Source organism: Schistocerca cancellata, chromosome 5 (genome assembly GCF_023864275.1).
Source record: "Schistocerca cancellata isolate TAMUIC-IGC-003103 chromosome 5, iqSchCanc2.1, whole genome shotgun sequence".
NCBI lineage: Eukaryota > Metazoa > Arthropoda > Insecta > Orthoptera > Acrididae > Schistocerca > Schistocerca cancellata.
The window spans coordinates 421,082,383-421,226,561 of NC_064630.1; the positions used below are offsets into that span (position 1 = coordinate 421,082,383).

General features: G+C 43.9%; 1 protein-coding gene, 1 non-coding gene and 1 pseudogene across 2 annotated transcripts; 2 read left to right on the forward strand and 1 right to left on the reverse strand.

Moving 5' to 3' along the window:
* Nucleotides 1-29,067: 29,067 nt before the first annotated feature.
* LOC126189227 (5S ribosomal RNA) lies at nt 29,068-29,185 on the reverse strand (annotated as a pseudogene).
* A 17,636-nt stretch (nt 29,186-46,821) lies between these two features.
* Nucleotides 46,822-104,697, forward strand: LOC126187723 (uncharacterized). The gene is made up of 5 exons (XM_049928967.1): nt 46,822-46,894; nt 95,641-95,743; nt 95,833-96,027; nt 101,267-101,472; nt 104,476-104,697. Exons 2-5 carry the CDS (start codon nt 95,650-95,652, stop codon nt 104,632-104,634), a joined length of 654 nt encoding a protein of 217 aa, XP_049784924.1. The 5' UTR covers nt 46,822-46,894; nt 95,641-95,649; the 3' UTR covers nt 104,635-104,697.
* Nucleotides 93,563-93,646, forward strand: Trnas-gga (transfer RNA serine (anticodon GGA)). The gene is given in 2 exon segments: nt 93,563-93,602; nt 93,612-93,646. It is a non-coding gene; the product is annotated as a tRNA-Ser (tRNA).
* Nucleotides 104,698-144,179: the final 39,482 nt, after the last annotated feature.

A 144,179-nucleotide genomic window follows, 5' to 3' on the forward strand; every position in this document is an offset into this window, starting at 1 on the left:
TTACCGGTGTAGCTTCAGTACGAATCGCTGAAGTTGATTACGTCTATCGTTCTTATTGATTGAGTAAAATATTAAGGACCGAACGAGTGGCGCAGTGGTTAGCACACTGGACTCGCTTTCGTGAGGACGATGGTTCAAACCGTGTCCAGTCATCCTGATTTAGATTTTCTGTGATTTCCCTAAATCGCTTCAGGCAATTACTGGCATGATTCCTTTGAAAGGGCACGGCCGATTTCCTTCCCCATTGTTCCCTAATCCGATGGGACAGATGACCTCGCTGTTTGGTCCCCTCCCCCAGAAATATTGTGTCTGCATAGGAAAAGAAATCGATTACAGTGCAACTACAATGTTGATAACAAATTTGTGGAACAGTTACTACTGTAAACTATCTAGAAGTATCCATCCGGAGCGACCTTATGTGGAATGACCACATAAAACAAAGAGTAAGAAAAGCGTATGCCAGACTGAGATTCATAGGAAGAATCTTAAGCAAACGTAATTCATCCACCAAATAAGCGGCTTACAAGGAGCTTGTTCGACCGGTTCTCGGGTATTGCTCATCAATCTGGCACCCTTACCAAGAATGACTCATAGAAGAGATAGAGAAAATCCAGCGGATACCGATGAGTTTCGCGGCAGGATCGTTTATTCCGCACGACAGCGTAACAGAGATTTTTGACAAAATCCAGAGGCAGACGCTACAAGAGAGGCGTTGTGCATCACAGAAACGTTTAGAGACAGTATTTTCTGCGGAGTCGGACAACATATTATTTCCCCCCATATAGGTCTCACGAAACGCCCACAACGAGAAAATTCGAAAAATTAGGGGTAATACATAGGCTTAACAACAATTATTCTTCCCACGTGCCATTCGCGAAAGGGACGCGGAGGGGGGTATCAGCTAGCGGTAACAGAAGGACCCCCTACGCCGAACACCATCAGGTGACTTAACGGAGTTTTGACGTAAATGTACACTGAAAAATGTTGTTCCAGATGTGATTTATTCTAGACTGCGTTGAAAAAAATGTTATTGTCATACATATTGCTGCCTACTATTTTGAAAACTTTTATTTACAGAGAAATAAGTATAGAGTTTTAGATTTGCTGTGTAAGTGGATGTAAATAGCTTCGAGTCAAATCACTACAATGCACTTACGTGGAGCTCAAAACGAATGTCTTTTCCAGATAACAGCGTGGCCTGTCATGTTTTTGCGTAGCAAAGAGAAAACGTGTTTCGTTATAGATGGTTGGAAGCTATGTTGTCGCAGTGACGGTGAAATATTCTATATAGTTATAGTAAGGAATGTGCCAGAACACTTGCTGTTAAACAGACGCCCACAAGCTTTCCTGTAATTCGGCTATTTGTGGAAACTTCTGTCTCTTAGTGTGTGATGCTGGAGGTGGCTTAATTTTAAACTTGTATTCATTTTTTTACTGTTTGCAAGGAGCAAACACCGATCATTCCAGATTGTAATTTCTGCTTTCCACCAGCAAATTGATTTTATATCGGATGCAGATCTAGTAACTGTTCATACCCCGGAGACCGAATTACTGATTCCGATACAGTTTATATATAAATGTACTTCATCTCACTTCACAGGCGAAGTCCGATTCAGACGGTATTCACTACACACTGAGGGAACAAAAATCAAGAGATATCTCCTAATATAGTGTAGGATCTCGCCTGGTATCATGCAGCAACTTGACATGGTCGTTGGAACTTCCCTGCAGAAATATTGAGCAATGCTGCCTCTGTAGCCATCCATAACTGCGAAAGTGTTGCCGGTGCATGATTTTATGCACGAAGTGATGTCTGGTTTATGTTCGGTGGGTTTCGTGTCGGACGAACTGTGTAGCCAAATCAAAAAAATGGTTCAAATGGCTCTGAGCACTATGGGACTTAACATCTGTGGTCATCAGTCCCCTAGAACTTAGAACTACTTAAACCTAACTAACCTAAGGACATCACACACATGCATGCCCGAGGCAGGATTCGAACCTGCGACCGGAGCGGTCACGCGGTTCCAGACTGAAGCGCCTTTAACCGCACGGCCACACTGGCCGCTTGCCAAATCAGTTGCTTGAATTCTCCAGAATGTTCTTCAAACCAATCACGAACAACTGTGTCCCTGTGACATGACACATTGCCAGCCATAAAAATTCCATCGTTGTTTTGGAACATTTCCAGACAATGAGCAGTTCACTTTGATCAGAGGACCCAGTCCATTTCATGTAAACACAGCCCACACTATTATGGAGCCACCACCAGCTTGCACAGTGCCTTGTTGACAACCTTCGTCCATGGCTTCGTGGTGTGTGTGTGTGTGTGTGTGTGTGTGTGTGTGTGTGTGTGTCGCACTCGAACTCTACCATCAGCTCTTATCCACTAAAATCAGGCCTCATCTGATTAGGCCACGGATTTCCAGTCGTCTAGGGTCCAGCCGATATGGTTACGAGCACAGGAGAGGCACTGCATTCGATGTCATACTGTTAGCAAAGGCACTCACGTCGGTCGTCTGCTAACGTAGCCCATTAACGCCAAATTTCGCCGCACTGTCCTAACGGATGCGTTCATCGTACGTCTCATATTGATTTCTGCGGTTATTTCACGCAATGTTGCTAGGCTGTTGGCACTACGCAAACGCCGCTGATCTCGGTCTTTGTGTGAAGACCTTCGACCACTGCGTTCTCCGTGGTGAGAGGTAACGCCTGAAATTTAGTATCCTAGGCACCGTCTTTACACTGTGGCTCATGGAATATTGTATCCCCTAACGCTTTCAAAAGTTAAATATCCCATGCGATTAGCTCCAACTACCACTCCGCGTTCAAAGTCTGTTACTTCCTGTTGTGCGGCCATAATCACGTCGGACACTTTTTCAAGTGAGTCACCTGAGTACAGATGACACTTCCACCAATGCACTGCCCTTTTATACCTTGTGTACACGATACTGCCGCCATCTGTATGAGTGCATATCGTTATCCCACGACTTTTGTCTCAGTGTACCGTTACTACTGGCGTAGTACCAATACAGGATCAGTGAGGCAAGGCCTCTGTAACAGTTCTGAAGCCAGTAACTGGTGATTCTTAGTGATTAAAAAAGTTATTTTTACAATACGGAAATCTTATAAGAGTTCACAAGGATGAAACACAAACACTTTCTGATCAAAATTAGCCGGACACATTTTAGCAGACATTAATATTGCTAGTGTTCACTCTCCGCCTATGATGGCCTCAACTCTGCTGGGGACACTTCCAATGCGATGTCTGAATGTCTGTGGAGGTATGGCAGCCACATTCTTCCTCAAGACCCGAAAACAGAAAGGCAGTGATGTTGGACACTGGTGTCTTGAGCGAAGCCGGCGATCTGACTCATCCCAAAGGTTTTCCATTGGGTTCAGATCGGGACTCTGGGCAGGACAGGTCATTTCAGGAAATTTAGTTTCCACGAACCATTGGTTCACAGATGCTGCGTAATGACTGTGCCCTGTCATGCTGATCGGCTCCAAACTGTTCCTCTACTGCAAGCAGTGCACAGAGCTATAAGATGTGTTCATATCCTTCCGAAGTTGGGACTTTTTTAAGCGCATCGAACCACGTCCTAAAACCACGAAAAACATGCCCATATCGTAACACCATTTCCTCTGTACTTCGCACCTGCCACTATACATGTTGGCAGGTAATATTCTCCGGGCAGTCAATTCTATCGGATTGCCACAGGGTATAGCCTGATTCATCACTCCAAATCACTTGCTTCCAGTCATCCACTGTGCTGTGACGTCGCTCTTTCCACATCACCTCAACCATCGCTTAGCATTGACTGTAGAACTGTGTGGCTTATAAGAAGCCGATCGACCATTGCATCCCATTCTTTTTAAGTCCCTGTGCACTATCTTTGTGCTAGCTGGATTACTACTACCACTTTGGATCTTACGAGTCATTTCTTCCACTGACTTCCTGCTGCTTTTTACAGCCACCCTCAGTAATGTTCGACGGTCCCTGTCCACCAGTACATGAGGTCTGCCTGGTCTTCTTCGTTTAGCTGTGGTTGTTCTTTCACATTTCCATTTCACAGTCGAATCACCAAATGTCGACCTGGACAGAATTAAATGGTTTGCAATGCCCGTGATGCATTTGTTACTCTGGTGACATCCAATGACTAGTCCACGTTTCGAAATCACTGAGCCATTCTGCTCAACTGTTTCTCTGCTGACGACACAATACTCCTCGCTTCGAGCTATACTGGCGGATCCGCCTCTCGAGACCTCTCCGCAGTACAAACGGATGTCCCAGTAGTTTCAATCAGATAGTGCGTATTCTGAGCGCGACCTCGAGTAAGACTTAGGGAGTTACCACGACCTCTCCGAAGAAGAGACGTGAGACGTAGATGACAAAAACAACAAGAGACACTACATTAGGAAGCTTTTGCAGAATGAGGGACTGCCTGCCATTAAGGTAGCCCGCCTATAGTGTTTTAGTACGACATTTCCCAACCTCATGCGATGGGAAAATTCCACCCTTATTCCGAAGAACGGCATGCGTCACTGTTCAGTTCTGCCCGACATGTCGCTCATGGATAATAACCGGGAAATGGTTAGTACCCAACAACTTTTCGGACTTACATAGGAACTCCTTGGAGTGAAATCCCCTAGAGGTACATCCGCTTTGATTACATGCTGCATCGTTCAGAGGTTCCGCTCTAAGACTGTGCATGCTTAACACCACACTGAACTCTCACAGACAGATATCACATATATCTCTATACTCCTATAATAATTTCTCTAATGCTGTGTATCTAATTTGCAGCGTGATGTTCGTTCCTCGTACGTAACCTCCTTGGTGATAATTTTCAGAAACATTAGTATACATCTAAATATAATTCACAACCCGTTCATGCACTCGCACAAGAAATGTGGACATACACACACACACACACACACACACACACACACACACACGCACAACTATCGTGAGCGCTCGCACAAGGAGAAAGAGAAAGTAAAAATGGAGTGCTTACCTTTATTACTATGTATCAGGCAAGATGATAAATGCTTCTCGAAATTAGCGACCTGCAATGGTTCTGCCATTTCCTGGATGTGATCGATCTCAGTGCACATAACGGGGAACATACTGCAACGGAGTCGATAAGAGATTGCTTGTGGTGATGCATATTCACGCTTCGTTTATTTCATATGAAACCCACGGTCTTTTAGATTTCGTCCGCACCTCGTAACGCTCTATTTCATACCGTTAAGAGATTTTGTGGTTCCCCAGTGTTCTGTACACTCAAGATGAAATTTTCCGCTTAGCGAAAGTCATTCTCTAGGAGACAAAGCATTTTGCCATTAACGGAACAGGGTTCTCTGAGACTGCAAGTGTCCCTTTCCTCCTGAGAAAACTTTTCCTTTATTTGTGGACGTGCTGGCTGGTATTCACACATACGGTGGCCTTGGAAAGCTAAGTCCTTGCTTCTTCCCGTTCACTGAGAAGCTATTACTCGGCGAAAGCCAGGAGGCACAATGTCACCATGGCAGTAAAGTTTTTCTGTTGGTGTTGTCCGTAGGCTTTTCTCTTTAAATACAACATCCAGTTGGTTTGGCATGGTTTAGTATGTAGTGGCATACATATTCAGCAGCATAACAGCCTAATGCTAGTGGAGTTGAACGAATTGTTAATAGCTACGTTCTCCTCCTGGTATCATCAAATACCACGCAACATTTTTGAGGATAATATTTTTTATTTGATGTTCGAGCAGTGTTCCTTTGGAGGGAGAGTTCGGTCCAGACTCACTAACAAATCTTTCGGTCTTGTGTGTTGTTCTAATCGAACTTTCACCCAACTGATATGGAGCGGTGTATCTGCCTCTCTGTTTTTAAAACGAAAAGAACAGCTTCACGTCTTGCTGTGTTCCACCTTCAAATGGTTTTCCCCGTAGTGTTTAAGAATTTCATTTAGGGCGTCTGACTGTGTCCGTTCAACAATTTCATACAAGCTCTATTGGACAGTGATCGCTCCGATAATTACATAGGTAAAATTCTCGGTTCCTATCGATAGAGACTTGTTGTTGGGTGAATACTGAAACGTGGAAGTGGAAATCTGTTTCAGAAATGATCTTCTGTTTTGCACGAAGCTCCTTACCATGGAGCTTATAATTCCTAATGATGATATGGAGTTCTGAATATTTACCTCCTGAATGATGGTGTAATAGACTGCCAACAATCTATAAACACTGACCCTTTGATTTGTTGCCTTTCAAGCCTTGCTTCAATGTATTGTGAAAATTCCAGTACCTGTGAGGTAAAGTACTTCCTTGACCTGAATCTAGAGGCTTGAAACTGGAATACACGGTCATATTTGCTACATTATGCTTGCTGTCAACTTCTTCGTGTTAATTGGCTGATTACTAGACGCTGTAGTGGATTAGTGGCTTCTTGGGATCGCAGACAGCAGACGGTAAAATCAAAGACACCGTATGGCTGATGTCCTCCTCCGTCCCACATCCATACAGTGGTGACTCTATCCATGCTAATCTCTAATCCTAAACCTAACGAGGCTAACAAGACAGGGGATATTGTCACTGCAAAGTTGTATGATACACATCCAGTTGCGTTACGTCTGGACTTTTTTAGTACACACAGTTTAAGCATTCTGCCTGCATAAAGGTATCGGACGACTTACTGAGCTGCAATACGATACGGTCAAGAAGCATATGCCAGGGTTCCTGTCATCCACATTCTATACAAACCGTTTGGTTGTCGCTACTTCTAAGGTATTCTAGAGAAATTAAATTACTCATTCAGTATAGAAAAGTTTCCCTAGAACAACAATGGGCCGCTATAATCCAAGTTTAAAACTAGGTTCCATTTAAATATTACATTGTAGTTTAATGTGGTTCGTTTACCGCTTGCCGTTGCAAGGGAATTGTCCAATCCGACATGTTGAAACCTAGCCTGAAAGTTTTCAAACAGGACAAAGACACCGAAAGAGTTGCACTATCAAAATTTTAGCAGCTAAGGTGCATCGCAAGTCTTTTTTTTTTAATGTTGAAGTTATTCATTTTTGCAACACGAAGGACCGCTTAAAACAGTGGTTTGTACAGCGCTTTCTCTGCGTGGCTCGTGAATCGCCAAATAAACAGACGCAGCCGTGGCAAACGGACGTAACGCAGCATAGCGCGTAGTCCTTAATGCACACAGGAGAATTTTAAGCACTTAAACCATACTAAAATTGTTTTTTGAATAACCTGCTCTTCATATCAACAGCTAAACCGCTGCAGATACAATTGTTACGCAAGTGATCAGCAGACAAAAGAAAATCAAGGCAATGTATGATGTTACATTACAGATGACTTCCTCCAGTCAGGACATCATTTTGCTGAAATTAAATGTTTTATAACCATTTCTTTATCTGAGTTGTTACGACAGTTCTTAACAATGTATATTTTATCATCAATTAAACAGTTCCTCGTTTATTCCCTGTAGTTTCATAAAAATCTGAAGTGTGTACTGGATGATGAAAACAAACATTTTCCTTATAACAGGCAGACTTGACAAAGAAAAATTAATGCATTCATGAACTTCACTGTAACCCCAGCTGTATTTAGGCAAAACTGGAATGGAGTTAGATATGGAAGTGGCCGTAGTTCTGCATATTGTGCTGTGTACCAGACATACTTTGTCAAATTCCTAAATTAGGGTGATGCAAACTCGTGATGTAGAAATGACATAAGTTTACCAATACCGTCGCACTCATAATCTAAAATGACATAGAGCTGTCGGAAATTATATTGTTCGACAACTTTCTGAAAAATGCTTTACGTTATCGAAAATTTTTTTAATCGAATGGTTGAATTAGATTCAAGTGGAATCCGAACAGTCTTTACATCGTCCTTCTAAAGACAAAGGTGCGTTGTTTCCAAGCCCAGAGTCCGAAACAAACAATGAATTATTTTCTGCGAATGGTATGAATACTTTGAGATGCAATGCTGAAAAATTTTTCCGGATTTCGGTACGTTAATTACAAGAATTATGCAAGTAAACAGTCCTTTCTTTTTTTTTTTTTAATGTTTGGTCCTAATCTGCCTTGAGGTTCCTGATGACAGATAAAGCTGTAGAAACAGTAGTACACTGATTGTTCAATATGAGGAATGTGTAACAAATAGCATTCATCAACTTCACTAGTGACAGTCTTTTTTTTCACTCGAAATAATGAAGTGCGGTTTGCAGGAAACTTGGATTATTGTCTTTATACGCAGTTTCTATGGGATAACAAATGGCTTTGTCTTCACTTCACTTAAGAATTTCTCTATAGTATTACCTATTAACTAAATCACCTCTACACATTTACTTGAGGTAAACTTCGTGTCTTTGCGACTTGCTTTTATATAGAGGTTTCCTGAACCTGTTTTAATAAATCGAAGAAGCCTGGAAATCGGAAATGTTCATCTGACTTACATTTCAGAGCGCCCAGTCTCGAAGATCTACTTTGACAACAGCAAAGTGAGTCTCACGAGCAGTTCTAAATCATTCGAATAGTTTTTCTTTCATACTTGCGAGAGTTTAACTTCCTGTAAATCTTTTTTCCGCCTATTCGTTCATGTTCAGATTTTACGAAACAAAACTGGTTTTGCACACTGCTTACGTTTAAGCGGCTTCTCCCTCCTAGAGTTTAACTTCCTGTAAATCTTTCTTCCACCTATTCGTTCATGTTCAGATTTTACGAAACAAAACTGGTTTTGCACACTGCTTACGTTTAAGCGGCTTCTCCCTCCTTCGTTTAACAAATACTTTACAGCCCTTTCTTTCTCTCTGAAAACTATTACTGTAGATTATTTCTTTGGTTGGTACCGCCAAATGGGTGTATAGCTGCTGCATTCTCATGCATTGTCTTAGTTTCTTATGATATCCAGTGTCATCCTTCTCGTCGACATTTGAAGTAAGAAATCAGGGGTGGTCTTCCATGGACCTTCCAGCTTCTTTTCATTCGTCTCTTCTCCTGAAATGTGAGGAGAACATTGGGAGGATCTAATCTTATCATGAACAGTTTCATATGATGGTCCCCATGGTTATACTATAAGATACTCACGAAACTAGAAAATCTGAAAAGGGAAATGCAAAGGCTCCATCTAGATATAGTAGGGGTCAGTGAAGTGAAGTGGAAGGAAGACAAGGATTTCTGGTCAGATGAGTATCGGGTAATATCAACAGCAGCAGAAAATGGTATAACAGGTGTAGGATTCGTTATGAATAGGAAGGTAGGGCAGAGGGTGTGTTACTGTGAACAGTTCAGTGACCGGGTTGTTCTAATCAGAATCGACAGCAGACCAACACCGACAACGATAGTTCAGGTATACGTGCCGACGTCGCAAGCCGAAGATGAACAGATAGAGAAAGTGTATGAGGATATTGAAAGGGTAATGCAGTATGTAAAGGGGGACGAAAATCTAATAGTCATGGGCGGCTGGAATGCAGTTGTAGGGGAAGGAGTAGAAGAAAAGGTTACAGGAGAATATGGGCTCGGGACAAGGAATGAAAGAGGAGAAAGACTAATTGAGTTCTGTAACAAGTTTCAGCTAGCAATAGCGAGTACCCTGTTCAAGACTCACAATAGGAGGAGGTATACTTGGAAAAGGCCGGGAGATACGGGAAGATTTCAATTACATTACATCATGGTCAGACAGAGATTCCGAAATCAGATACTGGATTGTAAGGCGTACCCAAGAGCAGATATAGACTCAGATCACAATATAGTAGTGATGAAGAGTAGGCTGAAGTTCAAGACATTTGTCAGGAAGAATCAATACGCAAAGAAGTGGGATACGGAAGTACTAAGGAATAACGAGATACGTTTGAAGTTCTCTAACGCTATAGATACATCAATAAGAAATAGCGCAGTAGGCAGTACAGTTGAAGAGGAATGGACATCTCTAAAAAGGGCCATCACAGAAGTTGGGAAGGAAAACATAGGTACAAAGAAGGTAGCTGTGAAGAAACCATGGGTAACAGAAGAAATACTTCAGTTGATTGATGAAAGGAGGAAGTACAAACATGTTCCGGGAAAATCAGGAATACAGAAATACAAGTCGCTGAGGAATGAAATGAATAGGAAGTGCAGGGAAGCTAAGACGAAATGGCTACAGGAAAAATGTGAAGACATCGAAAAAGATATGATTGTCGGAAGGACAGACTCAGCATACAGGAAAGTCAAAACAACCTTTGGTGACATTAAAAGCAACGGTGGTAACATTAAGAGTGCAACGGGAATTCCACTGTTAAATGCAGAGGTGAGAGCAGATAGGTGGAAAGAATACATTGAAAGCCTCTATGAGGGTGAAGACTTGTCTGATGTGATAGAAGGAGAAACAGGAGTCGATTTAGAAGAGATAGGGGATCCAGTATTAGAATCGGAATTTAAAAGAGCTTTGGAGGACTTACGGTAAAATAAGGCAGAAGGGATAGATAACATTCCATCAGAATTTCTAAAATCATTGGGGGAAGTGGCAACAAAACGACTATTCACGTTGGTGTGTAGAATATATGAGTCTGGCGATATACCATCTGACTTTCGGAAAAGCATCATCCACACAATTCCGAAGACGGCAAGAGCTGACAAGTGCGAGCATTATCGCACAATCAGCTTAACAGCTCATGCATCGAAGCTGCTTACAAGAATAATATACAGAAAAATGGAAAAGAAAATTGAGAATGCGCTAGGTGACGATCAGTTTGGCTTTAGGAAAAGTAAAGGGACGAGAGAGACAATTCTGACGTTACGGCTAATAATGGAAGCAAGGCTAAAGAAAAATCAAAACACTTTCATAGGATTTGTCGACCTGGAAAAAGCGTTCGACAATATAAAATGGTGCAAGCTGTTAGAGATTTTGAAAAAAGTAGGGGTAAGCTATAGGGAGAGACGGGTCATATACAATATGTACAACAACCAAGAGGGAATAATAAGAGTGGACGATCAAGAACGAAGTGCTACTATTAAGAATGGTGTAAAACAAGGCTGTAGCGTTTCGCCCCTACTCTTCAATCTGTACATCGAGGAAGCAATGATGGAAATAAAAGAAAGGTTCAGGAGTGGAATTAAAAATACAAGGTGAAAAGATATCAATGATACGATTCGCTGATGACATTGCTATCCTGAGTGAAAGTGAAGAAGAATTAAATGATCTGCTGAACGGAATGAACAGTCTAATGAGTACACAGTATGGTTTGAGAGTAAATCGGAGAAAGACGAAGGTTATGAGAAGTAGTAGAAATGAGAACAGCGAGAAACTTAACATCAGGATTGATGGTCACGAAGTCAATGAAGTTAAAGAATTCTGCTACCTAGGCAGTAAAATAGCCAATGACGGACGGAGCAAGGAGGACATCAAAAGCAGACTCGCTATGGCAAAAAAGGCATTTCTGGCCAAGAGAAGTCTACTAATATCAAATACCGGCCTTAATTTGAGGAAGAAATTTCTGATGATGTACGTCTGGAGTACAGCATTGTATGGTAGTGAAACATGGACTGTGGGAAAACTGGAACAGAAGAGAATCGAAGCATTTGAGATGTGGTGTTATAGACGAATGTTGAAAATTAGGTGGACTGATAAGGTAAGGAATGAGGTGGTTCTACGCAGAATCGGAGAGGAAAGGAATATGTGGAAAACACTGATAAGGAGAAGGGACAGGATGATAGGAGATCTGCTAAGACATGAGGGAATGACTTCCATGGTACTAGAGGGAGCTGCAGAGGGCAAAAACTGTAGAGGAAGACAGAGATTGGAATACGTCAAGCAAATAATTGAGGACGTAGGTTGTAAGTGCTACTCTGAGATGAAGAGGTTATAGCACAGGAAAGGAATTCGTGGCGGGCCGCATCAAACCAGTCAGTAGACTGAGATGCTGATGACCCAAAAAAAAAAAAAAAACCTCACGAACAAACCTTTCCCATCTAGCTCGTCTGATAGATCTTACATAAAATTTGTTCTGGTGAAATATGTCAGTAAGCGTCGTCGTTGCTGAAGCTGTATGATATAGCATTGCAGTATGTACTGAAACATAAATCGACCTATCCGCCATATACACTGAAGCGTCAAAGAAAAAGGTATAGGTGGTATAGGAACGCCTACTCCAATAGAGAGATAGGTAAACAGACACAATACGGCACTGCGGTCTCCAACGACTATGTAACACAAAAAGTGTCTGGTGCAGTTATTAGATCAGTTGCTGGTGCTACAGTGGCAGGTTATCAAGATTTAAGTCAGTTTGAACGTGGTGTTATGGTCAAGCATCTCCGAGGTAGCGATGAAGTGGGGATTTTCCCGTACGACTATTTCATGAGTACTGTGAATATCAGGAATCCGGTAAAACATCAAATCTCCGACACCGCTGCGACTGAAAAAAGATCCTACAAGAATGGGACCAACGACGACCGAAGAGAATCGTTCAGCGTGACAGAAATGCAACTCTACCGCAAATTGCTGCAGTTTTGAATGAACCATTCAACGAAACATCATCGACATGGGCTTTCGGAGCCGAAGGCCCGCTCGTGTACCCTTGATGACTGCACGACACAACGGTTTAAGCCTCGCCCGGGCCCATCAACATCGACACTGGACTGTTGATGACTGGAAACATGTCGTCTCGTCGGACGAGTCTCGTTTCAAATTGTATCGAGCGGATGGACGAGTGCGCTTGTGGAGACAATCTCATGAATCCATGGACCCTGTATGTCTGCAGGAGACTGTTCAAGGTGGTGGAGGCTCTGTAATGGTACGGGGCTCGTGCAGTTGGAGTGATATGGGACACTTGATACGTATAGATATGACACATACGTAAGCATCCTGTCTGATCACCTGCATCTATTCACGTCCATTGTGCTTTCCGACGGACTTGGGCAATTCCAGTAGGAGAATGCAACACCCCACACGTCCCGAATTGTACAGAGGGCTTGACACCACTCTTCTGAGTTTACTTCCGCTTAAACGATTCCGCTGGCCATCGAACTCCCCGAACATGAATATTATTGAGCATACCTGGCATGCCTTACAACGTGCTGTTCGGAAGCGATCTCCAACCCCTCGTACTCTTGCAGATTTATGGACAGCCCTACAGGATTCATGGCGTCAGTTCCCCCAGCACTACTTCAGACATTAAACGAGTCAATTCCATGTCGTGTTGCTGCACTTCTGCGTGCTGGCGGGGACCCTACACGATATTAGGCAGGTGTGCCAGTTTCTCTGGCTCTTCAGTGTATTACAAGCTAACGATCGTATTCTTCGCGATTCAGGTACGTAAATCAAGTTGCTGCAGCCACAGGCACGAGTGGAAAGTGGAGAATACATTGAGACTACCTTGAGGAGTGGAGGCACTGACCGCAACCAGCTGAAATTCTTTGGTCGTCAAATCCGAACTCAGCCTTTACTGGCTGAGTGCCATGAAACGCAGGCCAATTGGCACCATCCACGGGCATGAGCACTGCAAAGAATACAATGGACACAAGGAACATAATAGCACCATCTCCTTCCTTCCACTTCCTACAGCGTAATCCGACGACTGTTAATAGTCCGTCATAACGAACAATGGCCGAAGTAAGTCTTCCATTTTAAAAATATAATAAAATCGACGATTTTCTAATTCTTATGCAAATGCTGGTCATGGTCTAGATTCCCCTGGATAATTTACAGATTGTGTTATAATTAATAATACCCCTCGATGGAAAGATGGTCAGCGTGTCCAACTTATGCAGATGAACCGTGTTCACTCCCTAGTAGGACTGAACCTGGACGATAGTGTACCTGGGACTATATGCTGTTTCCTCGTAGGTGTTTCAATCTAGTGACGTATTTTAGAATCACAGAAAGCAGTCTTCATCAGAAACCGCCATAAGCAGTTTCTGGCATTTTCTACTTGTTATTGTGAAATGTGAGGCTGTGGTTTGTACAACGTTCCTAAATACTAAGAGCCCTCAATATGTAAGTACTGTACAATATATCAAAACTACCTCGACGATACTGTCAACTCTTCAGTTACTGAGTTCTATGTTGAGTAATATTCGGTATATTTTTAAAACTAATTACACAACGTTGGACGGTTAAGCTATACTTCGTTGGTCGTACACCATTTGTACCTCGAAAAAAAAGGCGGTCTTCTACACGGGACACGCGATATCTGCAAATGAACTGAGTTTCTTTAATGTCTTGGTAATTTTCTGTCTTGAAAATGGAATTTTGTACTGTTTCCAATAGCTTCTGTTTCAAAACTTTTTTTACTCGTAAATAGTTTTTGATAATACTTCTTCTTAATTTGATTTTACTTACTGAATAATAATGTCTCGTAGAATAATAATGTAAGACATAAGCTATTAAATACAGTATTCACTACATTTTCTCGATTGCAGCACTTTTAAATTTGAATAGAATATTTGTTCCTGGCTACATGACGATGTTGTACCTTGTGACGGTTCCACACATTTGGAAAAACCTAACATTTCTGGAGTAATTTCTGTAATTTCAGGAAAAGACTGCATCATACCTATTCAAAATTAAATAAGAAAATATACTGAAATTCTACTACAAGGCTGGTCAGCAGCGAATATCTGAAAAGTGTTCTAAGGTACAACACTCTCCCCTGCCATTAGGGATTTTTCGTTGGTGGGAGGAACGGAACGGGATGCACTCAGTGTCGTGATGCCAACTGAGAAGTCACTTTAGTAGGGTCTGGGAAACTTACAAAGGCCGGGAGACTGATGTGTTGAGACTGCCCCTCCAGACCACAGCCATGTCATAACATTGGCAGAGGAGGACATGGCAACCGGTCGCTACTAAAGTACATGGATCTGGAATGATAACTAATCAAGGAAACAAACACGAATTAATGTAAGTAATACAAATATCAAAATCAAAATGTTTCATCGAGTATCGGTCCACACATAAAATGCCTGTGCGATATATGAGTGTATGCGTACCATCCGATACTGACTTCAGCATGAAATATTGCCTACTTATTACAGACGTACCTGAAATGTAATCATCTTTATTAAGTCCCAATCTAATTTGGCTCAAATTTCACCTACTGATAGTTCAGTGCACCTTAGTGCATTATTTAGAATTGAAGACGTGTCAACACGGTGTTGTGAGGACAGCTAGTGCATATAACAGAGTTTCAGCAAGTTCGTGTTGTGCAATGTGACAGCGATCGTGTGAGACCCAACTCGCTTTATTTGTTCATGAGACCCAGAAAATATTAGATACAGGCTCCCAGGTAGATGCTATTTTTCTTGACTTCCGGAAGGCGTTCGATACAGTTCCGCACTGTCGCCTGATAAACAAAGTAAGAGCCTACGGAATATCAGACCAGCTGTGTGGCTGGATTGAAGAGTTTTTAGCAAACAGAACACAGCATGTTGTTATCAATGGAGAGACGTCTACAGACGTTAAAGTAACCTCTGGCGTGAAACAGGGGAGTGTTATGGGACCATTGCTTTTCACAATATATATAAATGACCTAGTAGATAGTGTCGGAAGTTCCATGCGGCTTTTCGCGGATGATGCTGTAGTATACAGAGAAGTTGCAGCGTTAGAAAATTGTAGCGAAATGCAGGAAGATCTGCAGCGGATAGGCAATTGGTGAAGGGAGTGGCAACTGACCCTTAACATAGACAAATGTAATGTATTGCGAATACATAGAAAGAAGGATCCTTTATTGTATGATTATATGATAGCGGAACAAACACTGGTAGCAGTTACTTCTGTAAAATATCTGGGAGTATGCGTGCGGAACGATTTGAAGTGGAATGATCATATAAAATTAATTGTTGGTAAGGCGGGTACCAGGTCGCGATTCATTGGGAGAGTCCTTAGAAAATGTAGTCCATCAACAAAGGAGGTGGCTTACAAAACACTCATTCGACCTATATTTGAGTATTGCTCATCAGTGTGGGATCCGTACCAGATCGGGTTGACGGAGGAGATAGAGAAGATCCAAAGAAGAGCGGCGCGTTTCGTCACAGGGTTATTTGGTAACCGTGATAGCGTTACGGAGATGTTTAACAAACTCAAGTGGCAGACTCTGCAAGAGAGGCGCTCTGCATCGCGGTGTAGCTTGCTGTCCAGGTTTCGAGAGGGTGCGTTTCTGGATGAGGTATCGAATATATTGCTTCCCCCTACTTGTACCTCCCGAGGAGATCACGAATGTAAAATTAGAGAGATTCGAACGCGCACTGAGGCTTTCAGACAGTCGTTCTTCCCGCGAACCATACGCGACTGGAACAGGAAATGGAGGTAATGACAGTGGCACGTAAAGTACCCTCCGCCACACATGGCTTGCGGAGTATAAATGTAGATGTAGATGTAGATGAAAGATTCAGTCGTCCACACTTCTGGTGTTCCCCCCTAAGCAATCACTATCGAGAAAATGTAAAAATACGAAATCCATACATATTAATGTATGTTATGTAGATGTGTATCTTCCACATCTTCTTTTAAGCCACTGGATCGATTTCAACCCAACTTGGCACACATACCCATTACTGTCAGGTAACAATCGCTGTGGGGAGAAGAATCATCTACCTATCACATTTTAGGAGATATTGTGTCATAAACACTGGGATGCGAAAAAAATGCCGCATCATGCCTGTTGTTTTAGTTCATTTATTCTTCACTACTAAGACGTCCCTACAGCCGAGCCAGCCTTAGGAAATCCCTGACACCTGGTGGCGCTTTTGGCAGCTTTTAACTGCGAAGCACAGCGGCTGTAGACGAAAACAATAGCCGTCTACAGAGTTACGAAAAGGCGTCGCCATAAAGACGTTTACAAAATCGCATTGTAGACACTCGAAGCAGCTGCGCCCAGTATACAGAAACTGTTTCATAATTTCAAAGGTATTTTCACGAATACATGCAAATGAACTTTCCCTGATATTATGTTACACAGTTCACCTTTTTCGTTTCTAATATAAAAATGGCAAAATAAATATCAGGATAATGCCGGGTTTGTCAGCTAGTGTACAATAAGAGCTAAGTTATGCAAATAATTAGATTTTGTGCACTAACTTAATTCTTTGTAATCCTTACACAATAAACTTGTATTTACTTCTGTATCGTATGGACTGAACAAGCGAGGCAATATTCCTACATTGCTATCTTCACAGTAGCAGCTGTATACGTTGATTCGGCCATAGCCACGACGTAAGCAACAGGCAGCGATCACAAGAATGGCGCGTCGTTCACGGTCGCAGCCCTCCGCGTTCACTGCATTAATGTAGGAAAATTCATTCTGTATTCTTTGTAACTGTAATGACAAGAAATAATGAAATGTAAAATGTTGTAACGCATTGTATGACTCTTTGAAAGGAGTCTGCTCTCGGTTAGCCGGCCGGGTTGGCCGAGCGGTTCTAGGCGCTACAGTCTGGAACCGCGCGACCGCTACGGTCGCAGGTTAGAATCCTTCCTCGGGCGTAGATGTGCTTGATGTCCTTAGGTTAGTTGGGTTCAAGTAGTTCTAAGTTCTAGGGGACTGATGACCTCAGCAGTTAAGACTCATAGTGCTCAGAGCCATTTTTTGCTCTCGGTTAACGCAGTAGTTCATGAGAGTACAAACACAGCCTTTATGTGTCAGGTATAGGCATACCACTGATTTTAATAAATTTCACTTATGACTGCACTTTCCAGAAGAAGACTATTTATTGTAATGGATTTATAAAATACTAAGCTTTCTTAACTGACTGGAAATACACTCAAAAGAAAACGCATTCTGATTTATGCAGTTAATACTAGCTCCACAGCATCTCTGAGTATCCATGATATCTGATACAACAGCGGAGGAAGAAATCATTGAGTTTGACTACGGTAAAAATTCAAGCCTGATTTCCAGAAGGTAACTGCTCGGTAGTTTTGATATTTTCCCCCCTCCCTCCAACCAGTCTTTTCCTTCACAGCACTGAATTTCCCGTTGTATCGTCTCGTCACTCGTGGGCTCACCACCAATGAAGATAGATGCTGGGTAATTTCACACTGCCAGCTTTGGTTAAAGGGCGCAAAAATTTGTGATACTACTTCGAAAAAGCCGCAGAATGTTTTCGCAGTGGTCGACGGACCGCATAGGAACTCAGCGGCGTTCCCACGCCTCTTATTCCTTGGCAGGTTCCCTAGCGGCTAACACGCCAGATTTTGTTTAGAAACAAAGGTGAATGCCTCCAAAAGTGCTTTTTCTCCGTCCTGAATCGCCAAGGCGATAGCAGCTTAAAACAGCAGTTTTGTAATTGGCAGGCCTTTAACCCGCAACTTCCTATACCCCCCCCCCCCCCCCCGCACCATCCCGAGCCCCGATAACGGGTCTCTGGGGCTCGGGAACTTGGCGGCGTCCCTCAGCTGTCAGTCTTGAAATCGTTCACACACCGGCGCTACAGTCTGGAACTGAGCGTCAGCTACGGTCGCAGGTTCGAAATCTGCCTCGGGCATGGATGTGTGTGGTGTCCTTAGGTTAGTTAGGTTTAAGTAGTTCTCAGTTCTAGGCGACTGATGACCTCAGAAGTTAAGTCGCATAGTGCTCAGAGCCATTTGAACCATTTTTTGAAATCGTTCACACACTTCAGAGCGAAGCACAGCACTTATAAACGGCACCTGTCCATCTTCTGTGACTTGAAGGGAGTCTCAAATTATCAAGGTTTGACGTTACTGGAATCGCTTCGTACAGAGCATCGAGCTGCGAAATATTTCAGTATGTAACAAATTTAATAGGCGTAATAATATAAGCTGCGGTAGACTGTATGGTAACCTACCCTCAAGTTATTGTCCAGTGTTTCAGTATGTAATACATTTCAAAGGCATAGCAACATACGCTGTGGAGGCTGCTTGGTACCCAACCCCAACATATAGTCCAACATATTCGGCAAGATTGGTTGATTGCAACGTTTCGTCTTGGTTCTAGACGGCAACGGTGTAGAGTTGGACGCATGGAGCAGCGCTACAGATGAGTAACAGCTACAAACATCACGTCAATCGCAGCACGAATTACACTCCTGGAAATTGAAATAAGAACACCGTGAATTCATTGTCCCAGGAAGGGGAAACTTTATTGACACATTCCTGGGATCAGATACATCACATGATCACACTGACAGAACCACAGGCACATAGACACAGGCAACAGAGCATGCACAATGTCGGCACTAGTACAGTGTATATCCACCTTTCGCAGCAATGCAGGCTGCTATTCTCCCATGGAGACGATCGTAGAGATGCTGGATGTAGTCCTGTGGAACGGCTTGCCATGCCATTTCCACCTGGCGCCTCAGTTGGACCAGCGTTCGTGCTGGACGTGCAGACCGCGTGAGACGACGCTTCATCCAATCCCAAACATGCTCAATTGGGGACAGATCCGGAGATCTTGCTGGCCAGGGTATTTGACTTACACCTTCTAGAGCACGTTGGGTGGCACGGGATACATGCGGACGTGCATTGTCCTGTTGGAACAGCAAGTTCCCTTGCCGGTCTAGGAATGGTAGAACGATGGGTTCGATGACGGTTTGGATGTACCGTGCACTATTCAGTGTCCCCTCGACGATCACCAGTGGTGTACGGCCAGTGTAGAAGATCGCTCCCCACACCATGATGCCGGGTGTTGGCTCTGTGTGCCTCGGTCGTATGCAGTCCTGATTGTGGCGCTAACCTGCACGGCGCCAAACACGCATACGACCATCATTGGCACCAAGGCAGAAGCGACTCTCACCGCTGAAGACGACACGTCTCCATTCGTCCCTCCATTCACGCCTGTCGCGACACCACTGGAGGCGGGCTGCACGATGTTGGGGCGTGAGCGGAAGACGGCCTAACGGTGTGCGGGACCGTAGCCCAGCTTCATGGAGACGGTTGCGAATGGTCCTCGCCGATACCCCAGGAGCAACAGTGTCCCTAATTTGCTGGGAAGTGGCGGTGCGGTCCCCTACGGCACTGCGTAGGGTCCTACGGTCTTGGCGTGCATCCGTGCGTCGCTGCGGTCCGGTCCCAGGTCGACGGGCACGTGCACCTTCCGCCGACCACTGGCGACAACACCGATGTACTGTGGAGACCTCACGCCCCACGTGTTGAGCAATTCGGCGGTACGTCCACCCGGCCTCCCGCATGCCCACTATACGCCCTCGCTCAAAGTCCGTCAACTGCACATACGGTTCACGTCCACGCTGTCGCGGCATGCTACCAGTGTTAAAGACTGCGATGGAGCTCCGTATGCCACGGCAAACTGGCTGACACTGACGGCGGCGGTGCACAAATGCTGCGCAGCTAGCGCCATTCGACGGCCAACACCGCGGTTCCTGTTGTGTCCGCTGTGCCATGCGTGTGATCATTGCTTGTACAGCCCTCTCGCAGTGTCCGGAGCAAGTATGGTGGGTCTGACATACCGGTGTCAATGTGTTCTTTTTTCCATTTCCAGGAGTGTAGATACAACGTAGCATCCAGGGTGCCGGTTTGGAAGCATGGAGCCGGCCGCTGTGGCCGAGAGGTTCTAGGCGCTTAAGTCCAGACTCACGTGACTGTTATGGTCTCTGGTTCGAATCCTGCCTCTGGCGTGGATATGTTGTGATGTCCTTAGGTTAGTTAGGTTTAAGTAGTTCTACGTTCTAGGGAACTGATGACCTCAGATGTCAAGTCCCATAGTGCTCAGAGCCATTTAAACCATTTTTTTTAAGCATAGGTGCCACGTTTCCCCTAACACTGCATCGCCGTTCATTCAGCCGCCCACTGCATACTGAAATATGCGGCTGTGGGAATGGATGATACAAACGTCATATTAAGTGAGTTTAAACGTGATGTTATAGTCGGCGCACGAGCGATGGGACATAGCATCTCCGAGACAGGATGAAGTGGAGATTTTCGCGTACGACCATTTCACAAGTGTACTGTGAATATCAGGAATCTGGTAAAACATCAAATCTCCGACATTTCTGCGGCCGGAAAAAGATCCTGCAAGAATGGGACCAACGACGCCTGAAGAGAATCGTTCAACGGACAGAAGTGTAACTCTTCAAGAAATTGCTGCAGATTTCAATGTAGGGCCATCAACAAGTGTCAGCGTGCGAACCATTCGATGAAACTTCATCGAATGGGCTATCGGTGGCGAAGACCCACTCGTGTACTCTTGATGACTGCACGACACAAAGCTTTAAACCTCGCCTGGACCCGTCAACACCGACTGTGATGACTGGAAACATGTTGCGTGGTCGGAGGAGCGGATGGCCGTGTACGGATATGGAGACAACCTCATGAACACATGGAGGCTGCATGTCAGTAGGGGCTGTTCAAGCTGATGGAGGCTCTGTAAGGGTGTGGACCGTGTGACATGGGACCCCTGATACGTGTAGATATGACTCTAACAAGTGACAGGTACGTAAGCATCCTGTCTGAACATCATTAAAGTCCACTGTGCATTCCGACGGATCTGAGACACACCATACGTCCAGACTTGCTAGAGAGTGGCTCCAGGAACACTTTTCTGGGATGTCTTGTAACGTGTTGTTCAGAAGAGATCTCCACCCCGTCGTACTCTTAAGAATTTATGAAGAGCCCTGCAGGATTCGTGATGTCAATTCCCTCCAGCACTACTTCAGACATTAGTCGAGTCCATGCCACGTCTGCTCGCTGGCGGGGGCCCTACAGGATATTAGGCAGGTGTACCAGTTTCTTTGGCTCTTCAGTGTAGTTCTCATAACATACACAATAGTTGTCTTTCGACCTTCGAAGTATTCTGAGAACTCCCTACGTTTTCATTCCACCAATGAACCCTGAAAAAATTCTGGAGAGAAACATGATCCTGAGTCCTTCCTTTACAGCCTTGTAAGTATTTTGTCAAACTTTCGATGCCCATCAACTTTCCATTTTCTAGAGCTGTTTCTGTAACAACGTCATTGAATGATAGGTGACCTCACTTCTGCCATGTCCCATCGTAGGCTACAGCGGTGTCAATGGCACCTTCATTGCACACCACAGTCTCGTCCACTGCTTTCTTCGTAGAGTCAGCGCTCACTTAACTAAGACTGTACGTATTTCTAAAATGTTGGAGGTGGTGCCGGCCGGGGTGGCCGAGCGGTTCTAGGCGCTACAGTCTGGAACCGCGCAACCGCAACGGTCGCAGGTTCGAATCCTGCCTCGGGCATGGATGTGTGTGATGTCCTTAGGTTAGTTAGTTTTAAGTAGTTCTAGTTAAGTTCCAAGGTGCTCAGAGCCATCTGAACCATTTATTGGAGGTGGTGTCAAATCCACGATAGTAGAAAACGTTTGAGTCGCTCTTCTATCCTTCCCAGTACACCTCATCCAATATTCTAGTCTAACATTTGAATTAAAAACTCTTCATTTGCTCATCTAGAAGAATATCCAGTTTTCGTTACTCTACAGAAATCCCAAAACATATTAAGTTTTCTTGCCACACCTTTTCCACAGAGTGCACGCAGAGCACCATCCATTAAAAGCCTACACAGAGCCCTCACTTCAGCAATTACGGGACCACAGTTAATAATACTGTCTTGCTCAGTTTTCTTAGAAGTGTCACTCTAGATTACCAAATATTGGAGTGTTTGTCTTGAGGAATGGTATCGACCTAACGTTCAGGCGATTTGTAGATGGTATCGACCGGTTTGTAGATATACTTACAGTCTCTGTTTCATAGCGGAATAGACCAGTTGTCATAAAATTTACGGTTTTCTGCACCAACACACTTTATTGGAGCATAATAACTTTCGAGATTAACAAAATAGCAACAACTAAAACTACATAAACGTTTATAAGCAAAACAACGCTCGGAAACCCAACACATAGAGTGTAAAACATACGACCATCGCAAAACGTATCTTCTAACAGGGCTACCAACTCGAAAAACAGTTGTATAGTGTATCTTTCTCGAACAAGGATATAATGACAACATTTGACGTGTGAAAGCAGCAGAAACATCGGTGTGGCCGCACATGGAGAGATCTTTAAGTTAGTTTTCAAACAACTTCCCAAACTTCAGTTCATCTCATTTAACTAATATTTTGTTGAAAGAACTAAACATCGTAAACACTGATTTAAAATGCAATCCAAAAATTCGATTTTCTGAAGTTGATTCACAAGCAAATGGCAGTAAGCGATTTAGGAAAACCACGAAAGATCTAAACCTACGTGATCAAAAGGGGATTTGAATCACCCTCCTTCCCTAGACGAGTCCAGGACGTGGATAGCGGCATCATTATGCTCGGTGATGTTAGATAGATTAGAAGGCCAATACTGAGTGTTACGTATTTGAGATACTATTGGTTTCTGCAGTATTTAATTCCCAGACAGAGATGATGAGTTGGCCTTTCCGTTTGTGATAGAAGCTACTGTGCTGCCTTAAGGGTTAGTGATTCTCCAATGACAGGCAGGTGTTATGCATCATTTTTTGGAAATAATTCTGCAAGGCATTATGAGAGCAAGCATTACCTTGCAAAGGAGCCTTATTAGTAGAAATAGGAAACGGACAGTGAAAAAGTCTGCATTTTGCTCCAGAGATTCATTGGCTGTCAAACGTGGATGTCAAAATACTTTCGTGGAACTGCTTGGAGCTCGCGATGTCGAGGAGTTGGCCGGTAGATATCACGGACAGTAAGATAACATTTTTACGTGTAAGTTTTTTTGTGATGGAGGTTTGTAAATTTCATTGTAACTTGGGTGTATTTTGACATAAGAGATGAAGATATCTTCTCAGTATGAAAATTAGACCATAATTTAAATTTAAATGTTTTACTTTATAAGACAAGTAGCAAGTAAAGGTGCGGAAATTAATCACTGTTTTCGTTTTTCTTTTCATAGCACTGAAGAAACGGCTGCTGAGTGCCGTTGATAAAAAGGTGAGCCAAGAAAAGAATACCCTCTAGCTGTGAGTGATAAAAACTTGAGAGAGAGAGATAATACAATCACAGACAGTTTAATTATTCAGCACTGGGCACCTTATAAAAATGTATAATATTTTTTGTTTGAGACGTAATTTCTGTGCTTGTAAATAGGAGATTATGCGAAAGAATACACTCACTTTCTGTCAGCAGTTTCTCATAGGTCGCTGTAGCAGTGAAGGATACCTAAAGTCTAGAGAAAAGCACAGGTCATTTCCGTTTTCTAGAAGGTTAGTAGGACAGATCAACATATTTACAGACCTACATCGTTGATGATAATCTGTTGCAGGGTTACGGAACATGTCTTATACTAATGAATTATGACTTTTTGAAGAACGTAATTCTCCTGTATATAAATCGACATGTATTCCGCAAATACAGATCTAGCGAAACTCAGCTCGCTCTGTTCCTCCATGAGATCCACAGCAGAGCAGATATCGGCGATCATATTGCTGCCGCGTTCCGTGACTTCAGGGCGCCATTTAACAGTGTCCCACACTGCCGTTTACAGAAAAAATTTTGAAAAAAAAAAACGAGATTATCGGACCAGATTAGCGACTAGATTCAAGACTTCCTCGCATCTGGAACTCAGCATGTCCCTCTTAACGGAACAAAATCGACAGATGTGAAGGTCATTTCTGGAGTACGTCGACGAAGTGTGATAGGACCGCTACTGTTTACAATTTACGTAAATGATCTAGTAGAATGTGTCGGAAGCTCTTTAAGGTTGTTCGCAAATATTGCGGTTGTCTGTAACAAGGTAGCAACGCCAGAAGACAGTAGCGGTTTGCAGAATGATCTCCAGAGAACTGATGAATGATGCCGGCTCTAGCAGTTGACCCTGAACGTAAATAAATTTAACATATTTTGCATACACAGGAAAAGAGATCCACTGCTCTACAGCTTCATTATTGATGATAATTGCTGGAAACAGTATCTACCGTAAAATATCTAGGAGTAACTATCTGGAGCGACCTTAAGTGGAATGACCCCTTAAAACAAAGAGCAAGAAAGCAAATGCCAGACTGAGATTCATAGGAAGTATTTTGAGGATATGTAATTAATACACTAAAGAAGTAACTTGCAAGGCGCTTTCTTCGACTGATTCTCGAGTATTGTTCATCAGTATGGGACCCTTATCAGATAGGACTGACAGAAGAAAAGATCCAACAACCAGCGTCGAGTTTCGCCACGGGATCGTTTAGTCCGCATAAGAGCGTTATAAAGATTTGCTACAAACTTTAGTGTCAGATGCCACAAGAGATGCGTTGTGCATCACAGAGAGGTCTGCTGTTTAAATTTCGGGAGATTACTTTCCGGAAAGAGTCGGGCAATTTATTATTTGCACCCTCGTGCGTCTCGCAAAATACCCACAACGAGAAAATTTGAGAAATTAAAGCTAATACAGAGGCTTACCAACGTTTATTCTTTCCAACTGCCATTCGCCAATGGAACAGGGAAGGAGGGATCAGTTAGTGGCACCAGAAATACCCCTATGTCACGCTTCGTCAGGTGGTTTTCGGAATATTGACGTAGATTTGTTGGTTGGTTGGGTTGTTTGGGGAAGGAGACCAGACACCGAGGTCATCGGTCTCATTGGATTAGGGAAGGATGGGGAAGGAAGTCGGCCGTGCCCTTTCAAAGGAACCATCCCGGCATTTGCCTGGAGCGATTTTGGGAAATCACGGAAAACCTAAATCAGGATGGCCGGACGCGGGATTGAACCGTCGTCCTCCCGAATGCGAGTCCAGTGTCTAACCACTGTTGACGTAGATGTTGATGTAGATGTGCATTGAAAAATGTTGTTCTAGAATGCAATATAGTGTACATAATTGACAAAGGACTTATTTATTGTACGTATCCCAGGCAAAGGTTTTGAAAAATTTTATTTCAGTATAGGATTTTGGGTTTTCTGTGTAATAGGATGTAAATAGTTTCAAGTCACTGTATTGCACTTTCCTGTAGCCCGTTACGGATTTTTTCCCAGACATCAGCGTAGCTTGTCGTCTGTTTTTAATTAAGTTAAGCTGCCGCAGTGATGGTGAAATATTCTACGCAGTTATACTAACGATTGTGCCAAGGTCCTAGCTTTTGAAACAAATACCCGCATGCTTTCCTGCAATCTGGATATTTGTGGAAGTAATTTCCTCTTTAGAGTGTGATACCGGGGATGGATTAATTTTAAACTTATATTCCTTTTTTTAACAATTTTCGGACAGCAAACACTGATCATTTCAGGTTGGAATTATAAACACATCAAAAGATGTTTTGCTTCACCCCGGTTCCCAGAACTACTGAAGATAGACGTTGACTGTGGGTATTGTATCACATCACAGTCCCTTTGACTGTTCAGAGATGTCACTAAACCCGCCCAAAGATGTAAACAACCATGTATGAGCAGCGCCTATTAGGCGGACGGGGTCCGACAGCCGATCAGTTCCAGTCATTCCACCAGGAAGGATGTACCCGGTTCGTGTTGTCTGTAGTTCAACCATGCCTAGACGGTCAAAACCGCAGTTCTATCGCGTCCGCATTGTTACTTTGTGTGAGCGAGGGCTCTCAACAAGGGAAGTATCCATGTGTCTCTGGTTAAACCAAAGCAGTGCTGTTCGGACATGGAGAAGATACAGAGAGACAGGAACTGTCGGTGACATGCCTCGCTCAGGCCGCCCAAGGTTTACTACTGCAGTGGATGACCGCTACCTACGGGTTATGGCTCGAAAGAACCCAGACAGCAACGCCACCATGTTGAATAATGCTTTTCGTGTAGCCACAGGACGTCGTGTTACCAGTCGGACTGTGCGCAGTAGACTGCATGATGAACAACTTCACTCCCTACGTCCATGGCGAGGTCTGTCTTTCCAACCACGAAACCATGCAGCGAGGTACAGAAGGGCCCAACAACATTCCAAATGGACCGTTCAGTATTGGCATCACGTTCTCTTCACCGATGATTGTCGCATATGCCTTCAACCAGACAATCGTCGGAGACGTATTTGGAGGCAACCCGGTCAGGCTGAACGGCTTAGCCACACTGTCCGAGTGTGTTTTGCTGTTTTGAGGTGGCATTATGTGGGGCCGACATACGCCGCTGGTGGTCATGTAAGGCGCCGTAACGGCTGTACGATACGTGAATGCCATTCTCGGACCGATTGTGCAAACATATCGGCAGCATATTGGCGAGGCATTCGTCTTCATGAACGACAATTCGGGCCCCCATCGTGGATATCTTGTGAATGACTTCCTTGTAGGACAACGCCATCGCTTGACTAGAGTGGTCAGCATGTTCTCTAGACATGAACCCTATCGAACATGCCTGGGATAGAGTGAAAAGGGCTTTTTATGGACGGCTTGACCCACAAGCCACTCTGAGGGATCTACGTCGAATCGCCGTTGAGGAGTGGAACAATCTGGACCAACAGTGCCTTGATGAAGTTGTGAATAGTATGCCACGATGAATACAGGTTTGCATCAATGCAAGAGGACTTATTAGAGGTACCGGTGTGCACGGCAATCTGGACCACCAGCTCTGAAAGTCTCACTGTATGTTGGTACAACAATTTTTTTAAAAAAATGACTATTATCTTACTTGAGATATGTGCGTCAACAACGTACTGTTAGAAAGAGCAAATTCTCGAGTTTTACATGGTTGTACAACATGAGAGAGACTCTCCAGAATTTAATGTGTTTTTTGCAGTTTCACGGGAAAAGGTGTATGGTCCATTTTTCCTTGCCGAGAACAGTATTACAGGACGCACATATCTCGATATGCTTGAGAACTTTCTTTTCCCATAGTTGGAGACTGATTCGAACGTCTTCATTTACCAACACGATGGGTCACCGCTACGCTGGCATCTGGAAGTGCAGGAATTTTTAAACAAAGGATTACTGAACGATGGATCGGTCGCACTGGGCAAAATGATTCAGTCTTACATTTTTAGCCTCCAAGGTCACCCGACCTAACTGCATGCGTTTATTTCTTGTGGGGGTTTATAAAAGATTCTATGTGTCTCCGTTACCAACAACAGTCAATGAACCTGGACATCGCATAACAGCAGCTGTGGAAGTTGTAACTCAGGACATGCTCACTGCAGTGTGGCAACCATTTGGATACCATATTGACATATGCCGTGCATCTCAAGAGGGCATATTGGACACCTATAAAAAGATATGAAAAACACCTTGTGAGTTTCCCGTTCACCAAAAACAAAATTCATTGTTTATGCTTATTAGTTTCAGAAATGTAGACGTGCCGAATCGGATGATTCTTTTTGCTACACCCTGTATTTCGATTTTCTTGTAAACCTTGAAAGATAATTTTTTTGTGTAAAGAATGTCTACTGACCAGTCTAAATAACAATATAAACAACTGTAATTTATACTGAGTGAGTGCTGGTTAGGGAAGTGTTACGGACGTGCATCAAAGAGTAAAAACGCGTTGTGTATCGGCGTCTGAAGACGCGAGGGGAGTGACGTCAGAAGGGACAAGCTGCACAAACACTTGGCTGCGGACTTCTGACGTGATCGAACGCTCGACTCGTGTGCTAAGTCAATGTGAGGAGAAGTGTTAATTAGCGGCACGATAGCAATCGACGAGCGTGGGCAGGTGAAAAGGCAGCTCCATTCACATCAAGATCCTGCTCCGCCAGTGGTCATTGCTAAGTAAATCTGTGCTCGCAGATTTTGTCGACGACGGCTACGGCTTCATCTCTTCAAAACCGAACGACTGTAAGACTGTACCACTTAGTACACGTTTTTTAGAACTTTATCGGCATTACCCAGTGATACCGATGAACTGTTAGTATGAATAATAATTACTGTAAAACTTACAAACTTTAACCTAACAATTATCGCAAGTCATCATTACAAGCAGATCCCATGTAACTCCATTGTCGAGATAAATATTGTTAAGAGGCAAAGTTATTCTTGCACATCAAAAGTAAATTCAGTTATCTAAAACGAAACTAAAATCCTCCCGAACAGGTCATGAAGGCACAACGGTACCGACCGGCCGCCGTGTCATCCTCAGACCATAGGCGTCACTGGATGCGGATATGGAGGGGCATGTGGTCAGCACACCGCTCTCCCGGCCATATGTCAGTTTCCCAGGCTGAAGCCGCTACTTCTCAATCAAGTAGGTCCTCAGTTTGCCTCACAAGGGCTGAGTGCACCCCGCTTGCCAACAGCACCCGGCAAACCGGATGGTCACCCATCCAAGTGCCAGCCCAACCCGACAGCGCTTAACTTCGGTGAGCTGACGGGAACCGGTGTTACCACAGCGGCAAGGCCGTTGGCAAATTCAGTTATCTGAAAGTATGCTAATTCCTGGCACTTCAAACAAATAATTTATTTAAAAGAAAACAATCATTCATATTGGCTAATTTCCCGTAAACCTGTGATGCTGTTTTGTGTGTTGGCCTGATTGGTATTTTGGAGTTGCACTTGTGTTGATATTCAGTGGTAGTTCTTTTATTTAAACAATTCTAAAGTCAACTGAATTTCCCTTTCGTGTTTCATTGCCAGTTCCCAAGTCAGCAAAAGTGAGTAAACGTTACTGTGAGCTTACGCAACTATTTAGCATAATAGTAGGCGGACTCCAGTTAGTCAGTGAGAGACTTATTTATTCCAAATTCATTTCGTTGTGTTTAATAACAAGCGTAGTAATAACTCAAATACTTTCTCATTATTATTTCGTGACGTATATTGTTACGGCAGACGTGTGTATAGCCTTCTGCTGCCGCACGTATTAAAATTATTCCTTACTCGTTGCTATTCGCAATTTTAATTACTCGGTGAACAGACAGTGCCCAGTTTGGCTGGCGACCGTATTTTCATGTACTCCCAAAGTATTATTAAAGTTAACTGTTTTGTATCCCGAGTCCCGTGGCACCCTTACCGTTTAAACATAACGTGAATGACTGCACAGCTTTTGATAACTGAACTAAATTTAACTGAAAATACAGTGGGCTGAATAATTAAAGACAACTTGCTGTAAGCCTTTCCCTCAGTAATCGGTGTTACGATAGCCATATCAAATTTTACCATTCTGTTAGGCACACGCAAATACGGTCAAACATATTTTCGGAAAAGGTGGTTATATAAAGAGGGACGTTAATGTACATCTAGGTTTGTAACCTTTCTACTGTCGGTCCCAGAAACGTTTTTGTGCCTCCTAATCGCATGACGAGGGGGCAAAAAGCACCATTTCACTTTCCGCCTTGTATCGCTCATTCCTCCCCTCCTTATTGCCTCCCTTCACTAGCACGTTACAAGACCAAGAGATCATAGGTCTAATGGACTTCTTCCTCGTCCTCTGATCTCGGTTAGTAGCCTTCCTTGTCTCTCCTGTGATAACTGTAGCTTATAATTACACCTTGACTTCACTCAAACTTCATCTCTTAAAAGATTTCAGACTAATAAAGTCCTCTCTTACTCTAATTATTTCGTAACCATGTTTGTCGTGGCGTTCTTGGTACGTCTCTATCTAGCGGACATTTCTATAAGACATGGTCTGGTGTATTCAGTTCGCTATATGCACAGTTTCCCGTTGTCATCCTGCCACTTATGTTCAAATACGTCGAATGCAGCCCGTGTCCGGGGAGGTACTGAACCAGTCCCCTACTTGGTTCAAAAACAATACATATTTGAAGATGTATATATGTATGGCCCACCTCTCCTAAACCACTGGACCGATTTCAACCATACTTGGTGCACATATCCCTTACTGTGTGAAAATACTCGCTGTGGGGTTAAGAATCACCTACCTTCCAAAGTGGTGGTGGTAGAGAAGAAAAATAACTGTAGACTACGACGCACGAATACTAAGATATTTCAATCCAATATTTGAGTGTGAGAGCACTTAATGAGTTGTAACAAAGTTAACATATAACTTCAAACCTTTACGAAACATTTTTTCACTGACAGCCCCCACAAAATGATGAAATGAAAAAAATTTATCGCTTAGCACATTTTCGTTGTTCCTGCAGTATAACAGCCACAGCAGGCACAACGTTTAAATTTATTAATTCGTTACAACTTATTTATTCGAAACACATGTTGCACACAGTCTTCACATATCGCAATGAATGTACCTGCCAAATTATTTCATTGTACGAAACATATTTCAGGAGATATGACGTCATAAACATTGAGCTGCGTGAAAACGAAACTGTAGGGCCAAATTCGCTAGAAATACATGTGAAATTGTGTACAAATATGTGTGACATATATGTAACACATGCATACGTCGGCAAAGCCACGTGTAAAAAACCTCCTCTTAAACCTCAGGATCGATTTGAAACAAACTTGGTACACATATTACTAATTAACTGGAAACTGTGGGGTTACGAACAAGCATTCGTATTGGATTTCCCATGATAAAGTGGAGAGAGAACAGGTGAGGAAGAGAGTGAGAGACAGCAAGACATGGACACAGATCTGGGGAAAGAGGAGTTGGACAGAGGAAGGGGAACGGGGAAATCGACAGAGAAAAAGGAAGAGGCGGAGTCAGACACAGAGAGAGAGGGGGGGGGGGGGAGAGGAGATGGACAGGGGAAGGAAGGAGGAGGATATGGACAGAGAGAAGAGTAGGCGGAGATGGAGTAATAGAAGACTGGAATAAACATATTCCCAGACAATGCCAGGCACGCAGCTAGTGTTTTAATTTAAGCCTCTCTTTAAAACAGTGAAGAAACTGAAAACTTCTCCTTAATGTGACTGAAATTTCATCTCTCCTGCCATTGACAAATTACTGGATTCGTTGCTGGTTTTTCGTGGATTTCTTGTATCTTTCTGCACCGTCTATTTTTAAATTACTTAATGAAAATAACTTCCTTATTCCTAAGTGAAAGGGACTTATCCACATTAACGTAATTGGAGCGTCGGTAGCTACTGAAGACCCCACAACAACGAAGTTATTTTCCACTTCATGGCAGCAGTGGGTCTCAGTAACCATATATCGGCCCCCCAGCCCAAAACTGCTCTTGACGTGCAATCGTTACAGAGACTAATTACATTAAGAGATAAAGTCTCAGTTCTCCTATATTAATAATTTTGTAATTGATAGATCAGCCACTCCTTTTTGCATGTTCAACACGTGCTTGGAATGTCCAGAATTCGTGCAGGTACACATCTAAATATGTGCTCACCATATACCTTTGAATTATTGTCTGATTCTTTTTAAAAAATTGGTGGGTCTGTTGCCAGTCTTACTTTAAGAACTCTAAGTTGATTTCTGTAGAATTAAATTGAATCGGAATACGTGTCAAGTATTTGAAGCAGTTTGCCACAGAAACTGACTGCAAGTTGCAGTGTGGGGTGTGTACATCGCACGATGCTGAAACATCGTACACGTGTTCATTACCTGGTGCGCTCGCAGTGTACGCTGAAAAAATTATAGTTCGACTTTCTGCCACCAGGTGAACATATGGCGCTGTAAGCAGTGACAGTGTTGTGTATGTGCAGGGAAATGGGAGTACCGGTGAAACACATGATAACAGTGGTTCTGGCACATTTATTAGAATATTGGTAACAAGTCACAACATGTGTTTCATACGGTCTTCTGAATCAACAATATGCTGCATCCATAACACGGCGTGGTCGACAGTTTCTCGCAGCATATCTGGTGTAATCAGAGCAACGCGTCTTCTTATGCTGTTCTTCAAATCAAGAAGAAGAGTCCGGATACATCCCTCATGGACACGAGCTTTCAAATATTGCCACACCTGAAGTCACATTGACCTACATCGGGGGATCTTGAAATTGCCTAGTGACGATGCGGTCGTTAGCAAAGGTATCTGGATCAAATCTTTCGTCTGGCAAGTGACATGTTCTGCCACCCCATCTTGCAATAAGATAGTGGTGTGGGCACAGTTGCGTTCTCGCAAAGCTCGAATCACGTGTTGCACAAAAAGGTCCTAATAACGTGCAGATGTCACTGTACACCTCACTGGCCCACGAGGTGTCATCTCCTCGAAGAAAAACGGACTGAGAATGAAGGATCTTACGCAATCACTACACGCAGTCACATAATCTGAATGCGGTGGATGTTCCTGCACAACACGTGGCGGAGTACTGATCGCTCACTTTTGCTTGGCACCTGAGTGGAGGAGCTGGGAGCGGAAGCTTGCAGTTCTCTCGGAGCACACTGGCTGCTGAAACAAGCCTCGCCTCCTCCCAAAGCAGCGAGCTTAAACCTTATAAAAAAAAAAAAACGAGCGTGTAATAGGTTAACGCGTCGCAGAAGTGACACGAAAGTTGATGGTCATTAGCTGGAAGTGTCACGTACTAGGCACAGCCTCCTTCTTAATTTTGGTAAACAATATTAACAATCACTACGCATATTAACAAGCACTATGCACAACACCTTCTGCGAAACAACACTATATTCATAGGCTGTTTATTGTTACAATGCACAATACTATTATGTAGTTAATGTTGGTAGCGTCTGTTAACATTCTGGAGCGGCCCGAAGTCAGCTGACTTCCACCGATGGCAGCAGGCCCAAGTAAAAGTGTGTGGTCAGTAGAAGCTGATAAGCGACAGTTCTGTGTATTCACAGCACCACGTAGAGTAAAATGTGCCTCGTCAGCCCAAAGAATATTCCCCGGCCACATGTCACACATACCCATGCGTGCTAAAAAACGAATGCCAAACTCACGGTGTTCTAGCCAATTTTGGGGCTTTATTTGGTGCAATGTAAAAGGCGCCGTAAAATCTTATTAACTGTTGGCCATGAGAGAAATAATTCTCGTGACACAGCTCGAGTACTACACTACTGGCCATTAAAATTGCTACACCAAGAAGAAATGCAGATGAAAAACAGGTATTCATTGGACAAATATATTATACTAGAACTGACATGTGATTACATTTTCACGCAATTTGGGTGCATAGATCCTGAGAAATCAGTACCCACAACAACCACATCTAGCGGTAATAACGGCCTTGATACGCCTGGGCATTAAGTCAAACACAGCTTGGAAGGCGTGTACAGGTACAGCTGCCCATCCAGCTTCAACACGATACCACAGTTCATCAAGAGCAGTGACTGGCGTATTGTGACGAGCCAGTTGCTCGGCCACCATTGACCAGACGTTTTCAATTGGTGATAGATCTGGAGAATGTGCTGGCCAGGGCAGCAGTCGAACATTTTCTGTATCCAGAAAGGCCCGAACAGGACCTGCAAAATGCGGTCGTGCATTATCCTGCTGAAATGTAGGGTTTCGAGGAGATCGAATGAAGGGTAGAGCCACGGGTCGTAACACATCTGAAATGTAACGTCCACTGTTCACCAACAACAAGAGGCGGCCGAGACGTGTAACCAATGGCACCCCATACCATCACGCCGGGTAGATAGGCCAGTATGGCGATGACGGATAACGCTTCCAATGTGCTTTCACTGCGATGTCGCCAAACATGGATGCGACCATCATGATGCTGTAAACAGAACCTGGATTCATCCGAAAAAATGACGTTTTGCCATTCGTGCACCCAGGTTCGTCGTTGAGTACACCATCGCAGGCGCTCCTGTCTGTGATGCAGCGTCAAGGGTAACCGCAGCCATGGTCTCCGAGCTGATAGTCCGTGCTCCTGCATACGTCGTCGAACTGTTCGTGCAGATGGTTGTTGTCTCGCAAACGTCCCCATCTGTTGACTCAGGGATCGAGAAGTGGCTGCACGATCCGTTACAGCCATGCGGATAAGACGCCTGTTATCTCGACTGCTAGTGATACGAGGCTGTTGGGATCCAGCAGGGCGTTCCGTATTACCCTGCTGAACCCACCGATTCCATATTCTGCTAACAGTCATTGGATCTCGACCAACACGAGCAGCAATGTCGCGATACGATAAACCGCAATAGCGATAGGCTGCAATCCGACCTTTATCAAAGTCGGAAACGTGATGGTACGCATTTCTCCTCCTTACACGAGGCATCACAACAACGTTTCACCAGGCAACGCCGGTCAACTGCTGTTTGTGTATGCGAAATCGGTTGGAAACTTTCCTCATGTCAGCACGTTGTAGGTGTCGCCACCGGCGCCAACCTTGTGTGAATGCTCTGAAAAGCTAATCATTTGCATATCACAGCATCTTCTTCCTGTAGGTTAAATTTCTCGTCTGTAACACGTCATCTTCGTGGTATAGCAATTTTAATTACCAGTAGTGTAGCTGCAGAATTTGAGGCATTTGCAGCATGGTCAGCTACAGCTATAGCAACTTCATCAGCAACTGCCATGGGAGTGGGCCACCTCCTTCTCCCTGCTATATCTGTTTCTTCAAATTTCTTGATCATGTTCTTTAGCCTACTTATTGACATAGGGCCTCTTCGCAGCTGTTTCCCTCGGCGATATTCCCACAATGCAGCGCTGCTATCGCTGCTGTTCTGATTGAACAACTTCACCAGCAGTTCACAGTCTTTCTTCTCAATAGCCATAGCGTTTCATACACAAAACTTCAGCCTATGTAAGGTGTCAGGCAAGTCCAATACGTTCCATGAAAACCCTGACATGATAGCAAATCCGGCAGTACGTCACATAGCTCTGAATAAATCCTGACATTAAATTAACCAAAGTAATAAGATCAACGAGTGAGCAAATGGAATACCACAGACTAACACAAGAACGCCTAAATGCATGTCATACCTTCCCACCGTGAAACAGACGCAGTTCCGAGGGGAGAAACGAGAACAGAGCCGTGTAGGCTAGAAGGCCCTACAATAAAGGACACCCTCATCGCCGGCCAACCGACAAGAGCAGCCCCCAGCCCATGTTAAAAGATAGAGCCCTCCAGAAGAACAGTATAGATCTTACGATAACACTAAAAGGGCCACACCAGCTGCAAGTTTTAGCGTGAGACTATACGCGTCTCTGTTACGTTGCAAACATTAAAACATTGCCCCACCACGAAAAGTATAACGCTTCTCATTGGATAGACAGAATTTTTGTAGGCGGAGCTTAAGGTTGACATTGAGACCCTGATTGGTCAGTTGAAAACATAGCCAGATACCATTTTCTTAAACCCACTTCAGTAAATTGTAGTAAAGAGAAGTTAGAGAGTTGCTTCCGAGACGGCGTGGTGTATGGAGCTGCGCCGCCCGCCGCCCCCTGACGCTGACTAACCACCGACAAGGAAATGAACGCACGCGATGCCGCATAAGAGCGCATAAGGCTTCACTCAGAACTGCAGAAGTCTCATCTGTTACATCCCCTTTTTACGTAATACTCGTGTCGATCGTCAATTAAACTTCGTCGTATTTACATTTGCTACTGGAAGTTAAAATCTGAAACGCGATGATTTTTCTGTTATATAATTATTGAGAAGCCACATCAGCCACTGTAATTTACAAGTTTAATAAGTAATTAAAGATAATTGAGGGTCACTGTAGACCATTTTGATAGTTTTCTCTTTTATGAAACTTAGCTTAAACCTAGATTATAGATGTGATATGGCATAGGTCATCCTTCGATTCATTATAGAACTTGGAAGCCCATTCAGGGAAAGCAGGTGTGTTGCAGCCAGCATCCGGAGATTTCCACTACACCACGCCGTGGACTGGGCCATCGATTTCTGGACAGCACGCCGCGTCCTCCTCTGGGACTCTACGTGATCAGTAACGTGCCTGCTGGGACTCAGTATAATTGCACTGCTGTCCTTCTAGGCTGGAAATTTCCGATCTTTTAGAACTTGGATATTTCATCACTATTGAATCTCAATACTTGCTCAGTGAAGTACATCGCAAGATTTGTTACGTGTTTATTCTTCTTGACTGAAGCTTCGATCTGAACTTTGGTTTTAAACCTGAAGTGAGAAACTTATTTTTCCGTTTCAACCCAAAGTTATTAACACCTTAAGATTGTGTTCACTGAAGTGTGTGTAAATCTCTCAAGAATCACGGAATTTAGTGATTTACATTGTGATTCTGGAAATCAAAGTGACTCTGTTATTTACAAATCGTCATTTATTTTGTTTCAGCTATTGAAAGGCTAGCATCCATTTTATTTTACTTGTTGGAGACCTATCCTGCCCTTTGTTTCATTGTGGAGAATATTTTTGTGGAATTCGTGTTCAATAAACTTTTGTTTTTCTCCTCTATAACTGAGCTATTTAGTTGTGCCCGCCAGCAGCTGACACATAAAGGTCCGTTGACTATTGTTCGCAGTTCGTTGTAAGACACCTGGCATGCGGTTCTCATCGTGAAGAAATTAACGTGGAACAGCAGGTGTTACCTATCCTGTATATCCAGTTTCATTCCAAGAATTGAGAAATTGTGTGATGATCATTACGACATCAATGATAAATCTGTTCCGGGTATTATCTATAAATTTACAATAAGTGTGTCACTATAAGCACACCGGAAAAAACAGTAACCCCCCCCCCCCCCCCAGTAGGCATCCCGCTAATGTCGTAAAACACCACCTCTAGCCTCCGTAATGGACTCAGGTGAAAAAGAGAGAATTTATTGGGGATAGTCATCACCACCTGAAGTGGTGGTTCGATTGTGAGGACACTGACTGCTAAGTTTCACCCACTGTTTCTAACAGTCCCAGACATTTTCTATAGGATTAACTTCGAGGGATTTAGCGATCTATTAAGTGCCATATCGTGTCTGAGCGTTCGTCAAACCAGGAACAGGTATGAGAAGATGGCAGTTATCAAATTAAACGTGGGACTGTCCACAGTATAGCCATTATGAAGACGTAGAAGAAAAGGCAAGGGTAACCAATAATGTTGAAAAATATCCTAGTTCAAAGTACTAAAAGCTCCCCCAAAACATCAAAAAATGTTCAGATGTGTGTGAATTCCTAAGGGACCAAACGGCTGAGTTCATCGGTCTCTAGACTTACAAACTATTTAAACTAACTTATGCTAAGAACAACACACACACCCATGCGCAAGGGAGGACTCGAACCTTCGGCGGGAGAGGCCGCGCAATCCGTGTCATGGCGTCCTAAACCGCGCGGCCACTCCACGTGGCCAAAAACATCACAGAACGACCGACATCCTGAACTGCACCTTCCATACAGTGCGGCTAAAACGGCTCATTGGGCCAGGCCGACGGTGCAAATGAAAGACGTGCTCTTGTTTCGTAGTCCTTTCAAATTTTACTACATTTTTGATCTTACAATTGTATGATATTCTAGCTGTTAATGTTCTACGTCAAAATCACGCTAATACTTGAGGGAAGATGGAAGCAAGGTACTTTGTTTTTAATTTTTGCTTAAGTGCAGCAGACTCTCTCACGTAGCGATAATGGTTTATCTTCCCCGCCTTGACCGTTTATTTTTAGAGCATGGCTGATTTAAATGTTTTTTTTAGAAGCCGAGGAAGTCCCTTTCCTTATTCTCCCAAGTAGCAGTACCAGCCTTCAGAACTTCGCTTTTCACGTACTTCTGGTGTCGCAAAGAGGTCTCCCTGAACCATCTTGAGCGAATCGCGCGCCATCTTGCCTCGTTAGAGTCCTTTACCAAAGCAGAAAGTAGTTCTAGCGGCTTTTCTGCCAATCTTCATTAGCTAGCGGAGCCGGTGCCATCTCCCTCTCATAAAAAATTCGGTCTTCGCTCTGCACAAGGGACAGAGGTTGACGTCGTGTTGGTAGAGTCGTGTTCCAGCCCTCGGTCGGTAAGATGTTTGTTCCTATTGAATAAGAAATTAGATTAAGTCGCAATGTGTTTGAGTTAGAAAATCTGTAAACCCGAAAGCATCAGAGCTTTCTTGTTCACCTGTAAATTGTTTTCGTATTTTCCTAATTATTGATTGCGAAATCCACTTAGGAGGAGATGACACGACGGTTGGGATCACAGATATACTTCAAACTTTGCACACCTTTAGAAGGCCATTAAAACAACGTACTGTGCAAGTAGTAAGGTGCACTACTCTGGCAATTACGAGAACATTTTTCTTATTTTGGTCCATACTAGCACCGCTATCTGGGGTGTGTCCATACACGTCTTCGGTGGTCACGAGAGCTTAGTTCTAAGAGGGACTCATCACTGAAGACAATTCTGTTTCAGCTAATGAGATTCAAGGCCGAAGACGTGCCCATAGATGGCCCGAAATGCGGTACGATACTGTGGCGCTCTTACAGCACAGCGGCACGCCGATACGCTACGATCCGACTTATTACCCTTCATGGCAAAACATCCAGTGCTTACATTTTAGCAAGATAATGTCCGGCCGCACACAGAGTGTTTCTGCTGCTTGTCTTCGTCCTTGCCAAACCCTATCTTGTCCAGCAAGGTCGCCGGATGTCTCCCCGATTCAGGACGTTTGGAGCATTATGGGCAACGCCTTCCAACCGTCTAGTGATTTTGGCCTTCTAACACGCCAGTTGGACAGAATTTGGCACGACATCCATCAGGACGACATACAGCAACTCTATCAATCAAGGCCAAGCCAAATAACTGCTTGCTTGAAGGGCGAGGAGGACCAACGTGTTATTGACTTCCTCAATTTGTGAGTTTCTTCCTCTTGAATAAGTCATACATTTTTCCTGAAATTGTAATCATTTGTTTGTTTGTTCATGTGCGTCGCATCCACCAATTTTCGTCCCTTTCGGGCAACTCCTTCGTGGTATGTTGTTTTTCTTGTCTGAGGGTGTATTTCAATGTTTTGTAGGGGAAAATAAAGCAGTTCCAGGTATGTGCGCCATCTAGCAGGCGACGGACCGTGTTATATGTGGAGCCCTCTGATGTCTAGCGCTGTGTACCGCGTTTGGTGGAAATACAGCATGCTTAGACAATCATTTCACAAAACGTTTGAGAATTTTTTATTCGTTTCTGTTTTCAAACTGAGTGTTGTGTGATGTCCTTAGGTTAGTTAGGTTTAAGTAGTTCTAAGTTCTAGGAGACCGATGACCATAGATGTTAAGTCCCATAGTGCTCAGAGCTGTTTTTAGCTACAAGGTTTAAGATATTTCCATTGCGTGTGGGTTGTCGAACTAGTTGTTCAAGAATGTTATGAGAAAACGTGTTCAGAAGTACTTCACATGACTGTCTGTCTGTACCCCCTGCAAAGAATGCATAGACATCCCAGTCTACACGGGGTGGGTTAGAGTCACCTCCAACTAGTAACGCATGATGTGGAGATTTCCGCACTACTGAGAGTAAACTTTTTTTGAATGACTCTAGAACTGTACTAAAGAATCGGGTGCCCGGTAAAAACATCCAACAATTAACTCGGTTTCACCTATACCTGTTATACGTGACCAGATAGCTTCACTGTCCCACTCAACTTCGAGCTCAGTAAAGACAATATTTTGTCAACTGCAATGAACACTCCTCCTCCTATGGCCTCTAATCTGTCTTTCCGACACACGTTCCATGACTCGCTTAATATCTCAGCGCAGCCTTCCACTTGGGGTTTCAGCCAGCTCTCGGTCCCAAGAATAATCTGAGAGCGAGAACTTTCCTCGAGGGCAGTAAATTCGGGAACTTTGACGAATACTTATTCAATTTACTGATAAAATGTTGACAGTCGAAGTTCAAATGGTTCAAATGGCTCTGAGCACTATGGGACTTAACTTCTGATGTCATCAGTCCCCTAGAACTCAGAACTACTTAAATCTAACTAACCTAAGGACATCACACACATCCATGCCCGAGGCAGGATTCGAATCTGCGACCGTAGCGGTCGCGCGGTTCCAGACTGTAGTGCCTAGAACCGCTCGGCCTCACCGACCGGCCACAGTCGAATTCTCTTTACTCTGAACGCGGTCTGACTTACTTTGGTGCGTATCAGCTCCCGAGTGCTCATCAAACATCATCTAGAGAAACAAATAAACGACAGCGGCTTTACGTTATCTCCAGATGTGAATGTGCAGCACTGGGTACCTCCGCATCCTATTTGAGTTTGTCAGTCATATTCCTGAGTGTAGTGGAAACAAGACTTCCTAAAAACCATACAGTGCACTTTTATTCGAATTTCCATAGAGTGAAGAACGGACAAATGGGCTATCAAACTGGTCCAGTTTCCCGAAACAAAAAATTTATGCGCTTGAAAGTAATATGATGATCCGGAAAAACTTAGTGGTTTGAGGGTCAGAGTTTTCAGAATTTTCATTGGCGAACGAAGAACGGGAAACGGACAAGTAGAGTATCAAATCGAGAAGCGCGAGGTCTCCTTCAACAAACAAATATTTCATTGAAATTTATTCTTGAAATTCAACTTAACTGTAATATGCATAGCTGTACCACATATTAGTGACTGCCGGACGTGGACTCGACGCCGGATTTCCCACTTATTTCGAGTGATCGGCTTCACACTTGGGCTGCCAGAGTACGCTCCGCAGACGGACCTACTCTTCCACATGTCACACACCTATATATTTCTTCTTATACATTTTTAATTCATTTACCCACACTTGCACACGTCGTGATTCCCGGGCAAGTCTTTTTAGAATCAAGGCAACCAGAAGTCATAGATTATCATTGTCATTTTCGTGTCAGACACGTCTTCGTCTTATTTGATGACAAACTACAGTTCCAAATATTGAGATTTATCCCTGAAATTCAACTTAACTATTTTCAACATTTGTTAAGAAAGCATGAAGTGTAATATGTTTAAATATCGATGGGTGCTCTGTTATTTTCTTAATTCCCCTGATTACCGCCAATCAATGAAATATTTATATGCATTTACATAACGAACTATGGTTTAAATTTATTCCTGAAATTCAGCGTAACTGTAACAGGTATAGACGTACTACCTAAAGCGACGTATGAAAATCTGTGGCGGGCTTTGACTCAAACCCGGATTTCCCGTTAATCACTAGCAGTCGTCTCACCACGTAGGCTGTCCGAACACGTTCCCTCGACTGACCCAAACTATCGTATATCACACACCCATCTATTTCTTATCGTAGATTATTATACTTATTACAGTTAAGTTGAATTTCAGGGATAAATCTCAATATTTGGAACTGTAGTTTGTCATCAAATAAGACGAAGACGTGTCTGACACGAAAATGACAATGATAATCTATGACTTCTGGTTGCCTTGATTCTAAAAAGACTTGCCCGGGAATCACGACGTGTGCAAGTGTGGGTAAATGAATTAAAAATGTATAAGAAGAAATATATAGGTGTGTGACATGTGGAAGAGTAGGTCCGTCTGCGGAGCGTACTCTGGCAGCCCAAGTGTGAAGCCGATCACTCGAAATAAGTGGGAAATCCGGCGTCGAGTCCACGTCCGGCAGTCACTAATATGTGGTACAGCTATGCATATTACAGTTAAGTTGAATTTCAAGAATAAATTTCAATGAAATATTTGTTTGTTGAAGGAGACCTCGCGCTTCTCGATTTGATACTCTACTTGTCCGTTTCCCGTTCTTCGTTCGCCAATGAAAATTCTGAAAACTCTGACCCTCAAACCACTAAGTTTTTCCGGATCATCATATTACTTTCAAGCGCATAAATTTTTTGTTTCGGGAAACTGGACCAGTTTGATAGCCCATTTGTCCGTTCTTCACTCTATGGAAATTCGAATAAAAGTGCACTGTATGGTTTTTAGGAAGTCTTGTTTCCACTACACTCAGGAATATGACTGACAAACTCAAATAGGATGCGGAGGTACCCAGTGCTGCACATTCACATCTGGAGATAACGTAAAGCCGCTGTCGTTTATTTGTTTCTCTAGATGATGTTTGATGAGCACTCGGGAGCTGATACGCACCAAAGTAAGTCAGACCGCGTTCAGAGTAAAGAGAATTCGACTGTGGCCGGTCGGTGAGGCCGAGCGGTTCTAGGCACTACAGTCTGGAACCGCGCGACCGCTACGGTCGCAGATTCGAATCCTGCCTCGGGCATGGATGTGTGTGATGTCCTTAGGTTAGTTAGATTTAAGTAGTTCTGAGTTCTAGGGGACTGATGACATCAGAAGTTAAGTCCCATAGTGCTCAGAGCCATTTGAACCATTTGAACTTCGACTGTCAACATTTTATCAGTAAATTGAATAAGTATTCGTCAAAGTTCCCGAATTTACTGCCCTCGAGGAAAGTTCTCGCTCTCAGATTATTCTTGGGACCGAGAGCTGGCTGAAACCCCAAGTGGAAGGCTGCGCTGAGATATTAAGCGAGTCATGGAACGTGTGTCGGAAAGACAGATTAGAGGCCATAGGAGGAGGAGTGTTCATTGCAGTTGACAAAATATTGTCTTTACTGAGCTCGAAGTTGAGTGGGACAGTGAAGCTATCTGGTCACGTATAACAGGTATAGGTGAAACCGAGTTAATTGTTGGATGTTTTTACCGGGCACCCGATTCTTTAGTACAGTTCTAGAGTCATTCAAAAAAAGTTTACTCTCAGTAGTGCGGAAATCTCCACATCATGCGTTACTAGTTGGAGGTGACTCTAACCCACCCCGTGTAGACTGGGATGTCTATGCATTCTTTGCAGGGGGTACAGACAGACAGTCATGTGAAGTACTTCTGAACACGTTTTCTGATAACATTCTTGAACAACTAGTTCGACAACCCACACGCAATGGAAATATCTTAAACCTTGTAGCTAAAAACAGGCCGGACCTTATCGACAACGTCAGTATAGAAACAGGGATTAGGATGATGATGCCATTATAATAACTATGGTTTCGAAAGTTAATAGCTCAGTTAAGAAGGCTAGGAGAGTGTTACTGCTAGAAAGAGCAGATGAGCAGTTGTTAGCATCTCACTTATAGTGTGAAATTACATCACTTAGTTCCAGCAGGATGGATGTAGAGGGTTGGTGGACAAAGTTAAAGCAGATTGTAAATCGTGGTATGGGGAATTATGTGCCAACTAAGTGGATAGAGGTTTAATAACGAGACTCGAAAAATGCTGGGGAAGCAGAGGCTGTTGTACTCTCGGTTCAAAAGAGAACGTGCGAATGACGAGAAGGTTAGTAGAGAGTCGTGCGGTTGAGGAAAAATCTATGCGCGAAGCATAGGATTACTACCACCGACATACCTTAGCAAAAGATCTGGTAGAGAATCCGATAACATTCTGGTCCTACGTAAAATCTCTAAGTGGATTTAAGGCTTCCATCCAGTCACTTGTAGAGCAATCTGGGGTGACAGTTGAAGATAGCAAAACTTAACTCGAAGTTTTAAATTCCTCCATTAAGAAATCATTCACGCAGGAGAATCGTGCAAACATACCTTCGTTTGACCATCGAATAGACTTCCGTATAGAAGACGGTAGCAAACATCCCTGGAGCAGAGACACAACTGAAAGAGTTGAAAACAAATAAGTCACAAGGTCAGGATGGAAACCCAGTTTGGTTTTTCAAAGAGCTGTGTACGACATTGATCCTTTACTTAGCCTGCGTTTATCGTGAATCTATAGCCCAGCGCAAAGTCCCAAGCGACTTTGTATAAGAAGTGTAAAAGAACGGAAAATTACAGACCATTATCCTTAACTTCGGTTTGCTGCGGAATCACCGAACATCTTCTTAGTTTGAATATAATAAATTTTCTTGAGACCGAGAGGCTTATGTCCACGGATCAGATGGTTTTAGAAATTGTTGGATGTGAGGTCCGCCAGTTATACAAAACACCGTTTTTTGTCTCAGTACCTAAAAATGTTTCGGCACCACTGTGCCATCATCAGTGGGTTTTCCTTTTTATTTATTCTGTAATGTGAACATTTTTGTTAAATCTGTTTGTTAAATCATCGCGACAACCTAAATTACATTCTGGAAGATAGGTTAACTCCCAGCAAAAAACTTTCTCATCAACATCGTTTGGTTGCAGATGGCAACCTACCTGTAGTAATTAGCACACAAGTGATCCGGAAAATTCATGCACACCAAATGTCAAGGTATTTACAAAAAGAAACGATCTATTGTTGGAACTAAACATCCACATAATTTTATAATCATTTAAGAAAAATTTTCACATTACAGAATAAATAAAAACTAAAACCCTCTGATGATGGCACAGTGGTGCCGAAACATGTGTTTTGCACAACTGGCGGACCTCATATCCAACAATTTTAACTGCAGACACGGCCAACACAAGGAGCTGCAAATAAAAATGATGAATGGTTTTAGAAAGCTCGCCCTTTTCTCACGTGATATACTGCGAACTATGAATGAAAGGCAACAGGCAAATTCCGTATTTCCAGATTTCCGGAAAACGTTTGACACAATGCCCCATTGTAGGCTGTTAAACAAAGTATGAGTACATGGAATAAGTTCACAGACACGTGAATGACTCGAAGATATCTTAAATACTAATAGATCCCAATATGTTATCCACGAAGGCGAGTGTTCATCAGATACAAGGGAATCGTCAGGAAGGCCGCAGGTAAGTGTGATAGGACCGTTGTTGTTCACTGTATACATAAGTGATTTAGCAGACAGGGTGGTCAGTAATCTGCGTTTGTTTGCTGATGATGCTGTGACGTATGGTAAAGGGTCGATGTTGAGTGACTGTAGGAGGATGTAGAGAAATGTAAGTTATGCGAATGAGTAGGGAAAACAAACAAGTAATGTTCGAATACAGCATTAATACTGTCCTGCTTCACACAGTCACATCGTTTAAATACCTGCGCGTAACGTTGCAAAGCGATATGTAATGGAACGAGCATGTCAGGATTGTGGTAGGAAAGGCAAATGGTCGACTTCGGTTTATTGCGACAATTCTGGGAAAGTGTGGTTCACTTGTAAAGGAGACCGCATATGGAACCCTACTCCGTAGCAGGTCGGATGGAAGAAAGACATAGAAGTAATTCAGAGGCGGGCTGCTAGATTTATTACCGTTAGGTTCGGATATCACTTAAGTATTACAGGAATGCTTCGGGAACTCAAATGGGCATCGCTGTAGAGAAGGCAACGTAATTTTCGAGGAACACTATTGAGAAAGTTTAGAGACCGGTATATGATGATGATGAGGTCCCATATTCCAAGGAGCGTAGGGGACGATGCGGGAAACCCCCACCGCCGTACTAGGCAAGGTTCTAGCGGAGGTGGTTTGCAATTGCCTTCCTCCGGCCGAAATGAGGATGAATAATGATGACGAAGACGACACAACAACACCCAGTCATCTCGAGGTAGGGAAAATCCCTGACCCCGCTAGGAATCTAACCCGGGCCCCCGTGCGTGAGAAGCGAGAACGTCATCGCAAGACCACGAGCTGCGGACCTTTATATTGATGATGATGATGAGGTCCCATACTCCTTGACAGGGCGTAGGGGACGATGCCCCACCGCCGTACTAGCAAGGTACTAGCGGAGGTGGTTTGCCATTACCTTCCTCCGACCGTAATGGGAATGAATGATGATGATGAGGATGTCACAACAACACCCAGTCATCTCGGATCAGATGAAAATCCCTGACCCTGCCGGGAATCGAACCCGGAACCCCATGGTCGGGAAGCGAGAACGCTACCGCGAGACCACGAGCTGCGGACCCGGTATATGAAGCTGACTACAGAACAGTTCTGTTGCCTCCAACATGCATTATGCGTAAGGACCCCGAAGATACGAGAAATTTGGGCTAATACCGAGGGATACTAACAGCCTTTTTCCCCTGTTCTCTTTGCGAATGGAAGAGGAATGGTAATGACTGGTATGGGGTACCGTCCGCGACGCGCCGTAAGGTGGACTGCGGGGTGGATGTAGACGTAGATGTAGATACAGTAGCCCTGCCGCAGGAGACCTGAGCTCATCTTCGCTTTCGAGGAGCCGTGGCAGGGGTCGCCCCGGCGAGGAAGATGAAAGTGGCGCGAAAGTGCGGCGGCGCCACCTGCAGCCGGCGGAGCCCTTGACACGGCGACTCCTCGGCGGACGCGCCGACGCGCCGACGCGCTCGCTTCTCGCGAGTAGCCGCGGCTCGCCACGCCGGGGGTTGCAGGCGGAGGGGGCGGAGCCTCGCGCCGCGAGGGAGAGGGGCCGGTGGAAGGGGTGCGCCAGATGTAGGTTAGGCGAGGATGTAGGCCGGCTATATACGCGCACGCCGCCACCAGCGCGCACTTCAGTCGACTCCCGACAGCGGTCGCGTCCACAGCAACTGCTCTCTCTCCACACTCCACAGGTAAGTCCCGGCGTTCTCTGCGCTGTGGCCCGTGTGCGGGAAGCATCAGCTGATCGCTACGCGCCAGTCGCTACTGCAGCTGACTGCTGACCTACCCGCGGGATCCCGCTGCAAATCGCACTCAATAGTATTAAGAGGGCTAGTCGGAAAGTAAGGTCTGATAGGTTGTGCAATGGAAACAACAGTGAAAATCCGATAAAGTTTTGCACGGACGTGTTGGGCAATGTCTCTATTGTGCCTGTCGATCGCGTCACGTCGCTCTGCTCAGCTCTGAGCACACGGTGACCACGTAAAGACTCATGGAACAATAGCGTCTCCAGCCTAGTATGGGTGCCTGCCGCGAGATTTCGCCTGATTTTATGCAACCCTACGTAACGTATCTGTCATGCATTTTCTTCTTCATGACAGTGCTCGGTCGCACACTGCAGCGTTTTCGATAGGAAGTGTTTGATCATCTACCATATACCCGGGACTTGGCTCTCTCTAATCTTCATCTCTGCACAAATGAACCTCTAGCAACGAAGACAACATTTCGGCACGGAAAACGAATTTCAGACAAGCTTGGAGAAGTGGCGGAAAACTCAAGCAGCTTCCTTCTTTGACGAGGGTCTTGGGAAGTTGGTACAACACTACGACAAATGTCTAAGTCGGACAAATCAAAGAAGTAGGTGGAAGATGTAGCAAACTGTTGCAAATAAAACATTTTGATTTCCACTGTGGTTTCCATTCCGCGACCAATCGGACATTACATTCCGAATAGCACTCGTACACTATCCTATAAAATCGACTTTATGCTCACTGACAAATACTCGCGTGCGATGTGCATCATTTTGATTTTATACCGGGAAAGAGTAAAGCAATACACAATATTTAGTTACATCATCATTTACTACGTATAGTCCTAGCACAGGAGGTAAGCTCTCAACATTCTCGCGACTTGGCCGAGGGAGCTGTCGCAGCTGTTATCGAAGGAAACTCGCACTCATGAGGAGCGGGGGTCAAATTTCTGTGGTTTCTCTAAATAGATTTTGAAGAATGCTGGGATGGTTTTAGTGAATAGTTCACGGACCATTTTAACAATTTCTGTCGTTCCTCATGTTTCTCAGGGGTATGCAGTCATAATTATACCTTTCCTGTTCTAGAATATTTCTAAGGTATTTGGTACCCACTCCAAATAGGACTAATAGTGGATTTTGAAATATACAAAGAAGGACAGCATTAGCGGTCACTGGTTTGTTAGACCCACGGGAGAACGTCACGGATATCCTAAGAAAACTGAACTGGCACATACTTGAAGATACATGGAGACTATCTGGCGAGAGCCTACTTACAAAGTTTCAAGTACCAGCACTTTTTAAATTCATTGTTAGAGTCTAGCATAAAGACATAAATTTTTTAGCCATCACAAATTGAAAGGATTGAAAAATATAGCAAGATAACATTCGACCTTTATCACGTACGCATTTTAGGACACACATCCGCAAAATTGTCTTCAGATTGACGGCCGGAGTGACCGAGCGGTTCTAGGCGCTACAGTCTGGAACCGCGCGACCGCTGCGGTCGCAGGTTCGAATCCTGCCTTGGGCATGGATGTGTGTGATGTCCTTAGGTTAGTTAAGTTTCAGTAGTTCTAAGTTCTAGGGGACTGATGACCTCAGCAGTTAAGTCCCATAGTGCTCAAAGCCATTTGTCTTCAGATTGAAAATGCTATGAGTATTCACTTACACTACTAAATACAGTTCCCATCTAACTACTCGTTTGTATTGAACCAGTTAATTCATTTCAGTGAACCTCGAATAGCCCTTCATGTACCGCTCGTGTAGGAACCCGACACACGAAGGCATTTAAGCAGTCCTTCTCCCCGTGCTCTATACTTGAATGGAACTGTAAGAAATCTTAGCACACTCGGACATGCGCTTCGCAGTACGTTGTAGAGTATAGATGTAGATCTGTAATTGACTCCTCAGACTTCACTGTACTAATTTATTATTTGATTTACCCACATCGATTTCGGGACACTGTGTCCCACTACCAAGTGTGCCTGGAAACTATAGTAAATCAGTCAAATTAAGATATGACCCCTGTGAGAATCCGTCTGTAGATCTCGTCAACATTCAGTGTCCGCATGATACGCAAACTGAAACCCATGCAATGCCACGGCATTGACGATTCGTTAGCAACAGCCTTTTAGTGCGAGGTGGTGGAGTTTGACCGGCGGCGTGGCATTGCGGAAGGCTACAGTCTGTCTCTGATGCCGCCTGTGCCTGGCCAGAAGATCTATACACAGATTTCCACAACAGATATATTTTATTTCGATTAACTTGATTTTACAACCACATTTGATAGGACAGAGTGTACCGAAATCAATAATGTTCAACAAAATGACAAAACCAATACAGTGAAATCGAAGGAGTCAACAAGGGATATTTTCTTCATCCTTCTCCTATCCCAGCTCGTGCTCCATCAGTGGTAATCACGCCATCGACAGGACTTTAAATCCTAATCTACCTTCCTTCGCATGACAAGAGGAAACCTTGCTACCACGCGACGTGAGACGTATAGTTTCTTCCTTTTTTTATTTAAAAAGAGGTCCTCGGATGTTTATCCATTTGTCCAGCCTCTGTACATAAAGTCTAAATCCAACTTATTTCGAGGAAGTTTTCAGTTTTTTTGCATCGTCATGAGATTATTCATCCAACTTGCACGCATAGAAGTGGCACATTCAATACCAATGGCGATGTGCGAGGTGGATTCGAACCCTCAGTTTCCATTTAACACGATAGTGACGCTACCTCGAGTTCACGAAAGCTAGAAGTGCTTAGTTCTCATGAAAACCTAAGTACGGTGCAACCAGGCACTTTACTCACTCACAGAAAGGAAGAAGGAAAACTATATTTTAAGATCCAGTCGTCACTGGGCCTGTTAGTGAAAGAAGCCTAACCCGGTTGGAGAAAAATTAGGAAAAGGATCATTTGCGTCCTTATCGAAGAAGCTGTATCAGCGCCCCGTCGAGGTAATTTCAAAAGACATTATTCAGAATTTCGGATGAGGATCTGAACAGAGCTCTTACGGATTACTAGTTCTATTTATCAAACACTGCACTGTTCGCTCGACCACATTCTCACCCTAGTGGCAGACGTGATCGTCAAGCTGTAAGCAAGAACTAACCAATCGACCACTTATCTGGGGACAGGATACACTGTTGCAAATACTGCGCGAATGAACGTTCGTCTGAAACAGTCAGGCTCGGTTCACCAGCAGAAGCATCATTAACTGGGAATTTTACAATCAGCTGGAACAACAGACAAAAAGGTGTGCAGGGATTATGATTAGTCCAGAAGAGTTTCTTCCTTGCTGAGTAGCTCAGGTACTTTTATTTAATGTCTGTTTGAAAGATTTTTTTCCATTCATGACTTGTGGTACTGATCAGCTTCAGTGTAAAATTTCGTTTATGAAATCAGAATGACTTGGGAGCTGTCACCCTGTTGTAGAATTCTATCAGAGTGGCTTCTTCGACATTCGTTCTCATGAGACAGGTTTTTCGGTGCTATAAATTTTCACACAACTGTAAAATATCATTTAGCAAGAAGCTTCGGTAGGAGTTTGGTACAGAAGAAAATTGCTATAATATTAATGATTTTTCTGTTACACGTGTACTGACATGGAGTTCTCATATTCTCGAGAATTTTTTTGAAGTATACAGAGACAGAAGGGCGTACACAGTTTAGATTTCCTAATTTTCTATACTTAATGCCTGGAGCTCATTGTTTCACTACTGTATGAGATTCGTTAGAAAATGACTGCTTGGTCCATGAAAGAACTATCGTATTTTAGTTGGAGTGCGCGCTGTCGATTTCCGTCTTTCTCGCTTTCATCCGACAATGAATTTAATCGCTGCAGACATAAACACGTTGACAGTTCTCCGAACTCCTGTGCTTGGCAGTATCATTAAATGTGCAATGTTTCAGCTTAGTTGCCGAAAACTTGCTGTACTTAAAAGATTGCAGAGAATAAAATTCTTTTTTTTTGTTCTTCATGGTAATAAAACAATCTTTCACGAGTTTGTACACACTGTTTTCTTAATAACAAGTGGGTTATTGGAAATTCAATTCGAAGACCCACTGAAAATCAGTGCAAAAAATTCATTGGGACACACCTAGCCGACAGAAATGTCGCATTTCAGGTCTTCAAACATCACATGATCAAAGAAAGGAAAAGTTGTTCGATAGGTCTTGGTGTGATATGAAGTCCAGAGAGTGAGAAGTTACACATCAAAAAACTGACAAGCTAATTGCATGATAATAATTTTATGGGTTGGTCTTAATCAATAATAACGTTACTGGCACTGAAAGGTTATTAGTTTCCACTCATTAAGGAACGAGAACATTCCAGCCTTGTTGGAGAAGAGCTAATCCCCTGGTTTAGTGCACTGGACGTTCGTACTAAGATTGGCCCAAATGGTTCTGAGCACTATGGGACTTAACTTCTGCCGGCCGGAGTGGCCGAGCGGTTAAAGGCGCTACAGTCTGGAACCGCACGACCGCTACGGTCGCAGGTTCGAATCCTGCCTCGGGCATGGATGTGTGTGATGTCCTTAGGTTAGTTAGGTTTAAGTAGTTCTAAGTTCTAGGGGACTTATGACCACAGCAGTTGAGTCCCATAGTGCTCAGAGCCATTTCGAACTTAACTTCTGAGGTCATCAGTCCCCTAGAACGTAGAACTTCTTAAACCTAACTAACCTAAGGACATAACACACCCATGCCCGAGGCAGGATTCGAACCTGCGACCGTAGGGGTCGCGCGGTTCCAGACTGTAGCGCTTAGAACCGCTCGGCCACCCCGGCCGGCCGTACTAAGATTATTTAGCTGGGTAGATTATTCTGTTAAATGCGTGTACGTATGAGCAGAGGGAAAAAATGATGTACATTTCTCTCTTCAACTATATTGAAAAACAAATAAATTTTAAAAGTTGCCAAATTTAAGAAAGAACGCCGAATTCAGTAGTCATCTGAATGTGTAAATTCGGGCTAAAAGATTTTATGTGGTGAACCTGTACAACCAAAAATTGCTTAATAAAGGAGCTTATATTTCCCTGCCACACTGACAGTCTACGTTACATTAAGTTTTAAGCAACGGCATAAACTGCAACTTCACAGATCGCACAGAACTGTCTTTGCCTCGCCTGAACGATATGCAACCCCAACGTCAGTTGTGCTTCGCACAGACACAATATGCCACTGCTACCCAGGCAATCAGAAACGAGCTGTCCGAGTATCGTCAGACCTGGTATGAACTTGAGGCCGGAGATTCCTCTATCAACAGAGCTCAGTATGAAGTCTTCACAGTGAAGACACCATCAGAAGCTAATGTAGTTTCGGTAGAACGTCCTAAAAGAGTGGTAGGACATTTGTTGTTCACAATAGATGTAACTGACAAGGCGAACAACATCGACACCTTTCTGATACTGCCCACGAACAACTATTGGCTCTCTTGCAATATTTAGTTAGAAATGCAGGTCATCGACGGTTAATGCAATGACTAGCGGAGTATAAATATAGATGTAGATGTTTAGGGCTCAACACCTACATCTGTATTTATACTCCAGTAGGCCGCTGGCGTGTAGCCGAGGATGCATCGTGTACTACTATTATATGTCCCTCTCGCACCTTTTCCGTTAGTAGGTGAAATATCATTCAAATTCCGTATGAGCTTAAATTTTTCATATTGTTTGCCTCTTCTTGGACTGTTTACTCACACAATTTTAACAGCACTACTCTCTCTGACACACGGCAGAGGAACACAGGGCAGTCGGTCGACATCGTGTGGTCTTCAGCGCCTCATCTCGTTCCCTCCTCTTTCACTCTCTCTCTATCTTTCATTCTGTCTGTCTCTCTCTCTCTCTCTCTCTCTCTCTCTCTCTCTCTCTTTCTTTCTCTCTCTCTCTCTCTCTCTCTCATTTTCCTGTGTCAGTCACATTTCTTTCTTCAATGAATCTCAACTTGGCATATGCCTCGCCTACAGTTTGTTCTATGTCATCGTTCTAATTATTAACCACTCTGGAAACTTATTCACAGATAGTTTACAATTGTGAATGCTTCCAGCTATTAATTGCCAACTGTGTTGTAAAAAAGTAATGCCGTATTTAATTCATAATTGCAAGATGGGGAGCGCCTACAGAAGTCTAGGAGTGGAAAGGAGAATGTCAGACAGATTGACTAAAATAATACTGTGAAATTGTAATTCGTGCACGAAGGAAGCCACTTCCAAAACACGCGTGTGACCTATACTCGTGAGACCTTTGGCAATATTGGCTAACTGGTGAGATTAAGAAGATTCGAAGGAAATCTATGCGATTCGTAATGGATGTGTTCAAAACAGTGTTAGATTTTCGTGGAAATACTATTAGAATTCCGCTGGCTGAAGCTTCACGCGTTGTGCACGACGGAAATACTTATTCCTAAATTCCTCGGAGCAGACGTCTCAAAGAGACTCAAGAAGCAAATCTCTTTCACACTTCTGTCACATCGTACAAAAATCGTTACTATGAAACTGATACTGTCCGCCTAACGCCGTACAGCAGCTTGGGGAGCACGGGTGCGCATGTAGAGTTTTCTCTCCGTGAAAAATTCAAAATCTGGGCCGTCTCCCACTATGAACTCCTCGTTAGAGATGACATGGTAGAATTCCAAATTTTCTTCTTTCCTTTCAGCCGTTGACTCGCTCATGATAAGTAATTCTCTATCCACGATTAATTCCGTTGCCAGAAGTCATTCCTGCTAACACGGAATTGCGTTGCCATGTGGAAGACGTCTACGCCACTTTTCTACGAATAAGCCAATTTTTTCCGTGTATACTCACATTTTTAATGTTTGTGCCACATGTTTCTGTGTCGTAGATGGGGAACTAGCCCGGAATTTACCACAAGAAATACTGAAAACCGCCTAAAATCCACAGCCAGACCGGCGGCCATTGATCCGACGCGAGGTTTCGATTTGCGTCAGACTCATTTCCCTGGATCCATAGTCAGCTTTAGAGCCGGTCAGAATGCCAAATTGCAGTACATGAATAACAGAAATGCACAGCCTGATTGTACCGCAGATCATTGGACAGGAGCTGGAAGCTGGATCCGCTACCGTGTCGGAAAGCGAGACCGGCAATCTCTTCGCCGCGGAGCAGCCCGCTGCGCGTTTAGCACCTGGCCGTGGCGGGTGGAGGCAATGCCCTGTCCCGACTCGCGGAAACGCTGGAGGCGGAGGTCAAAGAACCGGCCTGCAGACGCCACAGAATCCGCGTTCCCCGCGTGCTACGCAACTATGCGACACGCGCAGGCTGACAAACACCTACATCGCCAGCTCTCTCTCTCTCTCTCTCTCTCTCTCTCTCTCTCTCCCTCTATCTCGATGTTAACCACTGGGAGATACATTTCGTCGGAGCATTTCCCTCTTCGGGACGAACAATAACTCTTTCTTTTCCTCCCTCTAAGTAATTTACGGCACAGGGAAGTATTCGCAATAGCGACCATGAATCAAAATCATGTTGTATATTGGAATGGCGACAAGGAAAACTTGTGTCGGACCAGGACCCGACAATACAGTTGGCACTTTAAGCAAGGCGTTGCCTTAAACGCTTCGGCTATCCGTGCACGGATCAGACCCGAAATTCCATATGTCGTCGTCCATGTGTCACAAGCTGCACCCGTATATTTCCGTTCACAAATGACGTATTTATTGAGAGACGAAGGCGTGGTATTGGCAAATAAATGTGAAGTAGCAGTGAACAGGCACTGCTATTTCGTAATTTACATTAGTTTCTGCCGAAAAAATTCTAAAACGAATATTCAAAATCTTTCCGCCATTGTCCAATACTCCGCATTGACCCGTCTATCAATACCTGTATCACGTGTCTTTAAAGCCTGTCCAGTACGCTCTCAGTTGTTTTTTATTTACCACCCGTACATACTGTCACTGAGAAGCAGGAAAGAGGTATTCGACTGATGAGTCTGAAAGAATACTCTCATAGCTGCAACAAACGCTAAACAACTGAAACTAAAGTTGAGAATATTGTAACCACAATAGTATCAAGTGCCGGCAGGCAACAAAAACTTGGTGGCGAGGAGTGACGGAGACAAAACAGATGTTGTAACCACCTTGATCGAATGGAATCGATATAGGGTAAAACAGGGATAGATGGCTTGTATACAAGTCAGGTTCCTCTCAGAGACTGCTGGTACAATAGCTCCACATTTAGCAATGATATACAACAGATGGCTCGTTGAAAGATCCGTAAGTAAAGATTGGAAAGTTGCACAAGTCACACCAATATCCAAGAAATAAAGTAGGAATAATCCGCTGAATTATAGACCCATACCGCTAACGTCGACTTGCAGTAATGTTTTGGAACATATACTGAAATCTAACATTATGAGTTATCTAAAAGAAAACAATTTATTGACAATCAGCCAACACAGATTCAAAAAATATAGTTCTTGTTAAACACAACTAGCTCTTTATTCTCACGAAGTAATGAGTGATATTGACAGGGGATGCCAAATTGATTCAATGTTTTTAGATATCCAAATGCTTTAGACACCCCACCTAATACGCAACTTCTAATCAATTGCTTGCCTATGGACTATCGTCTCAGTTGTGCCGCTGGGTTCGTTATTTCCTGTCAGAAACGTCATAGTTTGTAGTAACTGACGGAAAGTCATCGAGTGAAACGAAGTAATATCTGGCGTCCCCTAACGAAGTGTTTGCTGTTCCAGATCTACATAAACGATTTGGGAGACAATCTGAGTAGCACTCATAGATTGTTTGCAGATGATGCTGCCATTTACCGTCTCATAATGTCATCCAATGATCAAAATAAATCGCAAAACGATCTAGACAAGATAGCTGTATGTTGCGAAAAGTGGAAATTGACTCTAAATAATGAAAAGTGTGAAGTCATCCACAACAGTACCAAAAGCAATAGGTTAAATGCCGGTTACATGATAAATCACACATACCTAAAGGCTGCAAATTCAACTAAATACATAGGGATTACAATTACGAGTAACTTAAATTGGGACGATCTCATAGATAGCAAACCAAGACTACGGTTTTATTGGCAGAACAGTAAGAAAATGCAACAGGCCTACTAAAGAGACTGCCTACGCTATTTTTTTTAGTTCTCTTCTGACATGTCACAGTGCGGTGTGGGATCCGCATCATATAGTTCAAACAAGGGCGGCTAGTTTTGTACTATCTTGAAATAGCGATGAGAGCGCCACGGATATGATATGCGAATTGGAATGGTAATCATTAAAACAAAGGCTGTTTTCATTGCTGCAAGATCTTCTCGTGAAATTTTAATCACGAACTTTTTTCTTCACAGTGTGAAAATATTTTGTTAGTGCCCACATACATAAGAAGGAATTATCATCATAATAAAATAAGAGAAATCAGCGCATGCACAGAAAGATTTAAGTGTTCGATTTTCCCGCGCGCCGTTCAAGAGTGGAGAGAGAGAGAAAAATAGCTTGAATGTGGTTAGATGACTCTCTGCCTGACACTTAATTGTGAACTGCAGAGTGATTATGTAGATGTAAATATATATGTACCCTATCAATAGCCGCATGTACTTTGGAGGAAAATATAATAAAATCAAGAATTATAATGCGCTCATCTCTACAAAAAAGGATCGAAGCTGTTAGGTGCAGCGTTACGTTAGAAGGTAAAACTATTGAACAAGTGTTCAGGGTGCCGTCTGTAACACCTAAATGAAGTAGACACAGTTCACAAAATGGAAAGATTTAACTGTGTCAGGTGAATAATGAAGATAACACTGAGCAATAAGGCTAGGGAGATCACGAATAAAATTTTACAAAATCATAGCAATATCGACAGTCCTCTACGGAAGTTAAAGATGAATCGTGACCTCCGAAAATAGAAGTAGAATTTAACCAGCCGAGTGTGATTCTTTTCCTTTATATTACTGTTCTAGTGATTCTCCTGCAATTTCTCGGGTCCATTGTATCAACGGATGCTCAGGATTTCAGTTTTAGGTCTTTATAACAATGGCGAGGACGTCATTGTTATGTAGTTAGTGGAATACTAAATACTGATTCAACCACATGTAATTAATGGTAAATTAAACGCAGTTTATCAGTAACTGTGTGATTTAGAGTTGAAATTTAATGTTCCATTAGCTCAGGAGCTCATCGGAAATCCCACTTGTCATCCTATCCCCAAAGAACAGAAAGTTACGACAGCCAATTGCACGTTTAATGTTTGTAACAGGATGCAGTGCCTACTTGCAGGTGAGTGATGATGCGGTGCAGGAGCTCTGTCTTTTTACTCCCTGCCTACCTGCAATGGTTTAATCGAGACGCAATTTCAGCTTTCACTTCCAGATACACTCACTTCTCTGGCGCGAAATAATCGTGACTCCAGCAAAAACAAACCTTCCTGAGTTGTAATCTGACGCTTCCTCTTCAGGAATTACTCAGTTAAAGCGGCTTCTACCCGCCTGCTGTTTCTTGAAGAGGCACATTGTACCTCAAGGACGTCACTTTCACTCAAAACTAGGCTTCAGGTTGCATTTCCTTCCCTTGATACAAATTTCTGTTCTACTAGCATTTACAGTACGAAACTTTTGTTTTCGATCGCTACCCTCTTGTTCATCTGATAGTATTTGATGTATCATATAAGCGGTCAGTTTTTGGTTTTTATTCTCCTGTCGAAAGTGACAGCGTTTACATAGGAATGAAAAAACCAGGTAACAGTTTTCTTATGGATAACCAATACTCTCATATACCAATGCGAGATTATAATGGTTCATGTCCTTACTGGGCAACGCTAGGGTCCGAATTAACATGCGACTATATCATGCTTCGACCTTCGAGACTAGTTATTTCATGTACTGCGACTTTTTATCGTTACTGTGCCGTGCTAGAGTATTCCGTACCAAAGATCTCACAATAAGTTTTTCTTCTCCTTCCTTTTCATACATTCCTATCAATTTGTGACATTTAAGAGCTTAACCAAGAACAACTTTTCAAATTCTAATTTCATCTTCTTCCAGATAACACTCCGGCTAGAAGTAGTAGTTTAGAAGTTTAATTTCAGACACTGTTACTAGAGTTCTGGGGACACGGACGCATTGATAACTGGATTGCCCACTCATACGACACTGTTATAATACATCAGAACAGATACGAAAACAGGTGTAGCAGACAGTATGCTATGCTGTCCAAAAAGAGTGGAAGAGTTGTGCGAGATCAATTTCTCTATGCACTGTTCACTGCTTCATCCTCCCATGATGTCGCTAGTTTCCAAGGGCCGCCAGTGATCTTCGTGAAATCAATGGGTAGCCGATTACTACATGCTCGCCTTCCAAATGCTAAGCTTTCGGTAGAAAAGTTGTTCCTCAAGGTACACAGCCGCTGACGGGGTTAACAACACCAAAAAGGGAGGAAAGACGATTAGGGTTTAAAGTCCCGTCGAATTATGTCTGTAAGTCGAGGTGTACACAGGAAGATGTGGGGTTAACAATAGCTGTTTACAACGTACCACAGTGATGTAAGTGAATTCGAGACAAATATTTTGGCATAGGACAAATCGGAAAACAGCTTCAAATTGGCCTACGAAAGCCCCCTGAGCCACAGCGCATGCGCCCAGTACGATTATGGAGAAAGTCCTCCTTGAATATTGAAAACCCCTTACAAAGTGTAAAACAGACGTTTGTGTAAATTTTACCTCAAAATATTGTGGATTTCAACAGCATAAAATTAATAATTAAATTGTTTTGTTTGTCTGTCCTTCTTGCCACGAAACTGCTAGGCTTGTTAGCATTAAGTTTGTATCGAATTGCAAATGTAATTAGGTTTCGCATTAACGTCTGCAAAAGTCTTTTTTCCTTTAATCACCCTCACGGGACAGTTTAAACTAATAGTGTTTACGAAATACCCGATGAAACGGATGGCGTAAGAGAGCGAGAGAACATTGAAAATCGCGTGTGATGCGCATGCGCTGCAGTTTCGGTGTCTTTTGTAAGCTGATTTGATGTTGTTTCCCCGCTTGATAGACCACAAATGTCCTGTCTCAAACAGCTCATCTCGACTTGCCCTACATCAGTGTGGTACAGCTATCTTTTACAATTTGTATAGTTGAAACACATCATGGGTGCAATCGTACTTTGAGACTGAGCGAAATTTTTCTCAAAGGGAAGTGTACTGTTTAAGATGAGGACATGTTTAGCGAGGGGGGCGTTCAAATTACTTACAGCTGATATCGGTTTTCAGGCGAAGTCTGAGACATTCTGCTATAAATTAGCCGCTAATACCTTCCCTTAACATTGTCCAATGGAGGAAGTGCGCCATTTCTGATAAGATCCATGTCGACTGAACGTTATCATCCGTGTGCAGCCTCGGATACTATTCATAGAGCAGATATACACAAATCGGGCATGAATTATTCACTTTGGTGCGGATCGTGCGCTGTTTTGAAACCTCGTAGCAGATTAAAACTACGTGCCAGACCGGGAATCGATCCTGGAACCTTGCCAGAAAGTTTAGAAACAGTACACACGTCGTTGTAGAACGAAACATTCATTCTGGAAATAATTCCCTAGCCTGCGACTAAGCCATTACTTCACAGTATTCTTTCTAGTAGCAGTAGTAATCCCTCAAGGTATGCACCAGAATTTCTGTGAAATTTGGAAGGTAGGAGAGAGGTGCTGGTAGAAGTCAAGATGTGAGGGTGGGTCGTCCTTGTACCTGGATACCTTAGCCGGTGCGAGCACTGCTCGCACATGACAACATTCCAAGTTCGAGTCCTGGTCTGACACGCAGCGTAAATTTGACAGGAAGATTGAGACAACTTGAATCGCAATGAGCAAGGGAAGTATAGTCCTTTACGAAAGCTGGTATGGGCGACGCTCTTTTTTCACTACGATCCGTATACATATTATGAAGAGAGTACGCGAAATGGGTGAGTACTTGCAGGCAGACATTGCACGATAGCTTCTGTGGTATCATACAGTGATCGCGTTGCCATACCAGAATTGGCAATGCCAATCCGTACCACAGATAAGGGCCTGCTAAAACCCGCAATGACGAATGCGAGCCGCTACTGAAGACCACGCCCGCCTCTCATAATAGCAGTTCCCTCACACTGAAGTCAATATAGTGTCGAGTTAGCAGGAGCTCTGACCAGTTCCAGACATCTGCAGGAATCAGCGTCCTTGTACAGTTCAAGTTTCTGATGGACTTCTTCATTTAAATGTGGAACACTGTACTGCAAGAGAACAGTTTGTTAATTTGTGCATCAAGTGATGCTTTAACAGTCAATAGGCCGGCCAAAGTGGCCGAGCGGTTCTAGGCGCTACAGTCTGGAACCGCGCTACCGCTACGGTCGCAGGTTCGAATCCTGCCTCGGGCATGGGTGTGTGTGATGTCCTTAGGTTAGTTAGGTTTAAGTAGTTCTAAGTTCTAGGGGACTGATGACCTCAGAAGTTAAGTCCCATAGTGCTCAGAGCCATTTGAACCATTTGAACAGTCAATAACAGCAGTAACTTATCAAGCAATTCTGTGGCAAAGACGTGTGCCAAAGTTAAGTAAATCTTTCATTCATTTATGTCATAAAGTGAACAAATATCCATGTGACTGAAGTTAAAATCTTCTGGATTATTAGGCGCGTCATGTTTCTTCTAAAATGATCGACGGTTAGCCCCCTTTTGCTAGGATCTACCTCAGGATCTTCTGGTTTCCACTACTGCTAGAACGCTAGCAGTAGTGGACACAAGAAGATCCTGAGGAAGATCCCAACACAGGGGTCGAAACGTCGATCATTTTAGAAGAAACATGACGCGGCCTAATAACCCAGAAGATTTTAACTTCAGTGACAACGGCCACGAAAGCCTACAGTCTTACATAAATATCCATGTGTTCTAGTGTGATGAGCCTTCTCCCAGAGCAATTAAAGAACCCAAAATAGCTACACCTAGTCGCAACACTGGCAAACTGAAATCACGAAGTTTTCGGACTGAAGAGGTTGCGACGCCACAGGTTTCAGGCTGGTGAGGACGCGGGTAGCTTATCTGCGAACGCTGTGGTGGAAAGCGTCCCACGAGAGTTGAGCAAGAGCGCCCCACATGGCATATACGGGCTTCTCTTCCCCAGAGCGTCCCCGCGGGCCGTCCGCCCTGCAACCGACTTTCCCTCGTCTCCCGCTGTTTATAGCTGCCTCTGCAGACTAGAAGCAGCACGACTCACCTGCCTGCCGGCAGTTGGACGCTATATGAGCTGAGCACCATCCCCACCGACAAAATTCCAGAAGTTTTTCAGCGACATTGACGTGAAAACGTGTGTGAGTGTGTGTGAATTACTAGAGGACGAAACTGCTGAGGTCATGTGTCCATACACATCTGTCAAACTTTCTTGTGCGACAAAAGGAATTCGTTGTGGGCCGCATCAAACCAGTGAGAAGACTGGTGACTCAAAAGAAAGTAGTATAAATTCGTCTCGACTATAACACTTTCAGAGGAGTGTATTGTAGTTTTCTTCCACGAGCGAGCTATTGTACACTGAAGAGCCAAAGAAACTGGTACACCTGCCTAATATCGTGTAGGGCCCCCGAGAGCACGCGGAAGTGCCGCAACACGACGTGGCATGGACTCAACTGATGTCCGAAGTAGTGCTGGAGGGAATGGACACCATTACTCCTGCAGGGCTGTCCATAAATCCGTAAGAGTAGAGGGGGTGGAGATCTCTTCTGAACAGCAAGTAGAAAGGCTATCCAAATTATGCACAATAATGTTCATTCCCGGAGAGTTTGGTGGCCAACGGAAGTGTTTAAACTCAGAAGACTGTTCCTAGAGCCACTCTGTAGGAATTCTGGGCGTGTGGGGTATTGTATTGTCCTCCTTGAATTGCCCAAGTCCGTCGGAATGCACAATGGACATGAATGGTTGCAGGTGATCAGACAGGGTGGTTACGTACGTCACCTGTCAGAGGCGTATCTAGATGTATCAGGGGTCCCATATCCCTCCAACTGCACACGCTCGACACTATTACAGAGCCTCCACCAGCTCGAACAGTTCCCTGCTGACATTCAGGAACCATGGATTCACGTGGTTGTCTCCATACCCGTATACGTCCATCCGCTCGATGCAACTTGAAACGAGACTCGTCCGACCAGACAACATGTTTCCAGTCATCAACAGTCCAATGTCGGTGTTGACGGGCCCAGGCGAGGAGTAAAGCTTTGTATCGTGCAGTCATCGAAGGTACACAAGTGGGCCTTCGAATCCGAAAGCCCATATCGATGATGTTTCGTTGAATGGTTTTCACGCTGACACTTGATGGCCTAGCATTGAAATCTGCAGCAATTTGCGGAAGGATTGCACTTCTGTCATACTGAACGATTCTCTTCAGTCGCCTTTGTTCCCGTTCTTGCAGGATCTTTTTCCGGCCGTAGCGGTGTGGGAGATTTGTTGTCTTACCAAATTTCTGATATTCACGGTACACTCGTGAAATGGTCGTAAGAGAAAATCCCCACATCATCGCTACCTCGGAGATGCTGTGTCCAATTGCTCGTGCGCCGGCTGTAACACCACGTTCAAACTCACTTAAATCTTGATAAACTGCCATTGTAACAGTGGTAACCGATCTAACAATTGCGCCAGACCCTTGTTGTCTTACATAGGCGTTGCCTGTTTACATATCTCTGTATTTGAATACGCATGCCCATACCAGTTTCTTTGGCGCTTCAGTGTATGACGTTATAATCTTTTCCTCTTTGCCCTGGCCTTTACCCCGTACCTTCATGTGGCCAGCATGTCAATTTTCGGATTTGGCGATGTTACTGGTAGAGGGCGGCCGGACCCCCCTCCTATCGTCATCCTTTCCTCCCCCTCCCCTTCCTCCCCCCCTCCCCCTACACCCCAACTGTCAGTGCCTAGTATTACCCCATGCGAAAGGCTGCAAACATTTTCTAAATATCTGTTAATTGCATATCTGAGCCGGGGTATAGGTACCAGACTGGTGCTCACCTGGTGGGATGTGGGAAACAGCGGCCGGCCGAAGTGGCCGTGCGGTTCTAGGCGCTACAGTCTGGAGCCGAGCGACCGCTACGGTCGCAGTTTCGAATCCTGCCTCGGGCATGGATGTGTGTGATGTCCTTAGGTTAGTTAGGTTTAATTAGTTCTAAGTTCTAGGCGACTGATGACCTCAGAAGTTAAGTCGCATAGTGCTTAGAGCCATTTGAACCATTTGGGAAACAGCCTAAAAAGCCCATCCCGGCTGTCCAGCACACCGGCTCTCCTCGTTAACCCGAGAGACGGATTCGGTTCGGGACCGGCACGCCTCCCTGAATCCCGGAAGAGGTATGTTAACTCGCTCGGTTAGCCCATCGAGTCGTATTATTACCACATAATAATAACCTAGTTTTAAATAAAAGACGTCTTCTGCCTTTTCAAAAGCGTTTTTACTACAGCAATGAACACGTCTAAGTCACAACCATCAGGACTTCAGTTCTTATGTCAGGATATTCATTCTGATGTCAACACGCTAGAAACGCGTGTCTGCAAATGTTATTGCTTTCCATTTTTACGTGACACCCCGCAACAGTCATCGGAAGGACCCTGGCCGGAGGAGAGAGCGTTATGGTATAGGGAATACTTTTGTGGCGTCCCCGGTGTGATTTCGTGTTTCTGGAAGATACGGTGAATCAACACTAGCATGCATCTATCCTAGGGTAGCATGTCCACCCCTAGATGCAATTTCTTTTTTCTCGGTACGATTGCATCTACCGTACTCCCCAAGTCACCAAACTCCTCGGGTTTAAATCCAGCTGATAATCTGTGCAAACACCTCAATCGGGCTGTTCGCACCGTGGATCCTCAGACGAGAAACAGAGTACAGGTAGCCAAGACACTGGAGTCTGCGTGGCTCCACATCCCTGTCGGCGTCTTCCAGAATCTCACTGACTCTCTTGTTGCACGGCTGACAACGGTCCGTGTTGCGGAAGGTGGTTGTTCAGGCTTTTAACAAGCGCTCACATTAGTGTGACTGGGAAGTGTAATAAAATACTTCAGGCCTCTTTGCATTCTTTTTTTTTTCTTCAAAAATTACAGAAGTATGCGCGACTAATCCGCAAAACTGATGATCCGCACCCCAATAATGTGAAGTTCGCTGTATCACATTAGTACTCTGTAACGAGCCACTGGGGGCCAAGAGTCCTTGACACGAAAGTAATCTGAAAATATTCCTGAACAACCTCTGGAATTTCGTCTGACGTATAAATTTATAGTGTGGAGCGCTTTGATGTGCACCGCAGCAACTGCTGGACAGTGAGGCAGCAGAGGTCCGCAGAGTGTGGACAAGTAGGCGGTGCCGGCCTATTAGGCCCTCGGCCGAGCTCGGCGGGTCTCCGTTACGAGCCGTTACCACGGGACCGCGAGTGGCCAGTGGCGAGTGGCGGGCGGCGGGCGACCCCGCTTCTTGCGGCCGCCTGCCTCCTCTTCTCGGTACCGACATCCCGCCATAGCGCACCGCTACACACTCCGCCCGCTGTCTGGCGCGAACCGGTCACTGCGCCGGCCGCGCGCCAGGGCTCTTGTTCGACTGCTGCGGTTAGGGACACAGCGAAAAAGTACCAGTATTTCAAACAATACTGTGGAGCATACAGCTTCCTTTACCAACGGTTTCGGTCGACAAACATCTTCGGAAATTTTTAGTAGCCACTGGCCACACGTTACATATATCTGGTTGTGTACAGTACCAACGTCATTCATAAAAAATGTCTGACTTTGGCTCTGTACAAAGCCAGATACATTTAACGTCTAAGCGTTCGCCTCGACAGCTGAGTGGTACCCTGAACGCACGATACTACCTTCTGTTCTCGAATGTCGCGATGTAATTTCGGTGGCGGCTGCCGCTAATATCCCAGGGGCTTTGCTTTTTTCTTGACTTCCAAAAAGCGTTTGATCGTGTCAGCCACGACTTTTTAGCGAGAGTGCTCACCGCTGTCTGATTTAATAATGTTCAAATGGTTCAAATGGTTCTGAGCACTATGGGACTTAATATCTGAGGTCATCAGTCCCCTAGAACTTAGAACTACTTAAACCTAACTAACCTAAGGACATCACACACATCCATGCCCGAGGCAGGATTCGAACCTGCGATCGTAGCATCAGCGCGGTTCCAGACTGAAGCGCCTAGAACCGCTCGGTCACACCGGCCGGCTGCTCGACAGGTCTTAACTAACCTGTTTACCGGTATCAGCGTCTCGGTGATTGTGAACGGTCACCCTCCCCCCCTCCCCCCCCCAGATATCGATCACACGGGGCTTACCCCAGGGAAGCCCCTTATCCATGTCCCTTTTTGTCTTGTTCTTAGACCCCTTACTTCGCCGCCTCGCCATGCAGTTACATGGCTGGACTATATTGGGGGAACTTTTTTCGGTCCGTGCATACGCCGATGACGTCATGGTTTTAGTACATGTCGAGGACATACCTTGGATTCATTTTGTCGTCTTGCTGGTGCTCGCATTAATGATCGTAAATGCACGTTACTACCGTTGAGAGACTTCGATCATGTCGTCATTCCTTGGGCGACGGTCGTCAATCGCCATAAGACCCTAGGGATCTTACTGGATATCAATCCGATCAAAATGGCGACACTAAATTGGCGTGAGGTTACGAATCGTGTTCACGGGGATATCCTTGAACATGAACACCGTTCCCTTAGCCTCCTTCACAAGGCACGTGTTTTGGAAACCTATGTCTTCAGTAAAGTATATTACGTTGCACAGGTCTTCCCGCTTCCCGCGATGATGGTCCGCAGACTGAAACAGCTGTCTGGTCGATTCATGTGGTGGCGCCATATCTTTCGTGTCCGGTATGACGTAGTGGCCAGGCCTCGATAGCTTGAAGGCTTGTAATAAAAAAAAAATTTTTTTAAGTGGTCAGTACGACGGAATGCCATGCTAAAGGCCATGGGTTCGATTCCCGGCTGGCTCGGGATTTTTCTCCGCTCAGGGTCTGGGTGTCTTGTTGCCTTCACCATCTCATCCCCATCGACGCGCAAGTCGCCGAAGTGGCGTCAACTCAAAAGACTTGCGCCAGGGCCGTTCTACCCGACGGGAGGCCCTAGCCACACGACATTTCATTTCAACGTATAAGCGGTGGCTGCTAAAAGTTTTCGAAGATGCCCAGGTTTGAAGAGCGAAACCGGTAATAAAGGAAATAGTATGTGACTTGTGACTGCGCCAGAATTTTATTTTTTAGGGTCGCTATTTCCCCTGCAGACGATGCGTGTCCTCGCTGTATCATTGATTACTTTACTCATGCGTAGTACCGTAGAAAAATATATAGTACTCATAAAAATATCGAATGAACATTATCGGTACCCTGAGGTACCGATCATTATTTCTGATAAAAAGATAGAGGGGTACTCTCTATCGGCATCCATCTTACCATCTCTGTTTCTAAAAGCTACCTATAATCGACAAAGATAGTAGATTTTCATAAGTTACTCAAATACAATAAAACATCCGTTAAATCAAGCAATGTTTTTATTTTGTTTACAGATTACTATTTTTGAAAATTTGAAACTTGAAGTATGAAATTACAGAACGGCGGAACGGATTATCATAAAACACCTGAATAGTTCCCAAATGTAAATAAATTATACCTAAACTTCCTATTCCCCCCTCCGTCATTTCGTCAAGTCTCCCAGTTGACCCATTTTCATTCAGTGGTTGCATACAATTAGCCAGTTTACTGCCTTCACTTTCGTCGGTGGTGGATGGTCACGTGATTGCTAGGTTCTACACTATTTACAGCGCCGCAAAGCGACCAGTGTGCTCGTTTAAGGGTATTGTTAATAATTTGCCCAGGAAGCTAATGAATGTACTGTGTATGAATATGTATTTGTGTGGATTTCACTTTTTTTCGCAGACATTATCCGATTCTAGCTTCAAGGGCGGTATCGAGAAGGCAAATACCGTAATGCTTGCATGAGAGATCACGCAGTCAACTGCGATCCGTGACTAATGTGGCACGCCACTGCGGTTAGAAACCCGGAGTACACAAACAGCCACTTCGAGGCTTTATCAACCCCACGTGGCAGATAAAGGGGAAAACTGTTAGGTGGAAGGGGGTGAGAGGCTGGCCAGCCCGAGCAGGATGTGAGCGGCCGGCGCATCGGTTTCTCCAGGCATTCCGGGACGGGGCGCCCTGCGGCCAGCTGACCCGCTGACACCGTTGGCAGCCCTGAAATTACGGAGCTGCGCCCGGATCGCTTATGGGCGGGCTTTCTCCCTCATTCTCTTTCTCTGACCTCATGCCAGTCAGGGAGGCAACATTCGCCGCTATCGCCGAACTCTGTTCGCTTTCCCTTCTAAGTAGATTCAACACACTTGTTCCATTATAGGATTCGGGCCATGTTAGCTGTTTAGTTTTACAACTTCCCCGTTCTGACCGTCTGACACGTATTATTAAGGGGAAAAAAACAAGTAAGATTCTTGAACAGGGAATTGCTTCTTGCGTTAGCAGTTAATAACCCTCGATAACGAGGCATTTACAGAGCTGTTTCTGCCAAAATTGGTTAATTACCGGGAAAGGCATTACTCATGGATTTCCTTTAATTGTGTTAGTTAATGTAATTTTTGAAGACTGAACGAAGATCAGTGATATCAAATAACGTTGTAACCAGTGAACTCCAACGCCTGACTCTATAAAGAATCGAACTCCCATGTATAAAACGTCATATCTTCCAAACTATACGTCGTACATTGATATAATTCAGTGTTACATGTGCATGCAGTCTGTTAAATGTGTTTCGAATAGAATTAGTAGTAAAGAACTGATAAATAAAAACGTCGTGCCTGATGCTGCAGTTTTACTACATGAACTGCTAAAATGCAGTAAGCGAGAAACTTTTTTCAAAAAGTGGCTCTAAGCACTATGGGACTTAACATCTGAGGTCATCAGTCCCCTAGAGTTACAACTACTTAACCCTAACTAACCTAAGGACATCACACACATCCATGCCCGAGGCAGGATTCGAACCTGCGATCGTAGCATCAGCGCGGTTCCAGACCGAAGCGCCTAGAACCGCTCATCCACAACGACCGGCAGTAACTTTTTTCATTCCATCATTTTGTGGGGAAAGGGAGGTGGGATGGAGGACGGGATTTCAGCGACCGAAAAGTTTCGCAAATATTTGAAATTATTTGCAAACTTTGTTGGCGGTCATTAAGTGCTGTCATTCTCCAATACTTGATGAATATTGTCTGCATAATACGCACGGCGTGAGCACGCTGCCTCAAGGCATCCACACAGTCTCTAAATGTAATACTTGACTTATTGTGTTAAATCATTGTCATAAGCTTATAGCTTTTAATGAGTAGATTCTCACAGGATATTAATTTTTTTAAATTTTTATCAATAATTCTATGAAATATTGAAAATTAAAATTTTGTTTCCTCTGGCAGCCGTTAGGTAGGCATCCAGAGACGGGAACATGCACTGCGTTAGTCGTTTAGAAATTCAGGTTAAGAAAACACAAAGTAGAACAGGATTTCAGTAAACAAAGTGTGCACTGTACCGCAAACATAAAATTTCCTGAGACTTTTCGCGGACGACGCTCTTACCTGCTAAGTGATAAGGGTAAGACACAAATGCAGCTTTCGCGGCTTTAATTTTGCTAGTACATTCCCCTACTCTCTTTACCGGGATGTGGTTGTTCCCAAAATTCGCTGAAATTGGAGGCTGCAAAAACAGAATAGTAAAGCGAGCGAAAGAAATCTAAGGAGAGTCGTATGACATACACTCCTGGAAATGGACAAAAGAACACATTGACACCGGTGTGTCAGACCCACCATACTTGCTCCGGACACTGCGAGAGGGCTGTACAAGCAATGATCACACGCACGGCACAGCGGACACACCAGGAACCGCGGTGTTGGCCGTCGAATGGCGCTAGCTGCGCAGCATTTGTGCACCGCCGCCGTCAGTGTCAGCCAGTTTGCCGTGGCATACGGAGCTCCATCGCAGTTTTTAACACTGGTAGCATGCCGCGACAGCGTGGACGTGAACCGTATGTGCAGTTGACGGACTTTGAGCGAGGGCGTATAGTGGGCATGCGGGAGGCCGGGTGGACGTACCGCCGAATTGCTCAACACGTGGGGCGTGAGGTCTCCACGGTACATCGATGTTGTCGCCAGTGGTCGGCGGAAGGTGCACGTGCCCGTCGACCTGGGACCGGACCGCAGCGACGCACGGATGCACGCCAAGACCGTAGGATCCTACGCAGTGCCGTAGGGGACCGCACCGCCACTTCCCAGCAAATTAGGGACACTGTTGCTCCTGGGGTATCGGCGAGGACCATTCGCAACCGTCTCCATGAAGCTGGGCTACGGTCCCGCACACCGTTAGGCCGTCTTCCGCTCACGCCCCAACATCGTGCAGCCCGCCTCCAGTGGTGTCGCGACAGGCGTGAATGGAGGGACGAATGGAGACGTGTCGTCTTCAGCGATGAGAGTCGCTTCTGCCTTGGTGCCAATGATGGTCTTATGCGTGTTTGGCGCCGTGCAGGTGAGCGCCACAATCAGGACTGCATACGACCGAGGCACACAGGGCCAACACCCGGCATCATGGTGTGGGGAGCGATCTCCTACACTGGCCGTACACCACTGGTGATCGTCGAGGGGACACTGAATAGTGCACGGTACATCCAAACCGTCATCGAACCCATCGTTCTACCATTCCTAGACCGGCAAGGGAACTTGCTGTTCCAACAGGACAATGCACGTTCGCATGTATCCCGTGCCACCCAACGTGCTCTAGAAGGTGTAAGTCAACTACCCTGGCCAGCAAGATCTCCGGATCTGTCCCCCATTGAGCATGTTTGGGACTGGATGAAGCGTCGTCTCACGCGGTCTGCACGTCCAGCACGAACGCTGGTCCAACTGAGGCGCCAGGTGGAAATGGCATGGCAAGCCGTTCCACAGGACTACATCCAGCATCTCTACGATCGTCTCCATGGGAGAATAGCAGTCTGCATTGCTGCGAAAGGTGGATATACACTGTACTAGTGCCGACATTGTGCATGCTCTGTTGCCTGTGTCTATGTGCCTGTGGTTCTGTCAGTGTGATCATGTGATGTATCTGACCCCAGGAATGTGTCAATAAAGTTTCCCCTTCCTGGGACAATGAATTCACGGTGTTCTTATTTCAATTTCCAGGAGTGTAGTTGGAGGAACCCCGAGTGGTAGACGAAGCCGCCTAATCAGAAAGGGATTTCTTCCTCTGGGGAAAATAACCGTTTCTTCACAGTGTACAACAGTTTTAAGTGGCCGAACCTCTTGTAATGTGTGTATATATAGTACGGTGTCATGTTTTTGTTGAATGACGGTGCCTGCACATAGCTTAATCCCCTGGAGTAGCACCAGGTGGTTGCCGAGCCGAACATCCCCAACTGCAGGGTGAATCACCACGTTTAGTATCACGTGCAATCACTTCGTGAGACACAGTGCACATGTTTGTAATTTAGTACGGGACATCGGCGATTAGTCTCGTGAGTCGGTTCTAGGCGCTACAGTCTGGAACCGCGCAACCGCTACGGTCGCAGGTTCGAATCCTGCCTCGGGCATGGATGTGTGTGATGCCCTTAGGTTAGTTAGGTTTAAGTAGTTCTAAGTTCTAGGGGACTGATGACCTCAGAAGTTAAGTTCTATAGTGCTCAGAGGCATTTGAACCAAGGAAAGTCTCGTGAGTCGTTACTGCACGCCACCTTTCCTCCTCTTACGCCGTGTTTACTAGCGACAAATCTTCCAGAAGACGAAAATCGAATTTCGGAAACGGTTTTCTGCTATCGTGTTTACATCTTAAGGCCTGAAGCGGTTTTGCTAGACAGATCAAATATCGGTTTCCCCATCGCCAGTTGTTTTAAACAAATAGCGTTCGGAAATCAGCTGTTCCGGTTTCTGATGTTGCCAACACAACGGCTGTCTCTCCAATTAAATATTACAAGTTCAGCCTAATTTTTTTTACTTTTCTTCTGCTGCACAAAATGCCACTCCGTCGAGGTTAGCCGTAACTTTTTAAAAAGAAGACATTACCTGACAACGAAGTCAGGTCCCAGGAAAGGCTGTACGTTTACATGGGGGCGAAAATCGATTTTGGATGTGGAAATCGGATAGCTAGATCGCATTTCCAGAATCGATATTGCAGTGTTAGGTGAACAACCCGAAGCGGTCTTGGGGAAACAAGTTTAAGAAATCCGGTTTTGAGAGCCTCATGTAAACGCAGCGTTACCAGCCATATAACAATGATAAAACTTCCTTCCACCAGTAGAATTCGTACAGGCCACCTCCGAGTCGAGCGCTACTGCACAGGTGGGAGTTACCGACCTCGGCTAAGGACGTGGTTGAAGTAGGGTATTCGACATTGTCGTTACACGTTTAAAAAAATACCTAAATGCTGAAAGATACATGCAAAATTTTGTTCAAGCGCCTATAAAAAAAAAGTCTGGTGCGCTCTGACGTTTTATTACTTGAGTTCTCCACACTACGTGTCTGTAGGTGTAGCTAGATGGATTCGTGATAAAGTGTTGTATTACCAATCCAAAGCTCATGGGTTCAATGCCAGGTCAGAACAAAAATTTTTATCTTATCTCCTCTTTCACCTCTGGTAGTATCTCATGTGAGAAAATGCCGGGTTGTACCGTAGTTCGAAATCCACAATAAACAACCGTGGGTCCTCCTGTAACTCGGTGGATAATTCAGGTCTGAGGTCGAAGGAAGGTACGGAATACCACCTCCAACAGGACCATGCCTAGTAAGGCACTGTTGTTGTTCAAAACTAACTTCGGACTGATGAGAGCGTTACTTGCATACACCTTTATTGCGTCCTCTTCCCAGGGACTGTGAAATAAAAGAGGGAAGATAGTCGAAATGAATACCGGTATAAATCAATACATATTCGATAAAATGTGGTGCACAGGCTGGAGACTGCAACCACTGTCAAGGTTCATTGACGTTACAAATTAACTTAGTATTTGAGAGCTGTGCGGCTGGAAGCTCGTCTGATTCTGCTCATTAAGATTTTCAACGGTTTCTCAAAATCACTCGTGGTGAGAGCCACAACAATTCAACTTTAACGCCCTGAACAAAGTTGCGGTGCTCAGTGTATTTTCGTTTCCACAAAGTGTGCTGATGAGCATATAATCCTCGGAACAGGCGTTGTACTGAATGCAACATCTTTACTGATGACCTGGTTGTTTTTTCACATGCTACAGGATATTTATCAGAGACAATAATACCTAAACATGCCTCATAAAACATGAAAGCTATCTTCGTTCAGAGAATTAGACTTTTATCTGTCATTGAAAGAGTTGTGATAAAGTTAGTAAGTTACAGAACTTTCATAGGTCATGCTTTTCGTTTTCCTTGTAGAAGCGTGGTAGCTGGGTAACATTTCGGCGGTTGTATAGTAATGTGAAGTAAAAACTGATTTTAAGTGACTCTTTGCCACGTACGTAATGTAGCAACAAAGTCAACAATAAATATTTTCGGCGAGACACTGGTGATTCTTTTACATAAAACGACAATATGAATCTTATGTTGTTGTGAATATTTTGCTTCAATAAGATAGGAAACCGTTATTGTCACTGGATACAAAATGGTCGCCCAGTAAACATTAGAAAATGATACGGCCTCGTAATCCAATCTCAGTAAAGAGGCCTAGAGCGAGTGAATTTATGCCATAAGTAGCCATTTTGAATGCTGGTGATTGATGCTATATCCGCGCTGTGAGTTTCATTATTTTTATTTTATTGTACGTAGAATGTAATACTGGTTGTTATATATCGTCCTGCAGAAAACTCAAAAAGTGTGTAAGCAGTTACAATCACGATTATCTTGAACGAAACCGCTGTGTTTTTAAAGTGGACAACCCATTCCTTCTATTTAGTTTGGTTGAGCAGTACAGCCAAACTGAAGGTTTCAGACTGTCCACAAGTAGACAATATTGTTGCAAGCAAACGTCCTCGACTCCTGCTATAGTAAGCAATTTTAATGTCTAGAAGTTTTTCGATTGGGTACACTGCACTGAAAGCGATGGAACTATTCTGTATGTGTTCCTAACTATTTCTGCTTTATAAATGGTTATTTCAAGAACATTCATCTGATTCACAGGAGTATACTTTCTACATGAAAGCAGAGAGAGATTATGGGTGCATTTTGACTTACGCGTAATGTTTTAAAGCATTCATTTTCGAAAGAATCATCCGAGTTTACAATGGCAAATTTTTACGTGCATCTGCAGTTTATGATAGAGTATTTTTTTAGTTACGTTTAGGATCAAAGTTTTATTTACCTTTCACAAATGTTCAATGTGCCCGTCACTGGAAGTACGACGAACTTCCAGACGATAGTCCCACATTTTTGCGAATGTGGCTGGAGTTTCTGCAGTCACTGCTGTTGCTATGCAGCGTCGTAGTTCACCCTAAGCTCTTGGAAAGGGAGGCAGAGAGATGGAAACTTTCAGAAACCACCGTAAACGTACCGTGAGATCAGGCGACCTTGCGACCTTGGAGGGCAATGAGGTGCAGTGTCGTACCCTCGTCGAAAGTCACGATATACACCTGTAATTGGATAGCACCTGTTGAAACGGAGAGCCAGGGAGCGTTTTGCTGCTGTACTATCACCATCTCGACTCGAAACACATTGGGAAATGAAAACGAGGGAGCGAGCTAATTGCACTCCAACTGGCAACCACATGAACCGGCAACTAAAAAGTGGTGCCAAGGTAATCTTGTAGCTTCGATGCATGAGTTAAAAGATTTACCGCAACTTTCTGTCTTCATTCATGAAGAAAATATCGTCCTATGAAATCTTATTGTTCTTTTTGGTACACCTTGTATTTTGTCCCTATTGTATTAGCCGAGCAGAACGCGCAGAAGAGTTTCTGTACCATTTGGAATACTAGGTGAGAGGTACCAACAGGTCGGAACTTTGAACCGCAGCTCTTAAGTACGCTCATCTGGTAAGTGTTTTCCCCGAAAAACACTGGTCAGAGTTCCATTCCCAGTCCTTGCTATAGGTGTTTCATAACGATTCATTACAACGTACACTCCGATGCACAGCTTAGATTGATTCCGTCACAGTTGCAGGTCCCAAGACACAGTACACAGCGCGTCGCATCCATGTTGATCACCCCAAATATCTTTTCTACCAAGAGCAAAATAATAAATGTGTCAAGCAAATTTTGTTTATATACCAGCGGGACATTAACCAGCATGATTGCCTTTGTCGTAACTTTGTTCATTATGAAGACATGAACAGCTGTAGTTCTTTTCCAAACAGCAGACTATATTTTTAATTTAGCAATCAACTTCCTCTCACAGGACCTTTTCGAAATCTCATCACAGTGGACCATTCAGGTAAATATGATATTATTAAAAACGTAACACAAAACTGACTTTCACTCACTTGCAGGAAGCAGGAGTAACATAACTCAGTCCACTTGCTGGAGTTAATAGTAAAGAATTGGAAACAGAATGAAAAGGCACACAGGTGATACAGTTACCCGTTATTCCGTTGAAGGTCTGTGTGAGTACACCTTCGTGACGGATGTTTACTCTTACTGCTGTGACGCTTCAGGAGATTTGGAGTTTCAACCTAAGGCAACGAAATCATCGTGGAACTCGCTCTGGAACAGCCGCCGAAGTTACTGTTCTCGCTTTTGTTGGAATGAGTCCACACGTGAGCACAAAACACCTTGAGCAGCAATTTGCCATTTCTAAATTCGGTGTACATTCTACTTTAACACGTCGCCAGTTCCATCCTTTTTAGATTCTACAATATCTTCGTTAGTGTGCATTGTAATCACACAAATCTTCAACTGAAAACGCTTGACTGAATGATCAGTGTGCATTTCCCTTGTGTTTCCACTTTTTTTATTGTCAGATCCAGCAAATGGACTATTTATGTTAGGCCGGCTACCTGCACTTTCAGCTAAGACGGGAGAATCAAAATCAAGTTTGTGTTATGTTTCTGCTGACGTAATTTTTACTTGAATGGTACACTGTGATATTTTTTTGAACTGGCCTTGAGCAGAAGAAGTTAATTACCGAATTAAAAACATGGACTGCTATCTTTTTTTTTTTTTAATGTAGTGCTGTTTGTGTATGATGTTTCAAAATCTTTGCATCAAACGTCTAGGGGTAGTGGATCACATCATGGGGAACAGCTTTTTTTTAGAGACAACATGTTTACTGACACTTCTCAGCCACGCTAGACGTCCTTTATTATTGGTTATGCCCCTGTGAGGCGGCAAGTCGTCGGCATTCTGCGGCGTATGTATGCAATGTTTGTTGCCTATAATCCAGTCACCTGCTCGGCATGAAACATGAGAGCCAGTCAAATGGAAAATAAACACCTGCCACAACGAGACCATGGACTGGTTCCATTCAAAGTTAAGTGTGCTCCCTGCCGCCGTTGGATAAGCAGCTGCAGCAGCAACTCGTATACTCCTAGCTCACTCATTTGTTACATAGTTTAATTCTTAATTTCTTTGCGTGTTTTTGTTACTTGCATTGTTAAATTCATAAATTTCGTGCGTATTATAGTATTTGAGAGTTGTAGCATCGCGTTTTAGTACCTGAATAGTGTAAATTCGCGTAGTCGTCTGTCTTATGTTTTTGTTTTGAACGGCCAGTGTCGGTTGGTCACAGTCAGTGTGCTCCCTGCCGCCGTTGGATAAGCAGCTGCAGCAGCAACTCGTATACTCCTAGCTCACTCATTTGTTACATAGTTTAATTCTTAATTTATTTGCGTGTTTTTGGTACTTGCATTGTTAAATTCATAAATTTCGGGCGTATTATAGTATTTGAGAGTTGTAGCATCGCGCTTTAGTACCTGAATAGTGTAAATTCGCGTAGTCGTCTGTCTTATGTTTTTGTTTTGAACGGCCAGTGTCGGTTGGTCACAGTCAGTGTGCTCCCTGCCGCCGTTGGATAAGCAGCTGCAGCAGCAAGTCGTATACTCCTAGCTCACTCATTTGTTACATAGTTTAATTCTTAATTTATTTGCGTGTTTTTGGTACTTGCATTGTTAAATTCATAAATTTCGGGCGTATTATAGTATTTGAGAGTTGTAGCATCGCGTTTTAGTACCTGAATAGTGTAAATTCGCGTAGTCTCCTTCCGCCGCCGAGCAGTGTGTCAGCAGTGCACAAGTTACTGCATTTACTAGGCAATCTCGTATTTTAATAACCGCTTAAATTTTGTGTCGATTTGTTTGCGCTCTGTGTAGATTAGTTCAGACGTTCTTTGCACAAGTTTTTAGCATGGATAGGGACTGCAACTGCTGTGTTCGGATGCAGGCTGAGTTGGCATCCCTTCGCTCCCAGCTTCAGGCAGTGTTGGCTTCGGTCACACAGCTTGAGGCTGTTGCCAATGGGCATCACTGTGGGGGTCCGGATGGGAGTTTGTCGGGGACGGCCAGCTCGTCCCACGCATCCCCCGATCGGGCTACGACTGTGGTTGCCCGGGATACTGCCCGCATTGAGGCTGATCCCTCACCTGTGGTAGAGTGGGAGGTCGTCTCAAGGTGTGGCAGGGGGCGAAAGACATTCCGGAGGGCTGAACGGAAGGCCTCTCCAGTTTGTCTGACGAACCGGTTTCAGGCTCTGTCTCTGGCTGATACTCAGGCTGATACTGATCTTCGGCCTGACATGGCTGCCTGTCCTGTTCCAGAGGTTGCCCCTCAGTCTTCAAGATCCGGGCGGTCGCAGAGGGTGGGCTTACTGGTAGTTGGGAGCTCCAACGTCAGGCGCGTAATGGGGCCCCTTAGGGATATGGCAGCAAGGGAGGGGAAGAAGACCAAAGTGCACTCCGTGTGCATACCGGGGGGTGTCATTCCAGATGTGGAAAGGGTCCTTCCGGATGCCATGAAGGGTACAGGGTGCACCCATCTGCAGGTGGTCGCTCATGTCGGCACCAATGATGTGTGTCGCTATGGATCGGAGGAAATCCTCTCTGGCTTCCGGCGGCTATCTGATTTGGTGAAGACTGCCAGTCTCGCTAACGGGATGAAAGCAGAGCTCACCATCTGCAGCATCGTCGACAGGACTGACTGCGGACCTTTGGTACAGAGCCGAGTGGAGGGTCTGAATCAGAGGCTGAGACGGTTCTGCGACCTTGTGGGCTGCAGATTCCTCGACTTGCGCCATAGGGTGGTGGGGTTTCGGGTTCCGCTGGATAGGTCAGGAGTCCACTACACGCAACAAGCGGCTACACGGGTAGCAGGGGTTGTGTGGCGTGGGCTGGGCGGTTTTTTAGGTTAGATGGCCTCGGGCAAGTACAGAAAGGGCAACAGCCTCAACGGGTGCGGGGCAAAGTCAGAACATGCGGGGACCAAGCAGCAATCGGTATTGTAGTTGTAAACTGTCGAAGCTGCGTTGGTAAAGTACCGGAACTTCAAGCGCTGATAGAAAGCACTGAAGCTGAAATCGTTATAGGTACAGAAAGCTGGCTGAAGCCAGAGATAAATTCTGCCGAAATTTTTACAAAGGTACAGACGGTGTTTAGAAAGGATAGATTGCATGCAACCGGTGGTGGAGTGTTCGTCGCTGTTAGTAGTAGTTTATCCTGTAGTGAAGTAGAAGTGGATAGTTCCTGTGAATTATTATGGGTGGAGGTTACACTCAACAACCGAGCTAGGTTAATAATTGGCTCCTTTTACCGACCCCCCGACTCAGCAGCATTAGTGGCAGAACAACTGAGAGAAAATTTGGAATACATTTCACATAAATTTTCTCAGCATGTTATAGTCTTAGGTGGAGATTTCAATTTACCAGATATAGACTGGGACACTCAGATGTTTAGGACGGGTGGTAGGGACAGAGCATCGAGTGACATTATACTGAGTGCACTATCCGAAAATTACCTCGAGCAATTAAACAGAGAACCGACTCGTGGAGATAACATCTTGGACCTACTGGTAACAAACAGACCCGAACTTTTCGACTCTGTAAGTGCAGAACAGGGAATCAGTGATCATAAGGCCGTTGCAGCATCCCTGAATTTGGAAGTTAATAGGAATATAAAAAAAGGGCGGAAGGTTTATCTGTTTAGCAAGAGTAATAGAAGGCAGATTTCAGACTACCTAACAGATCAAAACGAAAATTTCTGTTCCGACACTGACAATGTTGAGTGTTTATGGAAAAAGTTCAAGGCAATCGTAAAATGCGTTTTAGACAGGTACGTGCCGAGTAAAACTGTGAGGGACGGGAAAAACCCACCGTGGTACAACAACAAAGTTAGGAAACTACTGCGAAAGCAAAGAGAGCTTCACTGCAAGTTTAAACGCAGCCAAAACCTCTCAGACAAACAGAAGCTAAACGATGTCAAAGTTAGCGTAAGGAGGGCTATGCGTGAAGCGTTCGGTGAATTCGAAAGTAAAATTCTATGTACCGACTTGACAGAAAATCCTAGGAAGTTCTGGTCTTACGTTAAATCAGTAAGTGGCTCGAAACAGCATATCCAGACACTCCGGGATGATGATGGCATTGAAACAGAGGATGACAAGCGTAAAGCTGAAATACTAAACACCTTTTTCCAAAGCTGTTTCACAGAGGAAGACCGCACTGCAGTTCCTTCTCTAAATCCTCGCACAAACGAAAAAATGGCTGACATCGAAATAAATGTCCAAGGAATAGAAAAGCAACTGGAATCACTCAACAGAGGAAAGTCCACTGGACCTGACGGGATACCAATTCGATTCTACACAGAGTACGCGAAAGAACTTGCCCCCCTTCTAACAGCCGTGTACCGCAAGTCTCTAGAGGAACGGAAGGTTCCAAATGATTGGAAAAGAGCACAGGTAGTCCCAGTCTTCAAGAAGGGTCGTCGAGCAGATGCGCAAAACTATAGACCTATATCTCTGACGTCGATCTGTTGTAGAATTTTAGAACATGTTTTTTGCTCGAATATCATGTCGTTTTTGGAAACTCAGAATCTACTATGTAGGAATCAACATGGATTCCGGAAACAGCGATCGTGTGAGACCCAACTCGCTTTATTTGTTCATGAGACCCAGAAAATATTAGATACAGGCTCCCAGGTAGATGCTATTTTTCTTGACTTCCGGAAGGCGTTCGATACAGTTCCGCACTGTCGCCTGATAAACAAAGTAAGAGCCTACGGAATATCAGACCAGCTGTGTGGCTGGATTGAAGAGTTTTTAGCAAACAGAACGCAGCATGTTGTTATCAACGGAGAGACGTCTACAGACGTTAAAGTAACCTCTGGTGTGCCACAGGGGAGTGTTATGGGACCATTGCTTTTCACAATATATATAAATGACCTAGTAGATAGTGTCGGAAGTTCCATGCGGCTTTTCGCGGATGATGCTGTAGTATACAGAGAAGTTGCAGCATTAGAAAATTGTAGCGAAATGCAGGAAGATCTGCAGCGGATAGGCACTTGGTGCAGGGAGTGGCAACTGACCCTTAACATAGACAAATGTAATGTATTGCGAATACATAGAAAGAAGGATCCTTTATTGTATGATTATATGATAGCGGAACAAACACTGGTAGCAGTTACTTCTGTAAAATATCTGGGAGTATGCGTGCGGAACGATTTGAAGTGGAATGATCATATAAAATTAATTGTTGGTAAGGCGGGTACCAGGTTGAGATTCATTGGGAGAGTCCTTAGAAAATGTAGTCCATCAACAAAGGAGGTGGCTTACAAAACACTCGTTCGACCTATACTTGAGTATTGCTCATCAGTGTGGGATCCGTACCAGATCGGGTTGACGGAGGAGATAGAGAAGATTCAAAGAAGAGCGGCGCGTTTCGTCACAGGGTTATTTGGTAACCGTGATAGCGTTACGCAGATGTTTAACAAACTCAAGTGGCGGACTCTGCAAGAGAGGCGCTCTGCTTCGCGGTGTAGCTTGCTCGCCAGGTTTCGAGAGGGTGCGTTTCTGGATGAGGTATCGAATATATTGCTTCCCCCTACTTATACCTCCCGAGGAGATCACGAATGTAAAATTAGAGAGATTAGAGCGCGCACAGAGGCTTTCAGACAGTCGTTCTTCCCGCGAACCATACGCGACTGGAACAGGAAAGGGAGGTAATGACAGTGGCACGTAAAGTGCCCTCCGCCACACACCGTTGGGTGGCTTGCGGAGTATAAATGTAGATGTAGATGTAGATGTAATTATCACACGCCTTAAGCCATTTAGACCACTGGGAGACGAGAGGAGGAGGATGAGATTAGTATTTAACGCCTCGTCGACAACGAGGTCATTAGAGACGGAGCGCAAGCTCGGGTTAGGGAAGGATGGGGAAGGAAATCGGCCGTGCCCTTTCAAAGGAACAATTCCGGCATTTGCCTGAAACGATTTAGGGAAATCACTAAAAACCTAAATCAGAATGGCCAGAGACGGGATTGAACCGTCGTCCTCCCGAATGCGAGTCTAGCGTTCCCCAGTGCGCCACCTCTCTCGGTCTGGGAGACGAGACAATCAATTCCTGTTTAACAGAAGGCAATTGGCTGCTGGCGGATCCACAACCGCACCAACTCTTGCACTCCCTCGTCCGACTGAAAGCGGATGTGAACAGAGGATTCCGTCCTACAACATTCCTGGGCGCTCTGACTTTATGGCGCGTCTGACTTTATGGCGCGTCGTAGTTTCTGCGAAATGTTTTCGTAGCACAGCGCATTGCTTGTGGTTCCACGCTCGGGGAACTGGTTGGTTGGTTGGGTTGGGGAAGGAGACCAGACAGCGTGGTCATCGGTCTCATCAGATTAGGGAAGGATTGGGAAGGAAGTCGGCCGTGCCCTTTCAGAGGAACCATCCCGGCATTTGCCTGGAGTGATGTAGGGAAATCACGGAAAACCTAAATCAGGATGGCCGGACGCGGGATTGAACCTTCGTCCTCCCGAATGCGAGTCCAGTGTCTAACCACCGCGCCACCCCGCTTGGTCGGGGAACTGGACGGGCAGAGGAAGTATGCTGTTGCACGATAACGCCCGCCCCCACAATGACAACTGGACGAAGGCTGAGCTTCGGCGATTTGGTTGGGAAACACTGCGACATCCTCTATATTGTTTCACAACTTTGGCGACCTGAGGAACGGCATGCGTGGGCGTCGATCTCAGTCGGACGTGGAAGTGCAGGAGTGGGTGCCGCGTCGTGGATCCGTCAGTGGCCGACCGCGTTCTACAAAACAGGAATTGATCGTCCCATTTTCCCTTGGGATAAAAACCTTAACGAGTGAGGTAATTACTTTTGAATGGAACTATTCCATGCTCCAGTAGTTCATTTTTCATCTGACTGCCCCCTACAGGTTAGGCCCAACAAAATTATAGTTCCTGATTCGCATCTAGAATATCTTTCTTCCCTTGGAGACACTCATTCGGAAGGCTTTCTTGTCGAATTTGCTGTTAGTTTACTCTGGGGAGGGGGGAGGGGGAGGTAGTGCGTAGATGCAGCACATCTGGTCAGTAGACTGCACTAGTTCGGAGAAATCTCGTCATCACAGGACAGGGGCATTCGATAAATAGAATCTTAGCGTCGCCAGGAAGCATGAGCGAATATATTGTTTCAGACAAAAGTTGTTCGTTATGACGTGATCACCCCTAGACCCTCAATTTGCGATCACAAAAATGTGTAACACACAGTACAGAAGAGCTCAACAACTCTCAGAAAAAACCCGTACACTGTTAGCACAGTTTGTTAGCTCTGCTTTGTCAGTGCCCAGTACTATACGTAACAAGTTCAGAGCTGTTCCCTGCAGGTATTGTTTAGAATCTCGAGCGCCATCATCATGGCAGACTGTGCAGACGTACCGTCGGCTGTCTTGCAGACTCCAGAATCCCAGAAGTATTTCCACATTTCCGACAATCCTAACAACGAAGGCCATGTCAGAGACGACCGAAGTCTAGTAAACTACGCTCTTCTCGTGGCACCAGAAGAATAGTCTGGCGACTAAGCTGGCCACGGAATTGGATCACTGTGACCATTCCACTGTCGTTCAAATGAAATCCAGTTACTGTTCGTACCAAAATACACACAAAATACCCTGTATTTGAGGGTAATATTGGGGTATTAGTGTCATCTGGCCACGAAAATAGAAAGCAGGACTATCACTAGAAGACAGACAAATACACTTTGTGATCAAAAGTATCCGGACACCTGGCTGAAAACTACTTACAAATTCGTGGCGCCCTCCATCGGTAAAGCTGGAATTCAATATGGTGCTGGCCCATCCTTAGCCTTGATGACAGCTTCCACTCTGGCAGGCATACGTTCAATCATGTGCTGGAAGGTTTCTTGGGGAATGGCAGCCCATTCTTCACGGAGTGCTGCAATGACGAGAGGTATCGATGTCGGTCGGTGAAGCCTGGCACGAAGTCGGTGTTCCAAAACATCCAAAATGTTTGCTATACAATTCAGGTCAGGGCTCTGTGCAGGCCAGTCCATTACAGGGATGTTATTGTGGGGTAACCACTCCGCCACAGGCCGTGCCTTATGAACAGGTGCTCGATCATGTTGAAAGATGCAATCGCCATCCCCGAATTTCTCAACAATAGCGGGAAACAAGAAGGTGCTTAAAACAGCAATGTAGGCCTGTGGTGTGATAGTGCCACGCACAACAACAAAGGGTGCAAGCCCCCTCCATGGAAAACACGACCACACCATAACATCACCGACTCCGAATTTTACTGTTGGCATTACACACATTCACCGGGCATACCCAACGCTTCCATCGGATCGCCACATTTTGTACCATGATTCATCACTCCACATAACGTTTTTCCACTGTTCAATCGTCCAATGTATAAGGCGGGCGTCGTTTTGGCATTTACCGGCGTGATGTGTGGCTATGAGCAGCCGCTCGACCATGAAATCCAACTTTTGTCACCTCCCGCCTCCCTGTAGTATTATTTGTAGTGGATCCTGATGCAGTTTGTAATTCCTGTGACATGGTGTGGATAGATGTCTGCCTATTACACATTACAACCCTCTTCAACTGTCGGCGGTCTCTGTCAGTCAATAGACGAGGTCGGCCTGTGCGTTTTTGTGCTGTACGTCTCCCTTCACGTTTCCTCTTTACTATCAAATCGGAAATAATGAACCTAGGTATGTTTAGGAGTGTGGAAATCTCGCCTACAGACGTATGACACAAGTGACATCCAATCACCTGACCACGTTCAAAGTCTGTGAGTTCCACGGAGCGCCGCATTCTGCTCTCGCACGATATCTAATTACTACTGAGGTAGCTGATATGGAGTACCTGGCAGTAGGTGGCAGCACAATGCACCTCATACGAAAAACGTATATTTTTGTGGGTGTCCGGATACTTTTGCTCACATAGTGTATTGCGGAGCTTGCATAGCTGAATACGATAAGGTACTGAAAAGCAATTTAGAAATGGTATTGTACTTTGTTGTACGTTGTGAAGAGCAGTGAGTCATGTTCGAAGCATTTTCGAAGAGGCTCACTATTCTATAGCTGTGTATCGTCGTTTGCGACAGATATGGGTACGAGAGTCAGTGTGGCTCAGCAGCTGTGTTTCTAATCTACCCCAGTAAACCTGGTAGCGAAATTAGATCCACAGATTAGCGTGGAATCCGACCCACTTGTCGTTCTTGGGGACTCTTCACATCGCTTTGATGCAAAGACAGTACTCTGTATACTGGTGACGAACAAAGTTACAAGAAAGGATGTCATTACTGGTTCATGACCCTCAGGTAGCTAAACAACATTTGTTTTTGTTTCGCTGCTGGACGAAGAGTTATCTGAGTTTATCAAAATAAGGAGATCCTAAATGTCAGAGAAAGTCTCTGCAGCTATGACACGTGCCTGCACTGTGTCACTGACGAGGTAGGCGGCAGCCGCTGGTTCGCTGTTTAAGGCGCAGGTCAGTGCGAGATTTACCGTAGCGTCCAGGCTATCGTCGACTGGTGCTGACCTGCGGCAGGTGTTGTAGGGTAGTGAATAGGAGCGGCGCTACGTGCGGGCGGCAGCGCTGGGCCGGCGCGTGCCTCGGCCGCCGCCGCCGGCTGCGGTACCGTACGGCCGGCCCAGTGGCACACATCGACGCGGAAGTGGCTCGGCCGGCCCGCGGCCGCTGGCTGCGCCGCCGGGATGGCCACGGCCGGAAAAAACACGGCCAAGCGGAGCGTGCAGCTGCCCGCTCCAGGCCGAGTCCGACCGCCGGTCCGAATTATTGGCCGGCTGCTGCCCCTGCCCCGGTTCTCTCTGCACCGCCTCACCTGCTCGCACTGCGCGTGCCGAGCCCGAACGAGAAGCAAGTTCACACTGATGCAAACAGTGAAACAACTACACGAGCAGGAGGATGTTCTCTACTAGTAGTGTATTTAAACTGTAACTGTAGGGTCTAGCGGTCAAATGGTAAATTGCGCGCCTCCAAACCGGAAGGTCGTGCGATCGAACCCGTTCGGGACACGGGATATTTCAGTCACCTCTCAATAAAGTGAAGATTCGCCAAGAACGACACGTGGGTCGGATTCCACTTAATCTGTGGATCCCCTTTCCCTAGCAGGTTTACTGGGGATCGTTAGAAACACGCAAGTCGCCGAAGAGACGTCCAATTCAAAGACTTGCATCGTACTGCTGCATCAGGTGTCAGCCACTCAAGACGGCATCAAACGTGTTATGTCGATTGAGTATGAGTCAAAACACCGATTTAGTTCGTGCTGTGGCTGTCGTCGAGTGGAAGATACGTAAACGGTAATTAAACGTAGCACCAGAGCACAGAAAAAGCATATCTATGTGTTACTGTTCTGTAGATCTCGCGTGGGTGAAAAGGTAGAGCGTTCGGTCGTCGTACCAAAGATCCCGCTTTCGAATCCCACTGACTGTAATTTTTTAACTGTTTACGCATGAAACTTTTGTATGGAAGAACATTTTCGCTACATGTAATAGGACTTTTCACAGTTTTCAGTAATGTTGTTTTGGCAGCCTGCTCTCGCTTCGTTATTTTAACGTCATGTTCAAATGGTTCAAATGGCTCTGAGCACTATGGGAGTTAACATATGAGGTCATCAGTCCCCTAGAACTTAGAACTACTTAAACCTAACTAACCTAACGACATCACACGCATCCATTCCCGAGGCAGGATTCGAACCTGCGATCGTAGCGGTCGCACGGTTCCAGACTGTAGCGCCTAGAACCGCTCGGCCATACCGGCCGGCTGAACGTCATGTACTTATTATTGATTTCATTATTTTATTTATTATTAATTATTAATATTACCATTGCTTCCGCACTTATGATGCAATTGTTTCTTATTTTCGAAATTTGTGGTAAGATCCTGTGGGACCAAACTGCTGAGGTCATCGGTCCGTAAGCTTACACACTGCTTAATCTAACTTTAACTTACCCTAATGACAACACACACACCCATGCCCGAGGGAGGATTCGAACCTCCGACGGGAGGAGCCGCTCGGACTGTGAGAAGGCGCCTCAGACCGCGCGGCCGCCCCACGCGGCAATTGTTTGTTTATTTTGCTGTTCTGATTGTATATTCAGTAAACTACAAATGTACTCTATATATGCACTACTTTCACAGAAACGAAGCAAAAGCAGAATGCCAAGAGAACATTGCTGTAAGCTCCGAACAGCGCTTTTACAAGTCATAAACACGTCATCCCATATAACACTTTCACGCATAATACAGTAAAAAGAATTTGCTGCCAGTCGGGATTGAACCACGGACGTTTGGTACAGGGTTCTACCGCTGTACCAACTTACCAAGCATGTTAAATGCGTGAGTTCCTGACAGTTATGCTTTTGATGTGTTCCGTACATCTGGTATTACTTTTAATTAACGTTTACGCCCGTTCTGATGGACTACAGCACATATTACGATCTAAATCGGAGTTTTGGTTGATACCCTATTGACGTACAACATTCGGTACCGATCTGAGAGTATGACATCTGGAGGTTTCGGTATGAGTAACACGGAATTATTACTATCTCCTGCAACTGATTCTCGTATCAACATGTGTCACAAACTGTGATAGACACTTGCAGAATAGTTAGCCTCTGCGAAAATGCATCAAGCACGACTCACTGCTGTTCACACCGTACAACAACTACAATACCGTTTCTAAATTTCTTTTCACTGCCTTACCTTATTCCGCTATGCAAGCTCTGCAACATTTGTATGTCTTCTTGTGGAAGACCTGCTTTCTACTGTCGCTAATGAGACAATATCACCCTCCAATACAGGGATATTTTGTGTGTGAGACCCGTGGTCTCCGGTGTCTCGATATAGAGTAATTGCATTTCGTTTGAACAACAGTGGAATGATCGCGGTGATCCAGTTCCATGGCCAGCTCAGTCGCCAGACTATTCTTCTGGGGGCAAGGGAAGAGCCTAGTTTACAAGACCCCGATCGGTACTGACGAGGCCTTCGTTGTTAGGATTGTCGCAGGTGTGGAAGTACTACGCCTAACTAGACATTTGAAACAATACCTGCTGGGTACTGGGTACTGACAAAACGGATTTAACAAACTGTGATAACGGTGTACCGGTTTTATCTGAGAGCTGTTGCACTACTCTGTTTTCTGTGTTGCGTATTTTTGTGATCGGATATTAAGGGTTTATCAATGTTGTAAAAGTATTTTCAGAGAAACAGAGATATTTGGAATAACAAATCGACTAAATAACAATGACATTGTTCCTCTGTAGCGAGCCATTGGAGACTATGGTTCTCTTATACCAAGATATTCATAAAGATCTCTGAAAATCCCCCGAATTTATGTCGTTTCGGTTCTGTATAAAATGCTGCGCCGTTCTGGCCACAGACAGCCTATCCGTGCCTAATCGACCGCCGTGTCGTCCATCAGGCAATGGCGTCTCTTGCATGCCGTATGGCGTGGCGAGCACGCCGCTCTCCCGGCCGTTATGAGGCTAGCAGACCTGGTGCCCCTACTACTCGCTCAAGTACCTCCTGAGCGAATTCCATTCCAGTTCTCTCACAAAGGAAAAGTCCCTCGCTGTACTGGGAATCGGACCGGTACCCTCCGCATGGCATCCATCTACATCGCCTCGGTTAAAGGGTGGAAACACGTATATAGTGTATAGCAAAAATATGTAGGCGCGCTTCGAGAGCACATCTTCAGGAGCGTTTTGAGGAGAGGAACCTATGTCAACCAATTAGGCTACAGTGCGTCGAGGTTATAACCAGAAACCCTGGCACTAGGCTACCTCCTCGGTGTACGTGGCAACCAGAACGACCTGATAATATTCAGGACGTTAGGTGGCTCCTAACGAGTTCACTGCTGCCAGAATACTGCAAAGACCGCTAAGCTTTGTGACAAAGTTCGCCGGTATATTTTTGTTGCACACTGTATATCACATACTGCATGGCGAGGGGCACTGTTGCATCAAGATTACCTGCTCTGTCTCCCATTCTGCAGTTGTACCGACAATGGAGAAATGGCTGCATGCCTCCGTACATGGCTTAAAATTACCCCTGTGCGAAATACAGGGTGAACCAGATCTCCACTGACAAGCTATCAGAGTTGGTAGTATGAACCAAAACAAGGAAAAAAGTATATAGATTAAGAGCCGAGCACTTGTTTATCTTCAGGATTGTGAAACATATTTCTTATATTGAACAAGCGTTCTTAGCTTTTAAGGTACGCATTTTAGAGCCCATGGTAACAGTACTTTTTTTTTGTCCATGTTACAACCTCTGACAGTTTGTCGGTGTTCTGAAAACGAAAAAAAAAAGAAAATAAGGTTTAACATCCCTTCGGCGATGAGGTCATTAGACAAGATGCACAAACTCGGTTCGATAAACGACGGGGTAGAAAATCGGCATCGTCCCTTCCAGAGGAACAACTATATCATTTGCCTTAAGTGATTTAGGAAACCCACGGAAAACCTAATTCAGGATGATGCAATAGCAATATTGACTGCCACCCTCTCGAATCGTTACCATAGTTTGAGAATGACTATTATCAAATACTACACGATATGTTTCGATATTTATGCTTTCAGAAAATAAAATCAGTGTACTAAGAAACTCTGATGTAATTACGATTCTTTCTCTGTCAGATGATTCAATGAGGACTATGTATTCCGTTAAATAAAAATGGTTCAGATGGCTCTGAGCACTATGGGACTTAACATCTGAGGTCATCAGTCCCCTAGAACTTAGAACTACTTAAAGCTAACTAACCTAAGGACATCACACACATCCATGCCCGAGGCAGGATTCGAACCTGCGACCGTAGCGGTCGCGCGGTTCCAGACTGAAGAGCCTAGAACCGCTCGACCACACCAGCCGGCCCGTTAAATAAGTCATAATCTATTTCGCCTGGGATATTGATGGACTTCTATAACGTGTAAGATGATTATCCACTCCACACGACGTTCTGCATAGTTTCTGGAAACTTTTTTTGTGTCGTTGTAATTGGATGTGGACATTTATCTCCATGGTCATTAGTTAATATGCTACACTTCGTATATTCATTATAAGTGCAAAAACCTATCGTGGGATGGAGTGATTAGTGGTTTCTCTTTTACATGCTAATCAATGGTTTACATCAATCTTTTCTACCTGGACTAGTTAACAAACAACAATAAGACTTCGAGGATCCCTGCCTCTGTGTTTTTGGAATTTGTATTCAAAGACGAGATATCATAACGTCCTTGCATTTTTATCTTTTTATATATCGCTCCGACCGAAAAGGCCTCGGAAGGCCCGACGGTACCAACCGGCCGCCATGTCACCGGATGCGGATATGGAGGAGTGTGTAGTCAGCACACCGCTCTCCCGATCGTTGCCAGTTTTCGTGATCTGAGCCGCTGTTTCTCGTCAAGCAGCCCGTCAATTGGTGTCAAGAGGAGTGAGTGCGCCGCGCTTGCCAACAGCGTTCGACGGACCCGGACAGAGAGGCATTCAAATGCAAGCCGAGCCCGACAGCGCTTAACTTCGGCGATCTAAAGGGAAGCGATGTTACCACTACTGCAAGTCCGTACATCTCATATAGGTCTCACAATTAATTATCTCTGTGTTGTCAGAGCGTTAATTCTCTACAGAAACGAGACAGTTTTGCTCTGTAATCGCAACGCTGTGAAAGAATATTTGATGGTTTCATACAGCACGTTCCTTATAACATCACAAGTAATGCCATTCTTTTTTCAACATATCTAATTTATCAGGATACTATTTAACCATAAGAAATTTTGCAATTTCGAAAAATCAGCAGTTTTTCAATATGCTATTCAGTGTGGAACGATTTCAGTTAGCGACAGTTCAGTAGTGTTATAAATAAGGCCAGACAGGGATACAACAATTTATCAGGTAAAGATTTCTGCTTCATGTAAGACCGATACGCTTTCCTCTCACAGAGGTTCAAATGGTTCAAATGGCTCTGAGCACTATGCGACTAAACATCTGAGGTCATCAGTCCCCTGGAACTTAGAACTATTTAAACCTAGCTAACCTAAGGATATCACACACATCCATGCCCGAGGCAGGATTCGAACCTGCGACCGTAGCGGTCGCTCGGTTCCGGACTTAAGCGCCTAGAACCGCTTGACCACCGCGGACGGCACTCTCACAGAGGCGACCGGTTATTGTTCACAGACGAAAGACTACTACTTAGAATTTTAATGTTTCATCGAGGTTTTAATTTATTTAATTTGGTTATTAACGCTTTGATTGTTAAATGGTTGAGGCCTATTTAGTAAAATTTAGCTTCGAACCGCTCGTGCTTAGGTGTTCTTTATGAGATAAACTACAGTTATCTGAGATTCCGTATTTTATCGTATTCTGTAAGTCCTGAAATAATCCTGCTATCTCTTTCGAGATAATCTCAGGGCTTGGAAAAAATCACACAAACGTTGTTATTATTAATAAACTTTCTTAACATGCCTCAAGCACGGTTGTAATTGAAATTATTTGCACGTTGCATCAGCAGACAGGGCAGTCAGTTCACTAAGATTAAATGACTGTTAAGTACCTACTTGAGATACGCTGCTTTTTGCAAGGACTGCACTTAAGTTGAAATGAAATAAATTAATGCTGCGGCGTTCCTCTGCAACGTGATGCTGTGAAATAAAATCCGTAAACTGAAGTCCGCGTATTGCGTTCATTAGGCACGGAAATGCTTCGAGATGGTTTTTCTTCTCCGTAGTGCTAAAAGCTGAAATCTTAAAGGATTTGGCACAGGAAGCGCTAATCTTACAAATGACAAGATGTACTATCATTTAACAATAATAATATATGTTGTGACACCGACTAAATGAAATATACTTTAATACCGGACCTGAATACAGAGCTGTTCGTGGAATGTTGGTCACAAGGGAAGAGAGAGAGAATACTATATTATCTTTATACTAAGAAAGACAGCAAAGGACCTGGAAGAGCAGCTGAACGTAATGGACATGGTCTTGAAAGGAGGATGTAAGATTAACATCAACAAAAGCAAAACGAGAATAATGGAATGTAGTCGAATTAAATCGGGTGATGCTGCGGGAATTAGATTAGGAAATGAGACGCTTAAAGTAGTAAACGAGTATTGCTACTTGGGGAGAAAAATAACTGATGATGGTTGAAGTAGAGAGGATATAAAATGTAGACTGGCAATGGCAAGGAAGCATTTCTGGAGAAGAGAAATTTGTTATCATCGAGTATAGATTTAAGTGTCTGGAAGTCGTTCCTAAAAGTATTTGTATGGAGTGTGGCCATGTATGTAAGTGAAACGTTGACGATAAATAGTTTGGACAAGAACAGAATAGAAGCTTTCGAATGTGGTGCTACAGAAGAATGCTGAAGATTAGATGGGTAGATCACATAACTAATGAGGAGGTATTGAATAGAACTGGAGAGAAGAGAAATTTGTGGTACAACTTGACTAGAAGAAGGGATCAGTTGGTAGGGCATCTTCTGAGACATCAAGGGATCACCAATTTAGTTTTGGAGTGCAGCGTGGAGGGTAAAAATCGCAGAGGGAGACCAAGAGATGAATACACGAAGCAGATTTAGAAGGATGTAGGTTGCAGTAGGTACTGGGAAATGAAGAAACTTGCACAGGATAGAGTAGCATGGAGAGCTGCATCAAACCAGTCTCAGGACTGAAGACCACAACAACAACAACATTATACTCCAGGTTAGGACATCATATATATTATTTCTTTATACATTATTCCTTGCTCTGAACACAAATAATTAATTAAATAAATAATTTTCTGGTAACATTATGGAAAAACACTACAGAATGTCTTAGATCGGTACGGAAAAAATATATCCGTTGTTTCCAGAGTATACTCACGTCTCCTCTAGTCTCACCTTCCCTCTCCCCAAATCACCATCTTACAAAATTTTCCTTCAAGTGAAATATGTCGGATGGAAATTTTTTCAATTGACCTTAGCTGTCCAGTGGAAAGAGGGTAAATTTTAGGCCAAGGGAGATGTAACTCCGTTGCACGCAGTATTCTCAAATTTCAAAACCGCACTATATTGCCGCCCTCTTTGCCTTTTATTTCCGTACCCTCGCCATTACCGGAGAAACCTCGTTAATTACGCGTAAAAACTTATTAAACGCTGCTAACTGATTCAAGCAGTAGAGTCGCTAAATTGCAGAAAATCATCGTCGTTTCATAATTTACCACACAGAAGATGGTGCAATACCGTAGGAGTCACAGTCGCTCATCCTTAACGAGAAAGAAAGTAATGAGGACGTATTACGTCAGATGATTCGTTACAGTCTCATGTATTAGCTCACAGCACAGGGATGAAACTGTGGCGTCATCACAGATGCAATACGCGAAGTGTCTGGGGTGAAAGCGGCGGCGAGTGCGCAGGGAACGTGGGAATGTTGCGGAGGGAACGAGCACACGCAGAGTGCAGCCCTTCTCTCTCTCTCTCTCTCTCTCTCTCTCTCTCTCTCTTTCTGAGGGAGAGATAGAGAGGGACATCAGCGGCGCGCTATCTCGCTGCATTCTCTGTTAATGCAGGAGTCGTTTTTCCCAAGAGCTAACACGCCAGTTCCTGCCCACACGAGAGTGTTCCGGGTCGGCTGCGAGCGTCTGGCGCAACGGCGCCGTCTCCATTGTCTACAGGCACCGACACTCTTCCCGCTTCCTCCTCTTCTTGTCGGCAGCTTTCGCGTAAAACTTAATTAAGTATCCCGTTGACACAGACGTTGCTAATGAAAACAGGCGGCGCAAGTGCCTTTTGAATTCGTCTGGGAGTTACGTGGATCCGATGTGCTGCACACCATATGTTACCCCTTACGCAATGTGAGGATGCTGACTGCATTCGCGTTTTTTGTAACATCTCCCTGACAGAAACGAGCAAGAACTCTTCACCAACACTCTCCCCGCCAACATACGCCTGCACAATTTGTGTCCGTGTCCCGCTCAGCACTCTCGTGTGGCGTGTTGCATAGTTAAGCAATGAGGTTATAAGCTGTTAAAGTCTGCTCATCATAAGTGTAACACGCAGGCAAACACAGAGATATGTATTCCTCCACGCTAGTTGTTACCTGGTGTTGCGGTCTACCAAAATTACGGGTTGGTTGTTTTGGTACATAAATGACGCAGTAAACGATAGGATTGCCGGTAGTGTTGATAGCATTGGTAGGGAAAGAAACATGCGAGGGCTGTTCCGAAGGAAAGTTCCGATCGGTCGCGAAATGGAAACCACAGTGAAAAATCAAAATAATTTTATGCGCAACAGCCACGCCTTCCAGCTATCTCTCTAAATAATCGCCGCTCCGACTTATGCATTTGACGTGGCATTGTACAAACTTTCCAGTACTCTCGTCACAGAAGGGAGCCCCCTGTGTTTTTCGCTAATTTTCTACGCTGGTTTGCCTTTCCTTGTTTGTGCCAAAATGTCGTCTTCTTAGCCAGCGGTTCATGTGAGTAGAGGTGAACATCGGAGGGAGCCAATTAAAGGTTGTATTGTGGGTGATCAAACATTTCCATCGAAAACGCTGCCATTGCCCCTGCAGAAAACGGCTGCCAGTTGTCTTGAAGAAAGAAACACTTTATGTTATGTGGGCTGCATAGCTTCAGGCGAAATCTCTCACAACATCCACATACATGGCAGGAGAGACTGTTGTTTTAGACATTCCTACGTGATCACCTTGCGTTCTGAACTGAAAAGAGTGACGTGAAGAAATGGACAGGAACACTAAAGACACCACCCAACACATCTGTGCAAAGTTCCATCGGATTTTCACAGTGGTTTCAATTTCTCACCTTATTGGACCTTACTTTCCCAATACACCTCGTAAATGAGTGTGTAAGAGAGAAACTGAGAGCCGACAACTTCTCTTTGTTGTTCTGCTTTTTTTTTTGCATACAATTAGAACTTCAAGTCATTCAATGTTAAATCACTATATTTTCAATCCTGAGACGAAGTAAAAATTCTCCACTCCAGTAATCACAACGTTTAAGGAACTTCAGGAGAAAATAATTCAATATAATAAAAGAAGAAATAACATTTTTATTCTTCAGCTTCACGTTGGTGAGACCTTACAAATGCAGTGCAAATTCTGATTAGACAAAGCTACGGCAGGAAATCGATGGTGGTGTTTTTGAAAGTACCATCCCAGTATTGACTGTAATCAAGTTAGACAAACAACGAAAACCCTGCATCAGGGCCGGCCTGGGTGGCCGAGCGGTTCTAGGCGCTACAGTTTGGAACCGCGCGACCGCTGCGGTCGCAGGTTCGAATCCTGCCTCGGGCATGGATGTGTGTGATGTCCTTAGGTTAGTTAGGTTTAAGTAGTTCTAAGTTCTAGGGGACTGATGACCTCAACAGTTAAGTTCCATAGTGCTCAGAGCCATTTGAACCAACCTGCATTAGGGCGACGAGTCTCTTATCCACTATTCTGCCTTATTCGATAGGAAATGCACTACTGGCCATTAAAATTGCTACACCACGAAGATGACGTGCTACAGACGCGAAATTTAACCGACAGATAGAAGATGCTGTGATAGGCAAATGATTAGCTTTTCAGAGCATTCAACAGCCTGTGGCAACATTTACAACGTGCTGACATGAGGAAAGTTTCCAACCGATTTCTCATACACAATCAGCAGTTGACCGGCGTTGCCTTGTGAAACGTTGCTGTGATGCCTCGTGTAAGGAGGAGAAATGCGTACCATCACGTTTCCGACTTTGATAAAGGTCGGATTGTAGGCTATAGCGATTGTGGTTTATGATATCGCGACATCGCTGCTCGCGTTGGTCGAGATACAGTGACTGTTAGCAGAATATGGAATCGGTGGGTTCAGGAGGGTAAAACGGAACGCCGTGCTGGATCCCAACGGCCTCGTATCACAAGCAGTCGAGATGACAGCCATCTTATCAGCATGGCTTTAACGGCTCGTGCAGCCACGTCCCGATCCCTGAGACAACAGATGGGGACGTTTGCAAGACAACAACCATCTGCACGAACAGTTCGACGACGTTTGCAGCAGCATGGACTATCAGCTCGGAGACCATGGCTGCGGTTACCCTTGACGCTGCATCACAGACAGGAGCGCCTGCGATGGTGTTCTCAACGACGATCCTGGGTGCACGAATGACAAATCGTCATTTTTTCGGATGAATCCAGGTTCTGTTTAGAGCATCATGATGGTCGCATCCGTGCTTGGCGACATCGCGGTGAACGCACATTGGAAGCGTGTATTCGTCTTCGCCACACTGGCGTATCACCCAGCGTGATGGTATGGGGTGACGTTGGTTACAGGTCTCGGTCACTCTTGTTCGCATTGACGGCACTTTGAACAGTGGACGTTACATTTGAGATGTGTTACGACCCGTGGCTCTACCCCTCATTCGATCCCTGCGAAACCCTACATTTCAGCAGGATAATGCCCGACTGCATGTTGCAGCTCCTGTACGGTCCTTTCTGGATACAGAAAATGTTCGACTGGTGCCCAGGCCAGCACATTCTCCAGATCTCTCACCAACTGAAAAAGTCTGGTCAATGGTGGCCGAGAAACTGGCTCGTCACAATACGCCAGTCACTACTCTCGATGAACTTTGGTATCGTGTATGGACAGCTGTACCTGTACGCGCCTTCCAAGCTCTGTTCGACTCAGTGCCCAGGCGTATCAAGGCCGTTATTACGGCCAGAGGTGGTTGTTCTGGGTACCGATTTCTCAGGATCTATGCACCCAAATTCTGTGAAAATGTAATCAGACGTCAGTTCTAGTATAATATATTTGTCCAATGAATACCCGTTTATCATCTGCATTTCTTCTTGGTTTAGCAATTTTAATGGCCAGTAGTGTAGTTTAGGTTTAATGGGATGTTTTACAACGTCCCTCGGCAATTCTCGGCGCTCTCTGCCCTTCAATATATGAGATCTGCCTGGTTTCGGTTTAGCTGTGATTGTTTCTTCGCATTTCCACAATCATGTCACCAACAGTAGATCTCGGCGTCTTTAGAAGGGTTGAAATGTTCCTGGCTGTTACTCAGTTGAAATTTAACAAGTAGTCCACGTTTGAAGTCACTGAAGTCTCCTAACCGATCCATTATGCTGTTACTGCTTCTCTACTGACCCGCCTGCTTCTGTACTGGCGAGTCCACCTCTCGTAACGTCTAGCGGTCAACTCTGCATTGCAGAGGAGTGTTTGGATACTTTTGACTGGATAGTGCAGCGTGGAGTATGCTGCGCGGATGTGTGACGTGAGCCCGTAGCTCAGCAGTGACGTCAGCCGCGTGTTGCAGGTGCCCACGATGGTCCGCCGGCTGCTGCTGCTGGTGCTGATGGCGGCGATGGGAGCCGCCCAGCGCAGACTCGCCCTGCCCGACCCGCGCAGCTGCGCCAACCGTGAGTACCGCAGCCACGCCTAGCCTACGCGCCCCCTCGCTGACGGCCGCGGCGCCACTAAAGCCTCGCGTGTGCTCCCTGTGTGACAGGCGTCCGGCACGCGACGTACCGCGACGCGCGCGGCGTGGCTCACGCCTACTTCTTCAGCTGGGAGCACGGGCCCACGCGCAGCCTCGAGGTGGACTGGCTCGACGCCAGGAACATCTGCCGCAGGCACTGCATGGACGCCGTCTCCCTAGAGACGCCTCAGGAGAACGAGTTCATCAAGCAGCGCATCGCCAGAGGTAACGCTGCTAGCTGTGGAAGCGGAAATCTCCAGCACGGAATTTATTTGTATTGAATTACAGGCGGTCAGAAATCCATAGGCTCAAAATTGTACAGAGGGTAGAAGATCCTACATCCTCCCGTTCGAAGACGATAAGCGGGAAAAAAAATCTAATGGGCCAATAACTATCAGGTCCTAGCAGACGAATTTTCATATTTTTCTCAAACATCCTTTGTGCAGGTTCATCATAATTTTTATTTTTGTACATATATCCTGCCAGACACATTCAAACTGCTCCTTATTTTTTCCTCAATCTTCTGAGACTGGTTTACCCATCCTCTGTTATTAGTATTAAGGGGACCACACCATGGTTCAGGTTGAAAAAATCGATTTTCGGTTTTCATCATATTTCTATAGATTAAGTTTTTTTAAGTATTCTGAAAAGGATTTTGCCGAAAAAAAAATTTTTTCGTTCATTTAAGGAGCATTTTCCTACCACGTGTGTTTATGTGCCACGCCCACTTTTCCGTCACCCACTTTTCGGCATATATTTTAGATCTTTATATCCCCTACATTGCACGTTAGGGATTTTTTTGTACTTCCGAGTGTGTTGGCTATCCTTGGAATGCAACGATTTATTTGTATTGAATTACAGGAAGTCCCAAATCCATAGGCTCAAAATTGTACAGACTGTAGAAGATCCTACATCCTCCCGTTCGAAGACGATAAGCAGGAAAAAAATCTAATGGGCCAATAACTAACTATCAGGTGCTATCAGACGAATTTTCACATTTTTCTCAAATATCCTTTGTGCAGGTTCATCATGATTTTTATTTTTGTACATGTATCCTGGCAGACACATTCAAACTGCTCCTACAGCGAAAATGTTCTTATTTTTTCATCAGCCTTCTGAGACTGGTTTGCCCATCCTCTGTTATTTGTATTAAGGGGGGTAGGACGTCAAACTGACCGACTTGGAGCAGGAGAGGCAAAACACGACATTTTAATTTCCAGTGTCTATACTTTTACAAATAAATTCATAAAACTTTGTCAGCATCACCAGGAAGGATTCAGGATTCACACTCATTTTTTTCACGTGTGAAATTTCATCATTTTTTCACTTACTAGTGGCTGCATTTGTTCCTATAGGTACACTTTTCTTCATAAGTTAGAGAGAGCCTTCGATGAATTTTGCACAGCGTACATACCATACTTACAGGTGTATGAAACTCTAGAATTTATTTAATTTATGAAAAAACAAATGAGCTGTTGTATTTTTAACTTCATCTTTAGAAAAAAACAAATTTTGTAGTTAATTATCTCAATTTTCAGCACAGTTTTTAATAGATTTGGAAAATTCTAGAGTACCATACACCTTTAACTATGGTTTGTATGCTGTGACCACAATAACGTTGCATCTCTCTGGTGGCTGGCCTTCCCTTGTAGCGCCCTTTCTGTGTACGGCTGTGTACAGTATCTTCTGACGGTCACGGCAATCGTTTTGAACAAGTCTGAATTTGTGTAATTTTAACATCGTGACCATAGCACAATCTAATATATCGCTAGATTTGTTTAAGAATGTCGACTTTCGGAATTTTGTCAGAAAAGCTTTCCGCTATATTCAACGACTTGCTTGTACCGTAATATAAGCGAACGTCTCTCGAAAAACACCTCTACTTTCTTTCCCTCTGAGTCTCCTCTGTTGATACGACTTGCTGAAGGTCCCAAGCCTTCGGCAGTTATTGAGGAATTGGCCGAACGAGGGATTTATAAGGGACCACTTTCCTGCATAAACTACACTTTCTTGGAAATTTTCTAATCAGTCTCACATTGTGAATTTCATGTGGGCATTCTGCCTTAAACAAAAACTACGCCAGAACAGGCCATGGAGGCGCAACGGTACCGACCGGCCACCGTGTCATCCTCTGCCCACAGGCGTCACTGGATGCTGATATGGAGGGGCATGTGGTCAACACACCGCTCTCCCGGCTTATGTCAGTTTTCATTCTGCCTTAAACGGCCCCACCAAATAATCCAAAGCAGTTGGGGGTTGCGACTGTTCACCAATCCCGTATACAATGGGTTCCATTTCAGTTAGAACTGTGCCTATGAAAAATAATAGTCGTAGATTATGTTCACGAAATCACTGTACTTATTCTGTCCTGCATCACCCACCGTGAACGCCGAATTTGGCCCCTTCCGATTTCTGGTTGTTCCCCATATTGATCATGGTAATTGTTCTCCCTGAATCAAAACACATATGAAATCGTTTTAAAAGTTTTTGAAGCAATCAATCACTGTAGTTCTTTTTTGGAATTCCACTTAGCACTGCAGTTCAATTTTTTTTAGATGCACCTACTTGCGTCATAACGGTGTCCATTCACTGTCATCATCAATTTGGGGAACAGCCAGAAATCTGCTGGGGCCAAACCCGGCGTATACGGTGGGTGGTCCAGCACTGTGATCCATTTTCTGGCCAAAAACTCGTTAACAGTCTTTGCTTTGATGGCTGGGGTGTCGTCACGGAGTGGCAACCAGGAACCTGCCTCCCGGTATTCTGGTCGAATTCGACGAATTCTCGTTCAGAAACACTAGAGCACTCAAAAACCATTGTATCGCCTCTCTGCTCCACAGCCACTTTCCGACGGGTGTCAGAATCGCCCTGTTACATTCGCGGCCAAGATGCCTGCTGCAACATTGCTCTTTGACATGCTACACAGCTGTTTGTGAACCTTCAAGGATCATAACACTGTAACTCGCCACGAGATAGAATGAAGTTTGGAATTTCACACTCGTGCGCCTAAGGGAACTGGGAAGCACTGCATTCGAACTACGTCCACTCTTCTGCGTCTGTTTATGACTATGTGGGCGGGCCCGCATGTTGCCAATGTTGTTTCGACTACGGCGCAGAAGCCAGAGATAGGTGTCGTGTGTGTGTGTGTGTGTGTGTGTGTGTGTGTGTGTGTGTGTGTGTGTGTGTGATTGTGTGTGTGTGTGTGTGTGTGCGAGTTTGGTTTGCCTGAATGTTTGTGTGTTGTTTACTTTAGAAGAAGGCATTTTGGCCGAAAGCTCACTAGTTTAGCAGTCTTTCTTTGTGCCTGTCCGCGACTCAATATCTGCAGTATATAGTGAGGAGAAATCTATCCTTTTCATAATATTGTCATTATTCCACCCTGGATTTGTCATTGTTTCATATCAGATTAGGTAGTTCATCTACTGAAACGTGTTACCATATATGACTCTTCAGAGATGGACTGACTGAAGTGACAGTAGGGTTTCACTAGTGTATACAAGGTGGTCCATTGATCGTGACCGGGCCAAATATCTCACGAAATAAGCGTCAAAAGAAAAAACTATAAAGAACGAAACTTGTCTAGCTTGAAGCGGGAAACCTAATGGAGCTATGGTTGGCCCGCTACATGGCGCTGTCATAGGTCAAAAGGATATCAACTGCGTTTTTTAAAATAGGAACCCCAATTTTTTATTACATATTCGTGTAGTACGAAAGAAATATGAATGTTTTAGTTGGACCACTTTTTCCGCTTTGTGATGGATGGCGCAGCAATAGTCATAAACATATGGCTCACAATTTTAGACGAACAGTTGGTAACAGGTAGGTTTTTTAAATTAAAAAACAGAACGTAGGTATGTTTGAACATTTTATTTCGGTTGTTCCAATGTGATACACGTACATTTCTGAACTTATCATTTCTGAGAACGCATGCTGTTACAGCGTGATTACCTGTAAATACCACATTAATGCAATAAATGCTCAGAATAATGTCCGTCAACCTCAATGCATTTGGCAATACGTGTAACGACATTCCTCTCAACAGTGAGTAGTTCGCCTTCCGTAATGTTCGCACATTCATTGACAATGCGCTGACGCATGTTGTCAGGTGTTGTCGGTGGATCACGATATCAAATATCCTTCAACTTTCCCCACAGAAAGAAATCCGGGGACGTCAGATCCGGTAAACGTGCGGACCATGGTATGGTGCTTCGACGACCAATCCACCTGTCATGAAATATGCTATTCAATACCGTTTCAACCGCAAGCGAGCTATGCGACGGACATCCACCATGTTGGAAGTACATCGCCATTCTGTCATGCAGTGAAACATCTTGTAGTAACATCGGTAGAACATTACGTAGGAAATCAGCATACATTGCACCATTTAGATTGCCATCGATAAAATGGGGGCCAATTGTCCTTCCTCCCATAATGCCGCACCATACATTAACCCGCCAAGGTCGCTGATGTTCCACTTGTCGCAGCCATCGTGGATTTTCCGTTGCCCAATAGTGCATATTATGCCGGTTTACGTTACCGCTGTTGGTGAATGATGCTTCGTCGCTAAATAGAACGCGTGCAGTAAATCTGTCATCGTCCCGTAATTTCTCTTATGCCCAGTGGCAGAACTGTACACGACGTTCAAAGTCGTCGCCATGCAATTCCTGGTGCATAGAAATATGGTACGGGTGAAATCGATGTTGATGTTGCATTCTCAACACCGACGTTTTTGAGATTCCCGATTCTCGCGCAGTTTGGCTGCTACTGACGTGCGGATTAGCCGCTAAAACACCTGCTTGGGCATCATCATTTGTTTGAGGCCGTGGTTGACGTTTCACACGTGGCTGAAAACTTTCTGTTTCCTTAAATAACATAACTATCGGGCGAACGGTCCGGATACTTGGATGACGTCGTCCAGGATACCGAGCAGCATACACAGTACACGCCCGTTGGGCATTTTGATCACAATCACCATATATCAACACGATATCGACCATTTGCGCATTGGTAAACGTTCCATTTTAACATGGGTAATGTATCATGAAGCAAATTACCATCCGCACTGGCAGAATGTTACGTGATACCACGTACTTATACATTTGTGACTATTACAGCGCCATCTATCACAAAGCGAGAAAAGTGCTCCAACTAAAGCATTCACATTTCTTTACGCAATACACGAATATGTAATAAAAAAATGGGGGTTCCTATTTTAAAAAAACGCAGTTGATATCCGTTTGACCTATGGCAGCGCTATCTAGCGTTCTAACCATAGCGCCATCTGGTTTGCCCCTTCAAGCTAGACGAGTTTCGTTCTTTGTACTTTTTTATTTGACGCTTATTTCGTGAGATATTTGGTCCGGTCACTATCAATGAAGCACCCTGTATATGTCACAGATCAATTCCCTAGGTCGCATATGAGACGTGCCCATAGTGCTGGACTGAGTTTTGTCGTTGTCGGCAGGTAACGTGCGGTACATCTGGACATCGGGCCGCAAGTGCAACTTCGCTGGCTGCGACAGGGCCGACCTGCAGCCGGCCAACATCAACGGCTGGTTCTGGTCCGGCTCTGGCGCCAAGATCGGCCCCACCAACCAGCGCAACACCGGCGACTGGAGCTACACTGGCGGCTTCGGACAGGCGCAGCCCGACAACCGTGAGGCCGCCCAGGTGAGCTACCCACTCCGTCACTCACTCTCACGCTGGCTACTTACTAATTCTGGCGAGACCATGGGCCCCTCTTACATCTAACTGGACACGCTACGTATGAATATTACATTCATATAACGTCGCAAGTGTTACAAAAAAGTTTACATATGTCGTGCAACACTTAGAAGTGTTGCCAACTGCTCTCAAAAGTTTGGAGAAATACAAGTGCTAGCCGAGAGGTGGCTTTTATTTCTGTAAACTTTGACGGTTCACGCCCCGCTTAGGCACAGATTCATTCCGGCTGATACTGAAAGTTGTTTTACACGTTCTAAGTTTCAGCAAGTAACTTTTTCAATGTTTTTAATTTTTATTTTTCGTCGTCTGGACACGTAAAGTAACAGTTCTCAATCTTGTAGTAGTAGTAAAAGTTGTTGTTATTGTCGTTGTTGTTGTTACCGTTGTTATTGTTGTGTTTGTTGTTGTTGTAGTGTTCTTCATTCAGCAGACTGGTTTGATGTGACTCTCGGAGTTAGTCTACCCTGCGTAAAGCTCCTCATCTCTGCATAACCACTGTAACCTACATCCATTTCACCCTGCTTGCAACAGTGAAGACTTGATCACCCTGTAAAATATTAACCTGCGACACTACCGTCCACTTCCAAATTGAGGATTCGTTGATCCCTTGGGATGTGTCGTATCAGACCACTTTTTTCTCTAATTCTTCTATTCCTTTAATCTTTGATATAGATATGGTAGTGGCAGTAGCCGAAATGTCGTTATAAATAAACACATATATTTTAATTGGTCAAGGAACGACGCGTTCATCACCGGCAGCATTCAAGTAACGACACATGCACCTTGCTTGCAGGATTTCAGTCAATGTGTAGCTGTTAAGCCTCTGTTTACGAAAGATGATAAGAGAGATGCCAGTAACTACCGACGTATTTCACTGCTGTCATCATTTTCGAATATTTTTGAGGAGATGGTGTATTCTAGAATAGTATCTACCCTTAGCCACAATAGTATACTGAGCAAATTACAGTTTGGGATTCAGAAGACTTGCTCTATAGAGAATGCCATTGTCACAGTCGCTCACCAAATTTTACACGTATTGAATAATAAAATAGCGTCGGTTGGTGTTTTCTGACAACTATCTACGACATTTGACTGTATGGCCACACTACTGTTCTAGATAAATTCAAGTTTTATGAGATTGACGGTATCCTCAATCAATCGGTAATGTCATACCTAACCAAAAAAAGTCATGTTTAGTCATAATTCAACCAATATAGTGCAAGGAAATAATTCTGACTTAGGAGAAATCACATACAGATTTCCCTCAGGCTCGATCTTCAGTCCAAATAGTGTTCTCAACAGTATCATTGACTGGTTTTATGCGAATGGCCTCACCCTCAATTTTAAAAAGATATGACATATTCAGTTCTGCACATCTAGGGGTGCTACACCAATGATAAATGTGTAACCTCCCAACAGTAAAAATAATACATAGCATTCACGTTTAGTATAACCTACCAACAGATAAATTCTGTAACCTATCAATAATGAAATGTGACTAATCTCTCAATAAAACTGTGGCTCACTTATAACCTTTCAATAATTGACTGTGAATATAAAGTGGTAAATTTTGGACGTCAGCAGTGTTGCGTCATGGCCCTGAAAATTCATTCTGAATAAATTGGTAAGTCTTACCTCAATGAAGTCGCCGGATAACGCGTATAATCTGCTCCTATAAGAAATTTTTCTGGCACAGCACAGTGCAATGCTGGCCGTTAGATTTGTCATGTATAGAAAGAAACAACTGATTCTTCTTTACGATAATCGGGATGACCATGGATTGCAGAAATTAGTAAATTCTTTAAATTCAAATGAATGATTGTCAAAAAAGTTAATTTTATAAAAAAGATTATTATTAAAAGATTTTTTAAAACATTTACATGGATCTTGATATAACAATAATACAAATTTTGTTGTAATAAACTACATATGCGCGCGGCTATTTTTACCTTATAGTACATCGCTCAGGCACCACCATCGCCCCCCACGACCGGCCTCGCGAACTCCACACAGCAGACTGCTAGCTAATACTTACTCGTACTGACACAGCTCTTACTGCAGCCAACACTACTCTCTGGTCTGAGATTCTCTTATAGCTTACATATCGCACGCAGCGCGTGAGCAATCCATCGAAATTACATCTGCTCGAGTGCGCTAGCAATAAATTCCTTAGCCATGGACGTCTTACAAGTGTAACACATGGTGTAAATATGGTGGAAAGTTCAAAATTCTTAATGTCCATATTGATGAGAATTTAAAATGGAAAAAGCACATTTTGGAACTCATAAAACAACTTTGTTGATTCACATTTGCATATAGAATCATTGCAAGTCTTTGGGAGAGACAAATCAGTAAGTTCAGACATTTTGCATTGCTCACAGACGATGACATTGTAGAAATCTGTTTCAGAAGTTGGGCATTCTGATTGCTGTTCCACAGTATATTTATTCCATCATGAAATCTGTTGTAAATAATCCACTACAGTTCAAAAGGAAGAATGATGTACATAATTACAGTGCCATAAGGAAAAATGACATTCATTACTCCACATGAAGGTTGTTTTTAGCACAAAAGGGGGTTCACAATACAGCAACAAAAATTTGGGATCACTTATCCGGTGATATAAAATGTCTGACAGGGTGCAAAGTAAAATCAGAAAAAAATCTGAAAAAGTTTCTCCTTGACAACTTCTTGTATCCCATAGAAAAATTTCTGTTACTGTAATATGTAAAAGATGTTGCGCAGGAATTACTTACTCACAACTGTATATTTAAAGAAAAAGAAAAGGGAAAAAGCTTAGCAGTGTTCAGCATGTAAACATAGCATCAAATTAAATTGTCGTATAATTGTAAAATGACTCGTTCCGCATCACCGCGATTTATCGTGCAAAATCATCTAACCAGCCGACTGCGGCAGCGCGCTGAGCTGAGAGTGTGTGCTGTGTTGCAGGGCAACGACGAGTCGTGCCTGTCGATCCTGAACAACTTCTACAACGACGGCGTCAAGTGGCACGACGTGGCCTGCCACCACGTGAAGCCGTTCGTCTGCGAGGACAGCGACGAGCTGCTCAACTTCGTGCGCTCCCGCAACCCCGGCATCCGCCTCTGATCTGATCCGCGCTCTCTCTCTCTCTCTCTCCTTCTTTTGTATTATTTGTCTATATTATTTAAATACACAATAAACTATTTTTAATATATTAACACCGTGTCTTGCAACCCTCACTTGTATTGTATGCATTGTATGTTAACCGGGGACCTAGAAACGACGGAGAGGCTCCGTCCCCGCCGCAGCCGCAGTGGTCCACAACCCTACGACGACTACCGCAGTCCACCCCTCCACCGCCCCACACCGTACCCAGGGTTATTGTGCAGTTCGGCCCGCGGTGGACTCCCCAGGGAAGGTCTCACACCAGACGAGTGTAACCCTTATGTTTGCGTCGTAGAGTAATGGTGGTGTACGCGTACGTCGAGAACTTGTTTGCGCAGCAATCGCCGGCATTGTGTAACTGAGGCGGAATAAGGAGAACCAGCCCGCATTCGCCGAGGCAGATGGAAAACCGCCTAAAAACCATCCACAGACTGGCCGGTTCACCGGACCTCGACACAAATCCGCCGGGCGGATTCGTGACGGGGACCAGGCGCTCCTTCCCGCCCGGAAAGCCGTGCGTTAGACCGCACGGCCAACTGGGCGGGCCAACCCTCACTTCCTATGATCCATGTCTGGGGAGCCCTGGAGAGATTTATGGCTTTGCTTCGTCACACTCGTGACGAAATTAATAAATGAAAAAGGCAGGGTACCAGCGTTCGTGTGATAACTCTAAATCATGTGGAAACAGAATAGTTGACTCTTGTCGATGATCACACGCCTACCTACAGCTCTATCATATCTACCTGCAATTTATGAAGTAAATTAGGGTTTACCTGAAAGATCTACCTGTATCCCTGACAGCTCAGCGTGGATCTCGCAAACAACAGCAGGAGTATCAACAGTAGCGTGTTTGAGTGTTAGGGACAGGGGAACACTACAGACATATAACAGTAATGCTACTAAAATTCGTATAGTTATCTCAGACACATGAGAAAAGGCGAGGCGCCTTCAGAGTGTGAGGAAATCCATGAATCCACATTTCTAGATTCTGCTGCCACAAGTTAGCATTCCAGAGAAAAAGACTACATAAAAGCACACAAAGAAAATAACGGTGGGAACTCGTTCCAGCTATTGGGAAAATGTATTGAGAAAGGGTAAATATGTAAGGAATAAGTACGAAGTGACTGGGCCCTCAGATTAATAAGAGAGCAATTTTATTTCTTTTTTTCAGTGTCCAGTCGGGCGTGAAATTAAAACCACAGTGAAAATCCGATGAAGCTTTGCGCAGATAAGTTGCATAGTGTTTTTACTATGCCTGTCGATCTCGTCACGTCGCACTTTGCACTTCTGAGTGTACAGTGCGTACGTAAAGATGCCTAGAACGGTGGTGTCTCCGGCCAAGTGTAAAGTGCGTGCATTAATTCGTAGTCTTCATTCTGAGGATTCCGCCTGATTTGATGCAGCCCACAAAACGGAACTATCAAGCGTGACAACATAGAGCAGTAAAATGGTTCAAATGGCTCTAAGCACTATGGGACTTAAACATCTGAGGTCATCAGTCCCCTAGAACTACTTAAACCTAACTAACCTAAGGACATCGCACACATCCATGCCCGAGACAGGAGTGGAACCTGCGACCGTAGCAGCAGCGCGGTTCCGGACTGAAGCGCCTAGAACCACTCGGGCACAACGGCCGGCCATAGTGCAGCCACGTTGAAGGAAATTTGAAACAGGATGTACAGACAGTCATGATGCAAGCAATCAGGGAAGGATGGGGGCGCCAGCCGATGATTTTGGTCAGCGAGTGGATCACGCGATTCGAGAAAATCATCTACGTAGGGTAATTGAGAACAAGCGAAGAGGAATGTCCTTCTTCATGTCAATGCTCGGCCACACACTGCAGCTGCAACAAAGACGCCGCTCCCGCAGCGTTTTCGATGAGAAGTATTTGACCACCCACCGTACAGGCTGGACTTGGCTCCCTCTGATTTTCATCTCTTTGCTCACAAGAATCCCTGGCTATGAGGCCAGCATTCTGGCAGAGACAACGACCTGCAGACGAGCGTAGTGTGTTGGTAGAAATCACAGGCGGCTGCGTTCTATAACGAGAGTATCTTCAAGTAGGTACCACGCCGCGACAAATGTCTAAGTCGGAGCGGCGATTATGAAGAGAATTGGCTGCAAGATTTGTGGTGTCACCGCCAGACACCACACTTGCTAGGTGTAGCCTTTAAATCGGCCGCGGTCCGTTAGTATACGTCGGACCCGCGTGTCGCCACTGTCAGTGATTGCACACCGAGCGCCGCCGCCACCGACTCCCTAGCACTAGACCCAGTTGTACAGCCGACTTTGCTGGCGATGGTTCACTGTCTACGTACGCTCTCATTTGCAGAGGCGACAGTTTAGCATAGCCTTCAGCTACGTCATTTGCTACGACCTAGCAAGGTGCCATATTCAGTTACTAAAACTACTTCAAGAATGTATTCTGAACAGATAATATTGTGACTCATGTACCGTCAAGAGCTTCGTTCATCATTAATGGATTAAAGTTAAGTATCAAACTAATTATGTCCGCTTTCTGAATTCTCATTCCTTGTCACGTTCCAGACCTCACGTCAGTATACTTCTTCCCTCCTCACGCCAGCCTGCGTGAGCTAAAACGCGTGCACTTCGGCCTCCACTTGTAACACGGTTTTGGCTTCTGCTAACACAAAAAGATTAGTTAAACAACGCAAATAAAATATTTTTTTTTATTTTCACTGTGGTTTCCATTTGGCGGAACGATCGGAACATGACGAAAAAAGAAAAGAAAAAGAAAAAACTAGCCCCCGTAGAAACAAGAACGAGGGTAAGTGCGCATGAGTACGTAGCTTACCGCTACACGGGCGTGCTGTTGGTAGGCTGCTTGCAGAACTGGATGCGAGTATTCTTACAGCGATAATGGCAACTGCTTGCGTCTTCTTGAGGTACGACCGGATTACTAACGTGAATTTCCAGTAAACATCAGACTCCTAGGTAATGATTTTCAACTCATGTTGCAACTAAGATGGTGGTAGGCTTCACAATGAGTCGAAACCAATCAGCCGCGACTAGAGCTTCTTAGTTAGCTGGAGATAGCGCTCCATGGGTTTTATTGCCCTACTCGGTGTGCCTGCCGGGAAAAGTATAGTCCGCGCTGCCAACCTTATAGGGGAGTCAGCACTAATCTCTCCTGCTGCGTTAGTGCTGAGTGGCAGGGCCGAACTTAGGTTCTTACGTTGACTAGCGAGACTGGCGCAAATCCAGAAACGTGGCCGAAAAGGTGTTCTTCCGCGACGGCGAGGCCAGGAGGCAAGTTTGAACGCAACGGCTCCTTTCTCTCTTTTTAACGTACCGCACCATGTTGGGACAGTTTTAATAAATTGATTTCCAGCAGTCTCAAAGTTGCCCAAACCTTCTCATCCTACGCTCCTTATCCTTGGTAGCATTTTGGTCAGTCAGAAACTGAGGGGAGGATTACTTTTGTGGCGCAAATTTGCCCATCATATTTACTAGCTCATTGATTAAACATGCAATCGACCTGTGGATGTCGTCATTTGGTTCGTAACTTCTCATACGGTTGGAATCCGTGATTAAAATTTATATTCACTAAATATTTCGAATCTCATCCTTAGTAAGGGCTGGACGAAACGGTTGTTCGGACACCTCCACGCGCATGTGTATGAGATCTAGAAAAATCTCAGGTTCAACCTCTGTTCTAAGAACCTGAAACTCTCACAACTCATCACTAGTCAAAAAGGTACTCTTTTCAGGCAACATGGACTCATCGACGAAAGGACCACAGCTTTTCCCAGCGATTTTCGAAGAATATGATGGCCACTTTTTACTTTTTCGCGAAACACTGCAAGAACAAACATTTTTTGTACAGATCGTTTTATTGTTCCTTAAAATACCTGCATTTGAAATTTATACACTTGTGCGTGCATTCCAACGAGTTTAGTGACATATTGTTTTCTCTGGTGTCACGCCCACAAAAAAAGTTTTGGTTGGTTCAACAGCTTTGTGAGGTGATGAAATCTGCTATCCACATATTTTTGTTTGATACAAAGGTCGTTAACCGACATACCAGTTGAATTCCGGCAATGAGACATTAATTCCATTTTTTATCAGTCAAATAATTGATTTTTTGACGTTATGTGTGATAACTGGCAGTGTTATGATGACGAATCACGTGACGTTATCGGTTGGTTTCCCTGGTTCCATTCATAATTTGCGGAAAAAATATTATATAACATTCATCATTAACTGTTCTTCAATCCTGTAAGGCGACGGTGCGATATGGTCATTACAAGCAGGGAAACAACCGATTATTTTCTTGGGAGTGCTTCTTCGCGAACAAACTACTTTTGTTTCTTTCGCTTCATCTTGGAACCTCAGACAGTTGACTGCTGTTGATATTCCCTCTAATACAAATACATCCGAGTTTGTTTCTTGTTAATGATGTTGTATACAGCTTTTGAATTTACTCGGTCGGATTTTTTGAGCATTTCCTTACACCAACTGACACCAGTCTGTTTCTGAGCTTCGGTGAAATTCTGCAGAATCCATTCGCAGCAGATATTCTGCGCAGCTGAATGATCACGCAACATCGAACTTACTACGATCTTCAGTATGTCTACGGAAGCCTGATCTCGCGGCACGTCGCATGCTGGTGCTCTACAACTATGATATGCACAACATCAATGTTTTATTGAAAAGCAATAATCGGCTGGGTCGATATTTTCAAGAAATTCATAAGCGTTGGAAGCACAGCCGCGACGGAGTACAGCGAACCAATGAATTGTAAAAGTGATCACCAAAAGTTGAACAAAGCGATTCGCAGCATTAATGTGGAGTTAGGCCCTTAGTAAAATCATAAAATATTTTCAGAACTATTTCTTTAAGTGCTGACTGTAAACAAACAACTTGTTCAATTTCAGAGCTGTCATTGTTTTAACAGTTAAAAAAACACCAGTTCTCAATATACAGAAAAAACACAACCAGCAACAGAATAATACATAACAGGTATAATCGTCTCACCGCACAAAAGCAAGTCAGGTTCAGATGTCTCCTACATTGGCTGAACATAATTCCTATGGATAAAGATAGCTACACACAAGAACTAAACATGATCAGACACATTGCAACAGGAAATGGGTACAACATAGAAGTAGTAGACAGACTGAACGCTAAAATAAAAACAAAACTGACACAAAACTCACACAACAACTTTATGGCACAACGCAGCACTAATGATCATACACCAGAGAACACATAAAGGACACAAGATGAAAAAACGACAAAGAACAGGAAAACATACCAGACACTGACATTTAACAAACAAAATAATGCTTATAATAAGAAACATTACGAGAAAACAAGGTGGAAACATGGCATTCAGAACAAACAATATGGTACAAAAAAGATTAAGAAACAGTGGCCTACACATCGTCAATAAATTCAGCAAATCAGGTATATACCATAATGTTACTCATAATATGGGTATACTTGGCACTGTCAACTCGACCATCTCTCCTGTGAAGCATTCCAAGACAACAGGAACACATCCACACACACACAGCCACTGCAGGATCACTAATGAATGTATTTTGGGTTGAATCGAGCATGTTGTGTCCTGTATTCTCGTACTGGACCATCATTAGCTGAGAAAAATACAGATTCGTCAGAATACGTCACATTCTGACAGTCGTGATTGAAAATTTCCTTGACAAACGCTAACTGGTAAAGTCGATGAGTAGTAGAAGAGCGGCCACTCTAGATGACCTTGAACTCAGACTAGAGGTCATTCTGGGAAATTTCATGCAATTGTGCTTGTCATATTCCGCTGACAGCATCAGCATTTCCTCACCTCCAAGGTCATTCCAGGAATCGTGACATCCTGCCATGTGCTGAAGTCAGGGATGGGATGGGCCTCTCCTGCACTTCACCAAATTTTGCAAGAAGCACCCTCCTCCCCAAGTGTCCACATTCTGCAGCCAAATAAGGTAAAGTATCTGAACTGACAATAAATTTGTCTATTATGCTTTCGTTACTGACTTCCGAAAAATCGTTTAAGGACTGGCTCACCAGTCACATTGACAACTTTTTTTTTTCTTTAGCTAGCAGCAGCGTAATACGCCGCTCTGCAGCCTACAGATAAAGTTAGAAAACATACTGAGGAGATTTAACAATAAAAAGAGGAGATAAAACGGTGACTGTTTAAAACTGGTACATGGCGAAAAAGTTGCAAAGAAAACATAAAAACAAATGGGTCAGTGATGCTGATTAAAAACACTTCGGAAATAGACAGGCACAATTAAAAAACACGGTGACAGACTCGTTTCCGTTCGCAACACTTGAAAACGGTGACGCACAACACTGAACACTCATGGAAAACACTGCATTAAAGATGATGAAGGCATATGAGTATTGGGGGGTGGGCGGGGGTGGGGGGGAGAGGACCAGGAAAATGAGGCAGGGGTGGGAGGGGTGGGGTGGGGGTGGGGGCGGGGGCGGGTAGATTGGTAACTTTGATTTGAGGCTACATGGAATATACGGCTTACTAGAATGGGTAGACAGCATACTTCTCTACTAATAATTGAAACCAACATTTGCTTACACTTGTAAGATATAAAGGACGAAATAAAAATTTGCATTTGTAAAAAATAAGCATTAAATACTATCTCACAAACCCTGAAAACACAAATAAAACAAGTCCACTTTCACACAGCCTGCTTGCTCCTGTCACCAGCAAATGGCTGCACTGTTTAAAACGAATGCTTAGCACCAATAGCAGATGGCTGCACTGTAAAATCGAGGAAGTTCGATTTTTATACCACGATTTCGTACTGGCGCCGATAGATTCCTGCATGGTTAAAAAGCTCAACAGAATCGCAAATATATTATTTTCCACATCTAAAATGTTGAAAAAAGTTCTAAAATATCTGAAAAATAAGTCTGCAGGATAAAACATACGATGTTTACATTACTGAATGAGGATAAAAGATGAAAAAACATGGCAAGATGCAAAACAATTAATATGTTATCACATACATCTGCAATAAAATCGCGAATTAATTTCTACATAGACACATATTGGTCAAATTAGTGCTCAAAAATTCTTCTTAAGTATGTACCACAATACTAATAAAGCTGACATTTGAGAATGTAGGCCTAATAATTCAATGTTATAAAATTAACCTGACCAGGTTTATAGCTGCAGAAAAACACATGTTAGCTAAGCACGCAAATAGACAAACTGAATGTAATGATTTAGGCCTACTTTTTGATGTATGTCACAACACTCCGTCAAAATATATATTCCTGCATTTCAAATGTTCTCAAGTGCCAATTTATGTGGGACCAAAATAACGCATCATGTTATTCACTAGAAAAACTATAAATAATGCTACTGATTGGCATTTACTGCCAGCTATTACAAATGACACAGGGTTCCTGGAGGCTATGCACAATAACAGCAATTTGCAGTCAGAAGGACCCCTAAAAGCTTTATAGACTGTATGTGTCCGATATTATTGTTCACAATACTCTAAAGATACCTCAGAAAGGTGAAAGTGTTACAGTGGTGTCTAAATACGTAAAGTGTGTATTCAGTCTGTGAAACTATGACTGAAACTATGACTCGTGGAAAGAAAATCCTGGAACCAACTACACCACTACAAACACACACACCCAACATAATTGTCTTATTAGGGAAGGAAGAAAAGAATAAGATGTCTTTATTACCAAATATCACTTAGACAACAAAGGAATATGTACTGTTTGTAAACACACGACCAAAGACGGCAACAGAGGGAGACGTGACATTTCCAAAGATAATTGCAGAGTCAATATCTCGGAAAAACGACTTACCATATACTGTGAGACGTCTCATACTTCGGAACCACTAATTAAATATTGCTAAGCCTATATTTTGTGTATAGCTCATTACAATACATGTTTATCGTATTATAAGCAAAATCACTACGAAAATTCGATTTCGTGTATCTTGCAGGTACAAAGTACCATCATAATATGCCTAACGCCTGATGCAAGACACTGTATGACCAACCTCCATTGCTATGGGTTCTACACGAGTGCCACAAAAGTGATGTTATTCTCTGCGCAGTTGCGTTTTTTGGTTCAAATGGCTCTGAGCACTATGGGACTTAACATCTATGGTCATCAGTCCCCTAGAACTTAGAACTACTTAAACCTAACTAACCTAAGGACAGCACACAACACCCAGCCATCACGAGGCAGAGAAAATCCCTGACCCCGCCGGGAATCGAACCCGGGAACCCGGGCGTGGGAAGCGAGAACGCTACCGCACGACCACGAGATGCGGGCTTGCGTTTTTTTGAAATTATGACCCATTAGAATAAAAATCTGGAACTACCTACACCACCACAAAACACACACACACAACATTATTGTCTTGTTACGGAAGGCATGGATCAGCATGACAGTGCCTGTCAGCAGAGACGAGACGAAGATATCGATGTCGTAATACAAAGTAAACAGAGGTGAAACAATGTGATTACAACAAGAATTGCCGAAGTAACGTAATTATATTTAATAGAGTAGTAGAGAAGAAAGATACAAGTCATCATGTACATACCTGTACAGTCTTTCACAGGGAACAAACAAACAGTCCATTCTGTAGCTTTCTCAAGCCAGGCAATACTATGTTCATTAGCCAAGGAAAGCGTAAAAAATTTCCTATAGTCACGTGACTGGACACTTTATAAAATCTATAATGGTGTTATCATGTGCGCTGCCCAGTCTTGGCCTTGTGATTTGACATATATATAATATAAGTTTTACTCTACAATTGGAGATCGCCCACATTTAACAATCAATCCTAGCTGTCTTATCGTGAAGAGAACCCTAGGTGTCGCTGTATATGTGAGATGTCGCCTCCAAGTCAACATTATGCTCCACCTGGAAGAAACATTATAGAACTACCGAAGGAGGCTCGTTCCGTTGATGTACATTCATAGAGTAGTTTCATGAGGTAGAATAGTGAGTGAATCCGACGTGTACTGTGTATAGAACAACGCTTCCCCTGTTTTAATACAGCGCTTCTGTCAGAGTCAGAACAGCTTATTACAGACGTATGGAGACAGAATACAGTCAATGATCCACCCTTACGCCAGTAGAAAAACAGCAGAAACGTTGTTAAACACCATCCAGTGACTGTTGCGTAAGTTATTCGCAACTGGAGCCGAGCAGTGGTATTCCCACCCAGGGCTCGCTGCTATTTAGTTGCAACATAGTATTGCCTGAACCATCGCAGCCCAAGGGGTTCCTAACCCAGTGCTAGCAAAACTGACAGCATACACGTGAAGGAGACACGTTACCAGACTGAATCCTGGAATACAACATGTGGATCCTTCTACAACCGAGTGATGGTAAATCGTGATCTGTCGTCCAGTTTTCATATGTTGTATATGATTTGATCGTAGCAGGAAGACGAAGCTGCAACGATGTCTTGATCAACAACAAGCCAACATTGCTGACACAGTGCTCTCGAACCATGTCGTACTATGTATAATACATGATAAAATTCAAATAGATGGCTGTATGTATATAGCACTTTAGCAAGCCTACCAGCGTACCTCAGAGTAGTGGCATATACCAGCGGCGATGTAAATACTATTAGCTAATGCTAGTCTGAACGTCGCTGCAGATGGTTCAGACACACACTAATAACAGACTTAATAGGTTGATATGACATATCATAAACTTCACCCCATGAACCATGGACATTGCCACTAGTAGGGAGGCTTGCGTGTCTCAGTGACATAGATAGCCGTACCGTAGGTGCAACCACAATGGATGGGTATCTGTTGAGAGGCCAGACAAACGTGTAGTTCCTGAAGAGGGGCAGCAGCCTTTTCAGTAGTTGCAGGGGCAGCAGTCTGGATGATTAACTGATCTGGCCTTGGAACACTCATCAAAACGGCCTTGCTGTGCTCGTACTGCGAACGGCTGAAAGCAAGGGGAAATAACAACAGTAATTTTTACCGAGAGCATGCAACTTTACTGTACAGTTAAATGATGATGGCGTCCTCTTGGGTAAAATGTTCCAGAGGTAAAATAGTCCCCCATTCAGATCTCCGGGCGGGGACTACTCAAGACGACGTCGTTATCAGGAGAAAGAAAACTGGCGTTCTACAGATCGGAGCGTGGAATGTCAGATCCCTTAATCGGGCAGGTAGGTTAGAAAATTTAAAAAGGGAAATGGATAGGTTAAACTTAGATACAGTGGGAATTAGTGAATTTCGGTGGCAGGAGGAACAAGACTTTTGGTCAGGTGAATACAGGGTTATAAATACAAAATCAAATAGGGTGAAAGGTGGCTACACTGAGCCACAGCGCCAGAGATCGCGCCAGAGAGTTTTGTTCTGCTGCCTCCACTGGTGTGCTTATTGAGAGGTAGAGGCAGTCAGTTCTTGCCGAGAAGTTGTGGTGGACACTGCTTGTCGTGAAGTCAGAGTGAGATGTGGTAGTGGAGAGTGTTGTTCCATGTTTTAAGCAGTGGTTTGATGGGAGAGATAGCAGATGTTGTTCTAATGGAGATATTGTAATGGTCAGAGTGCATTTCGTCAATATATATGGAGGTAATAAACACTATTTTCTTTTATTCTTTCAGTGTCCTGAATAATGTGTCATTACAGGTTCAGTCAACAAAGCATCTGGCGTGTGTTCTTGTATTAGAGTGTAATTCTGGTTTTCTTGCGCAATTATAGTATTTCTAATTTTCTTTTATCACGTCAGTATAATTGGTATTTAAAAATTCTTGTCTTGTTGAAGAAGAACCGTGCCAGATGTGCGTTGAGTCATACTACCACATACACAACAGCTACACTTGTGTTTGTTGTTTCGTAGGTTTTATAGTTGCTGGGGACTTAATTAATTAATTGTGCTAACTGAAATTTTCATTTCATTCTTTGTTGTTGTTTCATGCAGTCAGATTGCATAATAATACTAGTCAGGGCCAGCCGTTTACGAGACTTGCGTAATCGGACTTACAGCTACTAAAAATATTTGCATTTTTTTTATTTAACAAAGCCCCCATGCACGTGGCGACCGCTGCCTCGGATCGTCCCTTGGAATTCTTCTGATTGTAAAAATAGTAGACAGTAGTATTGTTGCAGTAATCTGTAGTTTAGTAATTGTAGTCTATGTTGCATGTGTAGATTTGGTAATTGTCATTCTTCTAATGGTATTTTTTTCTCAGAATTTGATTTGTTGTCTTGTATACGCGTTTGACAATTTAGTGCAATAATTTCAATTGTTCGATTAATCGTGTTTGAGGGAAACTTTTCATGTAAATGGTATTGTTGGAGATAAAGAGTCATTGTGTGTAATTTTCGTACAGTGACGAGTTTTGTACGTTTTGTAAATGATTACGCGATCGATGAAGAAGGCAAAAATGATGGATAGTGAGAATGACGAAATTGTTAACATGGCGAACTCGCCAACAGAGGAAAACAGTGTGATGAATAATGAAGTGGAAAACAATGTAATAAGTCGGGAAAATAGTCCGGAACCATTTCAAAATTTTTCTTAATCAGAAAATTCACAGAATCCGAGATTAACGGCAGAAGATTCTGGAATAGTATCGAACACAGATAGCTTTACAGCTATGACGAAGGAAGCTGGTTTTGTGGGAAATGTTAGGGGCGAAAGGAATTTCGAACAAGTTAATATGGAGCAGTTGATGAGTGTAATATTAAATTTTCGATCTGAATTTAAAACAGAGATAGGGACAATTAAAACTGAGATGGGAACAATGGAAACACGGTTAGACTCACGAATAGGGAGATGTTTCAAAAATATGAAAGATGAATTAAAGAAAGAAATCAGAGAAGAAGTACAATCGATTTTGAATGCTCACAATAATAGATTAGTTGCAGTAGAAATTAGACAAACGGAACAGGATAGAGAACAGGAAGAAAGAGATCGCGTGATAGTACAGAAATTTTCAGAGTTAAATTTACAACGTGCAAAAGATAAGGAAGAAATATTTGAGAGAATCGAGGAATCCGTACCAGACGACAGATTAAATAACCTAACACAACAGTATGAACAGTTAACTACTAAATGTGTTAATACTGAAACCCGAGTCGCGACACTTACGGAAGACGTAAATAAACAGAAAGAACGAATAGGTGATTTATCGGAAAGAGTTGAGGAGATTTCAGACAAATTGACAAGTCTTAGTTTAAATGGGGACAGAGATTCAGATGATACAGCACCATTGCCATTTGCAGAAACCGAAGAGTACCAGAACATAAATAAGCATGTTGAAAATCAGGGAAAATTTAATGAACGCGTTAAAAGGGAAGTTGAGGCATTACGAAAGCAAGTCAAACAGATCGAAGGCGAAATCGTAGGAAAAGATAGCAGAAGAAATTTAGAATCACGGATAGCAGAGGGCTTTGAAGAAAATAATTTGTTTCATTTACGGGATGCAACAAGAGATCGCCAGGCGCGCGAACTTGACATTAATCGACATTGGGACTGGGACAGACGCGGTAGGTTTTTGTCGCCACGAGGCGAAAACTTTGACTATAAACACTTTTTGACTGTTCGGAAATTTAAGATCTTCCGCAATTCTAAGAATGACATACATCCATGTTCACGGTTAGATCAATTTTATGTACGCACTTCCACCAAATTGGCCACTAAGTCACAAACTGGAATTTATGTATGGATATTTAGAAAACGAACCGGCGACGCGGATGCGCGCACTCATTAGAGATTGTAATAATCTGAATGATTTTTATCATGCATTTCTATCGGCATATTGGTCCGAAAACACGCAAGATAGAGTCAAACATAGTCTGATTATGCAGCGTAATTTCAAACAGTCTGAGTTCCGCACGCCGGCAGAATATTTTGAAGACATGATTCGAAAGAATCAGTTCCTTTCCAACCCTTACAGCCCAACTGAATTAATTCGCATTTGTTTAACTAAGCTGCCACAATCCATAAGACAAATTGCTTTAGCCGGACGATGTAAAGACGACATTGAGACTTTTAAGACTTTGTTGCAAGAACTCGAGCATGACAACGACGACGGGACTTCTTGTAACTTTTTCAGTAACAGTATTTACAATAGATTTTCAGAGAAAAGAGATAGTGATAGGAACGGACGTTATATGGGTAACTTTGAGAATGACAGACGTAACAGACAGGACAATAGATACCAGCCTTATGACAATAACAGACGTTCTAACAGAAATTACACAGACAATTATAATAACGGTAATTCGTACCGGAATGATCAATCATACGGAAACAGTAATCGGTATCACCAAGACAGAAATTATTCATACAGCAATAGAAATTCTTACTACAGAAATAATCAGGGTAGTAGATACAACAATAATTTCGGAAGTGACAGTCGAAATTACACAAGAAGTAGTTATGTAGACAGACAGGAAAACAGAAATTTTAATAGCAGACACAACCAAGAATTTGTATCTAACAGACAGGAGGGACCTAATTGGCATCCTCCACGTGACAGAACTTCAGAGAGACAAGTGCAAATCGTAGAAATGGATCCGCGAAATGACGCGAATAATCAAAGACGTGACGCAAACAATCGACAATGACTAGCAGCTTCGGCTTCTGGCAGCAATATAGACGGTTCAGAAAGTAATGACACTACGGCTTTACACTACGTACGCCTGGAAGATATGAGAGACATTTTGTTAGACGAAAAGGAAAATAATGTAGACGCATTTTTACATCCTGTTATTGAAGTATGTGTGGGTAAGAATAAGTTCACTGCAGTTTTAGATTCTGGGAGCCCATTGAACGTCATTAGTGAATCAGTTTTTCGTATATGTGAAAGGACTATTGCCTGTCCTGTGTTACCTATTTCTAAAACTACAATTCGAGGAGCGATTTCTGGAAAAGGTGTAGAAGTTAAACAACAGACCAACCTAAATTTCAATTGTCAAGGATACGAATTTTCTGCTAATTTTATTATTGTTCCATTACTCAGTACACAAATTATATTAGGTATGGAGTTTCTTAACGCACATAAAGCAATTTTGAACTTTAAAGAAGGAAGTGTGAATTTGACTGTTGCCGGAATGCCGAAATGTTTGAAATTTTTCGAGTGTTTAACAAGATCTGAGTCAGATACAAAATGTTTAAGGTTTCTTACTTATGATGTTTTCGTTGAGCATAATGACGACAATGTGTTTATTCATGACAATGACAATAGATACAGAGACGCGATGGATGATATAATTAATAGCGAAGAACTAATTAATGAAAGTACATGTTAGATCAGGGCATTATTGAGCCTGCAGTCAGTCCTTATACTGGCCCATTACACGTTGTTCTTAAAAAGGATGGGTCAATTCGTTTGGTTCTGGATTCCAGACAGATAAATAATATCATCATTCCTGAAACTGACCGTCCACAAAATTTAGATGAACTTCTTCAACATTTTCATGGAATTAAAGTTTTATCCACGATTGATATGCGCGCAAGTTTTTGGCAAATAGAACTCCACCCTGATTGTAGAAAATATACTGCCTTTTTAGCCTTTGGTAACTGTTACCAGTTTCGGAAATTACCGTTTGTATTTACTGTATCTTCAGCAGCATTCATTCGTAGCTTAAATGAAATTTTACCTGTTTATCTTCGTGACAATATTACTTCATATGTTGACGATATTCTTATTGCTAAACATTCTTGGAGTGAGCACAACAAAATTTTGGATTCATTATTACGTATCTTTGCAAGAGTTGGCATTACTGTGAGCTTAGAAAAATCTGAATTTGGTCGTTCACAGGTGAAATTTCTCGGTCACATTATTTCTACAGAAGGTATTCTTCCTGATCCAGAGAAACTAGACGCTATTCGTAATTATGCTGTTCCTACTACAAAACGTGATGTTCGTAGTTTCCTTGGTGTCTGTAATTTTCTTAGACGCTTTGTTAGATTGGACAATTTGGCCACACCTCGTTTATGTGAACTATCTGGAAATAATTCTAATTGGTGTTGGGATGAGGAAGCTCAGTCAGAATTTGAACAACTTCGTGATGCTTTAGTTGCTGCTCCACTTCTTTCACATCCGGATTTATCTAAAGATTTTTGTTTGGCGACGGACTCATCATACAAAGGCCTAGGTGCACACTTATTTCAAGAGACAGAAGAAGGCGGCGTTGTAGTACAGAAAACTATTGCATTTGGAAGTCGTGTTCTCTCTAAATCAGAAAAGAATTATTCGATTACGGAACTTGAAGCTTTGGCTGTTGTTTGGGATTTTACAAAATTTCGGACATTCTTGTTTGGCAGACATACTAAGGTTTACACCGATCATCGAGCTCTGGAATTTCTTATGTCAACAAAATTAACTCATGGCAGATTGTCACGATGGGCGTTGTACCTACAGGAATTTGACTTTAGTATTGTTTACATACAGGATTCTTCAAATATTGTTGCTGATGCTTTATCACGTGCACCTATGGGTTTGAAACAAAGTGCTGAAGAGGACTGCAAGGAAAACAATTATTGTTTGATGTATATTCAAGGTGTTGCGTTTGAGAACTTTATTTCGTCTTCGCTCCAGGACATCGCTAAGGAGCAAAATAAGGATCCAATCTGGAAGGACATTAAGGAGAAGTGGAGGAGAAAGGAAAGCGTAGCGATTAGACAGCATTATTTAGTTCGCAATGACATTCTTTTCAAACGAAAATCGGTCGACAACTCTGTTTGGTTAGTTTGTATTCCTGATGAGTGGGTTAATAAGCTGATTTGGTATACGCATTTCAGTTATGCACACTTTGGTCCCAGAAAATGCTTTCGTAAATTACGGGAAAATTGCTACTTCAATGATATGGTAAAATGTATTCGATCTGTTCTGGCCAAATGCAAATTATGTCAAAAGGCTAAGCCGCCAACAATTTCTCACAGAGCACCATTGTTTCCTATCATTCCAGTGAAATTAAAGGACATGGCTGCAGTTAATTTGTTCAGTCCAGTGGTTCGATCTACTAATGGTTTTGCGTACATTTTTGTAGCAGTGGAATTGACATCAAAATATGTGTGTTTTACACCGTTACGCAAAGCAACAGCTCGTTCAGTATCTAACGCTTTCATCAAACATTTTCTTAAAGAAGTGGGTCATGTTGATAAGGTTATATCAGATAATGGATCACAGTTTCGTTCTAAAATTTGGCTTCGTACTCTACGGCGTCGTAAAATTAAACCAATTTTCATTTCACTTTTTCACCCTCAATCTAACGCTTCAGAGAGATGGATGAAGGAAATCAATAAATTGTGTCGTCTTTATTGTCATCAGAATCACAGAACTTGGGATCAGTATCTTCAAATTTTTCAAAACATTCTGAATGAACTTCCTAATGACTCAACTTCTTTACCGCCTATACTGATATTAAAAAACAAAGCTCCGACAAATCGCATATCTGAAATCGTTCCTTTTCTGCCTTCACGGAAACTGCGGCATTCTGAAGTTGTCAACCTGGCTCTACGAAATATTAAATCTGCGGCTGCTAGAAGAGAGAAATCAGCTAAGCGTCCTGGTCGTTTAAAAATCTTGTCAGTTGGTCAGAAGGTGTTAATTAAGTCTCATCGTTTGTCTCACAAAGGAAAAGGCTTGTGTCGCAAATTTTTTCTGCTTTATAACAGCCCATATAGAATTCGCAAAATTATTCATGATAACACTGTCGAAGTAGAAACTCTTAAATCACGACGCTCTAAGGGAATACATCATATATCTAACGTTAAAATTTTTGTGGAATGATATACTTTTGAAAAATTTTTGTAGAATGACATACTTGTGAGAAACTAACAGCTACATGTAAACATGCGGAGAGTACAAGGATATCGCGCTGTGTTTTGGCGGCGGCACATACTCAAAGCAACAGTCAAGTCTGCGCGCCGCACAAGGCAGTCGTTGACCGCAAACAATCACTTCCTACGTCATGCGCCTACAGCTGATCGAGCGCTCAGTGCGAATGCACTGACAGCCGTAAACAAATACACAGACTTTCTCCGAATAAAATCAGTATAAAGCTATAATGACTTGATGAATTATGTTATTAACATTCAGTATTTTTCAGGATACGGTTCTATAAGATATTTAAGAACTTCAGGTAAATTCTGTGCGTGTCCGATGTTAAGACGACTTGCTATCGAGAAATTTTCAGGAAGAATGTAATTTCCAAGAAGAAACTAATAAACTAAAAAAGGTTACTATTAATTGAGTTTATTTTTCAGGTAACATATTTCCACTTAGGTACGTACTTTAGACGTAATTTGCTGCTCGCGATTATGTATTCATACTCTGTACTAATTTCATGTTCTATGAATTTACTTGTGAAGCGACGTGCTTGCGTACGTTAACTGATTTTGACAATGATTATTAATGAACTGGGTTGTAACTTGTGTATATTATGCATCGCTTGACTGCACTGCTTTTTCACTGATGTCATATTTTTTTATTATGTGCCTGCTGTGCTTATTTATTTAAATTATAATTGTCACCTGATTAATTGTGCTGATGTGGTTAGGTATGTAAGTTATACTTTGTGATTTATCTGCTTGCGCCTTCATGTTTATTTATTAAGATTACATATGAACATTTATTTGCTTACGCTGATACGATGCTAATTACCTGTTTGCTGCTATGCGTATGGATTGTATTCTTATACATCTCTGTTTGTTGTCATAACTACTCTTTAATTTGGTATATAGAAATGCTGATATACTGTGTACAAACATAGAGTTTAGGTCACACTATTGTATTAATTATAGATTGTTTGTTTGGCAGAGCCTCGTTGTAAGAATTGTACTGCATCCACTTGTTGACATTCTGTTCACTACTGGTATATTTACTCGCTATTGCTTGCTTTGCTTACGCTCAGTGCCTTATATTTTTAAGATAAGAAAATGAACTGCTATAATTCAACGAACGACATTAGTACAAGAAACTTCATAGAAGTCACATGAGCTGGAGGTTTTATGAAAGCTGTATAAATGTATGCCAATAGGAAGGAAGCTAACGACATGACATACCAACACAGTTATTACACTGCATTTTTCGTGAGCAATTGAAATAGGAAGTGACACTTGACACAAGAAATACTCCACATGTTTGCTTCTGTTTGCCATAATTCTTGAAGTGGTGTACACACTGTGAAATATTAGGATCATTCACACTCCGTAATCGTACTTAATTACTGAGAGTTATTCGAACTAAGTCTGTTAGAGGTCATGTATGCATTCTTTGTTTATAATTCATAATGAGTAGAAGATTTTGGTCAGATGGATTACACAGAGGTTGTGTGTTGACAGTGTGTCTTCGGATTGTATGGGATGAGGAGGTTTGCATTAGGATTTTATCTGTACTTGTTCGAGGAGACTGACTAGAGGAAAGAGTTGTTATGGAAGTGAAATGATACTGGCAATAAGGTTTATATGTATCGACGTATTGAAGAGGTATTATTGAGGTATTGAGATTATATGAAGTTGATTGGAGTTTTGGTGTATAAGAGGTAAAATAAGTGAGGTGCAATTTTTTTTTTTTTTTTTTTTTTTTTTTGTTGGTCTATATGGAACAAGGAGGATGAAGATAGCAGACTAGAACACTAAAATGGAAGGAAGATTGTCTACACACACTTTGTTAAATCACTAAGCAGTATGTACTTTTTTTTGGAGAGAGGAAGTTGCATATCTTGGCACACTGACAGTTGTTCAGCAACCGTACATTTTGATCTGGCTTGGCAAACATTGGTCTTGACATGATGACTATGATGTTGACTTAACTATTATTGTCTGTTATACATTGCTGTCACTACTACTTGATACACACGATGAACATGAAAATTTGACAGCAGTGCATTTACACAGTTAACACTATTCAATTACACAGTAGTACTTAATGTGGATGAAAGATGAGTGAGTGTGTTTTGTGTGTTCTCCTTTCCTAATCCTACCCACCTATCTCCTAAATATTATTTTATTTGTTTGTAGTGGCTTGCACTGACACCCATAAATATTATAGGTTTACTGATGTTTGTGTATTTGTAATAGTAATATGACAATTATCTGATATCATTTGTGTGTTTGTTATGATTTTTATGTTTAGTGTAAGAGCATTGTAAAATCATTTGTATGTGCATTCAAACTATTGTTCATGCTTGAACTGTCTGATTAGTGATGGTGAATATTATGAACTGTTACCTGCACTTTTCAACATGATGTGTGACACTTAGAAATGTTTAATTTCTGCTGATGAACTGTGTGATCAGTGATAGTAAATATTATGGACTGTTACTTGTACCTTTTCTACATGATTGGTGCCAATAGGACATGTTTACTTTCTGCTTATAAACCCTGATGAACAGTGTGATCAGTGATAGTGAATATTATGGACTGCCTTCTGCACCTACTCGACATTGCTGGGTGCCACTGATGGACTGCTTCTACTGAAATGATGTCACCTGTTGGAGTCTGCACCTACTCGACATTGCTGGGTGCCACTGATGGACTGCTTCTACTGAAATGATGTCACCTGTTGGAGTCTGCACCTACTCCACAATGCTGGGTGCCACTGATGGACTGCTTCTACTGAAATGATGTCACCTGATGGTGTCTGCACCTACTCAACATTGCTGGGTGCCACTGATGGACTGCTTCTACCGAAATGATGTCACCTGATGGTGTCTGCACCTACTCGACATTGCTGGGTGCCACTGATGGACTGCTTCTACTGAAATGATGTCACCTGATGGTGTCTGCACCTACTCGACATTGCTGGGTGCCACTGATGGACTGCTTCTACTGAAATGATGTCACCTGATGGTGTCTGCACCTACTCGACATTGCTGGGTGCCACTGATGGACTGCTTCTACTGAAATGATGTCACCTGATGGTGTCTGCACCTACTCAACATTGCTGGGTGCCACTGATGGACTGCTTCTACCGAAATGATGTCACCTGATGGTGTTTGCACCTACTTGACATTGCTGGGTGCCACTGATGGACTGCTTCTACTGAAATGATGTCACCTGTTGGAGTCTGCACCTACTCGACATTGCTGGGTGCCACTGATGAACTGCTACTACTGAAATGATGTCACCTGTTGGAGTCTGCACCTGTTCCACAATGCTGGGTGCTACTGCTGGAACTGTCAACTACTTGTTATGAAAGCATTTTATGTGAATATTTGTATAAACTGATTTTTTGTGTATTACTGTTTGTGAAAAGTTATAAGACTCTTACCTGCTCATATTCGTCATTGCTGACGCTATCGATTGAATTGTTTAACTACATGATATTTGTGTAAACTATTATGTTAAGTCATATGTATGAAAGAATTTGTATTCCTTACTGTATTTTATATATTAGGCTATTGTAAGGTCAGTGCAAAGCCAAAATTTTATCTAGTTATATGATATTTATGTATTAATATTATCTTTTATTTTTGTCTGTATTTTTTTTGACGAATTTGGTGGTATTTTCACCACCAATGCTGGCAAAAATACCATCAAATTCTAGCCCGTGGAGGAAGGGCATATGAAAGGTGGCTACACTGAGCCACAGCGCCAGAGATCGCGCCAGAGAGTTTTGTTCCGCTGCCTCCACTGGTGTGCTTATTGAGAGGTAGAGGCAGGCAGTTCTTGCCGAGAAGTTGTGGTGGACACTGCTTGTCGTTAAGTCAGAGCGAGATGTGGTAGTGGAGAGTGTTGTTCCATGTTTTAAGCAGTGGTTTGATGGGAGAGATAGCAGATGTTGTTCTAATGGAGATATTGTAATGGTCAGAGTGCATTTCGTCAATATATATGGAGGTAATAAACACTATTTTCTTTTATTCTTTCAGTGTCCTGAATAATGTGTCATTACAGGTTCAGTCAACAAAGCATCTGGCGTGTGTTCTTGTATTAGAGTGTAATTCTGGTTTTCTTGCGCAATTATAGTATTTCTAATTTTCTTTTATCACGTCAGTATAATTGGTATTTAAAAATTCTTGTCTTGTTGAAGAAGAACCGTGCCAGATGTGCGTTGAGTCATACTACCACATACAGAACAGCTACACTTGTGTTTGTTGTTTCGTAGGTTTTATAGTTGCTGGGGACTTAATTAATTAATTGTGCTAACTGAAATTTTCATTTCATTCTTTGTTGTTGTTTCATGCAGTCAGATTGCGTAATAATACTAGTCAGGGCCAGCCGTTTACGAGACTTGCGTAATCGGACTTACAGCTACTAAAAATATTTGCATTTTTTTTATTTAACAAAGCCCCCATGCAAGGGGTAATGCTGGAGTAGGTTCATAATTAATAAAAAATAGGAGTGCGGGTAAGCTACTACAAACAGCATAGTGAACGCATTATTGTGGTCAAGATAGACACGAAGGCCATTCCTACCACAATAGTACAAGTTATATGCCAACTAGCTCCGCAGATGACGAAGAGATTGATGAAATGTATGATGAGATAAAAGAAATTATTCAGATAGTGGAAGGAGGCGAAAATTTAATAGTCATTGGCGACTGGAATTCGATAGTAGGAAAAGGAAGAGAAGAAAACGCAGTAGGTGAATATGGAATGGGGGAAAGGAATGAAAGAGAAAGCTGCCTGGTAGTATTTTGCACAGAGCATAACTTAATCATAGTTAACACTTGGTTCAAGAATCGTGAAAGAAGCCTGTATACATGGAACAGGCCTGGAGATACTGGAAGGTGTCAGATAGATTTTATAATGGTAAGACAGGGATTTAGGAACCAGGTTTTAAGTTGTAAGACATTTCCAGGGGCAGATGTGGACTCTGAGCAAAATCTATTGGTTATGAACTGTAGATTAAAACTGAAGAAACTGCAAAAAGGTGGGAATTTAAGGAGACGGTACCTGGATAAAGTGACAGAACCTGTGGTTGTACAGAGTTTGAGGGAGAGCATAAAGGAACGATTGACAGAAACGGGGAAAAGAAATACAGTAGAAGAAGAATGGGTCTCTTTGAGGGATGAAATAGTGAAGGCAGCAGAGGATCAAGTAGGTAAAAAGACGAGGGCTAGTAGAAATCCTTGGGTAACAGAAGAAATATTGAATTTAATTGATGAAAGGAGAAAATATAAAAATGCAGTAAATGTAGCAGGCAAAAATGAATACAAACGTTTCAAAATGAGATCGACAGGAAGTTCAAAATGGCTAAGCAGGAATGGCTAGAGGACAAATGTAAGGACATTGAAGCATATCCCACTAGAAGTAAGATAGATACTACCTACAGGAAAATTAAAGAGACCTTTGGAGAAAAGAGAACCACTTGTGTGAATATCAAGAGCTCAGATGGAAACCTAGTTATAAGCAAAGAAGGGAAAGCAGAAAGGTGGAAGGAGTATATAGCGGGCCCATTCAAGGGCGATGTACTTGAGGACAAAATTATGGAAATGGAATAGGATGTAGATGAAGATGAAATTGGAGATATGATACTGCGTGAAGGGTTTGACAGAGCGCAGAAAGACCTAAGTCGAAACAAGGCCCCGGGAGTAGACAATTCCATTAGAACTACTGACAGTCTTGGGAGAGCCAGCCCTGATTAAACTCTACCATGTGGTGAGCAAGATTTATACTTTACAGACGAGTGGAAAAATTGGTAGAAGCCGACCTCGGGGAAGATCAGTTTGGATTCTGTAGAAATATTGGAGCACGTGAGACAATACTGATCCTACGACTTATATTAGAAGATAGATTAAGGAAAGGCAAACATACGTTTCTAGCATTTGTAGACTTAGAGAAAGCTTTTGACAATGTTGACTGGAATACTCTCTTCGAAATTCTGAAGGTGGCAGTGGTAAAATAGACGGAGAGAAAGGCTATTTACAATTTGTACAGAAACCAGACTGCAGTTACAAGAGTCGAGGGTCTTGAAAGGGATGCAGTGGTTGGGAAGCGTGTGAGACAGGGTTGTCGCCTCTCCCCGATGTTATTCAGGCTGTATATTGAGCAAGCAGCAAAGCAAACAAAAGAAAAATTCGGAGTAGGTACTAAAATCCATGGAGAAGAAATAAAAACTTTGAGGTTCGCCGATGACATTGTAATTCTGTCAGAGACAACAAAGGACTTGGAAGAGCAGTTGAACGGAATGGACAGTGTCTTGAAAGGAGGATATAAGATGAACATCAACAACACCAAAACGAGGATAATGGAATGTAGTCGAATTAAGTTGGGTGATGCTGAGGGAATTAGATTAGGAAAATAGACACTTAAGCTAGTAAAGGAGTTTTGCTATTTGGGGAGCAAAATAACTGATGATGGTCGAAGTAGAGAGGATATAAAATGTAGACTGGCAATGGCAAGGAAAGCGTTTCTGAAGAAGAGAAATTTTGTTTACGTCGAATATAGATTTAAGTGTCAGGAAGTCCTTTCTGAAAGTATTTGTATGGAGTGTAGCCATGTATGGAAGTGAAACATGGACGATAAATAGTTTGGACAAGAAGAGAATAGAAGCTTTCGAAATGTGGTGCTACAGAAGAATGCTGAAGATTAGATGGGTAGATCACATAACTAATGAGGAGGTATTGAATAGAATTGGGGAGAAGAGGAGTTTGTGGCACAACTTGACTAGAAGAAGGGATCGGTTGGTAGGACATGTTCTGAGGCATCAAGGGATCACCAATTTAGTATTGGAGGACAGCGTGGAGTGGAAAAATCGTAGAGGGAGACCAAGAGATGAATGCACTAAGTAGATGCAGAAGGATGTTGGTTGTAGTAGGTACTGGGAGATGAAGAAGCTTGCACAGCATAGAGTAGCATGAAGAGCTGCATCAAACCAGTTCAAATGGTTCAAATGGCTCTGAGCACTATGCGACTTAACTTCTGAGGTCATCAGTCGCCTAGAACTTAGAACTAATTAAACCTTACTAACCTAAGGACATCACACACATCCATGCCCGAGGCAGGATTCGAACCTGCGACCGTAGCGATCAAACCAGTCTCTGGACTGAAGACCACAACAACAACATCATAAAGTTCGTGTGTAGGGTTATGAAATACATGTAGCTATATACGTTAACTTGATTAAAAAGACCAGTTGTTGTGCTTTACCACAGATACATATTAATTTGTGAACTGTGGAGTTCCGAGTGTTGAAAAGGCAAAAACATACACTATCTGCTGATACTGTCTTAACTGCGTTCAATGAATACAGAAAATGTAGATGTTGTATATCCCTACACGCAACACATGAGGAAATATAGAGTGCACATTTAACACAGTTAGGCATTTGCCCACATGGTTGGAACACTGACCTGCCTCGTCCTGGGAAAAAATTTCACACAGATTAGTTCCCTCAACCACAGTATTACGTTAAAGTTCATATCACTCCACACTGTGGGTTGCATACACTAAATGGCAAGTATATATTCAGGGGCAAACTCGATTGATTTATGACCCCACCCCCTCCCCTTAACCTGTTGTTCTCCTATTTGATTTATGATCCCCAGGGGGTTGATTTATGATATCCTAGAGATAATCCATTCTTCTGAGAAACCAACATCTAAACCCTTTCCCCCTCCTCCTCACCCACCCTTCTGGAAAATCCCCAATAAAAGCACACTGACTAATTAATTAAATCGATCAATTAATTAACCCCTCTCTCCCTGGGAAATCCCCCAGCCCTCCTCTCCCATCCACCACTCTCCTCTCCCCCCCCCCCCCCACACACACACACACCTGGAATTGGTGGGAAAAAGGCAGTCTGTGATGTTAATTACATAGCAGAGGGTATACTTTATTTATAAAATTCACTTTTCAGTGGTTGGATCTCTTTATCCGGCAGGGAAAGCTCACATCCAGCAACTACATGTCCCAATTATGTAATTACACTACTGCAGATTGAAGGTGTTGTCTTCTTGGAAAATTTGTGTGCATGTGTGTGTTTTTGTGCGCTTGCCTTGACATGCAGAGTTGGACTGAGCTAGTGCACAGTGCCACCACCACCTGGCACCTCCTGAGAATGTCTCACTCCTCAACCCACGGCCCCTCCCTCCCCATCCCTCCCAGAAAAAAACTTGCAGGAAAGAGACTTAGTCTGTAATGGAGCGGAAGGATCTCATGGCACGAAATTCAAATCACTGTCAATAATAGATTCATGAATATTCTTTGCTTAATCAGTTTACAGGAGACAGGGCTCTCCCCCTTGGGGGTAGAGCTCATGTCTGGACCCTCACCCCCACTTCCCATTACGTAATAACTGCAATCACCGAGGAATGGAATGAAGTGTGGAATAGTAGCCGTCGTTTTGGGTATCCCGGACGTGTATCTGTTGTCCTAGCGCCGCCACAATGGTCAAAAGTCACCCCATGTCCTAATTACAGATCACAATACTAAACAGCACCGTCCACGGACCGGATGTGGACTCCTTTGATACCGCAGCTCCAAACAAATCATCAAGTGCCGGGATTCTGTTGTTCTGGGAATTCCAGTCTCGTCTCCCATCTCTGTCTCTCTCATGAGGCTACTTCCTCATTGTGCGTGTATGGATCAACATCTCTAAACCCGCCACTGAAGTTTTCTTCTCAGAATAATGTGTTCCTGTTGGCTAATGCTGGGGACAAAGGGAGAGCTGACACAATTTCGATATCAAAACTAGAGGGAAATAGTCAATTAGCACTAACCTATCAAATTAATTGTTTAACAATTTACAGGAGTCAAATAGCTCTACCTTTATTAAAGTCGGAAACGTGATGGTACGCATTTCTCCTCCTTACACGAGGCATCACAACAACGTTTCACCAGGCAACGCCGGTCAACTGCTGTTTGTCTATGAGAAATCGGTTGGAAACTTTCCTCATGTCAGCACGTTGTATGTGTCGCCACCGGCGCCATCCTTGTGTGAATGCTCTGAAAAGCTAATCATTTGCATATCACAGCATCTTCTTCCTGTCGGTTAAATTTCGCATCTTCGTGGTGTAGCAATTTTAATGGCCAGTAGTGTATTTGGGTCATTCATTCACAGTGCGTCTGTGGTTTTTTTTATTTTGTTTGATTTGCAAGCAAAATATTGTCGCATCTTCAGTGGGAAATTAGCTGCACAATCTAAATGGGTTTAGAGTAATATAATGTAGCGCCTCATAGACAACCTGTTGAACAAGAAGAATGTGTGTCTTACGGCGAAAAAAACTAAATTCACATGGATTCGGACGTGAGACACTTTACATATAAAGCCTGCACTTTGTTATTCAGCTTCAGAGGCCATTTATGAACTTATACCTATTTAGTTAACATGCACTATATCTATAGATAATATCAGCATATTATGTTTGTATAAAAGATTTTGTCTTTTCTTGGAACAGACCTAGAATATTGACAAGATCAGTTTCCTGTAATTTTTGAAGTAAGATTTCCTTGTACGCATGTTTCCAACAAAAATGGAAAAAATATGTCTTGCTACATTTAATTCGCGTCAGTGCTGTACCCGGCTTAAACTCTGGCTGCAATTTCCGCCGGCCAATTTTTGTGGTAGAAAGTACCGCATATGTCGTCATAGCAGTCTGAAACGTCGTAGGTATGTTCATTAATCAGTGCACTCGTGGAGTATGCTGAAAAAAATAATAGTACCACCCACTTTCTGCACCAGGTGAAAATACGGCGCTGTAAGCAGTCCGAATGTGATGTGGGTTCAGGAAAGCTGGAGGAACGATGAAACACATGATAACAGTGGTTCTGGCACATATATTTGTTCATGGTCACAAACTGCAATATCTGCTCAATATTGTCACGTAGAGGAAGGTGTAAGTAGATGAATGACGAACACTAACTTCACTTAACGAAGGTTTATTCAGCACTTTCACGTACAAGAGCGCGGAGCGAACAGCCTCCGGCTAGAACACATCCTGCTAGTCCGGGAACGAGTCATCTGTCCTGCATACTCCGACTCCCAATGACTGATGTTCTCCTTGGCGGTGATCTTCTTAGAACTTCCCCTGCCGCTACGTTTTTCGGCACCTTTCCGCTTGTTGCCTGCCGTTGGAGTTTCGAATTTACCCTGGGTTGCCGGATCCTTACAGGGCTTCACTCGAAGGACGTGGAACGTATCTCTGATCTTTCGTCGTCTTGTGTCGGAGTCGAAATCTTCAACTTCATAAGTAACATCATACAACTGCCTTACAACCTTATAAGGTCCAAAGTAGCGCCTACCGAACAGGAGTGAAGTTCCAGACGAGTTCACCAGGCTGATAGACAACAGGACGGTGGCTCGCGTCATACCTTCGGCGATCGTTTTCTTGAGCTTACAGCGTGCGGAATCGAGCTAACTGCCGAGCTTCCTCAGCTCTGGTTAACACCTGGCCGATGTAGTCGTCGTCCACGTCATCAGAATGTAACGGAAACACAGTGTTTATCGCCGTCGTGACATCACGCTCATGCACCAGGAAAAATGGCATAAAACCTGTGGTGTCTTGTTTGGCGGTGGTGTAGGCAAACGTCACGAAAGGTAGCACCTCATCCCAATTGCTCTGCTCAACATTGACGAACATTGATAGCATGTCGGCCAAGGCCTTATTAAGGCGTACAATAAGCCCGTTATTTTGCGGATGGTAGGCAGTCGTCATGTGATGCACCGACAGTTTATCTCTGTCACAAGACTTGACTGTAAATTTTCACTCGATCCGTAATTAACGACCTTGGGGCACTGCGTTTTAGAACAATGTCTTCTACGATGAATTAGGCTACCTCGAATGCTTCAGCTGCTATCACGGCTTTTGTAATGGCATAGCGTGTCAGATAATCAGTGCAAACAATAATCCATCTATTGCCACTAGCAGATGTTGGTAATCGTCCATGGAGGTCAATCCCAACACGCTGGAAAGGTATTTTGGCTGGTGGAATTGGTATGAGTCGGCCAGGTGGTTTCTGAGGAACTGCCTTTCTCCTCTGGCACTCTCGACAGTGCGACACATAGTGACGGACACTCCTAAATGAACGTGGCCAGAAAAATTTCTTGCGGATCCTATCGTATGTCTTAATAAATCCTAAATGTCCGGCCTCAGGTGTGTCATGGAATTTCTGTAGAGCGTCTAAGCGCATGTGTTTGGGAATCACTCGTAGCCACATCTTTCCAAACGCATCAAAGTTTTTCTTGCAAAGTAATCCATTAACTACCTTAAATTGTCCTTTCACATCCTCTGGCTGATTTAAGGCAAGTATAATTTGAGATATTTTGGCGTCCTTCTTCTGCTCAGCAGAGAGATCCTGGAGTGTAGCGAGACAGTCACTATCTTCATCAAAGTTTTGATGGTCTGACACAGGGTTTCTTGAGAGATAGTAGGCATCTTGGTGTTTTCTTCCTCTTTTGTACACTATGGTAATGTCATACTCTTGAAGACGTAGTGTCCACCTGGCGAGTCGTCCTGTTGGATCCTTAGGACCTGTCAACCAACAAAATGAATGATGGTCTGTAACAACTGCAAATGGCCTTCCATAGAGATACTGTCGAAATTTGCACATGGCCCAGATCACAGCAAGACATTCACATTCTGTAGTTGGGTAGTTTCTCTCAGCTTTTGTAAGTGTCCTAGAAGCATAGGCTAAAACCTTCTCTTTTCCTTTGACTTGGTCATGGGAATGTTGTCGCTTTAACGCTTATCAACCTCCATGAAAGTTTTCAGACTCAGTGAGAAGTTAACCCTCAGGATTATCCCCAACATAAGATTTGTAGCTGATAAAACTCGAATCATAGGACGATGCGACTTGGTATGCTGCTGCACTGCATGTAGTACGTGTTTTGTAAGCTCTCTGTATGTATCAAAACATGTGATGCGTGGTAGAAATCTTCTCAGTGACAAATCTAAAGTGTTCAGTGAGAAAAATGTACATGTGCAACAATAAGAATGCAGTGAGAATGTATTCACATCTGTTGGACGAATGCTATGAAAACAAACACTCCAAACCGACATTTCAGGACAGTTAATCTGTAAAAAACACACCACATGTCATAAGAAAAGCGTGTAAACTGTCTGAAGATGAATCACAACGATTCGAAACCGGTAACGGTACCCTTTGAATAAAGGAACTGAAAGTAAATTTGTGGCTGGTTGCTGTTCCAACACCATCAACATTTGTCTTCAAATGACAGCCACGGTCTCCATCATGTCATCATATGACAAAATTGCAGTACGTGTTTTTTCTGTGAAGATAGTATGTGAGGCTGTAGGGTCACCTTCGTAGCGGATCACAGGAGCGAAGAGGTTTTCAGTGTCAGCATACACCACAAACGGACATCACTCCTGACGGTGAGCATTTTTAAACTTTATGAATATGTTTTCCTCACTAGGCAAAATAACAAGTACCAGCTCCTTGGAAGCGCAGTCCACTAGATGCTTTGAATACCCACTTGTCGAGAAGGCATTGAGACACCTTAAGCAAATATGTTGTTTAGGACTGTTTACTCATTTGGGAAGAAAGTAGGTGGGACATGTTGATACAAACTTAAGCATAATTGCCTTCTTATTTTCCTTATCTGCAAATAGCAGTATGTACTTATGCATCTTACGTTGTTCGGCAAATTTTGAGAATTGGAGGGCTCTGACGATTATATGTTAATCTTGCTTGTTCTGCTCATCTGACTTGCGTTTCTCATAAAAATGAACTGACATCTGGTGTTCTGCGTCTCATATTTATTTATCTCCTAGAGTTTGACAGGAAACTCGATATCACCAAAGTTATAACACTTATGAATGTCTCCCCTCCCCAGGGGGCCCACCACTCTTTGATGAATACGTGCTTGGCTACCACGGGGCCCATACCTTTGTACTGCTACTTCCCTTGTTGTGTTGCATGTCTATCTCCTGATATTCCTTTCCCGGGGCCGAGCTGCTGGACTGGAATGACCCCACAACAGAAAGTTCAACTAATTTGCAGTGGGCATAATAATAATATATTATTTATTAATAAAATTCAATTTGCCTTGCAATTGGTTGGACCTCTTTTATTTGGTTGGGAAAGGTCATCATTCTCTGCTGTCTACTTAATTTTGGAAGATGCAGATCTTGTAAAATACATCGAAAGAAGCAATTAAGGATTTACGAGGTCAGTTCAAAAAATTCCAGAACTTTAAACACAAAAATTTTCTGTGCTTATCTTTTAGTTACTGTGCATGGTCTGCTTCGAAATACTGTCCTCCACAATTGATACACCATTCACAACGCCCGTTTCCGCTTCTAGAAGCAGTACTGGTACGCTTATTGCTCGATCGCGAGAAGCGCCGTCTGCGAATTTTCTTTTATCTCGTTTACCGTTGCAAACGTTCGTCCTTTCAACGGTGTTTTCGACTTAGGAAATAAAAAGTTTCCACAGAGGCGGAGTCTGGAGAGTATGGAGGATGAGGCAGCACAGTGATTTCGTTATTTGTGCAATAGTCATGCACCAACAGGGATGAACGTGCGGGTGCGGTATCATGGTGCAAGAGCCATAAATTGTCTGGCCATGTTGTAGGCTATTTCCTTCTCACATTTTCTTGCAGGCGTCGCAACACGTCCCGATAATATCATTGATTAACAGTTTGTCCCCGTGGCACGAATTCATGATGAACTAATCCTTTAAAGTCGAAGAAAAATATCAGCACGGCTTTGACATTTGACGTGACCTGACGAGCATTTTTTGATCTTGGAAAAAGTTTTCCGACCCTTTGTGGATACTGAACCTTTATGTCAACATCATAACTGTAGTCCCACATCTCATCAACAGTTATGATTCTCTTAAGGGACATCTCGTTCTCATTTGCGCGATCCAAATGCTCTTCACAGATTCCGATCTGAACGTCTTTCTCCTCTAGACTCATGAGCCATGGGACGAACTTGACGGCAACACGATGCATTCCAAGATGATGTGTTGGCATTTCATGATATGATCCTACTGAAATGTCACATTCTTTCGTAATCTCTCAGAGAGTCAGTCTTCGATTGGCACGCACAGTTTCATAGACGTTCCTGACATGACGGCCATCGGTAGATGTGGAAGAGCGTCCTGAACAAGGGTAATCTTTAACTTCTGTCCAGTTAATTTTAAACCAACACCAAGTTTGGCTTGAGCACTCATCACCATAGGCATCCTGCATCATTTGGTGTGTCTCTGTAAAGGTTTTCTTGAGTTTCACACAAATTTTAATGCAGAGGCACTGATCCTCTAACTCTTCCATCTCATTAAACACATGCATGTGCAGGCATGCCAACCGAATTTCTCTCTAACACACCTTTGGTGCGAAATTACTAATGTTCCGGAATTTTTTGAACAGACGTCATAAATAGATCACGCAATGTCATGAAATCGACGCCAACGTAAAACACTCACCACACGTAATTACACTGTTACAGTTCGCACTTAACATTTCTGGCAAGGAAAACTTCCGATCACACCATCTGCCGTCCACTGGGCTGCACCATGTGTCATCTGCAGCCGGGCACGCGATCTTACTGCACCGCGGAGAAACAGCTGTGCCACAAGCGTCGGTCACATATACAGTTATTTATTTTCGTCACATTGATTTAAAGTCTTCGATTGCTTGTTCTCCTGTTGCTTTTTAAGCACCAGTCTCCTGGTATTCACACACCCGTCGTACCAGACGCTCGGAGACAGTCGATCAATATTGAAAGCAACATTTTTTGTGGCCACCCAGCTGGCAGATCAATCTGTTGCTGCGGTCCTCTTTGTTCACTGCGGCTTCCTTTGATACTCAGTTACCAGGAAAATCCCACCTCAAGTGGTTGCAACTGCACTTCAAACCAGCAGACCAGGGTGTTCTGGAATATGGCGCTCCCATTGGCTAATGCTGAGTCACGTGTCTCAGAATACTGCATTCCTGTTGGCTAATGCCAAATCAGTGAGGGCCACCCCACCCGCAGTCGTGCTCGTTCTGTCATTGTCCACGGTCGCGTCAAGTGATTGTGTGTCACAGTCACCAGTGTATTTGAAAACTGAAGTGTTCTGCCAACAACAGCAGCAGCGCCAGTGGTAACAAACAGAGTCAGTCAAAGGAGTACAGGGAATTACCTGGTCAGAACATATTCAAATCGAAGAACTGTACCTTTATTTCATTCAGAATTTGGTAGTAGAAGTATTGAATACATGTCACCATATTGCTTCAGTGTATATCCACCAAATCGTGGATGGGGTAATGCTGAAATGCAGCAGCGCCCGCAGCAGCAGCAGCAGCAGTGGAAGATGCGTAAGAGGTAGCAGCAACTTTACCAGCAGACGCACTGGTGTAAATATATACACTACTGGCCGTTAAAATTGCTACACCACGAAAATGACGTGCTACAGACGCGAAATTTAACCTACAGGAAGAAGATGCTGTGATATGCAAATGATTAGCTTTTCAGAGCATTCACACAACGCTGGCGCCGGTGGCGACCCCTACAACCTGCTGACATGAGGGAAATTTCCAACCAATTTCTCATGCACAAACAGCAGTTGACCAGAGTTGCCTGGAGAAACGTTGTTGTGATGTATCGTGTAAGGAGGGGAAATGCGTACCATCACGATTCCGACTTGATAAAGGTCGGATTCTAGCCTATCGTGATTGCGGTTTATCGTATCGCGACATTTCTGCTGGCGTTGGTCGAGATCCAATGACTGTTAGCAGAATATGGAATCGGTGGGTTCAGGAGGGTAATACGGAACGCCGTGCTGGATCCTAATGGCCTCGTATCACTAGCAGTTGAGATGACAGGCAGCTTATCCGCATGTAACGTATCGTGCAGCCTGTTCGACGACTTTTTTTTTTTTTTGCAAGTGCTCTACCAACGTTTTTTTATTTTTTTTTTTTTCAATAACAAACATAAACTGCTTCTAGCATTTTTTTTAAATATATAAGACGATGACTTTATAAAATAAAATTTTCTGGGAAACGTAAATAAGTGGATTTTTTTAACATAATAGTGAAAAAAAATTAAATAAAATATCCTGCTTCTGTCAGTACAAACAATAACGGTCCACGTTCCTCCTTTAGGCGCGTACCTCGCTAATCCCGTCACACCTCGCGTTGGTGTCGGGTACGTCTTCACGTGTGTTTGTGGATCCTCTCCACTGTCCTGGTCCTTTCTTGTTCTGATACTTATAGACAATAATTACATTCTCCTACCCGGGACACCCCAACTGGGTGGGGGATCAAGCAAGGCACTCCCTAAAAAATTTGCGTAATATTTTCGATATCTCGGATGTCTCATAAGCTGTGAGTGATGTTCCTGTAGTAAAGCCCAAAAGTCGAGCACATTCTTACTGCCGTCTCGGAAATGATAACGCACAGTCAAACCTCGAATCCAAGTCACTGCGTTTGTCTTCGTTCGGGGATAATATGTCCTATCTGGGAGAAGTAGTGTGCGTGGTTCTATTGTTTGCGGCCCCACCCGAAGGAGGAAGGCGATCATTTTTTTGACCAAACACCAGACGTCCGCCGAAGGACCGCATATCAGGCGATGCTCCTCAGTGTCTATAACATTGCACTGCGGACACAGTGGCTCGTCCGCCATATGAATTGTATGCAACCTGGAACGAGTCACGTATTTCCCATTTACCACCTGATACCACAATGCGCGCGTTCCCGTATCGAGGTGTGGGTGGTGCACTGTACGCCATACCACTGACCACGTAACTGTTGGTTGGCGGCGCTCTACGGCATTATTCGGCCGTCGTCGAGTGAAGATGTGATATATATCGCGTGCCGTTGCCGTCCTGGTAGTCGGTAGTTCCATATGTACATAACTGTGTTCCACAAAGAAGGTTCGCATATGGGCAAGCGATGGTGAGATGTGAGCCACCGCTACCGGAGCCGAAAGAGAAGGTGGAGCGAGTTCGTCTATCAAGCTGCCCGTCAGACTTGTCTGATGTCGTGTCCACATCTTTATCATTGTGGTTACATAGATAGCCACTGCTCGGTCGCGTTCGTGGACTAGTCCAAGACCTCCACGACTACAAGGAAGGGTGAGGGTTTCGTATCCTACCTTAAAAAGCAGACCTGTGCTCACAAAATATCCTAGTGCCGCCAGGATTCGGCGGGCCAACACCACCGGCATAGGAAGAACTTGTGCCAGGTGGGGGATGCGAGAGGCTAGATAAGTGTTGGCAAAGGTGACCCGTTGTATCATATCCAGTGCCCTTAAGCTGTAACTTCGGACACTCGCACGAATTTTTTGCAGAAGATGTCTGTAACTCAGTGCCACCGTGCGTCGAACGTCTGTAGTGAAGATAATTCCTAGGCATTTCATCTTGTTGATCGGCTGTAATGGTGCTAGACTTCCTGTCGGGAGTCCTCTCCCGATGTTCATCGCTCCCGACTTTGCCATGTTCAGGCGACTTCCCGTAGCCATACAATACAAATTAATCCAATGCAAGGCCGCTCCTGCCTTGTCGCCTGACCGTGCTAAAAACACTAGGTCATCTGCGTATGTTCGGCATATAAACTTGTTGTGCCTTATCGTCATTCCTTGGAGTCGATTCCGGAGCCCGCAAAGCAGCGGCTCGACAGCAATGGCATACAATATCGTTGACAGCGGGCACCCTTGTCTGACCGATCGTGAGATGGTGATGGGCCCCACCAAGCGTCCATTGATGAGCACTTTGGATGCGGCTCCGTGGAGTAGTCTCATGACGACGGTAACAAAACTTTCCGGAAACTTCATTTTCGTCATCACGTCCGTGAGATAAGCATGACTCAGCCTGTCAAATGCGCGATCGAAGTCTATCGATACCAATACACCCCGGAGACGACATGTTGAAGCCAGTGCGATAACATCGCGGTAGTCGCTGAGTGCCGTTTGTATATTGCTCGCTCATCCAAGCTGGGTTTGGTCGAGTGAAATCACTTGTCGTATTATGCGTTTAAAGCGTGCTGCAAGTATCCTGGCGTAGATCTTGTAGTCGCAATTAAGAAGGGTCAGTGGCCGGTAGGCCTGTATCCCTGTGCCGCCAGATGGTTTGTGGATGGGGATGATCATTCCTTCCACGGAGGAGGGTGGAAGAGGCACTTTGGGAGACATCAATTCGCAGTACATGGCTGTCCATCGTGGAATCATGAGATCTTTAAATGTACGATAGAACTCTAACGGAAACCCGTCGGGCCCCGGCGATTTGTGCGACGCTCCCTTATCAATCGCTTCCATTACGTCGTCAACTGTGATTTCACCTGTTAACTCCAGGTTGGCCGACTCGTCGAGACACGCGGAGAGCGTTCGTCGGACCTCATGAAAGGCCGCCTGATCGTGTTCCGCTTCTTCATAGAGATGACCGCAGTGTTCCACGAAAGCGTTGGCAATGTCTTTTTGCGTTGTCATGCGGCGACCATCTGGCAGTACGACCGTCTGTATTAAGGTTCTGCGGCTACGTTGTTTTTCTCTGATAACGTGATACATCGACGGGGATTCTCCACGGACTCGTTCAAAGGCCCTTGCACGGATTGCGACACCCTCCAGTCGGCGGCGCGTTATGGAAATTATTTGGGCCTGTGCTCGTTTTATACCAGCACGACGCTCCTGTGAAGGTGCTTGTACAGATAGTTCGCGGAGCATCGTGAAATAAAATTCCGTCGTGTACCGCCTCCACATCATCTGCTTTCTTCCGTATGCAATTAACGCTCGGCGCAATGCAGGCTTAACGCATTCCAGCCACCACTGCAACGTCGTCGGATATGTCGGGAGGCGTCGTTCACACACATGGCAAGTGTCTTCGACTAAGCGTCTGCACTCAGGTTCCCTAAGGTGTGCTGTATTCAGTTTCCAAACACTGCGACTCCTCCACACTTGTTGACGACTCAGGGAGACCGTGCATATATATGCTATGTGATCTGAAAAGGCGACAGGCCACAATTCCGCATCGAGGATCGCAGGTTCGAGATGACGTGTTACGTAAATGCGATCGAGATGACTTGCAGAGTGACTCGTGACGTAGGTGTATCCACGTCTGTCGCCATGTATCTTCTCCCATGTATCAATGAGATCCATGTCCAGTATGAGTTGCCGCAGCTCCGGGCATGAAGTATAACGTGGGTGTTGATCTTTTGGTGCGAGCACGCAGTTGAAGTCGCCTCCAAATAAGACATGTTCATACCGACCTAAGAGTAGTGTTGCAATCTCCTCTGCGTAAAATCGGGATCGGTCGCGCCGTCTGTCTGACCCCGACGGTGCGTAAATGTTAACGACCCGTATTCCCATCACTGTGAGCGCCAGTCCTCGCGCTGACGGCAGGTACACCACGTCCTCGGCTACTATGCCGCTACGTAGAAGTATCGCTGTTCCGCTGCCGCCGTCGGTAGTAGGTGTAATGTACGTATCGTACTCATAGAGGTCGGGGAAGCTCTCAACACATACTTCCTGCAGCAGAACGATGTCGACGTCTGACGCATGCAACATGTCTCGTAATAATTGCAATTTGACAGGCGTTCTGATCGTATTAATATTAATAGAGGCTGTTCGATATGCCTGCCGCTGTTCCTCAGTGCGTAAAGCGCACATGAACGCTTATGTTAATTTGTGTGCTGCTGCCCGGTGACATGCTGTCTGTGCGTCAGTCTGCATCTTCTGCGCGGTTAACATCCGGTGGACGCAGCACTCGCCATTGCGGGTGCGTCGTCGGTGTGGGGGTCAGTACCGGATTCGTCGGCCCAGTTCCTGTGCTGGAGGTCCAGCTCCCGTCGTGTCTCTCCGGCCGGGCTGACCGAAGGCGGTGGCGTTGCTGCGGTGGGTGGAGGGACTCCTTCCGTCGGCTTTCCGTCCGGTGTGTCTGTATTCAACCCCTGCGTAGCATGATTCGCGTCGTACTGCTGTGTGGGAGGTAGATCCTCCCGTTGCGCATCCGGATGCACTGTATCGACGTTACACCCAAGTCCGTCTGACGTGGACTGCAGTAAGCAGGTATCCGACGGCGCTAGCCGTCGTTTCTTGTGGCGCTTCGGTGATCGTTGTTTGCGCGTGTGCGCCTCCGTATCCGAGTGCGGAAGTGACTCCCGGTGCTCAGGGACGAAAGCAGCTGTCGGCACAACAGCAGGATCAATTTCCATTTCTCCTACCGATCCTTTCCGCTCGGTTAAGTGCGTCGTCGGCGCCGGAGCGGCAGAGGTGTGCGTCGTTTCGTCACTGAAGGCGGTCTCTGCCGCAGTCGGTTGCCGTAAACTGTCAGGATTCTGTAGCTGGTCATTCTTCGGGATGGGATCCGTTCGAAATGCGTCCGCATACGTTAGTGGCAGCGGCGTCAACGTGGACGGAGGTACGGGTTCGCCGTTTGGAACTTGCACTAACCTCCGCTGCATACATTCGGAACGGACGTGGCCCTCTTTCCCACAGCCTGAGCATGTTTTGGGTTGTCCATTGTAGATGACTATAGCTCTGCATCCGCCGATGAACAAGTACGAGGGTACATGTTGTGTCAGTTCTATTCTGATTTGACGCACCCCATTGAGAACGGGGTAAGTCGTGAAGTTGGACCATTTTTCCTCAACGTGGCTAAGCACTCTTCCATATGGGCGTAAGGCGTCAACGACCAAGTCAGACGGAACCTCGAAGGGAAGTTCGAAAATACGTATGTTTCGTAAGCCCAGTTCTGCATGATCAATAGTTACTTCTCCAACATGTCCATCAGAGTGACAAAATTTGAGTCCATGTTTAGTATCTCGGATGATTCTGTCACATTCTGCGTCGTTAATCAGCTTGACGTAAACAACACTGCTCACTATGGAGAGGTGGATTCCGATAAGCTCGTTGTAGTCAAGTTTAACTTCGTCTCGTAGGAACCTTTCTATTTCGTAGGCTTTCGGTCTCGCATATTCATTCGAAAAACTAATCTTGAGAGTCGACTTTCGGTATGCATGTGCCATTCTATATCGAGTCGTCTAAACGCACGAGTACGCCGACGAGGTAAACAACTGCGCGAGCGCAAACTTCTCCGGCAGGGACGTAAACAGACGTCCGTGCCGTAGCACCGCCGAAGGCAGACTGTCCGATCGGCCTCGTTCGCAGCAACATGGGCTATCAGCTCGGAGACCATGGCTGCGGTTACCCTTGAAGCTGCATCACAGACAGGAGCGCCTGCGATGGTGTACTCAACGACGAACCTGGGTGCACGAATGGCAAAATGTCATTTATTCTGTTGAATCCAGGTTCTGTTTACAGCATCATGATGGTCGCATCCGTGCTTGGCGACATCGCGGTGAACGCACATTGGAAGCGTGTATTCGTCATCGCCACACTGGCGTATCACCCAGCGTGATGGTATGGGATGCCATTGGTTACATGTCTCGGTCACCTCTTGTTCGCATTGATGGCACTTTCAACAGTGGACGTTACATTTCAGATGTGTTGCGACCCGTGGCTCTACCCTTCATTCGATCCCTGCAAAACCCTACATTTCAGCAGGATAATGCCCGACCGCATGTTGCAGGTCCTGTACGGTCCTTTCTGGATACAGAAATGTTCGACTGCTGCCCTGGCCAGCACATTCTCCAGATCTCTCACCAACTGGAAAAGTCTGGTCAATGGTGGCCGAGCAACTGGCTCGTCACAATACGCCAGTCACTACTCTTGATGAACTGTGGTATCGTGTTGAAGCAGCATGGGCAGCTGTACCTGTACACGCCATCCAAGCTCTGTTTGACTCAATGCCGAGGAGTATTAAGGCCGTTATTACGGCCAGAGGTGGTTGTTCTGGGTACTGATTTCTCAGAATCTATGCACCCAAATTGCGTGAAAATGTAATCACATGTCAGTTCTAGTATAATAAATTTGTCCAATGAATACCCGTTTATCATCTGTACTTCTTCTTGGTGTAGAAATTTTAATGGCCAGTAGTGTATATCATTCATCTTCATAGTACTATGTATACGTAATTTCTTTCTAAAAAAATTAATCGTATATTTAATGTGTTGTTGTCCGAGACATATTCTTTGTGTAGGTGATTTCGTTGAAGAAGAAAAAGAAAGAGAGGTACGGGTCAAGGAGAAGCAGGAGCCATCATTGATCTGTTGTAAGTGCATATTCTAAAAGTTGTAGTTTTATGTATATGTTTTTATTAAAAAGATCCGTATGTTGCAGGTGATGTAGGAAAGCTGAACAGGTGGCTCCGCACCGGTTCAGGCGAGGAGACGCCTGATTGGATGGAGGAGATGGAATCGGAGCTTCGTTGCCGTGAGAGAGCTCCAGATGACATGACGGATATGTCACGGAGCCAGAGCGATATTTGTAAGTTACACATTTTACTCATTCTATTTCCAAATAATCAATATTCTTTCTTTCCTTGCAGAAACAGACGAGTTTATAATGTGTGTGTACTTTTTCTTTTTCCTTCTCTACAGAACCACTGTCTATGCAGTATGATGTGCCGCAACAGATCATCTGTGGCACCCATGGACCACCCTACCTCCAGCAACTGACTCAGAGATGTGGGAACAGCAACCATCTCTGCAGCTGCAGCCACAATCTGGCTGCTCTTACTGGGGCACTGCACCGCCTCCTGCACCATGTCCTTGTCTAAATCGCCAATGCCAGATACAATACATATCTCTCTGCTCAT

Coding starts and splice junctions, on each gene's coding strand:
- LOC126187723 (XM_049928967.1), top strand. CDS start 95,650: ATGGTCCGCCGGCTGCTGCTGCTGGTGCTGATGGCGGCGATGGGAGCC. Junction 96,028..101,266: donor CAAGCAGCGCATCGCCAGAG/GTAACGCTGCTA, acceptor CGTTGTCGGCAG/GTAACGTGCGGTACATCTGG. Junction 101,473..104,475: donor ACAACCGTGAGGCCGCCCAG/GTGAGCTACCCA, acceptor GCTGTGTTGCAG/GGCAACGACGAGTCGTGCCT.